Here is a 144,179-nt window from a genome sequence, read left to right as displayed (position 1 = left end):
CATTGGCTAGTCCAGGGGTCAATACTGAAGATTGAAGACAGAAGGTGAATTTGAAGTCCAGAAGTCAAGGCCCAATGGCTGAAGCCTGGAGCCCTGCCCTGCAGCTGGAGGACGGTCCATGGGTCTGGGTGGGTGGGAGGAAGTAAAGAGGTTTGTTTTGCCTAGCATCGTGGGCAGGTTACGTTACTGCTGGAATATGTAGCAACACTTGTGGGTTGCCACTAGCACATCCTTGGGTGTGTTGGTTATTAACATAAATGACACGTTTCACTACTGTATATGTTTTCCATCTACAAGTAATAAATGACTTTGAACCCCCACTCAGCTCCTTTTCCTTCATTCACTCCTCTCCTTCTTTCCCTGTTAATCTATCATCCATCTCATCCTTCCTGAACTCTCCAGTCAAATGCCCTCGTCCAAAGGATCCCAAACACCATTGTGCCCAAGTATTTGTGCCTCACCTTCAGGGCTGTTGCTCAATTGTTGAACATCCTAACACAGTGCAATAAAACCATGCACATACCGGAACTAACTGACAGACTGTGACAAAAGATAAAGATATTGAAAGGCACATTGGAAGCAACTGATGCACAAATTTTGCGACTTATCTCAGTAAGGTAACCTGATTCTGATTCTAATGTATCCACTGAAAAACAATAAGTGTTATTGGGCCCACCAGCTAGCTGCTAGATATAATAACCACTGGAAGACATAAGTATTCCAAACCTCAGAAGTAAATGTCTAAATTGGCCTTAGTGGATGATTAATTGGGATGCTGGGTTAAGCAGTGGAACAAGATAGACATTGCAGCAAGAATTACAGAAATTTGAACGTGTTATTCAGCTTTCTATAAAAAGTGGCAAAACGCTCATCAAATAGACTAACGGCATTCTGGCCATCATGCACATTATCAGTATCAGTACACCACACATTCACGAATCATACAGTAGTACAAATACAAACACGAACATGAGCGAATGGTATCGCTTTCCATCCCGCATACAACAAGAATCATGATAACCTGTAAGTGTTTATTGAATAAATGGGTGGAATATTTATAACATGAAACATTAATAAAATTGTGAGAAATTAAAGATACTTAAAAAGTTAAAAGATCTAGAGATCACTTGCTCTACCAATGTACCAAAGGAATTAGTCTGGTCTAAAATAAATACAGGAAATTCTTTCAGAGGAACCTGAGAAAAACCAGAAGCAGGTCAACAACTAAGGTGCAAATTGCTGTTTGGAAGGAAGGTTCTTCTTGTACTCTTGCTGACAGTCTCTGGGATTTGGTGAATTATTTCACAGCTGACTCTGCTGCAGAGTTTGCCAGTTATGGCCTATCTGGGAAAGAAAATGAGGAATTACAAAGAAAGTGAGGAGGTTGTATAGCCAGCAGTCTGAAGTTAAAATTAACACCTATGAATTGACGGCTTCTCTTAGGTTAAGGGAAAAAGATGTGAGATGTGAAAGCAAAATGAAACAGAAGAGAATGCCAAAAAATGCTAAAAATAGCCAAGATACAAAACAAGTTCAAAATAATAAAATTAGAGAGGTTATTTTGCAGTTTTTATTCCCTTACAGTGAGATGCACTTGCTGAGAATCAAGTTGGGAAATTACCATAAACAAGAAAGGCTGTTCAGTGAATCACACTTACTAGCAATCCTCAGAATGGAAAATAAAATTAGCTCTGTTTTCTCCAAATCAACACAACTGGAAATAAAGCACCCCCTTATACTGTCAATGGTCAGGCTGCATGATGGTGTCCAACTGTTGAAAAAATACACAAGGTGAAGCTGGATCATGTGACCAACTTTACAGGATTTGTGTAGTGCAGTTAATTTTCATTGGTTTATTTCAGTGCAGTACACATGAAATATTTGTCCTCTCTACATCCATATTTTCATGCTTTCAGTGTCCAACTGATATTTATTGAGAGTACTTGTGTTGATTGAAGCCTTTCCAGCACTTCTTGTCTTCTTGTCCAATCTCAGTAGCTTTCCTCCAAGCCCTGCTCTGACTCACTGAGACTTGTCTTGAAGGCATTAGGACAATCTTCAGCCAGCTCTCCCAGTACTACCCTATTCACAAATCCTCATCTTCTGGTGTTCATTTCATTGCCATCATGAGTCTGCATATAAAGTTATCCTAACTGACCTGATCAAGTTATCCTCTGAATGCAGTGCCCCAGATCTTTCATCACTATTTTCAGCCATTCTGACCTATACCAGGAGATCCAATGAGTTTAAAGGCGACATGGAAACCAGGGAGCTTTATGAAGCAATGAGTGGTTCCCAAAACGTGTTGGAGGAACTCAACAGGTCAGGCAGCATCTGTGGAAGGAAAGGAATGGTTGACATTTTATGCCGAGAAGTTTTAGCTGGAGTATCTTTTGTGTTGTTCGTCTCCAGCACCTGCAGTCTCTTTTGTCTCCAGATTATATCCAATGTGTGTGTGTGAGATGCACCCTAGAGAGCAATGGCCTTTTCCTTCAGGGACGGGTTCACCTCACAGGCTGCATCAGCCTCAGCTCACCTGCATAAGATGTCTTCCAGGCCTGGGGCAGCTGTTACACAAGAGATTCTGCAGTTGTTGGAAATCCAGAGCAACACATGCAAAATGCTGGAGCAACTCAGCAGGTTAGGCAGCATCTATGGCAATGAATAAACAGTCGGCACTTTGGGCCATGGCCCTTCATCAGGACTGGAAAGGAAGGGGAAAAATGCCAGAATAAAAAGGTGAGGTGAGGATAGCTAGAAGATGATAGGTGAAACAAGGTGGATGCAAAAGGTAAAGGCCTAGAGAAGAAAGAATCTGATAAGAGAGGAGAGTAGACCAGGGGGCAAAGGGAAGAAGGAGGGGCACAATGTAGAGGTGATAGGCAGGTGAGGAGAAGAGGTAAGAGACCAGGGTGGGGAATGGAAGAAGAGAGAAGGGTGAACTGAAAAGAAAAACAGAAAAAAAGAGGAAAAAAAATTACAGGAAGGAGAAATTGATGTTCATGCCATCAGGGGTTGGGGGCTACCACTTCCTACCTCACCTCCATTCAGGGGCCCAAACAGTCCTTCCAGGTGAGACAACACTTCACCTGTGAACCTGTTGGGGCTGTCTATTGTATCTGGTGCTCTCATTGCAGTTTTCTCTACATTGGTGAGACCCGACATGAATTGGAGCTCCACTTTGTGGTGCACCTCTGCTCCATCTACCAAGAGCGGAACCTCCTGGTGGCCAAGCATTTTAATTTCTATCCCCATTCCCGTTCTGACATGTTTAAAAATTAAAATAAAGAAGCACAGTGAGATAGTATTTGTGCATTCATGAGCCGAAGAAGCTGTTCCAATAATGTTACACCAAGTTATGACAGCAGACTGGAGGAACCTTCGAGGAATTCAAATCTCCGACAATGGCAGCTTTCTTTTCCGTTCTTTGGATGTAGTGTGCACCAAAATCCTTAGACATCTTACTATTTATTGTGGACTCATAGAACATAGAATAGTACAGCACATTACAGGCCCTTCGGCCCACAATGTTGTGCCGACCCTCAAACCCTGCCTCCCATATAACCCCCCACGTTAAATTCCTCCATTTACTTGTCTAGTAGTCTCTTAAACTTCACGAGTGTATCTGCCTCCACCACTGACTCAGGCAGTGCAGTCCACACACCAACCACTCCCTGAGTAAAAAACCTTCCTCTAATATCCCCCCTTGAACTTCCCATCCCTTACCTTAAAGCCATGTCCTCTTGTATTGAACAGTGGTGTCCTGGGGAAGAGGCACTGGCTATCCACTCTATCTATTCCTCTTATTATCTTGTACACCTCTATCATGTCTCCTCTCACCCTCCTTCTCTCCAAAGAGTAAAGCCCAAGCTCCCTTAATCTCTGATCATAATGCATACTCTCTAAACCAGGTAGCATCCTGGTAGATCTCCTCTGTACCCTTTCCAATGCTTCCACATCCTTCCTATAGTGAGGCGACCAGAACTGGACACAGTACTCTAAGTATGGCCTAACCAGAGTTTTATAGAGCTGCATCATTACATCGCGACTCTTAAACTCTATCCCTCGACTTATGAAAGCTAACACCCCATAAGCTTTCTTAACTACCCTATCCACCTGTGAGGCAACTTTCAGGGATCTGTGGACATGTACCCCCAGATCTCTCTGCTCCTCCACACTACCAAGTATCCTGCCATTTACTTTGTACTCCCTGAATGTTCAAGGGAAGCAGGCTAGTGCCATTAACTTGTTTAAAAAACACACAGTTGCAGAATTTGGGGGCCATCAAACTCTGACCAGGAATGTTGATTCCACTCTCAACGCCTGATAGACATGAGATGGTCTTTGGAGGCTCAGGCTGCCTTTAAGAACCAATTCATCATAAGCAAAGCTGCTATAAAGTAACATAAACAGAACACTGGAAGAACCCAACAGGTCAAAAACAGAGTAAACAGTCGATGTTTTGGGCCAAGACCCTTCTCGAGGACCACAAATACTCAACAGATTAGACATCAGCTTCTAGTTGATGCAGGACACATAATTTTCATACAAATCAGTCTACAAACAGGACAACAAATTTTGGGTGGTATGTCATTTTAACTCTACATTGAATGCGTACTTCTCTGTCATTGATTTCCTGCATTGTTTCGACAAATGTCATCTTTCATAGAGGCATAGAGAGGTACAGTGTTGAAATAGGCCCTTTGGCCCATCAAGTCCATGCCAACCTTCAAGCACCTATTAACACTAGCCCTGGCCTAACACCTGTTTCCCTTTAGTTTTCTCACATTCACGTTGCCTACCACTCACCTACACCTTGGGGGGGGGGGGGGTGTAATTTACAGTTACCACTTGATCCATCATCACACGAATCTTTGGGATGTCGGAGTAAAGCAGAGCACCTGGTGGAAGCTCACGTGGTCAGAAAGAGAATATGCAAACTCCTCACAGGCAGTGCTGGAGGTCAGGGCTGATACGGGTCACTGGAGCTGTGATGTAGTACCTCCACCAGTTGCACCATTGTGCCATCACTCAGGCATTATAATCCGTCCCAAGTGCATCCAATGCCCTCAACTTTTCAGCTAGCAGTAATGAGGTTTAGTTCCATCATTCCCACTTAGGAATAGGCCTTCTGCCTTGTCACAAACTTTCCTTTTGTTCTTTCCTTCAAAACCCGTCTTCTTCTGTTTGATAACTGAAAATTTGCCATTGGTCTCTTAAGCAAAATGCAGAGTGTTGTAATTGTGGCTGCATGCTGGACTTGGTGGATGGGATTGAGGTAATTGGAACTGAGTTCTGGAAATAAAATGGAAAGCCCAGCTGTTCCTATGTTGATTTTAGGGCATACAGCCAATGACAGAATTTCACTCTCCATTTTCTTACAGTTCCGACAATAGACTTTTGACCTGAAGTTTTAAGTTTCTTTGCCCCCTCCCCAAACACCACATGACATTGCCTGACCTGCTGAACATTTCAAATAAATCAGCACCTCACAGCACTTTCTCTGTACCTTTATTCTGAATTCTGATATTGATTTCCCCTCGTGCTACCCTGATGTACTGATGTGGTGAAGTGACTTGTATAGACTGCACACAAAACAAGGTTTCTCTCTGTTCCTTTGGGGCATGTGACAATAATAAGCCAATTTACCAATTTACAGATTGAGGTGTAACAAGAATCAATTTGGCAACCATCCTTGTATACTCTCTGTCGCAGGCATATCATCCTGAGGAAGGAAGACCAGACCTGTACACGTTCTTTCAGGTGTGGTATCACTAGACCCCTCTTTAATTGCACTAACATGCAGAAGAGACTCAATACAATGATGGTTTGCAAAGCGCAGTGGACTTTGATTAAAAGGTGTAACTTTATAGCTTTTATTGGCTAAACCTATAATCTCTACCTGTCATAAAAATGCTTCTCAGTGTTGATTACATATCATAAATATATATAGCTGAGCCAAAGTTCTCACGTACTATTTACAACTATTTCTAAATTGCTCAGTGGTTTTACTCTGCAGATATATAGCACCTGATAATTAGTCATTTAAAGCATTATTGTGTTGCGGTGAGTTGACAGACTTTTAATTCAGTTTACTTTTGGATAACAGACACATGTGATATATAGAATATGCGATTGTTAGAGGGTAAATTATTGTCTTTTGCTAGAATCATCCTGACTACAGTATTTGCTTTATTGGTGGAACAAATTGGTACCATGACCTTTACTGAAAATTTTACTATAATAAACACAAGCTTTCGTTTTGTGTGACTAATTCCGTGACTTGCTATCTAAGAAGGAAAACAATGTTTGAGGCAGCTTTTTAAATAGTGGCGCTTACATAAGCAAAACAAATTGACATGAATGAAAAAGGGAGGAATGCTTAAAAGCAAAACTTGTCACTCGAATTGCTCCTGAAATTACATTGTAGGATAGAACATATAAACATTTCTTGAATTAATTTTACTTTATTATTTCAGTGGAAAAATCCATTTGCAATAAACTAGATCAAGCCATTTAGAATAAACCTGTTGCTTCCAATGGAGCTAATTTTAAGCTTGGACAACCGTGATTTAGGATCAACACTGAACTGATTCCACACACTATAGACTCACTTTAAAGGACTTTACAAAACCTTTTCTCAATATTATTTATTACTTTTTTTTATATTTGCGCAGTTTGTCTTCTTTTGCACTTCCATTGTTTGTTTTTGTGTGTCGATTTTCATTGATTTCATTGTGTTTTTTTTATCTACAAGAAAGAGAATCTCACAGTAAGATATAGGAGCAGAATTAGGCCATTTGGCCCAACGATCTGCTCTGGTTCATCATGGCTAATCCATTTTCCCTCTCAGCCACAATCTTCTGCCTTCCCCCCATATCCCTTCGTGCCCCGACTAATCAAGACTCTATCAACCTCTGCCTTAAATACACCCAATGATTTGGCCTCCGTAGCTGCCTGTGGCAACAAATTCTACAGATTCACCACTCTCTGGCTAAGAAATTCCTCCACATCTCCATTCTAAAATGTCGCCCCTCTAGTCTTAGTCTGTGAGCTCTGATAAAATATATGTACTTTGATAATAAATCTAACTTGAACTTTGAACTGTTGATTTTGTAATGCAATGCACAATGCTGTTAAACATTTATAATAATTAAGTCTTTATGGGAAAATTGCTTATGCAGTGGGTTTATTCATAGTCACAGTGCTGGAAGCCTAGTGTTTCTCAGAGGGATACTGTTGACATTGCCGTTATAACTTGCTGCAGCCAACAAGAACATTAACAAGAATAACAACAGCAAAAAAAAATTTCAGTGCACATATATTTAGCACTTTTAACATCAGGACCTGCCTCACAAGTACAATATTAGACAATACGCGACCAAAGGGGCTGGCCTCGTGGAGTAACTAAAATAGGGAGAATGACAGATAGAGAGGTAGATAGGTTTTTGGAGGGAACAGGAATGCATTGAGCATGTGCACTTGAAAATACCAGCACTGGAACAGGGGACTAAGGCTTCACAGAACCCCAGCAAGACAAGGTACCCATGTTGGGCTCCACAGGGAAGAGTTCAGTGACAGAGTTTGATGGATTTAGACCCTCCAGAACCATCATCTTCAGTTAATAGTATTCTGTCCACTGCACAATGAGGCCCAGTGAAAACAAAGGTGGGGCTACAAAATTTCAGATGAGTTGTAGTGTTGCTCAGTACTTCAGCTTCTATATTTTAACCTGTTACCTGATATTTCTACACTTCCCTAAATAAAATGGCTATGATAGGATGGACTCATTACATAGAGAAGTTACTCTTTATAGATCCTTCTTGCCATAAAAAAAACTCAACAGTCCCTTGGAAATGGCTTGAAGCCAATGCAAAGCCTTGGGAACAAGTTACAAACTGACATCACTGATGGTTTGAAGTTAGTCAACTGACCTCTCCAAGTCAGACCAGAGAACTTCCCACAGACTGGTGTTCTGCACCATTCTAATAAAATACCTTGTTTCTTCAGTCTATGTTAATATGGTGTATGATGTGAATGGTTTCATACTTCTAACCGCTATGTCTTCTGCTGAGTAGAAAAGTTCAAAGTCCAAAGTTCAAAGTAAATTTGTTATCAAAGTACATATATGTTACCATATACTACCTTGAGACTCATTTTCTTGCAGGTATTTACTGAAAAATAAATATAGTAGAATTTTACATGGACCTCTGCCACAAGAAAGCAGCATATATCATCAAAAAATCCCACCATCTAGATCATGCCTCCTTTTCACTACAACCACTAGGTTAAGAGATACAAAAGTCTTAGATTCCACACCACCAGGTTCAGGAACGGTTACTACTCTTCAACCATCGAGTTGCTGATCCAGCATCTATAACTTCATCTACTACTCTGAACTCTGTGTTAATATTTGGGTGGCAGTGTGGAGATACGTCTCTACCGAAGGAGGTGTAAGATGCTCCTTCCCTCCACTAGCCTGCAAGTCACCCCCGATCAGAGTTTCATGAGCAGATGGTGGATGGCCATATGAGCAGCTGGTCTACATCACAAGTTCTGGTTATGCGACCACTGACGCCAGACAGACAGTCTCTGAACAGTATTGATAATGGCTGGGGTCACCTGTCTTGTAAAGACACTGCCCTGAAAAAGGCAATGACAAACCACTTCAGCACAAAAATTTGCTAAGAAAAATAATGGTCATGAAACTATGATTCGCTACGTTATATGACACGGCACGTAATGATGATGATAGAAATATAGAAACATAGAAAATAGGTGCAGGAGTAGGCCATTCGGCCCTTCGAGCCTGCACCACCATTCAGTATGATCATGGCTGATCATCCAACTCAGAACTCTGTACCTGCCTTCTCTCCATACCCCCTGATCCCTTTAGCCACAAGGGCCATATCTAACTCCCTCTTAAATATAGCCAATGAACTGGCCTCAACTGTTTCCGGTGGCAGAGAATTCCACAGATTCACCACTCTCTGTGTGAAGAAGTTTTTCCTCATCTCGGTCCTAAAAGGCTTCCCCTTTATCATTAAACTGTGACCCCTCATCTGGACTTCCCCAACATCGGGAACAATCTTCCTGCATCTAGCCAGTCCAATCCCTTTAGAATTTTATACGTTTCGATCCCCCCTCAATCTTCTAAATTCCAGCGAGTATAAGCCTAGTCGATCCAGTCTTTCTTCATATGAAAGTCCTGCCATCCCAGAAATCAATCTGGTGACCCTTCTTTGTGCTCCCTCTATGGCAAGAATGTCTTTCCTCATATTAGGGGACCAAAACTGCACACAATACTCCAGGTGTGGTCTCACCAAGGCCTTGTACAACTGCAGTAGAACCTCCCTGCTCCTGTACTCGAATCCTCTTGCTATGAATGCCAGCATACCATTCGCCTTTTTCACCGCCTGCTGTACCTGCATGCCCACTTTCAATGACTGATGTATAATGACACCCAGGTCTCGTTGCACCTCCCCTTTTCCTAATTGGCCACCATTCAGATAATAATCTGTCTTAATGTTTTTGTCGCCAAAGTGGATAACCTCATATTTATCCACATTAAATTGCATCTGCCAATGTTAAAAGCTTACTCCCTAAGACCCCCTTTAAACTGCTCTCCTCTCACCTTAAGCCTGTGTCCTCTAGTTTTAGATACCCCACCATGGGAAATAGACACTGGTTATCAATTCTATCAATACTTATCATAATTCTCTGAACCTCCATAAAGCCGCCTCTCAGCCTCCTTCACCCAGCCTACCTAACCTCTCCTTATAACTCATGCAGTGGTGGGTGAGTTCACCACCCATTCCTTGCTTGACGCAGGTGACCCCATGTTATGGCCACCTACGTAATGTAAATTTGTCCTTAGTCACTACCTTAAATATGAGACGTGGAATAAGATTTCCTTCCAGGAAACCTACCTGGAATAAATAAATAAGTAAATACAAAACATGAAAGAAGCAACACATCTTTTCAAATTTTATTTTTAGTCATTCAATACTGTAGGGGATAGAATTTGGATAAATTGTCACAGTGTGGATTGGGTTGGCAGTCACAGCTAAATCTCTTCTTTGCTGCGCCCTCTCCAGTCCGAGGACACATGAATAGATGTCACAGAGTGAAGTGCTGCCAGGCTTTTCGTCTGCAAGTCATTTTCTCTGAAATGCTGCATTGTGGGGAGCCACCAGAGCCATGACAAGCTCCTTAAGTAATCCTTCAGCATTTACTCCATCCCGCTGTCATCCACTAACCCCCTTAGCTAATCCCATACCACCTATCTCCTGTAAACCCCAAATCCTCAGAATTTGTTTTCCTAAACCCTTTCCTAATCCACAAGCCTTGTCCACCTCTGAGTATAAAGTTTGGCTCAACAGAAATAATGGCAGTGGGTCAGTTTGTTAGAGCTGGAATAAAGGCTTAATATGAGAAAACAACATTCCACAGGAACTTATCTCCACTTACATCTTGGGGTTCATTGGAAACTAAGATGTTATGGAAAACTGCCATACATTTGTTTTTCAGGAATAAGGACCCTTTGTAAAGCAAGAGTTGCCTATAGTGACTAAAGATATTTTGCTGTTTACAGAAAATAGTGAGTAGGCCAGGCAGCATTTGTGGAAAGAGAAACAGTCAAACCATTCATCAGATTTTCACCAATGGGCAGAGCACCTATTGTTCATTTCATTCACATGGAAGAATAGGCGCATTCTTCAGTTTTCGCAGAAAATACAACCTCTCTTCACTCAGGCCACAGGCTGCCCTTCTGTAGGTACTGAAGTCTCATTCCATCTAACACAACTTTTACAAAAGACGACTGCTTGACAAAGCTCTGTTTCATTTTTTATGCACTAATTTGTGCCAATAATAAACTAATTCACCAATCCACCATAGCAACCGTTGCACTTTGGCATTAAATTGATCATTAACATGGTAACGTCTCTACTTCCCTAGTCCTCTCATGCAACCACTTCTGCATGTTCACTGACGCTATTTTATCTGGTTTCATGGAATCTCCCTTATGAACTACCTTCAGGATACTTATTTGAAACTTGGCAAGATACGAGCGTCTATCTATCATCCACGCAAATGGACATATCCATCACACTTTTATTATAGCTCAAGAATTTAAGGAGGATGGTTGGTACTCATGTTCTGAGTAATGAAAACCATTGTGGTGGAAATATGATTTGTTTACTTCCTACCATTTACCTACAAGCCATTGAAATTTTCTTATTGTGGCCCAAGTAAATTTTTTTGACCCATTAGTTGTGAAATGTCTTCTGGTGATTGGATCTAGGACACAGCCTGGAGCTTTGTTATCATTTACCAGTTGTGCCATTTCTCTAGTTGTGACAAATTGCTCTTGGAATGTACAGTCATGACTTCAGCTTATTATCTCAGATACTTTAATAGAGCATGTTCAGTTTCTAATATTATTATGGATGATTTTAGAACAAGTTGAGTCAATTTTAACTATAGTTTTATTGTTATAAGCTTAAACAGAATCACAATAACATTAACTTTTGTCAAAATTCAACAGCTTCATTGAAGGCTAAAGTTGTTACTATCTGTGATTTCACAATTTATTGGTTCCTTGAGACATCAACTGTTGGTAATTGGCTACAATTAAACCACTTTGTTCTGCATGTTGTAATAGAACTTAAATGTATTGTTAGACAAGACTTGTTAAGGACAAGGCAGAGTTCTGGGTCTTGCTTCTGTCCTAAATCTGGAAACAAGATTCACAATTGGGCTGGGTTGATGAAATGAAATTCTTCTTGTTCTATAAGTTGAAATAAGAGTTTGTGCAGTCTCAACATGGATCACTTCACAAAAATGACTCAGTCTGGTTTTGATTAATACTAAATTAACAATTTTGGTTGAAATGTTGGGATGAGAAACTTGGAAATCAAGGGATATGTCCCTCAAGTCCCATTCTGCCATGGTTCTGCAGCTCCGTATATAATTGTGATGGGGAGAGGGAGTATTTGTTTTCCCTGCCTTATTTACTTTGTAGGTTCAAAGTATCAATGCCAAATGCTACTCACTATTAAAACTTGGTTTCAATTGAATTACTTCATTCAGTTTCTATTCTGACAAACAAGATCTGAATAAATTAGTTTGGGATTGTCTACTTCTGATCACTAAATGGGGAAATTTCCTCTCTGCAAAGGCAATTTGCAGCTTTTTAAAAAATATAGATGGGTGCACAAGAATGACATGGTCTCTGTACCAGGCAAGTTAGGTGGTAAGGAAAAGGGTAAAGAGGAAAAAATACACAAAGGAAAAGTATGCTCAAATCAGAATGGAAGTTTGAATCTGGAAATTCAATGTTGCTTTTGAAGCCTTGATGACTTGGAATATCTTTGCCTATTGGTTATTTAATTTTGCAACTCTCCTTCTTCTTGGGGTTAAGGATGAATTGTTTCTTCTCCATTTTTCAGAACCAAAATCAGAACCAGGTTTAATATCACCAGCATATGGTGTGAAATTTGTGAACCTTGTAGCAGCAGTACAATGCAATACATGATAATAGAGAGAAAAAAGAAAACCTGTAAATTACAGTAAGCACATATATTTTAAATAGTGAAATTAAATAAGAAGTGCAAAAAAACTATAATAATAGGTATCTGTTAGTCTCATGAGACCCTGGATTTGTGCCTTGGAAGGTTTCCAGGGTGCAGGCCTGGGCAAGGTTGTATGGAGGACCGGCAGTTGCCCATGTTGCAAGTCTCCCCTCTCTACACCACCGATGTTGTCCAAGGGAAAGGTACTAGGGCCGATACAGCTTGGCACCGGTGTCGTCCCAGAGCAATGTCTGGTTAAGTGCCTTGGTCAAGGACACAACACGTTGCCTCAGCTGAGGTTCGAACTAGCGACCTTCAGATCACTAGACCGATGCTTTAACCACTTGGCCAAGTGCCAGCACAGTGCAAAAAATAGGAAATAGGAAAAGTAGTGAGGTAGTGTTCATGGGTTCAATATCCATTCAGAAATTGGGTGTCACAGGGGAAGAAGCTGTTCCTGAATCATTGAGTGTGTGCCTTCAGGCTTCTGTATCTCCTTCCTAGTGACAGCAATGAGAAGGGGGCATGTCCTGGGCAGAGGAGGTCCTTAATGATGGACACTACCCTTCTGAGGCACCGCCCCTTGAAGATGTCCTGGAAACTACGGAGGCTAGTAGCCATGATGGAGCTGATTAATTTTACAACTCTCTGCAGCTTACTTCGATCTGTTCAGCAGCCCCTCCCCATACCAGATGGTGATGCAGCCAGTTAGAATGCTCTCCATGGTACATCTGTAGAAACTTGCATGTGTTTTTGGTGACATGCCAAATTTCCTCAAACTCCGAATGAAATATTGCCACTGTCTTGCCTTCTTTGTAGCTGCATCAATATGTTGGGTCTAGGTTAGGTTCTCAGAGATAGTGACACCTAGAAACTTAAAATTGCTCACTCTCTCCAATGTTCTAAGATGGCTGTTGAGACTAATGTGGAAGAAATTTGGGAAAATGACTTGCACCAGGGTGGTGGGATTGAGCAAACTATGGGAGCTGTGAGTTGACAAGACCGCAGTCCCAATGTACTTTGTCTCAGGTTCTTAAAAGATGTGGCTGGTGAGACAGCTCAACATTTTTTCAACTCATATATAGTTCAAAGGACACTGAAAAAAGCGAGCTGTTTTAGAGGGTGTTAATGACTTAACTTGGACCCAAAATATCGATGCAGCTACAAAGAAGGCAAGACAGGGGCTATATTTAGTAGGAGACTGAGGAAATTTCATATGTCATCATCCTCTGGTATGGGATCAAAATAAGCTGCAGAGAGTTGTAAAAGTAGTCAGCACTACCGTGGCCTTTGTTGTATCCAGGTCATTTTCAAAGAGCGGTAATTAAATAATTGAATAAAAGTACCAAAGGTATTATTGGGTAATTTCTGATGACATAAAGAAAGATAGGAAAGTAAGTTGTGAAGAGGAGCAAATGGGATAAGTAGGTTATGCCAGTGGTTAGAGTTTGTTAAATGTGCCAGAGGTTAATGTTTACGTACAAGTTATTGAGAAAGCTAACATCTGTTTATTGCTAGATTAAATGAATACAAAAGTAGGGAGGTTATATTTTAATTATGTAGGCATTCGTAAACTCATGGCTCATGTATAAACATTTGAAGGAAGGATGTTAATGCAAAGTAATTGGTATACAGTAGCTGAAGTTTACTGGAGTGATAGGCAGGTTGTCTCAGGAAGAGAGGATGGACAGGCTAGGCTTGGACTTGCTGGAGTTTGGAAAAGTGAGAGTTGACACAATTGAAACATAAAATCCTGGTGTAACTAGATACGGTGGAAGTGAAGAGGATATTTCCTCTTGTGGACAAATCTACAATCAAAGGTCACTGTTTAAAAATAAACGTGTTGCATATTTAGGAAAAAAAAACAAAATTCTTTCACTCAGAGGATTGTGAGTCTTTGGAGCTCTTTTCTGCAAAACACCGTGAAGGCAGAGTCTTTCAATTTTTTTTTCAAAAGATAGAAAAATAACTTGATGTGTAACAGGGTAAGAAGTTACTGAGGATAGAAGGGCAATGTGGAAGTGAAGTTATCATTAGACCATGATTTTATTAAATGACAGAGCAGGTTTGAGGGGTTGAGGGGCCTATTCCTGCTTCTATGCTAATATGCTAATATTATATAATATTATATTTCTATGCTAGTATGCTAATATGGCATTGAAGTTGTCTAGGAGGATTAGTTTGTCAGTTTGTCTTCCCTGGGTTTGTGCTAGTGTGTTTTCACTGTCAGAGTAGAAATCCTCTGTGGATAGCCCTATAGTTTACTACATAATGGGCTCTAGGACACCAACAGTCAGCCAGGTTGGACTCATCTGAGAGATTACTGAAGGACAGATTCATAATCAGAAAGAATACAGGGAGAGCAGAGTGAAACAGTTTGAGGGAATGATTTGTGGAGGGAGGGGGATGGGAAGGGGAAGGGAGAAAGAGGGAGACGGACACTAAAAGAAAATTTTATTTTATTTTCTTGGAAGGAAAGAATTCCAATTATTTTTCCCTTTGCTGAAGTATTTTTGCTGTAGTAATGTAGAAATTGCAGCTTTCAATTTGTGATTAGCGAACATTCATTATTGTTATAACACTAACCAAATAAAAGATCTAATTGAGGAATAAATATTGGTTAAATGTCAAGGATGGGTGTTCTTCAAAAAGTCCTCAAGGTTCGAGGCAGATGATGAACTTTGGTTTAACATTTCATACACAGTATGCCATCTCTGATAATACAACATTCCCTCCATTTACTACTGGAGAATCTGCCAAGACTTATATGTTTAAGTTTCTGTAGTATTCAACCACCTTGGGCATCCTGGTCTCTCCTATAGTATATTCCCTTTGTCCTATCCATCTGCATTGTCCTACCCTATATGCCAACAGAAATACTGACGCACACATGCAGACACACACAGAGCCACACGTACATACAGACATAGATACACATACACACAGGTGACACACACAGCTGGCTAACCATCATCTCTGTAACTTAGAGCTTTCTTGCTTTCTCTCTTTTCCAGATCTGATGAAGGATGTCTGACCTGAGTTGTTTCTTTTGCTTCTAATGCTGCCGAGTTTTGTCTTGCATTTTCTGATTTAATTTCAGATTACCAGTGTCTGCAGCCTTTTGATTTTTCAGACACAATTGCTTCCAACAGATAATGTTTTAAACAGTTATTTTCTGTAAAAAATAACAAAGCATTAAATAAAAAGGATTCAACAATTTTATAGTTGGCTGGATTCCACTGAGTGTTGACATATAGATTGTCTAAATGTGGCATTCTTCCAGCTGACCTCATGGAAGTGCGCCGGAAGTGTCTGCACCCAATTAACATTTATCTGGTATGTGATTACAGCAAAATTATCATGCGCCTCACTGACCGTTATCCAGGATTTAGCTCTGGTGCATTCGTTGTGTGACAACTTACATTGCCGGTACTAACTGATAAAGAAAGTAGCTCTTCAGAAGCCAAGGCTCTGCACTGGTTGATAGTCATTCCAATTGTAAACCTCCAGCAGGACATTGAACCGAATCAGTACTCTTTCTTCATGTAGCTTTTGTCATATTCTCTTCTAATATTTGTACATTTGTATATCTGTGCACTTGCAATGCTACTGTGACAACATCATTTCCTTTGGGATCAATGAAGTATCTATCTGTCCATCTATTTCTATTTTCCATTCACCTTTAGTGCTGAAGAAAGCACAGTATAGTATCGTGTAATAGTGTTACAATAGTGTTGTATGTTGTGTATGCATTTGCACATGTCTGTGTGTGTTTGTGTGTACCTGTGTGTGTCTGTATGTGCGTGCATATAAGAAACAGGAACAGAAGGCAGGCATTCAGCCCACCAACCTGCTATGCCATTCAACAAGATAGAAGATAGAGCATGGAAGTTCTAATACAGAACAGGACAGCACAGGACCAGGCCCTTCCGCTGATAAAATTGTGCCAAACTAATGAAATGAGTTATCACAATCCCAACAAAACTAATCGCTTCAGCCTGTACAATGTCCATATCCTTCCATTTCTTGTTCATTCTGTGCCTATCTAAGAGCTTCTTGAATGACTCTGTCGTATTTGCCTTTACCACCACCGCTGGCAGAGCTCTCCAGGCACCCCGCACTCTCGGTGGAAAAGTTTCCTTTTTACATCTCAATATTTGGGGAGATTTTACTTTTAGGAAGGGCAGGGGAGAAAAGGAGATTGTGGTGTAATAGGTGAGATAATAGACAATGTAGAGTCCATTCTGGTGAAGTTAAAAAGTAGCAGTAGAAGGAAGGTAGACGCAACTGAAAACTAGCAAAGGGAAGACGATCGTGGTGCCAGTAACGTATAGTCTCAAACAGTAGCCATGATGTAGGAAAAAGTAAATCAGTAAATCTATGGAGAGGAATAAACAATCAACATCTTCAGGATGAAGTGTCATGGCCTGAAATGTTGACTGTTTATTCACTTCCATAGATGCTGCCTGACGTGCTGAGTTCTTCCAGCATTTTGTTTGTGTTACTGTGGATTTCCAGCATTTTTGTTTAAATTGAGGAGATAATGGGGGAGTGGCAAAAGCATAGTGCATTAATCATGACCAACTTTAGTCTTCCTGCGGACTAGGTTAATCAAACTGAAAATAGCAGCTACTGTATGAGAATGCATTGATAAAGTACACTCGAGGTAATTTCTGAAAGCAAAGATTATGGAGGCAGATAATGGTAATTACCTGTATTATGGTTTAATAAGTGATTTTTGGAGTAAAACATCTTGGAAGTAATAATCGTGGCATGAAAGAATTTAGTGATCAGCTTGAGTATGATAAAACTTGGAATCAGAACAACTGCTAAACTTAAATAAGGGGAAATACATATAAATAAGGATAGCGTTGCTAAAGTGGAATGGGCTAATCAACAGGTAAGGCAACAGACAAGCAGAGGCAGAGAGATAAGATAATGTTGTGCGTGAAAATCCCAGGAGATCAGCTGTTTCTGAGGCACTAAACCACCCTGTCTGGTCGCAACAATCATTCCACAGTTAAAGTCACTTAGATCATATTTCTTCCCCATTTTGATGTTTGGTCAGAACCACAACTGAACCTTTTGAGCATGTCTACATGCATTTATACATTGAGCTGCTGCCACATGATTGGCTAATTAAGTATTTGCATTAACGAGAAGGTGTACACATGTACCTAATAAAGTGGCCACGGAGTGTATTACTGTAAACATCTGTGGTCTCAAATCTGGCCCCAAGTGATACCCCACTGGTTATAGGTTGCCATCCTTAAAGTGTCCCCTTATGACTCACAACAAAAATATATTTTCAAGAGGAAGAAAAATTCCAATGGAAGAAATAGACCAAGGAAACTAAGGGAGCATTAAGTTGAAAGAGAAAATGGGAATTGTCAGAATCCAGAAAAAGGGTATAAAATAAAAACAATGTGGAAATAAACTATGAAGGCAAAGCAATGAGAAATATAAAAACTGACAATAAGAGGTTCTCTGAATGCTTAAAAAAGAGAGGGCAAAGAGACCTGAGGGAGGGAAGAAATGGTAATGGGGAATTAATATCTTTATGATAGAAGATCTTACAAACATCTAATTAAACATAAATGGGAGGAAGGAAAAGTAACCAAAATCACAAGAGAATTGGTATTAGGCAAACTGATAAGGCTAAAGTCTACTAATTCTCCAAGACCAAATAGTTTGATCTCAAAAGAAGTGACTACAATGTTAATTGATGCAGTGATTCTCGTCATTCAAAATTTTCAGATGCTGGAGAGGTGAGAAGTCTGTGGAACAGGGAACGTGATACCCTTTTTCTAAAAGGGTGGGGGGAAAAGTGGGCAACTACAGGTCAGTTAGCCAGATGTTTATTATTGCAAAGAAAAATAGAATCCACTATTAAGAAAATCACACAAAATTTGGAAAGTCATAAGCAGATCAAGGAGTGTCAGCATGGCTTCCTGAAAGGTAATACACATCCAACATATTTGCAGAGAAATTGCAGAGAGACATTGATAGGATGCAGAAGTGGGCTGAGAAGTGGCAGATGGAGTTCAACCCGGAGAAGTGTGAGGTGGTACACTTTGAAAGGACAAACTCCAGGGCAGAGTACAAAGTAAATGGCAGGATACTTGGTAGTGTGGAGGAACCGAGGGATCTCGGGGTACATGTCCACAGATCCCTGAAAGTTGCCTCACAGGTGGATAGGGTAGTTAAGAAAGCCTATGGCGTGTTAGCTTTCATAAGTCGAGGGATAGAGTTTAAGAGTTGCGATGTAATGATGCAGCTCTGTAAAACTCTGGTTAGGCCGCACTTGGAGTACTGTGTCCAGTTCTGGTCGCCTCACTATAGGAAGGATGTGGAAGCATTGGAAAGAGTACAGAGGAGATTTACCAGGATGCTGCCTGGTTTAGAGAGTATGGATTATGATCAGAGATTAAGGGAGCTAGGGCTTTACTCTTTGGAGAGAAGGAGGATGAGAGGAGACATGAGAGAGGTGTACTGTAGCGGTGGGCTACACACAGTGCTAAAGTAACCACACGTAGTCGGTGAGTTGGAGCTGCGATAAAGAGATTTATTCAAACTTCGCGGCCTGCTTTAAAGCCTTCCCGTTCCCACCCTCCCTGGGGCGGGACTGCTGTGGGGAATGCATATTCCCAGACCCTTCCCGCACGCGGGATTTTCCCTCTGCTGGTGAAGATGGCCTGGCGCCCTTTTTGGGGCCGGCCTCTCTGCCTGCGCGCGCTGTTTTGTGAGCCGGTTCGTGTGCGCTAGAAAGTGGGTCGCCACATAAACGCACCGTCCCCCCCCCCCCCCCCGAACCGGCGATACCTCCCCCAATGTCCACAGTCTGGATCGGCCTCTGTTTGGGAGGTCTGCCCCTGCGCTGCGGTGCCTGAGCCTGGACCGGCTGCGCCAAGTCCACATGGGCCGGTTTGAGTCGGTCCACCATGAAAACCTCCTCTCTCCCCCCAATGTCCAGCACGAACGTGGACCCGTTGTTCCTGATCACCTTAAACAGCCCCTCGTAGGGCCGCTGTAGCGGTGCCCGGTGTCCGCCCCGTCATACAAAAAGAAACTTACAGTTCTGCAGGTCTTTGGGTACGCAGGTCGGGCTCTGTCCGTGCTGTGAAGTGGGTATGGGGCCAGGTTACCAAGCCTCTCACGTAGTCTATCCAGGACTGCTGTGGGTTCTTCCTCTTGCCCCCTTGGGGCTGGTATGAACTCTCCTGGGACGACCAGGGGTGCGTCGTACACCAACTCGGCCGACGAGGTGTGCAAATCCTCCTTGGGCGCCGTGCGGATTCCAAGCAGGACCCAGGGGAGTTCGTCCACCCAGTTAAGCCCTTCCAGGCGGGCCATGAGAGCCAACTTCAGGTGACGGTGGAAACGCTTCACTAGTCCATTCGACTGTGGATGGTAGGCAGTTGTGTGGTTAGGCTGCGATCCTAAAAGGCTGGCCATAGCCGACCACAGGCTGGAGGTGAACTGGGCGCCCCTGTCGGAGGTAATGTGGGCCGGTACCCCGAAGCAGGCTACCCAGTTTGTGATCAGTGCTCGGGCACAGGATTCGGAGGTGGTGTCGGTGAGCAGGACTGCCTCTGGCCATCTGGTGAATCGGTCTATCATAGTTAGGAGGTACTGCACTCCTTGCGACACTGACAGGGGCCCCACGATATTCACATGAATATGGTCGAACCTCCGGCGGGTGTGTTGGAAGTGCTGCGGCGGAGCCTTGGTGTGCCGCTGCACCTTGGGTATTTGGCACTGCATGCACGTTTTGGCCCATTCACTGACCTTTTCCGCGCGCGGGATTTTCCCCCTGCTGGTGAAGATGGCCTGGCGCCCTTTTTGGGGCCGGCCTCTCTGCCTGCGCACGCTGTTTCGAGAGCTGGTTCATGTGTGCTAGAAAGTGGGTCGCCACAATACAAGATATTAAGAGGAATAGATAGAGTGGATAGCCAGCGCCTCTTCCCCAGGGCACCACTGCTCAATACAAGAGGACATGGCTTTAAGGCAAGGGGTGGGAAGTTCAAGCGGGATATTAGAGGAAGGTTTTTTACTCAGAGAGTGGTTGGTGCGTGGAATGTACTGCCTGAGTCAGGGTTTGAGGGTCAGCACAACATTGTGGGCCAAAGGGCCTGTACTGTGCTGTACTATGTTCTATATATTTATCAGAGTTCTTTGAGGGAATATCAACCAGAGTGTGGCGAGGGAAAACAACTGAGGGAATATATTTGGATTTTCAGAAGGTGTTTAATGCTGTGCATACAGATAGTTACTTTACAAAATAAGAGTTTACGGTGTTGGAGGACATATAGAGGATTTGGCTAACAAGCAGGAAGCAGAGAGTAGCCACATGCAGTCATTTTAAAGTAGGCAACCTACAGTATAACCATTGGGTCCAGGCTTGAGACCACAGATGTTTACAATAATACACTCACTCTATTAGGTACACCTGTACACCTGTTTGTTAATGCAAGCTCAAGCGAAGCGGCCAGTGAGTGAGTGGGCCAGTGAAGGAGTGGAGCTTTGAGGCTTTGACTCGAGAGACTTCGACGAGAAGAGGCGGAGGACAAGCTAGCTCGCAGTTAGTTTTTACAATGTCTCCTGAGACGGTGATGTGCCTCTCATGTGAGATGTGGCAGTCTTGGGGGAACTCCCCTCTCCTGCAGAGTCACAGTTGCCAGAAGTGCATACGGCTGAGCGATCTGGAAGACCGTGTAAGGGATCTGGAGCAGCAGCTGGATGACCTTCGACTCATAAGGGAGAATGAGGCAGTCATAGATGAGAGCTACAGGGAGGTAGTCACACCTAGGCTGTCGGAAGCAGGTCGTTGGATGACAGTCAGAAGGGTCAAAGCGAAGGTGAGCAGACACGTAGTGCAGAGCACCCCTGTAGCCATTCCCCTGAATAATAAGTTTACTGTCCTGGATACTGTTGGCGGGGACGACCGACCAGGTGTGAGCCATGGTGGCAGGGCCTCTGGCATTGAGTCTGACCCTGTGGTGCAGAAAGGTGGGATGGAGAAGAGCAGAGCTGTCGTCATTGGAAACTCTATAGTCAGGGGAGCAGACAGGAGATTTTGTGGGCATGAGAAGGACACCCGCATGGTTTGTTGCTTCCCAGGTACCAGGGTCCGGGATGTCTCTGACCAGGTACACGACATCCTGGTACGAGAGGGAAAGCAACCAGAAGTCGTGATACATGTTGGGACCAACGACATAGGCAGGAAGAGGGATGAGGTCCTGAAGTGTGAGTTTCGGGAACTAGGCAGAAGGCTGAAGAACAGGACCTCAAGGGTGGCGTTCTCAGGATTGCTGCCAGTGCTACGTGACAGTGATGATAAGAATTGGAGGAGATGGCAGTTAAGTGCGTGGCTGTGAAGTTGGAGCAGGGAGCAGGGTTTTAGATTTTTAGATCATTGGGATCTCTTCTGGGGAAGGTGGGACCTGTACAGATTGGATGGGTTGCACCTGAACTCGAGGGGGAGCAATACCCTTGCAGGTAGGTTTGCTAGCATGGTTCGGGAGAGTTTAAACTAATTTGCGAGGGGGATGGGACCCTGAGCGATAGAGCAGTGAAAGAAGTGCATGGAGTAAAGCCAGACCTAACATATAGAGAGGCTTTGAGGAAAGAGAAGCAGAATAAACGATGTAAAGACAGTAAGGTAGAAGAACTGAAATGTGTGTACCTCAATGCAAGAAGCATCAGGAACAAAGGTGATGAACTGAGAGCTTGGATACCTACATGGAATTATGATGTAGTGGCCATTACAGAGACTTGGCTGGCACCAGGGCAGGAATGGATTCTCAATATTCCTGGATTTCAGTGCTTTAAAAGGGATAGAGAGGGCGGAAAAGGGGGAGGAGGGGTGGCATTACTAGTCAGGGATACTATTACAGGGTGGATAATGTAGCAGGATCCTCTTTTGAGTCAATATGGGTGGAAGTCAGGAACAGGAAGGGAGCAGTTACTCAGTTGGGGGTATTCTATAGGGCCCCCTGGTAGCAGATTGGGAGGCAGATTTTGGAAAGGTGCAAAAATAACAGGGTTGTTATCATGGGTGACTTTAACTTCCCTAATATTGTTTGGCACCTGATTAGTTCCAAGGGTTTAGATGGGGCAGAGTTTGTTAAGTGTGTCCAGGACAGATTCCTGTCACAGTATGTGGACAGGCCGACCAGGGGGAATGCCATACTAGATCTAGTACTAGGTAATGAACCGGGTCAGGTCACAGATCTCTCAGCGGGTGAGCATCTGGGGGACAGTGACCACCGCTCCCTGGCCTTTAGCATTATCATGGAAAAGGATAGAATCAGAGAGGACAGGAAAATGTTTAATTGGGGAAAGGCAAATTATAAGGCTAGAACTTGTGGGTGTGAATTGGGATGATGCTTTTGCAGGGAAATGTACTATGGACATGTGGTCAATGTTTAGAGATCTCTTGCGGGATGTTAGGGATAAATTTGTCTCGGTGAGGAAGATAAAGAATGGTAGGGTGAAGGAACCATGGGTGACAAGTGAGGTGGAAAATCTAGTCAGGTGGAAGAAGCCAGCATGCATGAGGTTTAGGAAGCAAGGATCAGATGGGTCTGTTGAGGAATATAGGGAAGCAAGCAAGGAGCTTAAGAAGGGGCTGAGAAGAGCAAGAAGGGGACATGAGAAGGCCTTGGCAAGAAGGGTAAAGGAAAACCCCAAGGCATTCTTCAGTTATGTGAAGAAAAAAAGGAAGACAGGAGTGAAGGTAGGACCGATTAGAGATAAAGGTGGGAAGATGTGCCTGGAGACTGTGGAAGTGAGCGAGGTCCTCAATGAATACTTCTCTTCGGTATTCACCAATGAGAGGGAACTTGATGATGGTGAGGACAATATGAGTGAGGTTGATGTTCTGGAGCATGTTGATATTTAGGGAGAGGAGGTGTTGGAGTTGTTAAAATACATTAGACAGGTAAGTCCCCGGGGCCTGACGGAATATTCCCCAGGCTGCTCCACGAGTCAAGAGAAGAGATTGCTGAGCCTCTGGCTAGGATCTTTATGTCCTCGTTGTCCACGGGAATGGTACCAGAGGATTGGAAGGAGGTGAATGTTGTCCTCTTGTTCAAAAAAGGTAGTAGGGATAGTCCGGATAATTATAGACCAGTGAGACTTACATCTGTGGTGGGAAAGCTGTTGGAAAAGATTCTTAGAGATAGGATCTCTGGGCATTTAGAGAATCATGGTCTGATCAAGGACAGTCAGCATGGCTTTGTGAAGGGCAGATCGTGTCTAACAAGCCTGATAGATTTCTTTGAGGAGGTGACCAGGCATATAGATGAGGGTAGTGCAGTGGATGTGATCTATATGGAGTTTAGTTTGGCATTTGACAAGGTTCCACATGGTAGGCTTATTCAGAAAGTTAGAAGGCATGGGATCCAGGGAAGTTTGGCCAGGTGGATTCAAAATTGACTTGCCTGCAGAAGGCAGTGGGTGGTGATGGAGAGAATACATTCAGATTGGAGAATTGTGACCAGTCGTGTCCCACAAAGATCTGTTCTGCGACCTCTACTTTTCGTGATTTTTATTAATGACCTGGATGTGGGGGGTAGAAGGGTGGGTTGGCATGTTTGCAGATGACACAAAGGTTGGTGGTGTTGTAGGTATGTAGAGGATTGTCAAAGATGGCAGAGAGACATCGATAGGATGCAGAAGTGGGCTGAGAAGTGGCAGATGGAGTTCAACCCGGAGAAGTGTGAGGTGGTACACTTTGGAAGGACAAACTCCAAGGCAGAGTACAAAGTAAATGGCAGGATACTTGGTAGTGTGGAGAAGCAGAGGGATCTCGGAGTACATGCACACAGATCCCTGAAAGTTGCCTGACAGGTGGATAGAGTAGTTAAGAAAACTTATGGGGTATTAGCTTTCATGAGTCGACTGATAGAGTTTAAGAGTCGCGATGTAATGGTGCAGCTCTATAAAACTCTGGTTAGGCCACACTTGGAGTACTGTGTTCAGTTCTGGTCACCTCACTATAGGAAGAATGTGGAAGCATTGGAAAGAGCACAGAGGAGATTTACCAGGATGCTGCCTGGTTTAGAAAGTATGCATTATGATCAGAGATTAAGGGAGCTAGGGCTTTACTCTTTGGAGAGAAGGTGGATGAGAGGAGACATGATAGAGGTATACAAGATATTAAGATGAACAGATAGAGTGGATAGCCAGCGCCTTTTCCCCAGGGCACCACTGCTCAGTACAAGAGGACATGGCTTTAAGGTAAGGGGTGGGAAGTTCACGGGGGATATTAGAGGAAGGTTTTTTACTCAGAGAGTGGTTGGTGCGTGGAATGCACTGCCTGAGTCAGTGGTGGAGGCAGATACACTCGTGAAGTTTAAGAGACTACTGGACAGGTATATGGAGTAATTTAAGTTGGGGGCTTATATAGGAGGCAGGGTTTGAGGGTCAGCACAACATTATGGGCCCAAGGGCCTGTACTGTGCTGTACTATTCTATGTTCTATCTATGTTCTAAATATCTAATTAGCCAATCATGTGGCTGCAACTCAATGCATAAAAGCATGCAGGCATGGTCATGAGGTTCAGACCAAACATCAGCATAGGGAAAAAATGTGACCTAAGTGACTTTGACCATGGAATGTTTTTTGGTGCCAGATGTGGAGGTTTAGTATATCAGAATCTGCCAATCTCCTGAGATTTTCATGTACAACATTCTCTAGAGTTTACCGGGAAGGGTGTGAAAAACAAACAAAAAGAATCCAGTTCTGCAGGCAAAAATGCATTGCTAATGATGGAGGACCATGTCAGTCTGTTTCAAGCTGACAGGAAGGCAACAGTAATTTAAATAACTGCATGCTACAGCAATAGTGTGCCGACGAGCATCTGCGAATGCACAACACATCGAACCTTGAAGTGGATGTGCCAAAGCAGAAGCAAAACACAAACATACACTCAGTAGCCATTTTATTAGGTACAGGAGGTACCAAAAAACGTGGCAACTGAGTGTATATTAATGATTTTGAGGATGGAAGAAATGAGCAAATTTGCAGGTGAGGCAAAAATAGGGGGAAGGGGAGGTAAGCAAGTTAAGCTGAGAGGAGGACATAGGGGTTTATAGATAAATAAACATCGGCCATACGGATGGCAACAAAATGTTAAGTTGTACAATAATGTGGGGAAAATGTGAAGCTGTTCACTTCAAATAGAGAAAGACTGTGGAAAACTACTGCACCAAATGGATTTGGGAGTCCTCATGTATTAAACACAGGAAGCAAGTATGTAGGACCAACAGGTAATTGGGAAGACTAATTGAATGCTGACTTTTATTTCAAGGAAGCTGGAGTGACAAAATAGACTTATTAAAACTGCTGAATTTATTAGTGAAGATAAGACCCTAAGACATAGGAATAGAATTAGGCCATTCGACCCATCGAGTCTGCTCCACCATTCAAACATGGCTGATTTATTATCTCTTTCAAACCCATTCTCCTGCCCTCCCCATAACCTCTGAAACCCTTACTAATCAATATCCTATCAACCTCCACTTTAAATATACCCAATGACTTGGCCTCCTAAGGTATATGATTTAGGTCCCCTTATACTATCAATGGAAGCACTTGGATGACCCAAGACATGGAGAACTTGTCTTATGAGAAATGGTTTTCTCAGTGCTAATTTGGTTTGCCCCGACTATGGATATATTAAAACTTCTCATGATTACTAAATTTCCCCAGTGACTTTCATCTCTAATTTCTTTATTTGTGATATGCACTAATCACTCTGAATATCTACAGCCCCATAAATTTCCATCAGTATTTATTCCCCTGTAGCTCTTAAGATCCACTCAAAATGATTCCAATCCTATACCAAGATTCTACCCAGCTACCTTGTCGATGCCAATATTATCACCAGTGCTCTGTCACCTCTTTATCTTTCCTTAATGTTGTTTATGCTGGAAAGCATATGTCTGATTTGGTAAAAAGATTTTTTGTTTCAGGACTAGTTCTGAGGTATAAAATCAATGACAGATCATTGAATGTGCAGACCTGAATTTCTAATAATAGTAGTAATCATAATAATAATAATAATAATAATAAGTACTTTATTGATCCCGAGTGGGAACTTATTTTGTTACAGCAGCGCCATTTAAAAAGGCACTTAGGAATAATAATAAATAATGTACAGAATAATAACATACATGATAATAATTTACCAATGTGCAATAATAATGTACAAAATAATAAAACAGACTATTGTACTATGATGTGTGTTCTCCTGTAACACAGAGATGAACTGTTGTATATGCTAATTGCATATAGTAAGTAAAAATTTCTCTAGTGATCCTTGTCATAGTGGAGCTGAATGAATCTGTTCGAAATGGTGTTCCGTTACTTATTCAGCAGGTCATGGAGAGGATGTGCCTGATTGTCCATAATGGATAAGTTTATATAGTGACCTCCTCTCCACCACTAACTCAAAAGAGTCCAGGTTTTATCAATGATGGATCCAGCCTTTTTGATGAGTTTCTTCAGTCTTTTTTGCATCACCAGCTCCAATACTGATCCCACAACATAAAGCCACAAAGAAGACAGCACTTGCTACTACAGACTGGTAAAAGATCTCAAACATCCTGCTGCACACATTGAAGAATCTCAACTTCCTTAGAAAATAGTGTCTGCTTCCCCCCTTGGTGTTGGTTTCCCAGTCAAGTCTGTTGTCGAGGTGAATGCCCAAGTATTTGTACTCCCTCACCACCACAACATCGCTTCTCAGAATGTACAATGTATTATTTTATGGTAATCCACTATCTCCTGGAGTACTGACTACATGACAGATAGACCCTAGTGAGTAGTTCTCTGTCTGAGATGGTGGTGAGTGGCATTGGAGGGCCACAGGGGACCGCCCTGTCTCTGTTTCTGTTCACACTGTACACCTCTGGCTTTCAGTGCAAATCTGAATCTTGTCACTTGCAGAAGTTCGTTGATGACTCTGCGGTGGTTGGGTGTATCAGAGGCGGGCAGGAGTCGGAGTGCAGAGGACTGGTGGACAAGTTTGAGGAGTGGTGCAGGAGGAATCAACTGCCCCTGAATGTGGCCAAAGCCAGGGAGATGGTGATTGATTTTAAGAGGAAGAGGTGTGTGAGGAGTCCTAATAATTAGTTCACAAAATTTTATCTCTTTACTCCATTATTGTTTTTGAATGGATTTTCTCAAGCATTTTATACAATAAGACCATAAGACACAGTAGCAGAATTAGGCCATTTGGCCCACCGATTCTGCTCTGCCATTCCATCATGGCTGATATATTATCCCTATCAACATCATTCTCCTGCCTCCCCCTGTAACCTTTGACACCTTAATTAATCAAGAACTTATTAACCTCCACCTTAAATATACACAATGACTTAGCCTACACAGCTATCCATGGCAATGAATTCCACAGACTCAATACACTCTAGCTCAAGAATTTTTTTCCTTATCTCTGATCCAACAGATGTCCCTCAATTTTGAGGCTATGCCCTCTATGAGAAACCACATCCACCCTATCTAGGCCTTTCAATATTTGATATGCTTCAGTGAGATCCCCCTCATTCTACTGAACTCTAGTGACTACAGGCCCAGACCCATCAAATGCTCCTCATACAGTACCCTTTAGATTCCTGGGGTCATTCTCTTGAACCTCTTCTGGGCCCTTTCCAATGTCAGTACATCTTTTCTTAGATAAAGTCAAGTCCATAAGACCATATAACCATAAGATATAGGAGCAGAATCAGGCCATTCGGCCCATCGAGTCTGCTCCACCATTCAATCATGGGCTGATCCAATTCTTCCAGTCATCCCCACTCCCCTGCTTTCACTCCATACCCTTTGATGCCCTGGCTAATCAAGCCTTAAATGCACCCAATGACTTGGGTCCACGGCCACTCGTGTCAACAAATTCCACGGATTTACCACCCTTTCACGTGGCTAAGTGGTTAAGACGTTTGTCTAGTGATCTCAAGGTCGCTAGTTCGAGCCTCAGCTGTGGCGGCGTGTTTGTGCCCTTGAGCAAGGCACTTAATCACACATTGCTCTAGTCTGTGCGAGGAGTGGCGCCCCACACAGACTTCCAATCTGTGCCTTGTAAGGCATGAAAATGCCCGACGTAGGCCTCTCATGGTCTGAGTCGGCATTTCCTCCCTTGACTAAAGTAATTTCTCTGCATCTCATTTTTAAAAGAGTGTCCTTCAATCCTGAAGTCGTGCCCTAGAGTCAAGATTATTGTCATTTAGCTAAAACATGTATACCGTCAAATCAGACGTTTCTCCAGATCAGGGTGTAAAGCACAGTAGGACACATAACACACAATAACCTAGGAAAGTAAGATTTAAGGTTGTTGCCGGGACTTGAGAAACTCAGTTACAGAGAAAGGTTGAATAGGTTAGGACTTTATTCCCTGGAGCATAGAAGAATGAGGGGAGATTTGATAGAGGTATATAAAATTATGATGGGTATAGATAGAGTGAATGCAAACAGGCTTTTTCCACTGAGGCAAGGGGAGAAAAAAACCAGAGGACATGGGTTAAGGATGAGGGGGGAAAAGTTTAAAGGAAACATTAGCGGGGGCTTCTTCACACAGAGAGTGGTGGGAGTATGGAATGAGCTGCCAGACGAGGTGGTAAATGCGGGTTCTTTTTTAACATTTAAGAATAAATTGGACAGATACATGGATGGGAGGTGTATGGAGGGATATGGTCCGTGTGCAGGTCAGTGGGTCTAGGCAGAAAATGGTTCGGCACAGCCAAGAAGGGCCAAAAGGCCTGTTTCTGTGCTGTAGTTTCTATTAAATCTACAATTAAATTATGCATAGGTAAATGAGTAAAATGCATAAATTAAACATTGTAGGGTACAGTACAAATTATCCAGTGACACTTCGAATGTAATGTGGCAGGGAGTTCAGAAGCCTAATGGCCGGTAAGAAGAAGCTGTTTCCCATCCTGAGCATTCTTCTATTTATGCATCAGAGTCTCCTGCTTGATGGTAAAATGTGAAAGAGGATACTGGATGGATGGGTGGGATCCTTGATAATACTAAAGGCCCTGCATACACAGTGCTCCTGATAACCGTGCCTGATGGATGGTAGGGAGACCCCTATGATCCTCTTGGTTGTAGTCACAGTCCTTTGCAGGGACTTCCGGTCTGATACTCTGCTGCTCCCATACCAGATGGAGAAACAGCTTGTCAACACGCTGTTAATGGTGCTCCTGTAAAACCAAGTCAAGATGTGGAGGTGTGGGAGGAGTCTCACTTGTCTCAATCTCCTCAGGAAGGGGCTGAAAACTGTCACAGTACTTCAAGTGAGTCTGATCAACTCCCTATAAAACCTCAGCATTGCATCATTGCTTTTGTATTCTAATCCTCTCCAAATGAATGCTAACATTGCATTTGCCTTCCTCACTACTCACTCAACCTGCAAGGTAGCCTTTAAGGAATTCTGCACGAGGACTCCCAAGTCCCTTCGCACCTCTGATTTTTGAATTTTCTCCTCATTTAGAAAATAGACCACACCTTTATTCCACCTGCCACTTCTTTGCCCATTCTCCCAGTCTGTCTAAGTCCTTTTGCAGATATCCTGCTTCCTCAATGCCAATCTTTGTATCTTCTGCAAACTTGGCCACAAAGCTATCAATTCGATCATCCAATTAATTGACATAACCTGCAAAGAAGCAGTCCCTACACTGACCCCTGCAACACACTAGTCATTGAGAGACAACCAGAAAAGGCCCGTTATATTCCCACTCTTTGTTTCCGACCAGAGCCAATCTTCTATCCATGCTAGTATTTTTCCTGTAATGCCATGGACTCTTATTTTGTTAAACAGCCCCATGTATGGCACCTTGTCCAAGACCTTCTGAAAATCCAAGCGTACACCAACCACTGAATCTCCTTTGTCTATCCTGCCTGCTATTTCCTCAAAGAATTCCAACAGATTTGTCAGGGAACATGTTAATTCATTGTTTCATACCTTCTCTGATCTACTAATTATGTTTCAGTAAGACTTTCTGGTTGAAACCTCCCACTATGCACTAGCATTCCTGAATGGTGAGCTTCTAATTTCTCATGCATAGTTTTCACATCTGGTTTCAATGCATGTGTTTTGTGAGCTACGGGTTTTGGACTAAAAGATATGAATTGCTTCAAATATGTATATTAACACAGACGTCTGCAATTACTAATTCTAAATACGTTGAGGATCAATTGTTTTTTTTCTGGAAAATCTTTTCAATTAATGCTCACATTGATGCTGGACAGTTACTGCATGCATTTGAAGCTCTTTATATCTCTATTGTTATTTTGTATCCCAATTTTGCTAGCTGACCCTTTTGTTTTGGTTTATATCTTGTCTTGATTCCGATGCTTTGGTCAGGATGCAGTATTGCGCATGACTGAAAGGACTCCAAACTCAGTTGCCATCTGTATGCAGGGTATTGACCCAAAACATCGATTCCTTTCCCTGAAAGATGCTACTCAGCATGCTGAGTTCCTTCAGTGGATTATTTATTGCTTCAGCTTCCAGCATCTGCAGTCTCGTGTGCCTGCCATCTGTATGCTGCCTTATTGGCAAAATCCTCTCAATATCTGTCCGTACAGTCTTAATTCCGGATTGGATGATAGTAAACAGATTCAAATTGACTGAACGTGTAGATAAAAAAGATAGCAGATAGTCTAAATTTATCTAGGCAATAATATGAAACCTTCCTTTGCCTGAGGCATGACTAACAAAGCCTTGTAGAGTGCTTTATAATGAAACCATAAAAGAATGAAAACCAATTATTTTCTTTTCTCCTAACCACTGTCTAAGATGAACACAGGAACATAATCAACATGGCACTGATTGACCTCAGCCACATTCTTTTGCAATAAGTGGAGACATACGGCTGTGTAAGCTGAACCCTCTGTTATGTGTGTAGATACACTCACGGCCACTTTATTAGGTACACCTTTATACCTGCTCATTAATGCAAGTATCTCATCATGAGGCAGCTACTCAATGCATAAAAGCACGCTGACATGGCCACGAGGTTCAGTTGTTGCTCAGACCAAAAATCAGAATGGTGAAGGAATGTGAACTAAGTTACTTTAATCACAGAGTGGTTATTGGTGCCAGACAGGTTGCATTAAGTATCTCAGAAACAGCTGATCTCTTGGGACTAGCATGCACAAGTCTCTAGAGTTTACCAAGAGTGGAGCAAAAAACAAAATAACATCCATTAAGTGGCAGTTCTGTGGGTGAAAATCCTTATTACTGAGAGAGGTCAGAAGAGAATGACCAGACCGGTTCAAGCTGACAGGAAGGTGACAGTAACTCAGATAACATAATAACAATGGTGTGCAGAAGAGCATGTCTGAATGCACAACCAGTTGGATCTTGAATTGGACTGGCTACAGTAGCAGAAGACCACAATTGTACACTCAGTGACCACTTTATTAGGTGGAGGAGATACCTAATGAAGGGGCCACTGAGGGTATTTATAACCCTATTTTATTCTCTGCTGGTGGGACTGGCTGGCCACTTTATACCTTTACAGGTAGTGCATTGATTTTACCACTGATGGGGTGTAAAATGAGTGTCTGTCTTAACCCAACCCGTTCACACCAGATGGGTTGAGTAAAGATTATAGCTCCTGCTATTATTCAATGATGAAATATGTGTAACACATTTCAGTGAAAAATATCCTGGAGCATAATGTGGACTTGACCCCTTCAGACTTAAGAACAAAAACAAATGCTGCAGTTCATGTTACTTTAGGATTTCAATCTGGTCATTGCTTATACCTAAAGGATGTTGAGTGAGTGTTTAGAGATTACTGGAGCCTTTACAAGACAGATGGAGTGTTTTACTTTATAATTATTCCCCAAAGGATGGAAATAGAGAAGGAGAGAAAAGGAACAGGAATAAAGGCAACTTGAAATGTGTTATATCTTGACACAAAACGTAGCTAGTTGAGTTTTGCTTTATGGGCGGATTATTTACTTGTAACAAACTGCTAAATCCATGTGTCTGCAGGTCGTGGAAATCCACAAAAAAGTGCATTTGCCAAAGACCAAGATGACGAAAAAGTTATCCCTCGAAAGCCACATTCCTCAGGAAGGTGTCGACCATCATTAAGGACCCCCGCCACTCAGGACATGCCTTATTAGTGTCAGGTAGGAGGTACAGAAGCCTGAAGGCACACACTCAGTGATTCAGGATCAGCTTCTTCCCCTCTGCCATCCAGTTTCTAAATGGACTTTGAACCCACGAACACGCCTTCACCCCCTTTTTTTTGCACTGCTTATATATATATACACATACACACACATATATATATGTATATATTTACTGTAATTCAGATTTTTTCCCTATATTTCACAACATATGCTGGTGATATTAAACCTGATTCTGGCAGGCTTGGAGGAGAATTGGGTGAAGTGGCGAGGTGAAATGTTTAAGGGGAACATAACAAGGAACTTCTTCACTCAGAGGGTGGCGAGAGGGCAGTGTGAGCTGCCGGTGAAAGTGGTGGATATGGGTTTGATTTCAAAATTTTAGAGAAACTTGGAGAGGTATATGGATAGGAGGAATATGGAGGGCTACGATCCAGTTGCAGGTCGATGATTCTAGGTGGAATAATAGTTTGCCATGGACTAGATGGGCTGAAGGGCCTGTTTCCCTGCTGTAGTGGTCTTTGAACTGTATGACTTCATAACAGGTATCAGCTAAATGCATTCAGTAGTATATATACACTGTGTGTATTATGTACATTCCAACAAAATTAATCATGCCCAAAGTCAGCAGCAGGAAATACTATTCAGATGATTTTTGTTCTCAAATTTAATAGTAGGGCTATCTATTAATAATATATAGAACACCACAATTGATGCCAAAAGATTGTGATATGACCTTAATATTTGCTGGGAAGAAAGTTGAAAATATAAATAAGGAAGTTTTAATGAATATGAATATATTCATTAGTAAAATGTCTTGTTGTTATATATATGTTTCGCAGCTGAGCTGTGGAAAAAAAACATAAGACTAATATCCTAAATTCCTCTCATTTGGAAATCCCTGTACTTCTGAAAAAGAAAATGAAAATAAAAATACAATCAACTGTTCAAGTCTGAGAAAAAAATCAATAGAGCCTTTTCAGAGACTATTCTGTTTTGAAAGGAGCCCATTATATGCATCCACCGGAAAACAGATGTTTGCTGAAAGTGCATTCAAGGGCGAGTTCAAGAACCTGCTCTTTAGAAACTCACATGGGATTTTTTTGGCCCAATCTCACAGCTTGTAACAGAGGGTTTCTACACTATCGAATGTCTGAGGTCAAGCCCTGGTCACTCAAACCGCAAATATTTACAGTCAATCAGTTTCATCAGCAGTTTCAGCTAACACAGAGCACGTCGTATACCAAAGTATAATAGAGGTTACCATATCAGCTTGTTCCACCAGTCAGCCTTTGTTCAATTACTTCCCATGGGTTCGATGAAAACCCCTAGCTAACAAACAAAAAGGGTACTGTAGATAAAGCAGCCTCTGTCTGCATCTTTCTCATGGAGGGATTCGTATTACAGGTGCCTGAAAAATTCTTCTTAATGATTGCTGACATTCAGTAATTCTGGTGCACAGTATAAAAGCGTAATGGTTTAAAAATATAATTCTTTTGTTCTATAAAAGACACTGATAAGTATTTACAATTTTTTGGGTTTCAAAAATGGTTGTAAATTGATAGAAGTGATATCTTTCTGAAGAAGAAAACAGAAGCTTTGTTTCGCGTAAATTCACAAAATACTGATTTGGGGAGAATTGGTATTAACTGTATACCTTCTATAAGAGTGCTTCGTAGGTGTATTTCAGGGAGAGGGAAATCTCATGCCTGTTTTATTACAGTCCCTCTCTTCCTGCAATGTAAGGCTGAATGCCCAGGTTGTGGCAACAAACAGGAAATATAACAGTAGAATACCAGAGCATTGTAGGAAATGGAATGTAATGAGCAGAGATGGGAAAAAAATAACTTGTGCAATTCAGTGGTCCACTGTATTCATCACCCCCAATCTCACCAAATAAAACAAATGTATGGGTCTACTTGGGAACTTCTACATTTAATTACTCTGAAGCCAATGAGGCTGCAGGGTTCAGCTACAACAACAATATTCTCCATTTCTTTCATGGCTGGAGAGTTTCAAGCTCTGCAGGATGTGCACAGGATACTGAGCAAATTTCTCTGAAGATGAATATAGCAGAAAGAAGACTGATACAGCTCATTAGCTTTATGCCATGTGAACTCTTCAACAATTCACCAGTGCAGCCACCTGAGCCCATGGCAAAGAGACCTGTTGTGAGAGCTGCAGGCCAGATCCAAGTTGCACTTGGGAGGTCTCCTCTTGCTTCTCTGTCTGTGTTCGGGACTTTGGTAACCGGCTGTTTAAAAGGCCCCAAAGGAGCCTTTCCAGTTGTAACATGGGTTCCAGAGTTCATTGCGTCAGTGGTAATTTTCACAACTGAAAGTAAATGTTCTGGTGCAAAATTACAAGTCAGGAATTTAAGCTTCCAAAGCTTCATGGTATCACTGAATCCAGAGAGTTAGTGGCAATGTTCCCTCTAATTTGTAATGACTAGTGTGTGCAAAAATCTTGTGCTGTGCAATTATTTGTCCCGTGACAACATGTGCGCACTGAATTTTATATATAGAGCTACTCATTTTAGCAGCTAGTAAAACACTGCCAATAAGAACTTAAGAGCTTTTGCACACCGTCCATATGTGATTTGCTTGCTAAATGACACTTTAAAAACTCAAGTTTCCAAATATCACTCCACTTCTTCCCGGCTGCAAATACTCCATCAACTTTTGCATTGCGACAATACGCGCAGGTAAACCAGTTTCTGTATTATACATAAATATTTCTCATAGCTGTACCTTCCTGACCTCATGAGCTTTCAGCGTAGCAGTTTCTACTGTTTCATTAAGCCATTCCACTTTAAATGAATTAGCAATTCTTTGGTGCTTCACACCCTTTGGTTCTTTGGAATTCAACATTATGAATCAATAATTTCTTCAATAAAAACAGTATAAATAAGCCAGTTCTAAAGTCTGCAGACAAATCATTGCAAAGTCCACATCCGCATCAGAAACTGGAAAAGGAAATGTGATTGTGTATGATCGTGAAATATACTTGACATGCCAAGAGATGAATGGCAACAACCTTTTTTGCACAGTTTAAATTTCTTTGTGTGCTAGTAGCAAAAAAATGCGTGCGTGTACACATGTGCACACCTGAGAGAGAACGACTTAGCGGCTAGATGAGGAGATTTAAATTCCTGAAATGCCATTTGCATTCTGCTTTCATGTGAAAACTTGAACCCAAACTTGTTTCCTTTCCTGGAACTTATAAGTGCAGGGTAATGCAATTGGGAGAAATGTACATAATTCACAACCACCGATATTGAATTGGATTTTCACTTTAAGAGGCTAGTTTGACATGATGATGTTGTTATTTAACAATTTTCAGCGCACTTTTGTGATTAGGTTTTGGAGTTCAATAAAGTGTGTTACAGGTTTGATCTAGTGCTTAAACATGAAACATGAAACATTAAACATAAAAACACCTCACTTCATTTTATATGCGAAAATCTACACTGGTGACTCCGATGCTCTAGGATGATTCCAGAGTTATTGAACATGTCGGCCAATGAATCACTTTGAAACTACCAGAGTTTTGGGAGCAAAATGCCGTCGCTTGGTTTGTACAAGTTGAGGCTCAGTTCGCTGTGCTAGAAATCTCTGCCAATTGCACCAAATTCTACTACGTGGTAGCTTCACTCAGCAATTCCATGGCTGAGAGAGTGGTGAGACTGCTTGAACAGCCACCTGAACACGATAACACAATAATTCCAATGGTGGTTGCTGCCCATGTGGTGATTACCGATGCCTTAACGAGGCCACCACCCCCAATCGTTACCGGCCCCACACATCCAAGACTTTTCAGCATGTTTAGCAGGAAAGTTAGTTTTTTTCTAATGCAGATCTAGTTAGGGGGTACCATCAAGTGCTGTGTGCTCAGAGGACATTCCCAAAACAGCTGTGATAACCCTGTTTGGCCTTTTTGAGTTTTTGTGGATGCTGTTTGGACTGAAAAATGCAGCGCCAGCTTTCCAACGGCTGATGGACTCTGTATTGAAAGACTTAGATTTTCTTTTTGTATTCCTGGATGGCATACTTGCCACCCATGTGTCCAAATCTGAACATGTATCTCATCTCCGCACACTTTTTGAGCATTTAGGCCAACAATGGTCTGCAAAATACCAGTTTAGTTTGTCAACCATTGACTTTCTCAGCTACTGGATCTCCACAGAAGGTTCAAAGCCCCTTCCATCAAAAGTAGCCGCTCTTAAAGATTTCCCACCTCCCGCATTACAGGAAAACTACCGGAGTTTTTAGGTATAGTAGATTTCTATCACCACGTCATTCTGCAAGCTGCTGAACTTATGTTTCCCCTGTATAGTGCACTTAAAGACAATACCCTTAATCACGTGCTTGAGTTGCCAGCAGACATGACCAGGGCATTTGATGATGCCAAACAAGCTCTTTCTAACACAACTCTACTGGTGCACCCATTCCCCAACGCATCTATAGCCATTAAACTGACTTTTCAGACTGTGCTGTGGAGCTGTGCATGAAGAGCTGGTTGTAGGCACGTAGCAGCTGCACACCTTGTTCAGCTGGCAGCTGCATCCCCCAAAAGGAGGTACAGCATGTTTAACCGTGAGCTTCTCAGTCTATATTTGGCTGTCCGCCATTTTTGTTTTCTTCTAAGAGGGTTGCCATTTCACAGCGTTCGTTGGCCACAAACCTCTCATACACGAGATGACCAAAATATCAGACCCTTGGTCTGCACGACAGCAACGCCATCTGGCCTACATATATCCAAGTTCACAACTGATATATTTCAGACAAGGTTGGATAGGTTTTTGCATAATAGGGGAATTAAGGGTTATAGGGAAAAGGCAGCTAGGTGGAGATGAGTCCATGGCCAGATCAGCCATGATTTTACTGAATGGCGGAGCAGGCTTGCTGGGCCAGATGGTTGACTCCTGCTCCTGTTTCTTATGTTCTTATGATATACAACATATCAAGGGGAAATATAATGCCGTGGCCAATTGCCTCTCATGGCCAGCCGCTGAGGCCGTACACATAAGGATTGACTATGCTGGCATGGCATCTGACTAAGTTACTTAACCAGAGGCCTAGGCTTACCAAACAGCACTCACAGGCCTGCGGTTCGCTGACATTAATTCGGGGAAGCTGGGGTTTCTCTCCTGTGCATTGTCGCAACCGGTCGCCCTTGCCCCATCGTGTCCACAAACTAGAGATGGACTATTTTCAACTCCATACATGGCCTCTCACATCCAGGCTGGAAAGCCTCACAGAATCCAGTCGCACTAAAGCTTGTGTGGCATGGTCCAAGAAAGGATGTGCGTGATTGGACTGCAGCCTGCATGGACTGTGAGTGGGCAAAAATTAGCCATGATGTTCAGGAACCATTAGCACCTTTTGAGGTCCCTGAGCAATGGTTTGACTATGTTAATATTGACCTTATTGGTCCTCTTCCCCTCCCGCAGATTCACGCACCTTCTTGTCATGGTGGACCATGCCACCAAGTGGCCAGACATCATCCCCCTAGCATCGACAGTGACCACAGAAGTGGCTCTGGAGTTCATCAGCCCCTGGGTTACTCAGTCTGGCACTCCATCTGATATTTCCTCTGACTGCGGTGCCCAGTTCATTTCAGACCTCTGGACTGTGATGGTCCAGAACCTCGGCATTAGGCTATGTCACACCATGGCGTATCACCCGCAGTCCTATGGCCTATGTGAGCGGGTACATTGCTCCTTAAAGGCTGCTCTGAGGGCTTTCCTGACCGATGAGTGGTGGCATGATCATCTCCCATGGACCCTGCTGGGGCTCAGAACAGCTCCAAAAGAGGACCTGGAGTCATCCGTGGCAGAGTTGGTATATGGGCAGCCATTACGAGTAGCAGGTGATTTCATTCCTGACACCATGGCCACCCGGTTGGTCTCTCAACAGCATTGCATTCTTCTCAGTAAATCCAATTCCTTTTCACCTATCCCTACCTCTCATCATGGTGTGTGGCACTCATGACCTGTTGGCCTACATTCCACCTCATTTGTTTTCGCCTGCCATGATTCACACTAATATCCCCTTAGGTCCCCTTACAATGGTCCGTTCCACGTTTTGGAATGGGGGAGAAAAGACTTTTATCATAGATAAGAGGGGGAAACGTAAATGCATTTTGGTAGATTGCCTTCCACTGCCATGCCCTTGGCGTCACAACGTGACCATGAGCATGTCAATGCACCTCTGTACGAGCCAGGGGCACCTATGGTTCCTCCGCCCATGGGACAGGACCTTAGCTGTGCGGCTGCTCTGAGCTCTAGGCAGGCTACAATGTTGGTTTTACTGAATTCTGAGGGGCCCTGTGTTGGGTAACGTAATTGGGATAAATGAACATTACCCACAACCACCAACATTGAGTTGGGGTTTCGCTTTAAGAGTCTGACGTGATGCCGATGTTATGTAAAGAGCTTTAGCGCGCTGTTGTGTTCAGGTCTTGGAGTTCAATAAAATGTGTTACCAGTTTCATTAAGCGTATACGCCTCGCTTCATTTCATTTGTGATAACCTACATAAATGCAAGTGGCAATTGTAAAACAAATTTTAGGTTTGGAAGTGAGGCAGTTTTAAATGGAGTTGCTGTTTTCGTATAGCTTGTGTCAAAGCCTAGCAGAACTTATCACAATGCTGAGGGTAGCTACAGGAGGACATTTGCTGCACAGTCCAAGTTTTGGGTTCCTCTTATCCCAATAGCACCTAGGCTTTCCAAATCCTTGCATAGGACATGAGTTTACCATACCTGATTTTCCACGTGATTGATCACATTTTATAGTAGGGCAACATGGTAGCATTGCAGATAGCGTATCGGTTTACAGTGCAAGCGATCACCGATCGAGGTTTCAACTCCAGCCGCTGTCTGTCTCTGTGACTGTGTGGTTTTCCTCTGGGTGCTCCCACATTCCAAAGACATACTGATTAGGGTCGGTGAGCTGTGGGCATACTATGTTGGCGCCCGAAGCATGGCAACACTTGCGGGCTACCCAGCATAATCCCCGCTGACTTGAGTTGAAGCAATTCACTGTCTGTTTTAATGTTTTCATGTACTTGTGACAAATAAAGCTAATCTTCAGTGCTGTGTTGCATGAGAACCCATTCATATCTAAAGTGAATCCTTATCTTTTGCAGACCATTGTTACTATGGTGAAAATCATTCAATGAGTCACCTGTTCTCTGATGCTGATCAACACTTTATTTCTTCAGGGGACAGCCCCAAGGATTCAGCGCCTGTATTCAGCTGAGTTGAAGTCAGAAGGGACTGGGTGCGCACATGCATACATTCCACTGTTGTCATCAACACTATAATTTGCTTGGGATTTGTGAGTCATCAGGTGAAAACCCAACCAACTACCTCACTGGGCTCACCAGACTAAGAATATTTCAGCTTGTTCATGGTATGGATGAATCGTATTATGGTGGAGCTCCTTAGTAAAATTTTTCTCTGCAATCTTCCTCAATTCCTGCTGCATGACCTGCTGCATCACCCAAAGGGAAATTAAAGGCATGCAAGAATTTTGGAATTTATTATTTGGAATATGAACATCTGTCATTTACTATTGATAGAACTCTCCCCTAAGTAGCCAGCTCATCTCCCAGATAAGACAAAGGCTAATATTTATCCAGTCCACTTTCAAATCTATTTCCATTATCCTGCACATTACAATTCACACAAATCAGCATCCAACAGGGTTAGACAAAGTCAAAATAAAAGATAAATATTGTTTGACACCCTGTCAAGAAATTTTTGTTGTTATAACTAACATAACAGGTAAGCAGGAATGAATGCTCTTGTGTATTTGTATTTGGTTTCCTTCTCTAAGAAAGATTCCGTTTGCCTCAGTTTCAGTTCTGTGAAAATACATCAGAGTATTCGTGCGGGTGGGAGATTACTTTGCGAGACAGAACTAGCCTATTCTCTCTGGAAACCCAATAGAAGGTTTTCAATGAGATGACATATCAGAGGTTATCAAAGAAATTTAGAGCGCATGATATCAGGACGTGGACTGAGGATTAATTAGTGGACAGGAAACAGAGGTGAGGCATGAACAGGTCACTTCTGAGGAGAGAGGCAGTGATTACTGAGATGCTGTGACTGTATGCATTTCACATTCCGTGTAACATAATCAGGTTTGCCCTTGATGCAATGCTGACAGGTAGTGTTGTTTGAGACTATGACACAGAGAGTCTTTAGATGATGTAGTAGATTAACTGAGTGGGATGGGACATAGCAGATAGACTACAATGTGGCAACGTTTGCCACGATACACTTCGGTAGAATAATAAATAGAAAAGCAGGGTTAATTTTGGTTTCCTTCTCGAAGGAAGATTCCATTTGCCTCAGTTTCAGTGCTGTGCAAGTACATCAGAGTACCTGAGTGGGTGGGGGGTTATGATGTGAGACAGAACTAGCCTATTCTCTCTCGAATTTGAAAAACCCAATTGAACATGTAAGGTTTTAAGGAGACTTGACAAGTTTGGATATTTCCCCCAGTAGGGAGAATGGAACAACAGTTATTTTCTCAGGGCAAGGGACAACAAGGAGCTGGTGAGAAATTCCTTCTCTCCATGCATCATTAATTTTTGGAACTCTCTATGTCAGATTTAAGAAGAACGTTCCCCCCCCCCACTTCAATCAAACATCTATTTCACATCCGCTTCCCAGTGATGCAGCCAAATTCTCAAACCTGTCATTCTACTTTTTAAATTATTGCCAATTATTTGAACTGCAGTCGTAGAGTCATAGAAAAGTACAGCACAGAAACAGGCTACTTGGCCCATCTAGTGCATGCCAAACCATTTAAACTGCCTACTCATTTTGACCTGCATGGAGACCATAGCCCTCCTTACCTCTACTATCCATGTATCTATCCAAACTTCTCCTAAACATCGAAGTCGAGCTCACATGCACCGCTTACGGTGGCAGCTTGTTCCACACTCTCACTTAAGTTTGCACCATTCTGCTGCTTTGCACTTGTTTACACTGCAAGCTTCATGTGAGTAAGGGAACTTGATCGCACCCTGATGTACCTGACAATAAACTCATCTGAGTCTGTATCTGACGGTGAGGAACTGAAGGATGATGGAGAAACAAGAGACTGCAGGTGCTGGAATCTGGAACAGCTAGCAGTCTACTGGAACAAAAACTCAACGGATCAAGCAACATCTGTAGAGTGAAGGAATTGTTGAAGTTCTGCATCATGAAAGATGTTTTTTTTTTATTTTCGAGGACCTAGATATCCTTGTTCTCAAATCAAAAAGTAAACATGTAGATTGAACAAGGAAGGATATATATGGGTACAAGACCTGAGAACTCCTGCTGAAATTAGATATGGTCCTGGTAGACAATATGGTATTTGGAATATTCTGCAGGAGTCTGGTTTCCCTACCTAAGGAAGGATATATTTGTGATAAAGGTGCTGTATAGAAGAATTACCAGATTGACTTGTAGAAAGTAGGGAATATCCTATGTTGAGAGATCAAGCAGACTGGGCCTAGAAGCTCTAGAGTTTAGAAGCATGAGATACAATATTAAAATTTTAAAAATTCTTCTGAAGTTTTCCCTTGGGACGATGCCTGTATCAAGATTCACAGATTCAAAATTCAACTCTAAGGTGGAATAAATGTTTTCCCCGTGAGTGTAGTGGATCTTGCAATTCTCTGCTCCGGGGTTTTTGAATCTTGGTTGCTCAGTATATTCAAACAGAGATTGATAGATGTTTGGATATTAAAGGTTATGTACAGCAATAGGGCAATGAGGTTGACTAAGCAGCAGTGATCTTCCTGAATGACAGGAAAAGTGTCAGGGGACTTACAGCTTATTCCTGCTTCTATTTCTTCATCTGTTTTTTTTGGCTATAAATCTTTCCATTACACAGGAGTACTTTTTTCCTTATTTTTCTTACTAAAACTGCTTTTGATTTTGCATTAATCTATCCAATCCAATCTCCATTTTACTTCTCAGCTCTAAGGAGAACTATCTGAGTTTTCTAAATCTTTCTGCCTAGTCCTGTATCATTGTAGCAAATCTCACTTGTACCATCTTTTAAACCTTAGCAATTTACTTAGCACAGTGGCAAAACTGAGTGCCAGCTGAGGCTTAATCAATAGATTCTGGTGATTTTGCATTACATTCTTGCTTTTGCACTCTGCTTCCAACAAAAGAATTTAGATTCCAAATGGTTTTTTAAAATAACTACTCTCGTCCTGCCAAAAATCTTTCAAATCTGTTGCTGTACACACTGCAAACTGAAGTAACTGTACGCATATACTCCTGAAGGAATGGGTCACAACAGTTGTAATAGTTAATTTGAATGCCAAAGGGTTAACTGGCAACTGTTAATAAATTTTAAAATTGAAGTAGAAAATGCTGGAAGTACTCAGCAGGTCTGTGAGAAGAGAAAAAAAAAGGTTAACTTTTCTGGTTGAAGAGTTTTCTGCTATGAAAACTCAGCAACTTCACATCAGACAATGCAAACAGAGGCTTTTACTTTAATGAAGTTAGTGCCAGACTGCTACAACTTGGACACCTGCCTTTGAATATTGGCATTAAACTCAGCTGAATTCAGTCATTGAATTGTACAGCACAAAATAGGATCCTTCAGTTTACCATATCCATGTTGGTCTTTTTGTCCATCTATGGTAATCTCAATTCCCTTCATTAGGACCATATCCCCTTTGGCCTCACATATTTCAGTGTTTGCACAAGTACCTCTTAAATATGGTAATTATAACTGCTTCTATCACTTCCACAGACTGCAGCCTCAAATTTCACCCACTCTGTGTAAAGTCTTATCTCTCAGAATCTATTTAAAAATTCCCCCAATTGTCATAACCTTATGTCCTCTTGTACCTCCATCAAGGCAAAAAGAGTTTGTCCATCTACCTTGTCTATGTCTCTAATAATCTTATATACTTCTGCTAATTTATTCCTTGGCCTCCTTCACTCCAAGCCACACAATCTCTCTGCGTAACTAAAGTCCTCCATTCTAGGCAAAAATTCTGTGTCAGTTTGTGAAATCAGAATCAGCATTATTATTACAGGGTTATATGGCATGAAATTTGTTGTTTTGTGGCAGTACTACAATGCAAATACTATAAATAATACAAAAATACTATAAATTACAAAAATAATTAACCCAATAAAAAAAGGAATAATGTTCATGGGCTCATGGTAAATTGAGAAATCTGATGGGAAAGGGGAAGAAGCTTAGGAAAGTGACAGTGGATATACCCAGTCTCCAATATTTGAAATAACGATATGCCCCGTAAAAATAAACCTGATTCTCATTCAGATAATATTTTAAAAATGTAAACATTAGATTAATTTTGTCTGCATTTTTTTCTTTTGGTGAAGTTCTGTTCTGATGCGTCCCTCCCTAAAGAGCTCAATGCCTTTTATGCATGCTTTGAAAGGGAGAATAACAGCACAACCTCACACTTAACATCAGCAATATAGAGGAACTGACTGTAGACATTATGAAGGGGAAGTTGGCAGAACACACACCTGTCCTCATCGGGTGGGGGAGGGGGAGGTCAGTCGTGGAAAGTGTAGGCAAATTTGAGCTCCTGGGTGTCAACGTCACGGAGGATCTGCCATGGGGCTGACGCATTGATTCCATCATGAAGAAGCGACAGCAGTGGCTTTACTTTGTAAGGAGTGTGTCGCTGAAAACTCGATCAAATTTGTATTGATGTACAATGGAGTGTGTTCTGACTGGTTACATCACAGCCTGGCAGGAGGCTCCAATGCACAGAATCACAAGGGGATACAGAGGTTTGTAGACTTAGCCAGCTCCACCATGGGAACAACCCTCCATCATTGACCTCAGTACCACATCAAAAGTCAGTGCCTCGAGAAGGTGGCATCCATCACTAAGGATCCTTGACATTTGGGGCATGCCCTCTTCTCACTGCTGCCACTGGGGAGGGGTTATAGTAACCAGAAGATCCACATTCAATGCTTCAGAGGCAGGTTCTACCCCTCCACCATTGGATAATTAACAGTTCATGAACACTACCTCATTATTCCTTTTTTTTTGCACAATTTGTTTATTTTATAATTTATGATCATTTTTATCTTTGCACTGTACCACTGCCACAAAACAACAAATTTCAATTCAGATAAGACAGTAATAATACGCTTGATTTAGAATTCTGAATTTTGATTATTCACTCTCAGAAGTAAACTCTTCTTTTATCCTCTACACTCACTTTATCATCACTTAATTCCAATCCATTCCGTATTGGTTCTTGAATGATTCATCTTCAATATAAGCTGAAACATTTATAATATTATAAAGTGGCACTCATATTAACTAGAGAACTCAACCTCTCCTATCATTACATGACTGAGAAATGCTACTTCATGTGTATTTTGTATTACATCATAACTCATCGCAATTTACAAATGTTTAGAATAGACAGGAGCTCTTAGTTTGGCCCCACTGCATTGATTCATGCAGCTGGAGAAATCTACAGGCTGCATTATGTTCAAGGATGTAGTAGCGTGCTTTTACATGTCTGTGTATTCTTTACACTGGGATACTTGATTCTGTCTAGGACAAAGCAGCCTGCTTAAAATCAGCCCATTGAACAATTTTATCATCCATATATTCTGTTTTAAGTCTACTGTAGCTGCAATGTATATTTTGAATGCATCCGTCAAACCTCTTAAATTGGCAACTGAGATGGACAAGGTCAGCAAGTGACAAATAGCCAAGTTCCTCTCTAAATCTCCTGAGGTGGAAATGTCATTCTGGCACCTCTTATTAAAAAACATTACAGAAGCACATTTACCAGAGATAAGGAGGCCTGTATCCTGTGTATAGTTGAAAAGAAATTGTTTGGCAACAGTGCAATTCATCGGTGAGGCCACGCCTGAAATACTGTGTACCATTTTTGGTTTTGTATTTTAAGAAAGTCAATATTTGCAATGCAGGTCTTTGAAGAAGGTATTGTCTTTTAGGGAAAGCATAAGCAGGTTCGGCTGATGCTTTAAAGGTGTGAGGGATGATATTCAAAGTTCAATGTAAATTTATTATCAAAATACCTATATGTCACCATATACAACCCTGAACTTCGTTTTCTTACGGGCGTGCACAGCAAATCCAAGAAAAAAAATAGAATCAGTGAAAAACCTCTCCAAAATTAATGCGCAAAAGAAAACAAACTGTGCAAATACAAATGAATAAATAAAACAATAAATATGGAGAACATGAGGTGAAAGGTCCTTGAAAGTGAGTCCATAAGGAAGAGTATTGTGATGGGATGAGTCAAGTTGAATGAAGTTGAAGAGCTTAATGGTTGAGGGGTAAGAACTGTTCTTGAACCTGGTGCTGCCAGTGCTGAGGCTTCTGTACCTTCTTCCTGATGGAAGAGTGAGACGAGGGATTGGCCTGTGTGGTGAGGGTCCTTGACGATGGATGCTGCTTTCCCGCGACAGAGCTCCATGTAGATGTGCTCAATGAGGAGAGCTTTACCCCATGATGGACTGGACCATATTCACTACTTTTTGTAGGATTTTCTGTTCATGAGAATTGGTGCTTCCATCCCAAGCTGTGATGGAGCTAGTGAGTGAACACTCAAGGACTGATCATCAGAAACGATAACACAGAAGAATTTAAAGTTGATGACCCTCTCCACCTCTGAGCTTCCGATGAGGACTGGCTCATGGACCTCTGGCTTCGTCCTCCTGAAGTCAATAATCAGCTCCTTGGTGTTGCTGCCATTGAGTGAGAGGTTGTTGCTTTGGCACCACTCAGCCATATTTTCAATCTCCCTCCTATAAGCTGATTCATCACAATCTTTGGTTTGGCCAATGACAGTAGTGTCATCAGCAAACTTAAGTATGGCATTGGAGCCATGCTTAGCCACACGGTCATAAGTGTAAAGCGGGTAGAGCAGGAGGCTAAGCTCACAGCTTTATGGTACACCTGTCTGATGGATAGTGAGAGGAGATATGGTTGGCAATCTGAACTGACTGGTGTCTGCAAGTAAAGAAATCAAGAATTCAATTGCACAAGGAGGTATTGAGGCCAAGGTCTTGAAGGTTATTGATTAGTTTTGAGGGAATAATGGGGTTGAATGCTGAGCTGTATATAAGACAGTAAGGTAGAAGGGCTGAAATGTGTGTGCCTCAATGCAAGAAGCATCAGGAACAAAGGTGATGAACTGAGAGCTTGGATAGACACATGGAATTATGATGTAGTGGCCATTACAGAGACTTGGCTGGCACCAGGGCAGGAATGGATTCTCCATATTCCTGGATTTCAGTGCTTTAAAAGGGATAGAGAGGGCGGAAAAAGGGGAGGAGGGGTGGCATTACTGGTCAGGGATACTATTACTGCTACAGAAAGGGGGGGTAATGTAGCAGGATCCTCTTTTAAGTCAATATGGGTGGAAGTCAGGAACAGGAAGGGAGCAGTTACTCTATTGAGGCTATTCTATAGACCCCTTGGTAGCAGCAGAGATACAGAGGAGCAGATTGGGAGGCAGATTTTGGAAAGGTGCGAAAATAACAGGGCTGTTATCACGGGTGACTTTAACTTCCCTAATATTGATTGACACCTGATTAGTTCCAAGGGTTTCGATGGGGCAGAGTTTGTTAAGTGTGTCCAGGACAGATTCCTGTCACAGTATGTGGACAGGCCGACCAGGAGGAATGCCATACTAGATCTAGTACTAGGTAATGAGCCGGCTCAGGTCACAGATCTCTCAGTGGGTGAGTATCTGGGGGATAGTGACCACCGCTCCCTGGCCTTTAGCATTATCATGGAAAAGGATAGAATCAGAGAGGACAGGAAAATTTTTAATTGGGGAAAGGCAAATCATGAGGCTATAAGGCTAGAACTTGAGGGTGTGAATTGGGATGATATTTTTGTAGGGAAATGTACTATGGACATGTGGTTGATGTTTAGAGATCTCTTGCAGGACGTTAGGGATAAATTTGTCCCGGTGAGGAAGATAAAGAATGGTAGGGTGAAGGAATCATGGGTGACAAGTGAGGTGGAAAATCTAGTCAGGTGGAAGGCGGCAGCATACATGAGGTTTAGGAAGCCAGGATCAGATGGGTCTATTGAGGAATATAGGGAAACTAGAAAGGAGCTTAAGAAGGGGCTGAGAAGAGCAAGAAGGGGACATGAGAAGGCGAGTAGGGTAAAGGAAAACCCCAAGGCATTGTTCAATTATGTGAAGAACAAAAAGATGACAAGAGTGAAGGTAGGACCGATTAGAGATAAAGGTGGGAAGATGTGCCTGGAGGCTGTGGAAGTGAGCGAGGTCCTCAATGAATACTTCTCTTCGGTATTCACCAATGAGATGGAACTTGATGATGGTGAGGACAATATGAGTGAGGTTGATGTTCTGGAGCATGTTGATATTAAGGGAGAGGAGGTGTTGGAGTTGTTAAAATACATTAGAACGGATAAGTCCCCGGAGCCTGACGGAATATTCCCCAGGCTGCTCCACGAGGCAAGGGAAGAGATTGCTGAGCCTCTGGCTAGGATCTTTATGTCCTTGTTGTCCACGGGAATGGTACCGGAGGACTGGAGGGAGGTGAATGTTGTCCCCTTGTTCAAAAAAGGTAGTAGGGATAGTCCGGGTAATTATAGACCAGTGAGCCTTACATCTGTGGTGGGAAAACTGTTGGAAAAGATTCTTAGAGATAGGATCTCTGGGCATTTAGAGAATCATGGTCTGATCAGGGACAGTCAGCATGGCTTTGAGAAGGGCAGATCTTGTCTAACAAGCCTGATAGATTTCTTTGAGGAGGTGACCAGGCATATAGATGAGGGTAGTGCAGTGGATGTGATCTATATGGATTTTAGTAAGGCATTTGACAAGGTTCCACACAGTAGGCTTATTCAGAAAGTCAGAAGGCATGGGATCCAGGGAAGTTTGGCCAGGTGGATTCAAAATTGGTTTGCCTGCAGAAGGCAGAGGGTTGTGGTGGAGGGAGTACATTTAGATTTGAGGATTGTGACTAGTAGTGTCCCACAAGGATCTGTTCTGGGACTTCTACTTTTCATGATTTTTATTAATGACCTGGATATGGGGGTAGAAGAGTGAGTTGGCAAGTTTGCAGACGACACAAAGGTTGGTGGTGTTGTAGATAGTGTAGAGGATTGTCAAAGATTGCAGAGAGACATTGATAGGGTGCAGAAGTGGGCTGAGAAGTGGCAGATGGAGTTCAACCTGGAGAAGTGTGAGGTGGTACACTTTGGAAGGACAAACTCCAAGGCAGAGTACAAAGTAAATGGCAGGATACTTGGTAGCGTGGAGGAGCAGAGGGATCTCAGGGTACATGTCCACAGATCCCTGAAAGTTGCCTCACAGGTGGATAGGGTAGTTAAGAAAGCTTATGGGGTGTTAGCTTTCATAAGTTGAGGGATAGAGTTTAAGAGTCGCGATGTAATGATGCAGCTCTATAGAACTCTGGTTAGGCCACACTTGGAGTATTGTGTCCAGTTCTGGTCACCTCACAATAGGAAGGATGTGGAAGCATTGGAAAGGGTACAGAAGAGATCTACCAGGATGCTGCCTGGTTTGGAGGGTATGGATTATGATCAGAGATTAAGGGAACTAGGGCTTTACTCTTTGGAGAGAAGGAGGATGAGAGGAGGCATGATAGAGGTGTACAAGATAATAAGAGGAATAGATAGAGTGGATAGCCAGTGCCTCTTCCTCAGGGCACCACTGCTCAATACAAGAGGACATGGCTTTAAATAAGGGGTGGGAAGTTCAAGGGGGATGTTAGAGGAAGGTTTTTTACTCAGAGAGTGGTTGGTATGTGGAATGCACTGCCTGAGTCAGTGGTGGAGGCAGATACACTAGTGAAGTTTAAGAGACTACTAGACAGGTATATGGAGGAATTTAAAGTGGGGGCTTATACGGGAGGGAGGGTTTGAGGGTCGGCACAACATTTTGGGCTGAAGGGCCTGTACTGTGCTGTACTATTCTATGTTCTATGTTCTATGATAAATACCATCCTTATATATCATCTTCGCTATCCAGGAGTTCCAGAGTTGAGTGAAGACGCAATGAAATCGCATTGACCTGTTGTGACGGTAGATAAATCGGAGTAGATCCAAGTCACTTCTCAGTCTGAAGTTGATATGTTTCATCACCAACTTCTCAAAGCACTTTATCACAGTGGGTGTCAGTGCTACTGAGTGATAGTCACTAAGGCAGGTTACCACGTTCTTATTAGGCACTGGTATAATTGAAGCCTGCTTCATACAGGTGGGTACCTCAGATGGCCTAAGCAAGGGGTTAAAGTTATTGGAGAACACTCCAACCAGTTGATCAACACAGGTCTTTAGTATTGAGCCAGATACCCCATCTGAGCTGGTGCTTTCCATGGATTCTTCCTCTTGAAGGATGCTTTCACATCATCTACAGAGACTGAAATCACGGGGTCATCGGATGCTGTTGGAGTTAATCAAGTTTCCTCCATGTTTTGTCAGTCAATGCAACATAAAAGGCATTGAGCTCATCTGGGAGTGAAGCCTTGTCATTTAGTGTCACTTTGTAAGTGGTAATAACATTCAAGCCCTGCCACAGTTGTTGAGCATCCCCAAGTGACTTGATTGTTCCGGAATTGCCATTTGGCATGTCAGATAACTTTCTGGAAATTATACCCAGACTTCTTGTGTACTACTTGGTCACCAGGCCTGAATGCCACTGATCCGGCCCTCAGCAGATTGTGGATCTCATGGTTTATTCAAGGCTTCTGGTTGGAGAAGATTATAAATTATTTTGTGGGGGGCATAATTGTTTTAATACAGTCCATAACAATAGTAGTGTATTCATTCAGATCCTCTGATGACTCCTTGAACATGGCCCAGTCCATTGACTCGAAGCAATCTTTAGCTGCTGCTCTGCCTCACAATGCTACCTCTTTGTTGTCCTTGTCTCTGGAGCCTTGCCCTTTAAACTCTACCTATATGCATGCAGAAAGACAGCCAAGTGGTCAGATTTCCTGAAATACAGTCTAGGCATGGAATGGTAGGCATTCCTAATCGTAATACAGCAGTGGTCGAGCATGTTGTGACCCTTGGTACTGCAGGTTATATGCTGACGAGAATTGGGCAGAGATTTCTTTAAACAAGCCTGACTGAAGCCCCCATATATGATTTGAAATGTGTCAATATAAACAGTTCAATATCTCGAGTGCCTGATTAATGTTGGCTTTTTACGGCATGTAAGCTGCAGTGACGATCATGGGGGAGAACTCTCTTGGTAAGTAGAATGGTTGGCACGTAATGATTATATGTTCCATGTTGTGGGAACAAGACCAAGCTGCTGCGTCTGAGCACCACAAAGAATTTATGATGAAACACACCTCCGATCAGCAGTTCAATCCGAACTGCGTATCGAGAAGCCCTCGGATACTACCAACATGCCCAGCATGTCCAGAGTGAACCATGTCTCTGTGAAACACCAAACACAGCAATTCCTCATTTCTTTCTAATATAGTAATCTTGCCTTAGGTCCTCAGTCTTGTTCTCCAATGACTGTAAGCTTGTTGACAAGATGCTGGGTGGAGGAAATTTCATTCGTTCCTTTGTGGTTTAGCCTGGTTTGGAATCCTACCCTCCATCCTCTCTTCTGACTCTGAAGATGTATCTTTGTCTGCTTAAAGGTGTGCAGCTGCATGCTTGAGAGCTAAATCTGCGAATCCTTCAGAAGACGTGAAAGAATAGGACCAATCAAGTGTGACAGTGGAAAAGTGTGTATGGGACCGAAGGAGATAGCAGAGGTACTTAATGAATATTTTGCTTCAGTATTCACTACAGAAAAGGATCTTGTTGACTGTAGGGATGGCTTGCAGCAGACTGAAAAGCTTGAGCATATAGATATTAAGAAAGAGGATGTGCTGGAGCTTTTGGAAAGCATCAAGTTGGATAAGTCACCGGGACCAGATGAGATGTACCTCAGGCTTCAGTGAGAGATGAGGGAGAAAATTGCTGAGCCTCTGGTGATGATCTTTGCATCATCAACGGGGTACAGGAGAGATTCTGGAGAATTGGAAGGTTGCGGATGTTGTTCCCTTATTCAAGAAAGAGAGTAGAGATAGCCCAGGATATTATAGACCAGTAAACAACAGGAATTCTGCAGATGCTGGAAATTCAAGCAACACACATCAAAGTTGCTGGTGAATGCAGCAGGCCAGGCAGCATCTCTAGGAAGAGGTGCAGTCGACGTTTCAGGCCGAGACCCTTCGTCAGGACTAACTGAAGGAAGAGTGAATAAGGGATTTGAAAGTTGGAGGGGGAGGGGGAGATCCAAAATGATAGGAGAAGACAGGAGGGGGAGGGATGGAGCCAAGAGCTGGACAGGTGATAGGCAAAAGGGGATACAAGAGGATCATGGGACAGGAGGTCCGGGAAGAAAGACAAGGGCGGGGGGGGGGGGGACCCAGAGGATGGGCAAGAGGTATATTCAGAGGCACAGAGGGAGAAAAAGCAGAGTGAGAGAAAGAATGTGTGCATAAAAATAAGTAACAGATGGGGTACGAGGGGGAGGTGGGGCCTAGCAGAAATTAGAGAAGTCGATGTACATGCCATCAGGTTGGAGACTACCCAGACGGAATATAAGGTGTTGTTCCTCCAACCTGAGTGTGGCTTCATCTTTACAGTAGAGGAGGCCATGGATAGACATGTCAGAATGGGAATGGGATGTGGAATTAAAATGTGTGGCCACTGGGAGATCCTGCTTTCTCTGGCGGACAAAGCGTAGATGTTCAGCAAAGCGGTCTCCCAGTCTGCGTCAGGTCTCGCGAATATATAAAAGGCCACATTGGGAGCACCGGACGCAGTATATCACCCCAGTCGACTCACAGGTGAAGTGTTGCCTCACCTGGAAGGACTGTTTGGGGCCCTGAATGGTGGTAAGGGAGGAAGTGTAAGGGCATGTGTAGCACTTGTTCCGCTTACACGGTTAAGTGCCAGGAGGGAGATCAGTGGGGAGGGATGGGGGGGACGAATGGACAAGGGAGTTGTGTAGGGAGCGATCCCTGCGGAATGCAGAGAGAGGGGGGGAGGGAAAGATGTGCTTAGTGGTGGGATCCCGTTGGAGGTGGCGGAAGTTACGGAGAATAATATGTTGGACCCGGAGGCTGGTGGGGTGGTAGGTGAGGACCAGGGGAACCCTATTCCTAGTGGGGTGGCGGGAGGATGGAGTGAGAGCAGATGTACGTGAAATGGGGGAGATGCGTTTAAGAGCAGAGTTGATAGTGGAGGAAGGGAAGCCCCTTTCTTTAAAAAATGAAGACATCTCCCTCGTCCTAGAATGAAAAGCCTCATCCTGAGAGTAGATGCGGCGGAGAAGGAGGAATTGCGAGAAGGGGATGGCGTTTATGCAAGAGACAGGGTGAGAAGAGGAATAGTCCAGATAGCTGTGAGAGTCAGTAGGCTTATAGTAGACATCAGTGGATAAGCTGTCTCCAGAGACAGAGACAGAAAGATCTAGAAAGGGGAGGGAGGTGTCGGAAATGGACCAGGTAAACTTGAGGGCAGGGTGAAAGTTGGAGGCAAAGTTAATAAAGTCAACGAGTTCTGCATGCGTGCAGGAAGCAGCGCCAATGCAGTCGTCGATGTAGCGAAGGAAAAGTGGGGGACAGATACCAGAATAGACACGGAACATAGTTTGTTCCACAAAGCCAACAAAAAGGCAGGCATAGCTAGGACCCATACGGGTGCCCATAGCTACACCTTTAGTTTGGAGGAAGTGGGAGGAGCCAAAGGAGAAATTATTAAGAATAAGGACTAATTCCGCTAGATGGAGCAGAGTGGTGGTAGAGGGGAACTGATTAGGGATGGAAGTATATAAGGACTGGACATCCATGGTGAAAATAAAGTGGTGAGGGCCAGGGAACTTAAAATCATCGAAAAGTTTAAGAGCGTGAGAAGTGTCACGAACATAGGTCGGAAGGGATTGAACAAGGGGGGATAAAACCGTGTCGAGGTATGCAGAAACGAGTTCGGTGGGGCAGGAGCAAGCTGAGACAATAGGTCGGCCAGGACAGGCAGGTTTGTGGATCTTGGGTAGGAGGTAGAAACGGGAAGTGCGGGGTGTGGGAACTATAAGGTTGGTAGCAGTGGATGGGAGATCCCCTGAGCGGATAAAGTCGGTGATGGTGTGGGAGACAATGGCCTGGTGCTCCTTAGTGGGGTCACGATCGAGGGGTAAATAAGAGGAGGTATCCACGAGTTGTCACTGTGCCTCGGCAAGGTAGAGGTCAGTACGCTAGGCTACAACAGCACCCCCCTTATCGGCGGGTTTAATAATAAGGTTAGGATTAGTGCGGAGGGAGTGGAGAGCAGAGTGTTCCGAAGGAATGAGGTTGGAATGGGGACAAGGTGCGGTGAAATCGAGACGGTTGATGTCCCGTCGGCAACTAGCGATAAGGAGATCCAGAGCAGGCAGAAGACCAGAGCGGGGTGTCCATGAAGAAGAGGAGGGTTGAAGACGGGAGAAGGGGTCATCGGTGGGGGTGGAAGAGTCCTTGCCAAAGAAGTAGGTTCAGAGACGGAGACGGCGGAAGAAAAGTTCCGCATCATGGCGAACACGGAACTCGCTGAGATGTGGGCGAAGGGGGACAAACGTGAGACCCTTACTGAGAACAGAGCGTTCTGCCTCCGACAGTTGAAGGTCGGAGGGGATGGTAAAGACCCAGCATGGTTGAGAGCTGGGATCAGAGGGGGGAGGGGGGAGACTAGGGGTGTCAATGGAGAGGGGAGGGTTGGGGTGAGAGGAGAGAGAGGAGATGGAGCCTCTGAGGACCCAGGAGTTGACGGTGGGATCTGAGGAAGACAGGGCTGCGGAGTGGTGGTGGAGGAAAGGGAGACGGGAGTCACAACAGCAGCACATAAAGACCCGGCCTGGAGTTCAAGGCTGGAATCTTGAGAGCTGGGATCAGAGGGGGGAGGGGGGAGGCTGGGGGTGTCAATGGAGAGGGGAGGGTTGGGGTCAGAGGAAGATGGAGCCTCTGAAGACCCAGGAGCTGACGATGGGATCTGAAGGAGACGGGATTGCAGAGTATTGGTGGGGGAAGGGGAGACGGGAGTCACAATAGCAGCACATAAGGACCCGGCCTGGAGTTCAAGGCTGGAGTCGCAGTTGGTGGTTGCGCAATCGCTGTGAAGGTGTCCATGGTCGTTGCTGGAGTCCGGGTTTTGAATATGCCCTGAGGTGTTGGAGCCGCCAAGATCAGTGGCAGAGGCCGCAACCTGAAGTTCATGCCTGCTAGTTTCATGGCCAGCAGGCTCTGGAGTCCGTAGATGTAGGATCTTGCGATCTTTGCCTAACATGACAAAGTCAAAAAAACGGCGATTGCAGGCGTGAATCCGACGGAGGATGAAATAACGGGTAGGACCATTACAGATGGCGAAGAAAGTGTCCCGAAGGTGTGGAAGGGTCTGGGATAGGGACACCAAGTACCTCCTTATGGCGGAGAGAGTCGCCTTCAGAGGTTGACGGGAGAAACTGACTTTTCCTTCAGTTAGTCCTGACGAAGGGTCTTGGCCTGAAACGTCGACTGCACCTCTTCCTAGAGATGCTGCCTGGCCTGCTGCGTTCACCAGCAACTTTGATGCGTGTTATTATAGACCGGTGAGTCTTACTTCAGTGGTTGGTAAGTTGATGGAAAAGATCCTGAGAGGCAGGATTTATGAACATTTGGAGAGGCATAATATGATTATGAATAGTCACCGTGGCTTTGTCAAAGGCAGGTGGTGCCTTATGAGCCTGATAGAATTTTTTGAGGACGTGACTAAACACATTGATGAAGGTAGAGCAATAGGTATAGTGTATATGGATTTCAACAAGGCATTTGATAAGTTGCCCCATGCAAGGCTTATTGAGAAAGTAAGGAGGCACGGGATACAAGGGGACCTTGCTTTGTGGAGCGATGGAGGATGAGAGGTGACCTGATAGAGGTGTACAGTACCAGACGATGAGAGGCATTGATTGTGTGGATGGTCAGAGGCCTTTTCCCAAGGCTGAGATGGTTAGCACAAGAGGGCACAGTTTTAAGGTGCTTGGAAGTAGGTACAGAAGAGACGTCAGGGGTAAGTTTTTTACACAGTGAGTAGTGAGTGTGTGGAATGGTCTGCCGGTGACAGTGGTGGAGGCGGATACGATAGGGTCTTTTAAGGGACTCCTGGATAGGTACGTGGAGCTTAGAAAAATAGAGGGCTATTGGTAACCCTGGGTAATGTCTAAGGTGAGGACATGTTTGGCACAGCATTGTGGGTCAAAGGGCCTGTATTGTGCTTTAGGTTTTCTATGTTTCTAAGAGAGTGAATTTGCTAGTTTATTGATGGTTCAAAAGTACATAACTTACAAGCTACAGATTGCAGTGAGTGTAGTTCAGATGAGGTATATTTAGAAGTTTTGTAAGCAGCACTCAACATATTGCCATGGTTCACCAGCACCATCTTGGCAAGGTACTTTCTGAAATGAATAAAATTCTTGGGGCCACAAAAGAGTGCAGATATTGGAGTCAAGACAAGAAACTGAGCTGGTGGAGGAACACAGTGTCTTAGGCAGCACATCTGGAAGGAAATAGACAGTCGACATTTCAGGTTGAGATCCTCAGATGTTACAAGGATGTTTTCCTTCCTGGGGAACTCTCGAGCTAGGCTACATATTTTCAGTAATATTGTCCACTCCATAAGAAGGAAATGAAGAGGAAAGCCATAAATCATTGGAATGAAAAGAAATATAATGGGTCTATATGGCCAGCCAGATAGCATTCCAGTTTTGAATCCGAATCAAAATCAGAATGATTATCCCTGCTTTAAATGGGATGCAGGGAGGATGTTGTTTTGCTGGGAGGATGCTTTGTTCAGCTTGGAACAGTAGGGCTGAAGGGTTTGTTTCCTGCTATGATACTCCATAACTGAGAGGAATCTGCTCTAATTGCACGGAGATTCAATACTTTCATTACTTCAGTCATTACATTCAATTACACCATCTGAAGACTGACATAACTGCATTTATATTCATGGAGAAATTGTGTCTAATAAACTGTGCTGACAATCTATTACAGTATTGAAGCAATGACAGCAAGAAATGTTTTTCTTAGAATTTGGATTTCATCTTTTTTCAGTGTGTTAAACTGATATCAAGTTTCAAATCATGTCTGCCAGAAAAAAATAGCTAATAGTACCCCTAGAACTGCTCAATTAAACAGGAAATGCAAGATTCCTGTTGGGACCAATTTCAATCAAATGCAATTTCTGATAGAACTTAGAAGAGTACAGCACTGAGCAGGCTATTTTTGCCCACAACGTTGTGCTGATTTTGATGCTAATTTATAATAAACGTCCTCCTTCCTTTCCCTTAACATCAATGTGTATATCTAAAAGCCTCTTGAATTCCACCAAACTGCCTGCTTCCATTACCATCCATGGTACCATCTTCCTAGTACTATCACTCACTGTGATACTTAAAATATCTTGATCCTCATGTCACTTTTAAACACCATCCGTCCCCCACAATCTTATTTTAAATGCACCTCCTCTGATGTTTGACATTTCTAACCTGCCGAAGAAATTCTGACTGTCTACTCTATTTAGATTATGAGGACACTCAGTCCTCTTTTATTGTCATTTAGTAATGTATGCATTAAGAAATGATATAATGTTTCTCCAGAATGATATCACAGAAACACAAGACAAACTGACTGAAAAACTGACAAAAACCACAAAATTATAACATATAGTTACAACAGTGCAAAGCAATACTGTAATTTGATGAAGAACAGACCATGGGCACAGTAAAAAAAAGTCTCAAAGTCTCTTGAAAGTCCCATCATCTCGCAGATGGTAGAAGGAAGAAAAAAAAACTCTTCCTGCCATGAGCTTCCAGCGCCGCAAACTTGCCGATGCAGCATCCTGGAAGCACCCAACCACAGCCGACTCTTGAGTCCGTCCGAAAACTTCGAGCCTCCGAGCACCGAGCACCATCTCTGCCAAGCGCTTCAACCCCAGCCCTGGCAACAGGCAACAGGCAAAGTTGAGGATTTGGGGCCTTCCCCTCCGGAGATTCTTGATCGCACAGTAGCAGCGGCATCGAAGCGGGCATTTCAGAAGTTTCTCCAGGTGTTCCTCTGTGCTTCTCACGGCTGTCCCCATCAAATCAGGATTGTGCATGGCCCCTAGTTAACAGATATGATATCAATTCGGAGTGGCCGCACATGTTGTGTTATGCCGCCATCTTCTCCTCCCCCTCATGCCACTCATAATTTTAAAAAACTTTACCCGATCTTCCCTCAGCCTGTGAACAACTCAAGTTTGTCTGACCTTTCCCTTGTAGTCCATGCTTTCTAATCCAGGCAGCATCCCGGTAATCCTCTTCTGCACTCTCTCTGTGATCGCCACATCCTTCCTATAATGGGGTGCCCAGAACTGCGTGGAGTACTTCAAGTGTGGGCTGACTAAATAATTATTTAGTTGCAGCATGACTTCCTTATTTTTATACTCAACATCCATACCAAAGGAGGCATGTAACATGCATTCCTTACACTTTATTCACTTGTGTTGCATATGTACTTTTACAATAAATTTACTTTGAACTTTTGAATTTTGACATCTGACGAGAGTTAGCAAACTGGGTACAAAATTAGCTGGATGGTAGGAAACAGAGGATGGTGGTAGAAGGATGTTTCCCAGACTGGAGATCCGACACGTAGTGTGCCCTGGCGGTTTACTTATTGTTTACACTCAGTGGCCTCTGCTGTACCTAATAAAGTGGCCACTGAGTGTACGTTTGCGGGCTTCTGCGTCTGCAGCCCATCCACTTGAAGGTTCAACATGTTATGCTCTTCTGCACACCACTTGGTAATTTGAATTACTGTCGTCTTCCTGTCAATTTGAACCAGTCTGACCATTCCCCTCTGATCTCTCTCATTAACAAGGCATTTTCATCCACAGAACTGTTGCTTATTGGATGTATTTGTTTTGTTTTCTGCACCATTCTCTGTAAACTCCGAAGACTGTTGTGTGTGAAAATCCCAGGAGATCAGCAGTTTCTGTGGTACTCAAACCACCCCATCTGGCACCAATAATCATTCCATTGTCAAAGTCACTTAGATTACATTTCTTCCCCATTCTACTCTTCGATCTAAACAACAACTGAACCTCTTAACCATTTCTGTATGCTTTTATGCTCAGAAGAGAACAAATTTCAGAGTTGTGTGTGGTGATGTATCGGAATCAGAATCAGGTTTATTATGACCGGCATTTGTCGTGAAATTTGTTAATTTAGCAGCAGCAGTTCAACACAATACATGATATAGTAGAAGAAAAAAATAAGAAAATCAATTACAGTATATGTATATTGAATTGATTAAAACCATGCAAAATCAGAAATAAGATAAATTAAAAAAGTAAGGTAGTGTTCATGGGTTCAAAGTCCATTCAGGAATTGAATGGCAGAGGAGAAGAAGCTGTTCCTGAATCACTGACTGTGTGCCTTCAGGCTTCTGTATCTCCCGACTGATGGTAACAGTGAGAAAAGAGAATGCCCTGGGTGATGGGGGTCCTTAATAATGGACACTGTCTTTCTGAGACACCACTCCTTGGAGATGTCCTGGGTACCTTGTAGGCTAGTAACCAAGATGGACCCAACTAAGTTTAAGACCCTCTGCAGCTTCTTTCAGTCCTGTGCAGTAGCCCCACCCCCAAATGAGTCAGTGATGCAGCCTGTCAAAATGCTCTCCATGGTACATCTATAGAAGTTTTTAAGTGTTTTTCTTGACATACCAAATCTTTTCAAACTCCTAATGAAGTATAGCCGCTGTCTTGCCTTCTTTATAGCTGTATCGATATGTTGGGACCAGGTTAGGTCCTCAGAGATCTTGACACCCAGGAACTTGAAGCTGCTCACTCTCTCCACTTCTGATCTCCCTTTGAGGATTGGGTATGTGTTCCCTTGTCTTACCCTTCCTGAAGTCCACAGTCAGCTCTTTCATCTTACTGGCATTGAGTGCAAGATTGTTGCCGCGACACCACTCCACTAGTTGGTATATCTCGCTCCTGTACGCCCTCTCGTCTCCATCAGAGATTCTACCAACATTGGTTGTATCATCACAGTTGCCACACTGTTATGGATTTAGAGAGAATAGAGCAGTGGGCTAAGCACGTATCCCTGAGGTGCACCAGTGTTGATCGTCGGCGAGGAGGAGATGTTATCACCAATCCACGCAAATTGTGGTCTTCCGGTTAGGGGATCAAGGATCCAATTGCAGAAGGAGGTACAGAGGCCCAGGTTTTGTAACTTTTCATTTACTTATGTTTATACTTTGACAATAAACTTACTTTGAACTTGAACTTTCAACTTTGATTCAATATTCATGTGTACAGGTCTACCTAATAATGTGGCCGCTATGTGTATATTAATGACTTGGATGAGGAATAGCTATCAAGCTTACAGATGACATTAAAATACAAGGTGTCTTAGACAGTGAAGAGGAGTATCAATAATTGTATTGGGATCCTGATTGGCTGGTTAATTGGGCTATGGAACAGAGGGACCGCTGGGTACAGCTGCATAGTTCCATTACTGTGGAGTCACAGGTAAATAGGTCAGTTGCATGCTGGCCATCATCAGTCAGGACATTGAATAGAGAAGTTGGAAGGTTATATGTGATTGCACAAGACATAGGTGAGGTCGTACTTAGAATATTGTGGTTGGTCATCCATTACAGGAAGGATATGATAAACCTAGAATGAGTGCAATAAATGATTTACAAGGATGCTACCAGGACTTGAGGTTACGGGGAGAGAATAGATAGGCTAGGCCTTTATTCTTGGAGCACAGGAGACTGAAGAGAGATCTTGTAGAGCTATATAGTATCATGAGGGGCATAGATCCTGTGAGCTGTCTTTTTTTTCCATGGTTGGGAAATCAAAAAATAGAAGACATTGTTTTAAATTTAAAGGCTAAAAGGTCTAATAACCCGAGGGGCCGTGGGTAGAGGATATATGGAACCAGCTGCCAGAGGAAGTGGTTGAGACAGGTATGTTATTTAAGAAGTGCGTGGACATGTATATGGATGACACGAGTCTAGAGGAATGTGGGCAATGGAACAGGAAATGGGATTAGCTTCAATATCCATCTTGGTCAGCATGGACACGTATGGGTCAAAGGGCTTTTCTTTGTGTTGTGGACTCCGTGACTCTGCATCTAAGTTGAGAGCGGTAACATGGAAATCTACGGCCAGGGACTTTCCATAGAGTGGTTGGTGTCTGAAACAGGCGGCCAGGGGTATAGTGGATGCACTTAGGTGTCTGTTAGCCACATGGGTATGCAGAGAGTTGAAGGATATGTATCATGTACAGGCAGAAGAGATTTAGTTAAATTCGATGTCATGTTTGGTGCAGACATTGTGGGCTGGCAGGGCTGTTCAAATTTTGTACTGTTCTAACATTTAAGTAAAACATGGGTATTGATTGATTAAATTTCTAGGCTTTTAGATGAAGGCCAGCGTGCTAAAAGCCTTCTTTACTGCTTTGTCTATCTGCGACTCCACTCTAAGGGAACTATGCACCTGTAGTACAAGATCATAGAATCATAGAGTCCTCGACGTAAATGGGCCCTTCAGCCCATCTAGTCTGTGCCAAGTTATTACTCTGCCTAGTCTTATCAACATTCACCTGGACCATAGCCCTCCGTACCCCTCCCAACCATAGACTTATCCAAACTTCCCTGAAATGTCGACATCGAATCTGCATCCACAGCTGCCAGTGGCAGCTTATTCCACGATCTCAACACCCTCTGAGAGAAGGAGGATCCCCCTCATGTTCCTCTTAAACATTTCACCTTTCATGACCTCTTGTTCTAGTCTCAATCAACCTCCGTGGAAAAACATCTGCTTTGCCTTTACCCTGTCTGTGCTCCTTATAATTTTATCGACTGTATCAGGTCTCTGCTCAACCCCCAACACTCCAGTGGTTAAAATTCTAACCTATTCAACCTTTCCCTATAACTCAGGTCCTCAAGGCCCAGCAACATCCTTGTAAATTTTCTCTGCACTTTTTCAACCTTATTGATATATTTCATATAGATAGGTTACCAGAACTGCACACAATATTCCAAATTAGGCCTCACCAATGTCTTAAATAAGTTAAACATAACATCCCAACTCCTGTACTCAGTACTTTGACTTATAAAGGACAATGTGCCAAAAACTCTGTTTATGACCCTATCTACCATGGATCTATATTCCCTGATGCCTTGGTTCTACTGAACTCCTCAGTGTACTACAGCCTATGCTGCTTTATCCTCCCAAAATGAAAGACCTCACACTTATTTACATTAGATTCCATCTGTCATTTTTCAGCCCATTTTCCAATTGGTCCATATCCTACTGCATGTTTTGATAGCCTTCCTTGCGGTCCATTACACTCCCAACCTTGGTGTCATCCACAAATTTGCTGATCCGGTTTACCGCATTATCATCCAGACCATTGATATAGACGACAAACACCAACGGACCCAGCACTGATTCCTGTGGCACACCACCAGTCACAGGCCTCTAGTCAAGGAGGCAACACCTTCTGTCTTGACTCTCTGGATTCTTCCACAAAGCAAATGTTGAATCCAATTTACTACCTCATCCTGAATGCCCAGTGACCAAACCCTCTTGACCAAACTTCCATTCAGGACCTTGTCAAAGGCCTTGCTAATGTTCATGTAGATGTCATCCATTGACTTTCTTATATCAACTTTTCTTGTAATCTCTTTGGAAAACTTTATAAGTTTGGTTAGATATGTCCTACCACACACAAAGCCACGTTGACTAACCCTAATCAGTCTCTGTCTATCCAAATACTTACATAACTAGTCTTTTAGAATACCTTGCAATAAATTATCCATTTCTGTAGACGGGCTCACTGGTCTATAATTTCTTGCTATCTTCTTAAAACCTTTCTTAAATAACAGAGCGACATTAGCTCTACTCCAATCATCCAGCAAGTTTCCTGCGGCTAAGGAAGTTTTAACACCTCTACTAGGGCCCCTTCAGTTTCTGCACTAGCCACAAGTTCCGAGGCAACATCTTGTCAGGCCTTGAGAATTTATCCACACTAGTTTGCCCAAAGACAGCAAGCACCTCCTTCACTGTAATTGGTATATGGTCCCCCTGTCCATAAAGTGCCCATGGGCCTTCTGTTCTCTGTGTAAATCCTACCTTGATTTGCCCATCCAAGATATAACACTCCTCACTTATCTGAATTATATTCCATGTACCACTGCTTCAACCTGAGACTGTGGTCAGGAGAAGGCTCGGAATCAGTGGCAGGGGTAAAAAATTTGTGGCAAGCTGTAAAAACAATTGTCTTGCTCTTTTCAGCATAGAAGGAAATTGTGGCTTGTCTACAATAGGATGTCAGATAAAAATTATGACTGTAGACTAGTGAGGACAGATTCAAGAAAGATGGGGGAGGGTTAGTGGTTAGTGTCATCTGTGTACATGTTCAAAATGACACCGCTGAGTGTGAACAATGCTCTGTAGATGGAGAAAAGGCAGACGTGCATACAGATCACAGAAGCATTGAAAGAACTGTTTACAACTTTAAGCCATTAGGAAATGATATTGTTTTGCTTTAATTTGTGTAGATGGAAATATCATCATGGGTAACCTCACACACTTCGTCTGCACCTCTTTTGGCTGTTGGTGAATGTTGATAATAAGGTAATAAGTGGAAACGACCTGAGATCTTTGGTCTGATGAAGAGTCTCGTCCTAAAACCTCGACTGTTTATTCATTTCCATGGATGCTGCCTGGTCTGCTGAGCCCCTCTAGCATTTTGTGTGTGTTGCTCCAAATCTTTGGTATTACGTTCAGTTCTGGTCTCCTCTTTGTATAAAGGTTTTGGAAGCTTTAGAGAGGATGCCAAAGAGATGCCTGGCTTAGAAGTTGAGTGAGCTAGGGCTTTTTACTTTGGAGTAAGGGAGGATGAGGGTGACTTGATTGTGGTGTATTAGGTGATAAGAGGCACAGATAGAATGGGCAGGCAGCACCCTTTTTCGAGGGCAGAAGTGGCTAATATGAGGGGGCATAATTTTAAGGTGATTAGAGCAAACTATAGGGGAGATGTCAGAGGTAGGATTTTTACAGAGAGTGATAAATGTTCTTTACGCATTGCTAAAGGTGCTGGTAGAGGCAGATTCATTAAGGGCATTTAAGAGACTCTTAGATAGGCACATAGGTAAAAGGGAAATGGAAGGCTATGTGGGAGGGAAGGGTTAGATTGATCTTGGAGGAGGTTAAAAGGTCAACACACCATCTTAGGCCAAAGGGCCCGCATTGTACTGTGATGTTCTATGCACCATGTTCTGCCTGTCCCAGATGAAGGACAACATTGCACCCGCTTCATGGTGCCACCTATCTCAATTCATCTGTGAAAAGCAAAACATGAAGACAACACAGCAGGTCCAGCCGTACATGTGAAGAGAGAAAGAGAGTAACCATTTCAGGCCAGTGAACTTTTACCAGAACGATCCTGAGCAGGTCAGTTATTTCCGCAATTCCAGTTTAATAGTGGGTAACGCATGCTCAGGATGTGCTGGAGTCTTCCTATTGACAATGATGCTTCCCCAGATATTGCCCAAAGGGCAAAAAGGCAAAGAAAAGGAAAAGCTCCCCATGGATATTTCTAGGCCTAATGAATGCTTCCAGGAATTTTTGTTTTGGTTTCAGATTTCCAGTGTCCGTAGTTTTTTGTTCTGAGGTCAGAGAACTGATTTTGGTAATCAAGAAAATGAAAGTCGTGGCCCATTCAAGAAATTCATTGGTGATACCTAAGGCATTGATTGCCTGTGCAGCTATCAATTAAAAGGAGGTGAAATGAAACAAAACTATCCTCCCACAGAGCCGTGGATGCTGCAGTCAGCCGTAGCTAATTATTAAGTCACTGCCGCTCTGTGACTAAACTGGGGGCCACTATATGTGAGACAGTGGCCCAATCATAATGCCCCATATCGCAAACTATCATCGGGGCAAAGAGCAACACATCAGCAGATGCTTTTTAATCTTATTCACGTTTTTGTTGTGAAGCCCTCGCCCAACAATATTGACAGATCACCACCTATCCTGAGTTTATTTTATACCAAGCATGTCTGTGTTGTGGTACTGTACCTAGTGCTAACAGCTGCTTTTTATAAAGACTGCAGTTTTAGACATGTAACTCCACAGTTTACAGCTCGTTGAGTCCCTGACAGCATAGCTGCCACAGGTACATTTAAATGAACACATTGACAAGACAGACAAGCAGGAAATCCCCTCCATGACATCTAACAGCTGCTAGCTGTGAAAGAAAGCAACACACTGACACTTTGCTACAAGCCCGCACATGGGAATATTTGAAACATGTCAGTGGCTGGCTGCACGTAGGATGTACTGATACCCTGCTGATAATTTGGTGACACATGATTTAACCACACAGTATTGAGAGGGCTCAGTGGATTTTCCCTCTGCGTTGTTTACCAGAAATCATGATTTCCTGTTTTAGTATGAAGGGCGTATAGCTTACGGTGATGTTTAATGTTCTTCATTTGTGTTAATAATAGACTTATAACTCAGTTCTTCACCATTTTAGAAGTGAAGATAAAGCTCCCCCAATGGGCAAATGGGTATAACTGATGGGAAGTAATTTTACACTAAGGGTAAAGCAGATTGCTTTTCCCACAATCGCCCAAGATCAGTTTCCATCAAGATTGTGACACTGAGTTTTAAAGGGCACATGTTTTTAAAGGGCACCGAATCCTTGCAGAGTTCTACAGTTGGGCTCAGTGGACTTAGACTGAAGCAAAAAAACATCAGCCGAGAAATTTGATATGCAGGATAGATCAAACTGGATATCATTGCTGGCTAAAACAGAACCAGATGCAAAACTGGACTGTGCGCTTTCTTGTGTCACTTATGTAAGCAGACTTGATGTTTTCCTCATGCCCAGCTCCTGAATGACAGCGTTAGTAATACAATGCAGGTATATGCCCATAGTGGCACATACTGGGAGACAAACTCCGCAAAATGTTGCTTAATTTATAGTGTATTTAATATTTCAGTAATATTAGAGTAATATTGTAAATGTATTATTTGATTAAGCATCCCTTGCTTGTTTACATTATTCATTATGGGCTATTTGTAAGGAGTGCGTGAATGGCATAAGTCATTACACCACCACATCATATGTGAGCGCCTCATTAACGAAAAGCTAAGTAGACAAGTTATCCTGGGCTCCTGTGTTGTATTGATTAGTTTCTGGGATTGCAAAGCATAATATAACCGTGTCAGTTCAACGAGGAGCACATTTTTTTTCCATTCTTTAAAGGGATGTGCTACTTTTATTGGGACACCTGATTGTTAAGCATTTGAGCTCAGTGCAAGCACCTTCCAAAGTCTCCAGTGTGTACTACAGTTAACAGTAAGTTCCTTTTAACAGCATCTGGTTGCTGAGATCTTCATGCAAAATCTGGCTCAGTACTGCCATTGCTGGCAGACGTCTATTTTTGGAGACATTAATCATGCCTGGCCACCAAATACCTCTGGAAGAGAGGTGCATGCTTATTGAATAGGTTACTTCCAGGGAGACTGCATCCCACCTGGACCATACTGCAGGCATCAGTCTCAGACCGTTGTGACTGTAGTACCGGGCATTCTGTTGGGCATCTACTGCCTTGTTCCTGTGCTTGGATGCCTCTCTCCCTATTAGAAATCAGTACTATCCAATTTCCATCGTGTCCTTCACTGCGCAGTAAGAAGTATTTTCAGGTGAAGTTCAAGCTCCTGCAAATGGCAAACGCTTAGCTCAAAATGACCAGTTGTGGAAATACTGAGCCACAAGTTCAGCTGCAGCACAATTTTTAAGCCCCTAGTGTGGCTGGCAGGAAGTATGCCAGATTACAAGGCAAAAATGCATCAGTTGCTTAATGTTTAGCCATCCTGATTAAATTAAATCGCATGTACATTGAAATATAGTGAAATGTGTCACTTGCAAAAAAAAAAAATAGGCATCCATTAGTCTCATGAGACCATGGATTTGTGCCTTGGAAGGTTTCCAGGGTACAGGCCTGGGCAAGGTTGTATGGAAGACCAGCAGTTGCCCATGCTGCAAGTCTCCCCTCTCCACACCACCGATGTTGTCCAAGGGAAGGGCATTAGGACCCATACAGCTTGGAACCGGTGTCATCGCAGAGCAATGTGTGGTTAAGTGCCTTGCTCAAGGACACACACACACTGCCTCAGCCAAGGCTCGAACTAGCGACCTTCAAATCACTGGACAAACGCCTTAACCACTTGGTCACGCGTCAACAATTTTCATTAACAACCAGCATAATTTGAGGATGTCCTGGGACAGCCTGCAAGTGCTAACATAGCATTCTCATAATGCTCATGCTCTTTCACATCCTACCCATCCACCCACCCTGTGTGGTACAGGTCTACAACCCCAGGACAGTCCACCTCCGGGTCTTTGACATGAAGATTGTAGCCCCGGATTCGCAGACATTGGGCTTCTGATCTCTGGACTCACCAGCCTTGGGCTTTGACCTTTGGACTTCCTGAGCTCTGGACTACAACCCCAGGCGTTGCCAAAAATGGGCCTCCAAATTCAGGTTCTGATGATTGACCTAGGGCCTTCGACCCCAGGTTTCGCTGACCTTAGTGATCACCAGCCCTCGTTCTTGGAGCCCACACATCTCGGAACTTGGTCCTCCATTCTCATGGATCTCAGAGTGCTGCAATCTGAACTTCAACATCCAGCTCCTTCCCCTAACAACAGGAATTCTGCAGATGCTGGAAATTCAAGCAACACATATCAAAGTTGCTGGTGAACGCAGCAGGCCAAGCAGCATCTGTAGGAAGAGGTGCAGTCGACGTTTCAGGCCGAGACCCTTCGTCAGGACTAACTGAAGGAAGAGTGAGTAAGGGATTTGAAAGTTGGAGGGGGAGGGGGAGATCCAAAATGATAGGAGAAGACAGGAGGGCCAAGAGCTGGACAGGTGATAGGCAAAAGGGGACACGAGAGGATCATGGGACAGGAGGCCCGGGAAGAAAGACAAGGAGAGGGGGGGGACCCAGAGGATGGGCAAGAGGTATATTCAGAGGGACAGAGGGAGAAAAAGGAGAGTGAGAGAAAGAATATGTGCATAAAAATGAGTAACAGATGGGGTACAAGGGGGAGGTGGGGCCTTAGCGGAAGTTAGAGAAGTCGATGTTCATGCCATCAGGCTGGAGGCTACCCAGACGGAATATTAGGTGTTGTTCCTCCAACCCGAGTGTGGCTTCATCTTTACAGTAGATAACTTTCAAATCCCTTACTCACTCTTCCTTCAGTTAGTCCTGACGAAGGGTCTCGGCCTGAAACGTTGACTGCACCTCTTCCTACAGATGCTGCTTGGCTTGCTGCGTTCACCAGCAACTTTGATGTGTGTTCCTTCCCCTAACTCTTCTTTTACTGCCCCTGACCTCTCCCCTCCCTCATCCCTGGCCCTACTCCTAAATGGACTCCTAACTTCCTCTGCTTCTTCAGAGTCTGCAAGTAAGAGGCTTGAGGCTTGGTTGAGAGTTCTGCTACTTTGTCCTTCTGAGTAACTATTGCTTTACTTCAAAGGTAGAGTTAGTGATTGGAACAACCCAACTCTAGAATAACTCAAATCATGCGACTGTAAATGATACCCCTCCTCTACCTCCTTCCCCATTGACTATCCCTGGATACAGACCTCACCCCTTATTGGAGCTACAGACGTGCCAGAGGCTCAGCGATTGGCTCCAAAGCCACTTCGCTGAGAGGGAGAAGCCAGGGGAGTGTAGTAGATGGTTGTATCTCTAATTGGAGGTCTGAGACTAGTGGTGTGCTGCAGGGTTAAATTTTGGATCCGTTGTTGTTTATCACCTACATTAATGACTTAGATGATCACGTGGTAAACTGGATCAGCAAATTTGAGGATGACTCCACAATTTGATTTGTAGTGGACAGCCAGGGAAGCTGTCAAGGCTTGCAAAGCATGATCTGCATCTGCTGGGAAAATGAGCTGAAAAACGTCAGACGGAATTTAACGCAGACAATTGCGTGTATTGCGGTTTGGGAGGACAAACCAGGTTAAGACTTACGCAGTGAATGAATGGTAGAGCTCTAAGGGGTTCGTTTGAGCAAAGGGAACTAGGAATACAGATCCAAAATTCCTTGAAAGTGGCATCACAGGTGGATAATAATAAATAAAGGCATCTGTTAGTCTTGCGAGACCATGAATCTGTGCCTGGAAAGTCTTCACCCTCCAGGGTGCAGGCCTGGGCAAGGTTGTATGGAAGACCAGCAGTTGCTCATGCTGCAAGTCTCCCCTCTCCACGCCACCGATGTTGTCCAAGGGAAGGGCACTAGGGCCAATACAGCTTGGCATCAGTGTTGTCGCAGAGCACTGTGTGGTTAAGTGCCTTGCTCAAGGACACAACACATTGCCTTGGCTGGGGCTTGAACTCACGACCTTCAGGTCACTAGTCTAATGCCTTAACCACTTGGCCTCATGCCCACCACAGGTAGATAGGGCTATTATAAAAAGGATTTTGTTATATTAGCCTTCATAAATTGGGAAACCGTGTACAAAAGCTGTGATGATATGTTTAGGTTGTATAAAACATTGGTGAGTTTAAATTTGGAGTCTTGCGTGCAGATCTAGTCATCTACATACAGGAAAGTTATCAATAAGCATGAAAGATTGCAGAGAAAATTTACAAGGATATTGCTGGGACTTGAGGACTTAATTTCTTTTAGTGCAGGAGAATGAGGGGAGATCTTAAAGAGGTGTATATCATTATAATTAAAGGTTATAAGGGTGAATGCATGCAGGCTTTTTCTCCTCAGTTTGAGTGAGACAAGTACTAGGGATCATAGGCTCAGGGTGAAAGGTATAATACTTGAGGGAATTCTGAGAGAAAATTTGTTCACTGGTAGGGCAGTGCAGGCATGTAGTGAGATGCCAGCGGAAGTGGTAAATACAGGCTCAGTTGTAGGTGCATGGATTGGAGGGGTTTGGAGAGTTATGGTCCAGGTGCAGGCAGATGGGACTAGGCTGAAAACTAGTTTGGCAAGATTAGATGGGCCAAAGGGCCTGTTTCTGTGTTCTAGTACCCTATGACACCTCAGACATCATCCTCTTCCCAAAATGGGAATCCACTCTTTGCCTACAATTGCTGATAAACATTTTGAAATCTCAAGGATGGTCATATCAGACACTTTGATATGAGAGAAGTCAGAAATCCATGTATCAAAATTGTATCCATTTTCAAGCAACAAAGCAGCTCAGTTTCCAAGCTCAAACATTATGGTTGCTTCGTGAAGGGCACGTGGGGATATTTGTCCTGTTTGGCAAATGTATAAGGACGTAAGATGGCGGTGCACTCAGGCGCAGTGGCTTTGACGGGGCCAAACAGAGGTGATACTGTCTTTTTAAAATCCATTTTTTATGATTGTGAAACCCTGTTGGACATTAGGAACTTAAAGTACTAAAGGTCTACCCCATCAGTTAGTTGCTCGTTGGTAGAGAAACTGAAGGAATTGGACTTGGTGCGGACCGTGCTGCTGCCTCCGACTGAGACTCGTTGCACGAAGGCAATGTGCACTCTAACAGCAAGTGATCATCTTAGCTGCTTTTTTTGTGATCGCAAGACCCTGTTGAGCATTACTAATGCGGAATGCTGCAAGTCAGTGGTTTATTGGCAGGACAGATGACAGGAGAGCTGCGTGGCTTCGGCTGTAGCGAGGTCTAGACCTCAAACCACAGTGTTGCCTGTTTGTAGCCATCCAGGAGAGTTGGTGCTAGAGGCAGTACGGTGTGGCATCCATGCTGCCCTCCAGTGTTTGCTTGGCAGAGGACAAGCTGCACTGTGTTCAACTGCAGACTGCTGCAACATTCATGGTCTCAGGAACTTGGACTATATTTTTTGGTGTCACTGTATTTTACTATATCTTATATCTTCTAGCAATCTTATACAGTAGCACACAAAAGTTTGGGCACCCCGGTCAAAATTTCTGTTACTGTGAATAGCTAAGCAAGTAAAAGATGAACTGATTTCCAAAGGGCATAAAGTTAAAGATAACACATTTCTTTAATATTTTAAGCAAGAAAACTTTTTTATTTCCATCTTTCACAGTTTCAAAATAACAAAAAAGAAAAAGGGCCTGAAGCAAAAGTTTGGGCACCCTGCATGTCAGTACTTAGTAACACCCCCTTTGGCAAGTATCACAGCTTGTAAATGCTTTCTGTAGTCAGCTAAGAGTCTTTCAATTCTTGTATGGGAGATTTTCACCCATTCTTCCTTGCAAAAGTCTTCTAGTTCTGTGAGATTCTTGGGCCGTCTTGCATGCACTGCTCTTTTGAGGTCTATCCACAGATTCTCGATGATGTTTAGGTCAGGGGACTGTGAAGGCCATGGTAAAACCTTCAGCTTGCACCTCTTGAGGTAATCCATTGTGGATTTTGAGGTGTGTTTAGGATCATTATCCTGTTGTAGAAGCCATCCTCTTTTCATCTTCGGCTTTTTTTACAGACAGTGTGATGTTTGTTTCCAGAACTTGCTGGTATTTAATCGAATTCATTCTTCCCTCTACCAGTGAAATGTTCCCCGTGCCACTGACTGCAACACAAGCCCAAAGCATGATCGATCCACCCCCGTGCTTAACAGTTGCAGAGGTGTTCTTCTCATGAAATTCTGCACCTTTTTTTCTCCAAATGTACCTTTGCTCATTGCAGCCAAAAAGTTCTATTCAAGATGTTCAAAGGAACATCTAAACAAGCCTGATGCACTTTGGAAACAAGTCCTGTGGACTGATGAAGTTTAAATGGAACTTTTTGGTCATGCTTTGGGCTTGTGTTGCAGCCAGTGGCACGGGGAACATTTACTGGTAGAGGGAAGAATGAATTTGATTAAATACCAGCAAATTCTGGAAGCAAACATCACACCGTCTGTAAAAAAGCCAAAGCTGAAAAGAGGATGGCTTCTACAGCAGGATAATGATCTTAAACACACATCAAAATCCACAATGGGCTACCTCAAGAGGTGCAGGCTGAAGGTTTTGCCATGGACCTCACAGTCCCCTGTCCTAAACATCATTGAGAATCTGTGGACAGACCTCAAAAGAGCAGTGCATGCAAGACGGCCCAAGAATCTCACAGAACTAGAAGACTTTTGCAAGGAAGAATGGGTGAAAATCCCCCAAACTAAAATTGAAAGACTCTTAGCTGGCCACAGAAAGCGTTCACAAGCTGTGATACTTGCCAAAGGGGGTGTTACTAAGTACTGCCATGCAGGGTGCCCAAACTTTTGCTTTGGGCCCTTTTCCTTTTTTGTTATTTTGGAACTGTAAAAGATGGAAATAAAAAAGTTTTCTTGCTTAAAATATTAAAGAAATGTGTCATCTTTAATTTTATGCCTTTTTGAAATCAGTTAATCTTTTACTCACTTAGCTATTCAGAGTAACAGAAATTTTGACCGGGGTGCCCAAACTTTTGCACACCACTGTATGTGCTATATGTGCCTTGTGCTATGTATGACTGTTGGTACTATGCTTTGCACCTTTGCCCTGGAGTAATGGTGTTTCGTTTGGCAGTATTCATAGATATTCATGGCTCAGTGACAACTAAACCTCAACTTGATGTTTTCTAGGAGGTGGAAACTAGAGAAAGCTTGTGACACCTGAGAGTAAAGGATGCAGCTTAATGGAGACTGGAAAACCTAATGCTACTTTCAATTGGGTACAAAGTATACGTGCCATGCAGTGTTGCTTGGAAGCCTGTTGCACGGATCGTGTTGTCCCATGCCAAGCTTTCATACACATTTACAGTTCTTTCATGGCTGATCTTGTGTGCCCACATTCTGGTGAAACATGTAACCTTAACATGCAAGTCAAACAGAAAATCCTTTCTCCCTGACTTCATTTGCAAAGGATTTTATAGCCAGTGTTGCAATTCAGTCCAGTTACATGGTGTACAGGGCAGATTTGTCTCTCCTTTACTGTTGCTTCTGTTGCCTTCTGGGGTGCAAGCCTGTGCCAGATTCCAGTGGCAAACAAGAGACAAGCTGCGGATGCTGGAAATCCGAGCAACACATACAAAATGCTGGAGGAACTCAGCAGGTCAGACAGCATCTACGCAAAAAGTAAAGTTGACATTTCGGGCCGAAATCCCTCGGCAGGACCAAAGGGTCCCGCTGAAAGGTCTCAGCCTGAAACGTTGACTGTACTTTTTTCATAGATGTTGCCTGACCTGCCAGATTCCAATGGAATCTTTGTGCTCTCATTGATATCCTTTGCCTGATACTAGAAGTAGTCACACAACCTACTTCTTGACACCCCTCACCTCCAACACTCAAGGCCCATCCCTGATTCCACCCAAGTATCCTGGAAATATGATATGTCATGTTTAAATTAGACAATAATAAAAGCAGTTACCATGAAAAAAGGTCTTGTTCTGCTGTTGCTCCTTGTTTTGATGTTGTGTTGTGTTGTTGTTGCTTGTCTGGTTACTAGTCTGTTGAACATTGTAGGCGTGCTATGTTAGTGCTGGAATGTGTAGCGAAGGTTGTGGGCTGCCCCCAGCACATCCTTAGGTTGGCTTGGTTGTTAACGTAAATGAAGTATTTCAATGTAACTGTGATAAATTAGTGAACCTGAACCTGTTTCTGTGGTGTGAATGCTGCTATGGCAGAGGTCCATCTCTGCCAGATGATGCAGTGTATGTAAAAGAAGAATTTATGGCAACATATTTATCTCAGGAGCCTTCAGCAGGTATTGGATAATCAAAGATCACAAAGAAAATAAATGCTTACAGTTTTCATCGCAGTCAATCAGGGTCAATATTATATCCACTCAATGTAGAACTTAGGAATAGAAGAGCAAAAATGACCCTTAAGGAAGGATTAGGGTGTTGTTAGAACCCAACAGTATCATTCAGATAGTTGAGATGCTCTTTCATCTTCTGCCTCTTTTTGCTCTCTAATCACAGTGCTAAGTTACCATTGAGCCTTTGATTTCTTGATACAGATAAAATCTTCATCAAAACTTTTATTGGTGTAGATCATGATGACAATCACTGCATCTCATCAGGGAGGAGGTACAGGGGTAAAAAACCACACTCAACACTTTAGGAACAATTTCTTTCCCTCTGCTTTCAGATTTCTGAATGGTCCATGAACCCAGAACACCGCTTCAGTATTGATCTTTCAAATTATATATTTATTTCTTATTGCAATTTATAGTAAATCTTTTATTTTGTCTTCTACTGTATTGCTTCCACAAAACATGGACTTCGTAACGTATGTCAGTCATAATAAAGCTGATTCTAATCTGATCCCTGCATATTTACCTGGGTAACCTTCAGAAGTGGTTCCCTTGTTATCCTGGGCAAGCTCTTAAGAATGAAATAAGAGGAAAGTGAGGTGAAAATTAACCGTATTCACATCCTATCCATGGCCTGAGCTGTGTCCAAATTTAGTTCCTATGACATGGGATCAAGGAAACTCATGGAACAGCCACAGCCATGTCACATAGAGGTTGGATTTCCCAGTCTGAAGCAATTGTCTGCAGGGAGCATTCCAACATTTGATTCTGTCAGTGGAGGGCAGCCTGCTGTGTCACTTCACACATCTCTCACAAATATTTGCAAACACCAATATAACTGTGCAATCCCTAGAGACGCAGTTAGTGCAATTGAGATGATAACACTGGGTCAGCGGGAATCCATGGACCAGGTAAGGTGAACCTGCAAGTGTTCAGCTTCTCCCTTTAAAGGCCATAAGTCTAATTTTTGTGACTGGCAGTTTTTAATATTATCTCTCTCCAGTGCTCATTTTTGGGCAATTATTTCCTCTGTATCACACAAATATACTGCAGGAACTCAGCAGGCCAGGCAACATCTATGCAGAGGAATAAACAGTCCACACTTCGGCTGAGACCCTTCATGAATCCTGATGGAGGGTCTTGGCCTGAAATGTCAACTGTTTATTCCTCTGCATAGATGCTGCTTGCTCTACTGGGTTCCTGTGTTACTCTGGATTTCTAGCATCTGAAGAATCTCTTGTGTTTACTTTCACTCTAATTGTTTTTATCCAACAAAAGTAATAATTGAATTTGAATTTTTGACTGTATTGGGAGAATTGAACCACGTGTCACTGGACCAACGTTCAAAGTAAATTTATTATCAAAGTACATACATGTCACCATATGCAAGTCTGAGATTCATTTTCTTGTGGGCATACTCAATAAATCTATGGAATAATAACCATAGCAGAACCAATGAAAGACCGCCCAACTTTGGTGTTCAACCAGAGTGAAACATCTCTGATACAGTAATTCAGTAATTTAACCTTCATGTTGCTGTAATGTGGAAAAACAAAAGGAAATAAGGGACAGAAACCGGGGAAACACCATTTCCCAACCCATGACTACCCCATGAATTCAATAAGATCTCATTGCCACTTTCTTGGATCAATCCCATATTCCCTTCATATCCAAAACTCGTTCAATTTCTCCTCTAAGATATTCAGTGACTGAAGCTCCACAACTTTCTTGCACAGAAAATGCCAAAAATTCACTGCCCTCTGTGTGAAGAAATTTCTCCTAATCTTTGAAATGAATGGTTGACCTGTATTCTGAACCCTAGATATCCTTACCAGTGAAAACATCATCCTTGCATCTATTCTGTAAAGCTTTGTATAGATTTTATATCCTTCAATGAGAACCTTTCATTCCTCTAAACCCAAGTGACCACAGGTCCAGACTGATTTCTTCACAGAAGACAAAACACCCTGATCAGAATGTGCTCCTTCAATCACAAATATATACTTCATTAGGTAGAGTGACCTGTACACAAGATTCTAAGTGCTGCTAATTATGCAAAAAAAACCACAGTGTTTTTAATGCTATTGAGACTATTCCTTGTATTTATTTGGAGCCTCCATTCCAATCAGTTGTATATTGATATCTTTGGACATGTGGGGACGTGTTTGTCCTTTGGCCGTGACGTGTCAGGGATGCTAATGTGAACCATGTACAGAAGAGTCCATTTCCATTTTGTGACTAGTATTATTTCACCAAGGAACGATTTCCAGTGTTATCCATATGCTAAAATAGAAACTGGAACATAAGGTACCCATAGTTCATTCTAGTTAAGTAGTTCCCATATTATACTTAAAAAAAATGAAGTACGATGATTGGTGTATTTCCCCCGGGATCAATAAAGTATGACTATGACTATGACTATGTATAGCTAATTATATTTATTAGGCCAGCAGAGTTGACTATTGCCGAATGGCTCTGACTTTCACCATCATCAAATGCTTTAAGAGGCTGGCCATGGCATGACCTACCTCAACCCACTGCAACTTGCCAACTGGAAAAACAGGTCCATGGCAGGCACCATCTTCCTGGCCCTATCCTCATCTCTGAAGCTTCTGGACAGAAAAGACACCTACTTTAGACACTTCAGACTATACTTTTTATTGACTGCAGCTCTACCTTCAATACTAAAATTCAAAACAAACTCATCTCCAAAATCATACACATAGGACTCAATCCTTCCTTTGCAACTGGGTCCTGGGCTTCCTGATTAATAACACACAGTTAGTAAGGATGAGCAGCAGCAAAGGTGATGCCTCAAAAAGGTGGCATCGATCATTAACGACCCCCACCCCTCCATCCAGGACATGTTCTCTTCTCTTTGCTACATTCATAGAGGAGGTAAAAGAACTTGAAGACACTCCTACTCAACATTTTAGGAACAGCTTCTTCTTCTCCACCATCAAATTTCTGATTTCTGAACAGACAATGTGCTCATGCACATTACCTCACCATTTTTGCTTTTTTTCTGCACGACATACTTAATTTTTAATTTTAATGGAATACACTGCCAGCAATGGTGGTGGAGGTGGATACAATAGGGTCTTTTAAGAGACTCTTAGATAGGTACATGGAGCTTAGAACAATAGAGGGCTGTGTGGTACTGAAATTCTAGGCAGTTTCCAGAGTAGGTTGCATGGTTCGCATAATATTGTGGGCCAAAGAGCCTGTAATGTGCTGTGGATTTCTATGTTCTGTGTCCTATTATAATTTTTTTTAGATTAGATTATGAGGACACACAGTCCTCTTTTATTGTCATTTAGTAATGCATGCATTAAGAAATGATACAATATTCCTCTGGTGTGATATCACAGAAACACAGGACAGACCAAGACTGAAAAACTAACAAAACCACATAATTATAACATATAGTTACAACAGTGCAACAATACCATAATTTGATGAAGAACAGTCCATGGCACAGTAAAAAAGTTCAAAGTTTCCCGAAAGTCCCACATCTCACACAGACGGGAGAAGGAAGAAAACTCTCCCTGCCATGTCCGACCAGAGTCCGACTCTGAGTCGTCCAAAAACTTCGAGCTCTGATCAGCCCTCCGACACTGAGTACCGAGTACCACCCGAATGTTTCGACCTCAGCCTCGGTCGCCAGAAGCAGGCAAAGCCGGGGATTTTGGGGCCTACCCACTGGAGATTCTCAATTTATAATATATTTTATGTATTGTTTTGTAAATCTGCCACAAAACAACAAATTCCATGACAATGATGATAAACCTGATTCTGATTCTCAGCCCTCTGTTTTACTCTCAATTCACTCATGATTCTGTGGCCAAATCCTGCTCTAACTCCATCCATAAATTTGCACATGACACCGCTGCAGTGGGCTGCATCTCAAATGACGATGAGACAGAAGTACAGGAAGGAGAGCCTAGTGATGTAATGTCAAGACAGCAATCTCTTCCTCAATGTCAGCAAAGCAAAGGAATGGTCAATGACTTTAGCAATGGGGCAGTGCACATGCTCTTGTTCATATCAATGGTGCTGAGGTTGAAAGGGTTCGGAGCTTCAAATTCCTAGGAGTGAAAAATAGCCCGTCATCATTCAACTGCATAGATGCCATAGCCAAGAAAGTACCTCTACTTCCTCAGAAATTTGGCATGTTCCCATTAACGCTTATCATCTTTTATCAATGCATCATGGAATAAGTCCTACCTAGATGCATCATGGTTTTGTATTGCAACTGATCTGCCTGTGACTGCAAGAAACATAGAAACATAGAAAATAGGTACAGGAGTAGGCCATTCGGCCCTTCGAGCCCGCACCGCCATTCAGTATGATCATGGCTGATCATCCAACTCAGAACCCTGTACCAGCCTTCCCTCCATATCCCTGATCCCTTTAGCCACAAGGGCCATATCTAACTCCCTCTTAAATATAGCCAATGAACTGGCCTCAACTGTTTCCTGTGGCAGAGAATTCCACAGATTCACCACTCTCTGTGTGAAGAAGTTTTTCCTCATCTCGGTCCTAAAAGGCTTCCCCTTTATCCTCAAACTGTGACCGCTCGTTCTGGACTTCCCCAACATCGGGAACAATCTTCCTGCATCTAGCCTGTCCAATCCCTTAAGGATTTTATACGTTTCAGTAAGATCCCCCCTCAATCTTTCAAAATCCAACAAGTATAAGCCTAGTTCATCCAGTCTTTCATCATATGAAAAAACTTCAGAGTTGTGGACACAATTGTGGACATCACAGAAACAAGTCCCCCGATCAATGGATTTTGTCTACACTTTTCACTGCCTCCTTAAAGCAAACAATATAATCAGAGACCCACTCACCTCAGACATTTTCCCTTCTCCCCTCCCTGCAGGCAGAAGTTACAAATGTCTGAAAGCACATACCAGCAGGCTCAAGAATAGCTTCTATCCTGCTGTTCTGAAACTACTCAATGGTCCTCCCATGAGATGGACCCTTGACCTCACAATCTAGCTGGTTATGGCTTTGCACCGTATTGTTTGCCTGCATTGCGTTTTCTTGGTAACTGCAACACTATACTACATTCTGTCACTTTATACTACATTCTCTTATTGTTTTCCCTTGTACTACCTTAATTTGATGATGTGATAAAAGTATTTGTATGAATGTCATATTAAACAATGATTTTCATTGCATCTTGGTTCATGCAGCAATAGAAAACCAATCTATTAGTTTACAGTTGAAAGTGATTCCAATCCACCACCTCCTTCCTAATACCCATTGACTTCCTTGTTGTCATTGTCACTGCACTGCAAATCTCTCTAAAACCTCCATCTGAGGTTAAGCATCTCCTGGGATTTATTTGTTTCTTCCTTTAACCCTTGAAACCTCCTCTCTCTCCAAGCAGGAACCCTGAACTCCCCGTCACAAAGAGGAACTTGGGTCAAATTATATCGATCAGCAAAACAGCAGGTTCTTCCTGTGAAAGTGAATTAAGATCAACAGTCCAAGTGTGCCAATGTATTTATGACCTTTAATACAGTTTCTGCTGTTTCTGTGTCAGGTCATAGATTGAGAATTTCTATTTGTATTGCCTATAACTTGTAAAATGACCTTTCAAATCCCGATTGGAACTCTATTATCTTGGTGATGGAATGATAAAGAAAAGGCCAGTGAACTGAACACATTTAATTGATCATACAGCTTAATTTGGAGCACATAGTTGTCACCAGGTTTCTTGACCTGCAGGTATGGAAATTCAGTTTCTGAGACCTCAACATGTTGTGACATAGGCCCCACTTAAGAAGAATTGCTCTATTTGTTTGGAATGAATTACCTGAAAATTGTATTAACGTTTTGGTTTGATATTGGGAAATCAGGATGAAGCTTCAGTTTTAACCTTTTCACATGAGACACTAGGCTCAGTCCTGAAGAAGGGTCTTGGCCTGAAATATTGACTATCTATTCATTTTCATAGATGCTGCCTGACCTGCTGATTTCTTCCAGCATTTTGTGTGTGTAGCTCATTATATAGTTTCTATTACTTGCATTGATGAAAAATTGCCTCAAGATAACACTTCATTTTGACTTTATAAGTTCTACCCAAAATGAACCATTCTATGTATTTGGCTAACAATTTATCTCTGTCCCATCTCCTTATTCCTGTTTCTCACCTCTTTGTTTCCAATCCCAATGTTGGGTCTTGGTCCGAAACGTTGACTGTACTTATTTCCATAGATGTTGCCTGGCCTGTTGAGTTCCTCCAGCATTTTCACAAGACAAGATCACAAGACAAAGGAGCAGAAATAGGCCATTCAGCCTATCGAGTCCTCTCCGCCACTTCAGCATGAGCTAAACTATTCTCCCATCTAGTTCCAATTTCCGGCTTTTTCTCCATATCCCTTGATACCCTGACTAATTAGATACCTATCAATCTCCTCCTTATACACCCTCAATGATTGGGCCTCCACAGCTGTATGTGGCAATGAATTCCATAAATCCATGACCCTCTGGCTAAAAAAAATTTCTCTTTATCTCTGTTTTAAATGGGTACCCTCTATTTCTAAGACTGTGGCCTCTTGTCCTGGACTCACCCACCAAGGGAAACAGTCTTTCCACACTTACTCTGTCCAACCCTTTCAACATTCGAAATGTTTCTGTGAGATCCCCTCTCATTCTTCTATACTCTAATGATTACAGTCCAAGAGCCATCAAACCACGCTCCTCATATGTTAGCCCCTGCATTCCAGGAATCATCCTCGTAAATCTTCTCTGAACTCCCTCCAACATCAGTACATCCCTTTTAAGATAGGGGGCCCAAAACTGCACGCAGTATTCCAAATGAGGTCTCACCAGTGCCCCATGGAGCATCATCAACACCTCCTTACTCTTATACACTATTCCTCTTGAAATGAATGCCAACATAGCATTCATTCGCTTTTCTTACTGCCAATCCAACCTGGTGGTTAACCTTTAGGGTATCCTGCACAAGGACCCCCAAGTCCCTTTGCACTTCGATTTTTGAATTTTCTCCCCATCTAAATAATAATTTGCCCAATTATTTCTTCTTCCAAAATGTACAGCTGTACATTTCTCAACATTGTATCTCATCTGCCATTTCTTTGCCCACTCTCCTAAACTGACCAAGTGTCTCTGCAACCTTTCCGTTTCTTCAACACTTCCTTCTCCTCCACCTATCTTGGTGTCAGCCCCAAACTTAGCTACAAAACCATTTAATCCATAATCTAAATCATCGATATGCATTGTAAAAAGAAGCGGCCCCAATACCGACCCCTGTGGAACACCACTAGTAACCAGCAACCAATCAGAATAGGATTCCTTTATTTTCACCCTTTGTTTTCTGCCTATCAGCCAATGCTCCATCCATTCCAATATCTTTCCTGTAATTTCATGGGTTCTCACCTTATTAAGCAGCCTCTTATGCGGCACCTTATCGAAGGCCTTTTGAAAATCCAAATACACAACATCCACAGCCTCTCCCTTGTCAATCTTATTTGAGATTACCTCAAAAAATTCCAATAGGTTGGTGAGGCAGGATCTTCCCTTCATGAAACCATGCTGGCTTGGGCCTATCTTGTCATGCCCCTCGAGGTACTTCATAACCTTGTCCTTGAGGATCGACTCCAATAACTTTCCAACTACCGATGTCAGACTAATAGGTCTGTAATTTTCTTTTTGTTTCCTCCCTCCTTTCTTAAACAATGGAACTACATTTGCGACCTTCCAGTCCTCCGGAACCATGCTAGGGTCTATTGATTCCTGGAAGATCATTTCCAATGCCTCCACAATCTCCAAAGCCACCTCCTTCAGAACCCATGGTTGCACCTCATCCAGTCTGGGAGACTTATCTATTCTTAGTCCATGTAAACACGAGGAATTCTGCAGATGCTGGAAATTCAAGCAACACACATCAAAGTTGCTGGTGAACGCAGCAGGCCAGACAGCACCTCTAGGAAGAGGTACAGTCGACATTTCGGGCCGAGACCCTTCGTCAGGACTAACTGAAGGAAGAGCTAGTAAGAGATTTGAAAGTGGGAGGGGGAGGGGGAGATCCAGAAAGATAGGAGAAGACAGGAGAGGGAGGGATGGAGCCAAGAGCTGGACAGGTGATTGGCAAAAGGGATATGAGAGGATTCATACCCATGATGTTCTCATATCCCTTTTGCCGATCAACTGTCCAGCTCTTGGCTCCATCCCTCCCCCTCCTGCCTTCTCCTATCATTTTGGATCTCCCCCTCCTCCTCCGACTTTCAAATCTCTTACTATCTCTTCTTTCAGTTAGTCCTGACGAAGGGTCTTGGCCCGAAACATCGACTGAACTTCTTCCTAGAGATGCTGCCTGGCCTGCTGCATTCACCAGCAACTTTGATGTCTGTTGCTATTCTTAGTCCATTTAGCTTCCCAAGCACTTTCTCTCTAGTAACCTTGACTGTACCTACTTCTATTCCCTGAGACCTCTGGCTATCAAGTATGTTGCTAATGTCTTCCACTGTGAACACTGATGCAAAATACTCATTTAGTTCCTCCGCCATCTCTTTGTTACCCACTGTAATTTCCCCAGCATCATTTTCAATCGGTCCTATATCTACCTATGTCACTTTTTTACTCTTCATATATTTAAAAAAAACTCTTAGTATCCTTTTTTATGTTAATTGTCAACCTCCTTTCATAATTCATCTTTTCTTTCCTAATGACTTACTTAGATTCCTTCTGTAAGTTTTTAAAAGTCGTTCAGTCCTCAGTTTTCCCACTAATTTTTGCTTCCTTGTACGCTGTTTCTTTTGCTTTTATTTTAGCCTTAACCTCTCCCGTTAGCCACATTTGTGCCATTTTTCCATTCATGATTTTCTTTTTTCTTAGAATATATTTTTCCTGCACCTTCCTTATTTCTTGTAGGAATTTCATCCAATTCTGCTCTCCTCCATCTAGCTTACTTTTCCAATTGACTTGGGCCAGTTCCTCTCTTCATACCACTCTAATCTCCTTTGTTCCACTGAAATATCAATACACCTGATTTCAGTTTCTCCTTTTCTAATTTGAAACTGAACTCAATCATATTATGATCACTACTTCCAAGGGGTTCCATTACCTCCAGCTCCCTAAACGCCTCAGGTTCATTATACAGCACCCAGTCCAAAACAACCGATCCCTTGGTGGGCTTCTGGATAAGCTGCTCCTAAAAGCCATCCCATAGGCATTCTGCAAACCTCCTCTCCTGAGATCCAGTACCTTCCTGACTTTTGTGTGTGTTGCCTGGTTTTCACTCTCAATAATTTCTCCTTTGCCTCCTCCCACTTCCTTCAAATAAACGATGTAGCCATGGGCACTCACATGGGTCCAGCTTTGCCTGTCTTTTTGTTGGCTATGTGAAACAGTCTATGTTCCAAGCCTACAATGGCATCACTCCCCGAATTTTCCTATGCAACAGTTGGTGATAGCATTGGTGCTGCTTCCTGCACTCATGTGGAGCTTGTTGACTTCATCAACCTTGCCTCTCACTTCCACCCTGACCTCAAATTTACCTGGTCAATTTCTGACAGCTCCCTCCTCTTTCTCAGTCTCTCTGTCTCGATCTCTGGAGACAGCTTATCTACTGATGTCTACTATTAATCCACTGACTCTCACAGCTACCCCGTTACTTGTTAAAACGCCATCCCCTTTTCTCAATTCCTCCATCTCTGCCGCATCTACTCTCAGGATGAGGCTTTTCATTCCCGAACTAAGGAGCTGTTCCACTTTTTCAAAGAAAGGAGCTTCTTATCCTCCACCATCAATACTGTCCTCAACTACATCTCTTCCATTTAACATATATCTGCCTTCAGCCCATCCTCCCGCCACTCCACCAGGGATAGGGTACCTCTTGTTCTCACCTACCACCCCACCAGCCTCCTCATCCACCACATCATTCTCCATAACTTCCGCCATCTCTAACAGGATACCACCAGCAACAACAGCTTTCCCTCCCTCCCCCACAACTTTTGCTCCCTATGCAACTCGCATGTCCACTCATCCCTCCCCACTGATCTCCCTCCTGGCACTTATCCTTGCAAGCGGAACAAGTGCCACACATGCCCCTACACCTTCTCCCTCACTACCATTCAGGGCTCCAAACAGTCCTTCCAGGTGAGGCAACGTCTCACTGTCCTCTGTGTCTGGTGCTCCCGGTGTGGCCTCCCTTTTATTGGTGAGTCCCAATGTAGATTGGGAAGCTGTTTCGCTGAGCACCACGCTCTGTCCGCCAGAGAAAACAGGATCTCCCAGTGGCCACACATTTTAGTTCCACTTCCTATTCCCATTCTGGTATGCCAATCCATAGCCTCCTCTACTGTCGTGATGAGGCTACACTCAGGTTGGAGGAACAACATCTTACATTCCGTCAGGGTAGCCTCCAACATGATACCATGATTATTGATTTATTAAACTTCCAGTAGTTCCCCCCGCACCATTCCCCATCCCCTTTTCCCTCTCTCACCTTATCTCCTTGCAAGCTCATCACCTCCCTCTGGTGCTCCTCCCCCCTTTTCTTTCTTCCATGGCCTTCTGTCCTGTCCTATCAGCCCTTTATTTCTTTCATCAATTGACTTCTCAGCTCCTTACTTCACCCCTTTTCTCCTCCTGGTTTCACCTATCACCCTGTGTCCCTCGTCCTACCTTCTTACTCTGACTCCTCATCTTTCTTTTCTCCAGTCCTGACGAAGGGTCTCAGCCCAAAACGTCGACTGTACTCTTTTCTGTAGATGCTGCCTGGCCTGCTGAGTTTCTCCAGCATTTTGTGTGTGTGTTGCATCTCTCTAAGCACCTCATTTGGCAGGCTATCTGCCCTCTTTGAAGAAAAGTCTGCAGTTTGTGCATTAGCCTCCTTGGCCACCTCAGAGCACACAAAACCTGATTGGAAAGGTGTCATCCGTGATCTTGAGGTACTGTCTAAGAAGAAGAAGAAGAAGAAACTAATTTTCAGATATTTGAAATGTCTCACATGAGTAGACTGGCAAGAACATAAGTTCAGTTCACTTTGAATAAATCCACATTTCCTGCTATAATTGCATTTGTTGATTGCCATTACTTGAACAGATGTTGGTCTTTCTGCAGTAAGAGATCTCACTGTGGAAGAAATAAGATCATGTATAGTACAATAAATAAAACAAGCTCTCAAAAATTGCATGTATGAACTCAATAGAGCAAGCCATTTAACACAGTTACAGTCATCCTTTCTGCCAGTAGGGAATGAGTGATAGGAAACAGGGAAGTGAGAGTGTCATTGCATGGGTTGGGATGGGGGAGGTTCACAGAATCAGGAGGAAGCATCAGGATTGAAGAGTCAGCTTGGGGGATTGTGAGAAAAGTGTGTTAATTGTTCATAGTGAGTTGGGGTTACGGTTAGGTTTGAAGAGGTGGTCAGCATCACACTCAAATTGGTGGTTAGAGGGTTTGAGAGCATGTCACCCTGAGAACTAAGTGTTCGATCAGGTAGACCATTGTAGGACCAGTTTCCAGCAGCAGACTTCAAAGGCAGACTTCACCTTGACTTATAATGAGGGAGGCCACCCAAGTCTTGTGAAGGTCAGCTTCTGCACAAGGGGCCCCATTGTTGACTGGTAATGCAACCCTAATAAAGGTCTCCAGATGTGCATTTGTGGACAGCTCTGCCTATCTTTGTAAAAGAATCATGGAGGACTAGAAACAAAAATCATGGCATGTGTTTATTCATAGAAGATTAATTGTAAAATGCACATCTATATGGCAAAATGAGGTACATTGTTATGGTCCAATTCACAATGTGTTTTTTTCAGCTAATAAAAGCTTAATATGGTGACATAGTGTTACTCTGCCTTTATTATAGAGGAGGCGGTAATGCAGAAGAATGACATGTAAAAGCATTGAGTGAGGTCTTACTGAAGTGACAAACATCAGTTGCTTTTGGTCAATTGCTTATTAAATGCCATAGAGCTAAAACAATAGGAGCTGGGGGTGAAGTAAAGAAGGAGACATACAGAATAATGCTGAAAACATTAGAAAGCTTGGAAATTGTGTTGTTGAGGGGCAAAGGAATGCTAACAGGAATTAATTATCAAACCAACGAGGAGCACATCAGAAACACTGGAAATTCTGTAGATGCTGTAAATCCAAAACAACACAAACAAAATGCTAGCAACACACATAAAAAATGCTGGTGAACACTGCAGGCCAGGCAGCACCTCTAGGAAGAGGTACAGTCGACGTTTCGGGCTGAGACCCTTTGTCAGGACTAACTGAAAGAAGAGATAGTAAGAGATTTGAAAGTCGGAGGAGGAGGGGGAGATCCAAAATGATAGGAGAAGACAGGAGGGGGAGGGATGGAGCCAAGAGCTGGACAGTTGATCGGCAAAAGGGGTATGAGAGGATCATGGGACAGGAGGCCTGGGGAAAAAGAGGGGGGGAGTGGGGAAGCCCAGAGGATGGGCAAGGAGTATAGTGAGAAGGACAGAGGGAGAAAAAGGAGAGAGAGAAAAAGAACACATATAAATAAATAAACAAATAAATAAATAACGGATGGGGTATGAGGGGGAGGTGGGGCATTAATGGAAGTTAGGGAAGTCAATGTTCGTGCCATTAGATTGGAGGCTACCCAGACAGAATATAAGGTGTTGTTCCTCCAACCTGAGTGTGACTTCATCTTTACAGTAGAGGAGGCCGTGGATAGACATATCAGAATGGAAATGGGACGTGGAATTAAAATGTGTGGCCACTGGGAGATCCTGCCTTCTCTGGCGGACAGAGTGTAGGTGTTCAGCAAAACGGTCTCCCAGTCTGCGTCGGGTCTCACCAATATATAGAAGGCCGCATCGGGAGCACCGGACGCAGTATATCACCCTAGCCGACTCACAGGTGAAGTGTCGCCTCACCTGGAAGGATTGTCTGGAGCCCTGAATGGTAGTGAGGGAGAAAGTGTAAGGGCATGTGTAGCACTTGTTCCGCTTACAAGGATAAGTGTCGGGAAGGAGATCAGTTTGGAGGGATGGGGGGGGGGGAAACGAATGGACAAGAGTTGCTGCCTGGCCTGCTGTGTTCACCAGCAATTATTATGTGTGTTGTTTGAAATTCCAGCATCTGCAGGTTTCCTTTGTGTTTGCGTTTTTAAACACACAAAATGCTGGTGGAACTCAGCAGGTCAGGCAACATCTATGGAAATGAATCTATGAAAGTCAACGTTTTGGGCTGAGACCTTTCTTCAGGATTCCCGAGGAAGGGTCTCGGTTCGCAATGTCGTCAGTTTATTCATTTCCATAGATGCTGCCTGACCTGTTGAGTTCCTCCAGCATTTTGTGTGTGTAGCTTAGGAGTATATCAGGCCACTCTTCCCACACATAAGAATACTATGCACTCTTTGTGTCTCTAAAGGTTCAAGGTTCAAGGTTCAAAGTACATTCATTATTGAAGTATGAATGCAGTACACAACTCTGAGATTCATCTTCTCCAGACAGCCACAAAACAATGAAAACCAAGGAAGCCATTCAAAGAAAAAGATCTACTCCCCCACATGTAAAAAAAAACAAATCGCTCAAACGCCAACAAGAACATCAAATACCCCACATGCAAAAAAAAAGCAAATCCTGCAAACTGCAAAAGGACATCAACCTCCCCACGGGGAAAAAAAGAATCATACAAACAGCAAAGAACATCAAACCTCAAACCACCACCCCTTGTGCTAAAAAAGTTGGGTCATGGCTGATCTGAATGTAATTTCAACTCTACATTCCTGTCTTTATTCCTTGGAACATATGAGAATGAAGGGCAACCTTAAAGGAATGTTTAAAATTATGAGAGACGTTATAAGGAACCCAAAGGGCAACTTTTTCACATAGAGCGTGGTTAGTATATGGAATGTGCTGCTAGAGGACGTGGTTGAGACAGGTACAGTAGTATCATTTAACAAGCACTTGAATAGGTAAATGGAGGAGTGGGGCTTAGAGGGATACGTGTGGAATGTCGGAAATTGAGACTAGCTCGGTGGACAACATGGTTGGATTAGACTTGTTGGGCCAAAGGGCTTATATCCATGTTGTATTGCTCTATGACTCTATCTACCCATATCAGCATCAAGAACTTAATTATGGTAAACAAAAAAAACTGCGGAGGCTAGAAATCTGAAGTATAAACAGAAAAAACAAACCCTAAAACATTCATCAGATCAGGCAGTGTCTGTGGAAAGAGAGTCAGAGTTAATATTTATGGTAGAATATCTGGATCTCTTGTTCAATAGATAACCCTGTTTCTCTTTCCACTTACAGAAGAACCAAGCTATCTCTGCCTTAACAATATTCAAAGTCTCTGGTTTCTTTACCCTTTGAGGAAGAGTTTTCAAAGGCACCCGACCTTCTAAAGGAGGAAAAAATAACCTCATTTTCCTTTTAAGTAGCCAACATCTTATTTTTAAACCATTTCCTCTGGTCTTTGAATTTCCCACAAGAAGAAACAACTTCTTCACATCCCCCCGCTGTCAAGACCCCTCACGATTTTACATGTTTCAAATTTAATTCTGCTGTAATTAGCTTTATTACTTCCTGAACAGCTAAATCACTTGCCCTATTCATCATCACACTAAGAACTTTACTGGACTAATTTGCTAAAATACATGCTTCTTTTAAGATTAACTGCAGATTACAAATTTCACCCCTCGATCCTCAGTGAACAAAATTAATTTAAAGAATCTATACTTTTCTAAAGTGGTTTACAGCAATAATATTCAGGCTGTTGAATTTAAATATGAACATTTGAAGACATCTAACTGATTATGAAAATTGCATCTATTTAGTTTGATGGAGCTATTGCTAGGGTAAATAAGAAATTGGGAAACCCAGTTAAATGATTGGATCAGAGCCGTTAGAACATAACTGTGATGTGCATATTTATAGTCGTCAATTTCCAATTTTTCTATTTGCCTCATCTATTTATATGTATGTTTTTAAAATTTAGAGAAATTGCTTTATATCCTGCTGTGAATCTTAATATGTTCTTCATCATTCTTAAAAGTACTGCTTTCCTTTCCTGACATCTTCCCTTTTCAAAGACATTTACTCATCCTTAGATATAGTTCACTTAGTCAAGTAGCCAAAGTATCAGATGGTCAAAGCTGTGTGATAGTTGAAGGAAGGAGGAGACAAATTTGAAGCAGGCCATATTTGCCATCAACATGGTTAATACACTTTCTGGCAACACTCATGGTTATCAGTTAGGAAAATCAGCTCCTGCTGATTTTCTGTTGAGTTTTAAAACATTACAGTTATTTCATTTATAGATTTTGGGTTGCCTTAGTAGTTGGACTGAGAAAATATAGCTCGGCACATTCAACAATAGGAATTCTTCCAAACTCTGAAGTCACACAGGCAAAACTGATATAAAGAAATAGTTTTTAGGAGTGTGTGATTTTACAGCTGACATCATCATTCTATGCAAGAGCCGGTCACATGACCTCCAGTGCCTCCAGTGAGACCAGAACATCGCAGGATTTGTATGTGGAATGGATTACTGATGCCTATTGGGAAGATGAAAGGGTCAATAAGGGTTTGTGGAATATCTGATATAGTACAGTGAGCAGTGTGTGTCTTGAACATCTTAGTGGGACATTAGACTTCTATTTCACACTTGATAAACAGGCACAGTACAATCAGTTTCCTGGACTGGAATCTAAATACAACTGCAATAGATTCAGTGTGTTAATGCTACAAAAATGATTCACAATTAACTGATAAAGTATCATTCCAATTACATTTGTAGTCACACCATAAGGTGTAGGAGAAATAGGTTAGCAGTATACAACTTTATTGCTTCTGAGTTCATGTTAAAATTGTACAGAAGATAGAAATTCTCCTGTTGACAAAAACATATATTATAGGGCATGCCAGCTTATCAGAGTTGTAAAACACAAATAGTCTTGTACTGAAATATCTCTTCTCCCACTAAAGGAATATCAAGGTATGTTATAGTTATATGTAAGATGTATTCTCTTCAAGAAAACTGTCCAGATTTTATTATTATGAAACCATATATTTTCTAATTACATGTTAATTGTTATGATTGACATACAGTTCTGAATATACTTTTGGATATTCCTGATAATAAATGACATTTACTTAAGGGGTTGTAGGTATTGAAATTAAAATCAATCTAAAGCACACCAAAAGTGTTTTTGTATTTTTTCAAACTGCAGCATGGAAAAAGCATTAATATTCAAAGGTACAGATGCTCTCTCCAGTGTGAGACTTCAACAAACTTCATCAGAAATGCTGTTAAAACTCAGCTTGCTGAGTCGATCCACAGCTGCTCTTAATAAAGAAACAGGATGCGTGTGTGTGCTCACAGTGGGGAAAGAGAACAACCTATTATGTATTAGACTGGCCACTTCCTGTTTAAATGAGAAATGTTGACAACACCAAACACTGTACAGTAAACATTATAGAATGAAAAAAGACACAGCAACTCGGAGAAGGAAGTGTGGTTAAACTTGCAGCATTCGATGCAATAGTTGATGAAAATATTCTAATGCCAGATTTTAAAACATTTATAGCTTTTTGTACGCAATTGTGATTATTTATTCCCATTTTCAATAATAATACTCAATTTAAAAACAATTAATAATTAATCTTTAGAAAGCAGTAGCACATTTAGCAAAATACGTAATTATTTTGAGAATAAAATACTGTGAAAATATTTAAAGAAAACAACCATGATTCAGTGAATTACATAGGATCTGTATTGAATCTACACATAAGTTAGAAAATCATATTTCCTGCTTTGTCCCTCGAGAATGAATATTGGGAAATCACAAGCTAGTCTGCCAGGATTTTCTGTTGACTGAAATTCTTCCCTTGGCTCTGGTCAACAGACGCTGTTTCTGGCCACATTCCATCTCGCACAACAATAGCTCTTGGTGCATGTGATCTACTGGATTGGTTTTGATCACCTGAGGCTGTTGGAAAGGAATTTTTAAGAGTTTGTTTTTCTTTCTTTTGGCCCCAGATTACATTTTTCACCTGTTTTTTTCTCCCCCGTCTACTGCCACTTCCATTAATTACTTTTCAACATTCATGTATTGGTTGACCCTTTGGCTCTGCATGACCTTGCTAAACAGGTGAACTAAAGAAGCATCTACAGGGCAATCTGATGTGAGGGGTGTCCTTTAAATATGCTGGATTTCTGTCAGTGAGGAGAATGCTGCACTTAGCTCACCACATCGACTGTAGATAAAAATTATTTTTCCCTTATTCCTTTTCAGAAAGAAGGCCAAGAAAATCAAATATCATTTTTGGTTAACTTGAGTTTCAGGCATTAAGGCTGCTGTATAACAAGTTGGCATACTTGCATTCACTTGCCATTGCAGCCCACTCCTCATTGAAGAGAAGATGCTTTTAGCCTGCTGTGACAGCATTGCTCTTTATATTGATTGTCCTGCTTCCCAGAGTGGCTGGGCATTCTGCCCAACCACAGAGCAAGCTCAGACTATCTTATTCCTACTTTCCTTCTTTGCCCTGCAAAATGATAATGGGGCTGCATCTTTCCAGCCACATGCTTATTAAGAATCTTATTCCATTTTACTGTCGTTCAATTATTAAATGAAGCTATAGTTTACAAACTGACTATTTTTCATCCTTTGTTTATAGAAGCCTTAATCCATGAAGAGTTTGGCACACTGCTTGGTACTTGCCAGTGTTCAATTTCAGAACTTTAATACTTTGAAGTACAGCAATAATTTTAGGTGGAAGGCGGTGTGAAAATACATCCCTACCAAAGGAGGTGTAAGATGCTCCTTCCCTCCACTTGCCTGCAGGTTGCCCTTGGGCAAAGTGTAATATCTGCTTAGCCACCTGATCAAGGTCACATGAAGCCATGGGAGCAGGTGGTGGATGGTCATATCAGCAGCTGGCTCATATTACAAGTTCTGGTTATGCGACCACTGATGCCTGGCAGACAGTCTCTGAAGCTTATTCATAATGGCTGGGGTCACCTGTCTTGTAAAGACACTTCTCAGAAGAAGGCAATGGCAAAGAACTTCAATGGAAAAATTTGCCGAGAGCTATCATGGTCGTGGATTGCCCACACCATATGACATGGCACACAACGAACGAATGAATAGTTTTAGACCATTAGACAGAGGAGCAGAATTAGGCCATTTGGCCCATTGAGTCTGCTCTGCATTTCTATCATGGCTGATTTATTGTCCCTCTCAACCCCAATCTTCCCACTGCTCCTCCTTAATCTTTGATGCCCTTACTAATTAAGTACCTATCGAACTCTGCTTTAAAATATACCAAATACCTTGGCTTCCACAGCCATATGATTGGTTTCATATGAAATCCCACCCATTCTTCACAACTCCAGGCCCGAAGCATCAAATACTCCTCAAATGTTAACTCTTTAATTCCCAGGATTATTCTCGTGAACCTCCTCAGGATCCTCAATATTCTAACCTTTTGAATATTGAAAGGCCTATATAGAGTCGACATAGGGAGGATGCTTCCTATCATGGGGGAGTCTAGGGGCAGAGGGCACAGCCTCAGAAAAAAGGACATACCATTAGGACAGAGATGAGAAGGAATTTCTTTAGTCAGAGGGTGGTGAAACTGGAATTTTTGCCTTGGATGGCCTTGAAGGCCAAGCCATTGGATATGTTGAAAGCAGAGGTTGTTAAGTTCTAGATTAGTATGCAGCCTAAGGTTACGGGAAGAAAGCAGGAGAATGGGCAACAGTGTCAATTAAATATCATGAAGATCTGTTTCTCAGGCTATGTCATGTATTACTTATGGTATGGCAGTGGGGCCTGCCCAGCAGACTAGACAAATAAAAAAGAATGTCTAATTAAAAATAGCCAGAAGCGGCCAGTTTAGATAGAGACAGAAAGAAAGAATGGGTTACCTACAGTTGTAGAATATGACATGGCATAATGATGGCTGCAATGCATGCAAATGGAAAATGTTGTTCTTCAAGCTTGCTTTGAGGTTTGTAGTAACCGTGCATGAGCTATGAATAGAAAGCAAAGTGAGAGTTGAATTGGAAATGATAGTGGCGGGCACCTGGGAGATTTTGCCTCAGTTTTTCTTTTATTTGTGTGACCTGGTTTACCACATTGTCACCCTGTTCTGCTCAAACCTAAGAATCTATTCAGACCAGGTCCTGAACTCTTTCCATTGCCCCTGGTCCTGATCTCAGTCCATTCCACCACAGACCCTGGCCTCATGTCTCATTTCCAATCTTGTATTTCCTTATGGGAAGCTATTTGATCTTGAGAGTGATCAGATATTGGCTATGACCTAGTCTCTCATACATACCCTTCAACCTTATCTTTATCCTTCCCTGGCCCACACACACACACCAGGCGTATTTTGCATTTATGAACTGTTAACAAATTTCATGACACATGCCGGTGATAATAAACCTGGGCCTCTTATCAACCAGCACTTAGTTGACCTCTGTCCTCTCTCTCTCCCACTGGCAGGCTCTCCCTCTGGTTGGAGCTGTGTAAATTAATGACCCACTCTTCCCACAAACTCCACCCATGAATTAGCACTGGGTCTGGATTCACTGCCTTCTCCTTCAAACACAAGGAAGTCAGCAAAAGATGCTCAGTAGCCTCCGAGATATTATCGAGCAACACCTGGTTCATAGCTGAAACTGAAGTTAGCCTGCTAGGCTATGATCCTTTAGCTAGATATTAGAGGACATATTCAAAGCAGAAGTTGATAGATTCCTGATTGGTTGGGGCATCAAGGGATATGGTAAGAGGGCAGGCGTGCAGAGTCGAATGGGATCTGTGATCAGCCATGACGAAATGGTGGAGTGAACTCGATGGGCTGAATGGCCTAATTCTGCTTCTGTATCTTATGGTCTTATGCCTAATAATTTCTATGCCAAAATTATGTTAATAACTTGCATATCATTGGGTAGGGAAATGAGAAACTACATTTGTTTAACTGTCTTTACACATCACAATAAGAGGTTGATAATCTTGAATTTGTATATAACTGACCATCATTAAGATACTTAGGTAATCACAGATCTTAAATCCTTTCCCTTCATTATATTGACTGAGGCAGTGAACAGCTCTTATGTCAAGCATCCGGTTACAATAAGCTGTCTGATATCATAATGGAGAGTGTAGTTAATTGCAAAATGCTGGCCCTATTTAAAATAGTAATTTTGCAACCAAATATCTGGAATATTTGGGACACATGTTACAGTTTGCAAGTAGTTAAATCAGCAGTACGCAGGAGAAAGAAGAATTGTCAAAATCCATGGGAAAAGAATGCAACATGTAGTTTGTGAATAGATTGTTGAAGTCAAACTTCTTGCTTTACCAACTGCAGAGTCTCCTTTTTACGATTTGGAGCATGTAAGTTGGAGCTGTTTATTACAATCCCAAGACTGGAAAAAATTGATTTTCCATCTCCAACAGATGTCAAATGTTCAAGTATTTTGTTCCAAGTGTCGGATGTAGGTGGTTAATGGAAAGAAAATATTGTTATAATTATGGCCAAGAACGTTAATGCACCAGTTAAATTTGTCAGAGCCTGATCAATTCTCCAAAAAATGAAAAATTCTTGAGGCATTTCTCAGTTAAGTATTTGCATTCTGGACCCCAGACCTTATTGTTGGCTGCTACCAATGTTAACCTGTTTCTCACACACACACACACAGAGTTGTAGTGTGAGGAGGAGAGTTTGTCATATTGCACAAGCTTTAGTGAGTCTGTTAATAACGCCCACTGGAAGCATGCTCAGTAGATAGATCACAATGTTAATCTACACGCAATGTTAATTTTTATATATATTTTTTGATTAGTTTTATTTGTCATATGTTAATAGGAACATACAGTGAAATGCACCATTTGCATCAAATCAAATCAGCAAGGATTGTGCTGGAAACAAGTGCTGCACGCCTCTGGCGCCACCATATCATGCCCAAACGTGCAATGTACTGACCCCAACCATATGTCTTTGGGTGGAAACTAGAGCACCTGGAGGAAACTCATGCATTCGGGGAGAGACCATAGAAACTTATTACAGACAGCGACAGGAAGTAGAACCCGATCTCTGATCACTGGCATAGTAAAGCGATTGTGAAAACGCCTATGCTACTGTGTCGAAATTTGATAGCAGCTTTGCCAAAATGAAGCTCAGCAATGTGGTTAAGGTCAAGTGCTAGCTCTCTGAAGCTTGGACACACTTTCAGCATTATCAAGAGCCTACTCCTCCCCTGTCAGCTTCGTTGAAGTGAGTCATCGACTACTTGGTCAGGTTGATTGTCACTGAGATTTGGAGGTCTAATCTCCGGCCACATCCGTTTAGACCACGACCCAGCACTAATGTAGCTTTGATTCACATGGTGTCTGACCCTGTGATATGAAAGTCCACAGGAAGTACTATGAAGCATGTGTCACTTGTGTCTCATTGCCTGGACCACCCTGCACTGATTGTAGGCCACTTGTGCCTCGTTTCTCACCACGTGATAGGAGGCATTTTGTCTTTCCGGTGGAGGAAGGGAATTCAGCCGTATGTGTCCCCTGCCAGTTTGCTGCTGCTGCTCGCAGCTTGCAGTGTGTTGTCATGCGAAGGAGAAGTGTGATTGTGCGCATCGCTGCATAATTCTGGTTGCTTCATCTCTCATAGTTCAATAGCTGACAGTGTGTTCAAGGTCAGAGTTGTGGCTTGGAGTGAGGTAGAACATACGGACATCATTTCATTTTATTTCATTTAACAATTTAGCGTGGAACACGACCTTCCACCTTAAAGAGCCACATCGCCCAGCAACCTACTCATTTAACCCTAGTTTAATCACAGGATTACAGGACTTTTTAACAATGACCAATTCGCCTGCTAACCAATACGTCTTTGGAACATGGGAGCAAATCGGAACACCTGGGAGAAGCCCGTGGGTTCATGGGGAGGACATACAAACTACATAAAGATGGTGTCAGAATTGAAACCCGTGGCTGTTAATAGCATTGCACTAACTGTTATGCTACTGTGACACCCCAGGAGCCATCGTGAGCAAGCTCTTCTTCAAAGAGATCATTGATAGTTGAGTGATGAGTGTGCTGTGTATCGTAGAGTAACAACATTTAAAAGACATGTCAACAAGTATATGGATAAGAAAGGCTTAGAAGTATATGGGTCAAATGTTGGCAAATGGGACTAGCTTAGATGGGCATTTGTTTGGCATGGATTAGTTGGGTTGAAGGTCAGATTCTGTGTTGTATGACTCTATGGTGATGATGTGGCAGTCAGTGGGATATAATATTTTTAGAATCAGAATCAAAATCAGGTTTAATATCATTGGCATATGTTGTGAAATCTATTGTCTTTGCAGTAGAAATACAATGCAATGCATAATAATAGAAAAAAGAGAATTACAATAAAGAATTACAGTGGGTTCAATGTCTATTAAGAAATCAGGTGGCACAGGGGAAGAAGCTGTTCCTGAATCGTCAAGTGTATTTGAGGATATAATCTTTGATTCCAGCCATACATTATTTGCTTCTGGGTCCACAGGATTTGATTCCTTTATTGAGCACACCAATGAGCTCTTCTCACTTCAATATATACAGTATCTGAGGTTCCTCTTCTGATTACAGGACAATGCCCCTCCTCTGCATTTCCTCCATAAAGCCTCTAGTGTGGTATCCACACATTATGGAACTTGCTTGTCCCAGTGACATCTGCCACTTGCTATAGCCTTAGTTTAAGAGCTACTGGCTATCTTACGTGATCTCAGAAGGTGTTGTTTTCCTTCTTGAGATTGGGCTACTAGATGAAGAAGTGAAGTTCGACATTGATTAAAGGTCAGTTGTTCAAGGGTTAATCATGCGTCACTGTCCCTGTACTTATTTTCAAGCAATGCCTGGTTTAAGTCCTATGTAATTTTAAGCGAAGCTCTGGTAGCTTTAACGCAGAATCACTAAGCAATCCTTCATAGTACTAAATACTTTTTCACAAAATGGAATGATTTTTGAACGAGTTTAATTTAGATTTTCTATTATGTATTGAATGCTTATATTCAACAGCTGACTGCTGCTCATGTGACATGCACAAGTCTGAATGTAACCAATAAGTTAATGACAAGCATATAGTGATCCAATTTCTCTAACAGCATTTTCATTTTCTGCAGTATTACGTTTTTAATGTAGATGAATTCTAATGACTTCTATAAGATTGTCAAAGGTATGCTATTTGACTGTATAATAACTTCCATTGATTTAGTTCCTTAAACACAGCACAAACTTCAAGAGACAAGACACACAAGGATAGATCAGAGCAGATAACAAAAAGCTTGAGAAAAGGAATAGTTTTGATGGGGTTCTTTAAGCAAGGACAGGCAGATAGAGAGAGAGGAAAGCATGGGGAGAGAATAACGGAGTGTTGGACATTCATACGTGAAAGTTTGGCCATGGATGTAAGATGAATTAAATATGGGGAAGTTGAAGAAATCAGAATTGGAAGAAGGTGCATCTCAGAGATTATAATTAGAGAAGATTGCCACAATAGAGAGGTTGATCTAAGAAATGACTTGTCCAGGCATGGACAAACCTATGACATGCCTGCCCAAGATGGCATGGGTACAAAACATTTTGTTGGCATTCAGAATGCAATTGAGTCTTTAAACCCCACCCATAATTAAAAGATATATAATGATTATCTTTACTGCCTGCCAAATGAATCAGTGAATGATTTTTTACAACCCATGAGGCATAAGATATTTTCACAGGAAACACCTCATGACGGCTTGGTGCCAGCTAGATGATTGCAAGAGCACGAGACGTTGAATGATATGTTTAGAAATCCTCACAGACCTGGTGTACACATCAGTGTTTGAACAGTAAATGGTTATAATAGCAACACTGTTTAGAAATGATATTATTTTTGAAATGTCTTTGTAAAAGATTAGTATTAATAATTTTGAATAGGTTTTCTAAAATGCTTCTTTTCAGTCTGTAACTGTTATAATTTTATTAATATTAAAATAATGAATACATGTAAATAAGCAACAGGATTCATCCATATTCATTGAAATGTCCATAATTATTGATACTAATTTATTAGCAATAATAATCTCTGCTCAAAAATTACCATGGCATGTGAAAGAATATTTTCGAAGATTATTACCAGTTTGGGGACGTGCTCTGAAAAAAGGTTCAACACTCCTGGACTGGAGCCATATCAAAACAGTTCCTCTGCTTGTGAAGACATTGTTGCAGTCCACCCACCTCCTGAAGGTTGGATTATGTTGACGGTACTAATGTCAGATCCAATGGAAAGGAGTAAATGGACTCTGAGAATACAGTCCTGTGTATATCTGCCCAATGAGTGGATTAGGCTTCTACTCCTGCTATAAAGCCTCATCACAATAAAAGCTTGACGGTAAGATTGATGAGTATCAAAGTCACTTATTGATGGTATTAAAGCTCCTCTGGTTCTGTAAAATCCCTCTGGTCTGGCAAGGATACAGCAATGCCTGCCTGGAAAAAGCATATATTGTATGTCACAACAAGAGTTCTAAAGTAAGTTTGACAGGCCTACCAAGTAAATGAATTCATTGCTGCCAATGATTTATGGGAAAAAAAGGCAGGTCCTCAAAATCAAATTTTGTAGGCTCCTTCATTACTATCTAAGTATTTAACCCAGCTATAGAGTTGATAAGATTTAAGGGAAATTTGGATAAGTACATGGATGGGAAGGACACGGAGGCCTTTGGTTTCATAATTCACGGATTGTTATAGAAGAAGCCGCTGAAGACAGTTGAACCGAGGACACTGCACTGCAAAAGCACTTTAAGTGTTACCCCGTGGTTGAGATGATTGGCCTCTAACAAGCATCTTTCTTTACACCAGCATAAGCGTTGGCAATAAACAGTCTGGTCCCTTATTGCCTACAATTTCAGAGGAACTACTTGATGATTCCTTGTACATTATCCCCACAATTCTATATATACTTACAGTACTGTGTAAAAGTCTGAGGCATATATATATAGCTAGGGTCCCTAAGATTTTTGCACAGTGCTGTAGTCATTTTATGTATTTCACTCTCTTGCTGCAGCAAAAAAAAATTTATGACATTAGTGAGTGATGATAAACCTGATTCTGATATGAGTCTCTTTTGCGGTCTGAGAGTGGGAAGAGGGCAGGAAGAGGTGAATCATGGTTGGGAAACAGGACAGAGAGCGGGAAGCATATTCTGTGAAGATCAATAAATCAATTGTTTGGAATCAAATAATCTTGTCTGGGGTCTCAGGCCTGGGTGTGTCTGCATCTGCCCCATCCCCTGTCCCTGGCCCATCTTCTCTGTCACCTGTTCCACACCCCTCCCACAACACTCCACTGTTGCCATTTCCAACATCCTTTAGTTCCATCAGATTTACCAACTCCATGTTGACAAATACAGTACCCTGCAAAAGTCTTAGGCACCTTAACCCTTTTTCACAATACTGTATGATCATTATCAATCAAACACCAACTTGCTTTAGTGATATCATATCATATCTGATATTTGTCAAGAATTTGATAGGTCGATACTCTTTGTATCTCCTTTTATTGACTACATTAAACTGAATTGAGCGATCTCGTCTCACGTGCTTGCTTCAACACAAACATTTCATAAATGTTCAAAAGCCAAAATACTATTAGAATTTAAACAGATATATAACGTTTCATTCTTCATATTAGGTTTGTATTAACTTAAAATGGGAGAAATTTAGAAAAGTTAGGAAAGGAACATAGAGCCTCTATAGACTGTTGTATGTGAAAATTCCAGGCAATCATCAGTTTCTGAGATACTCAAGCAATCCTGTCTGACATCAACAATCATTCCAAGATCAAAGTGACTTAGATCACATTTCTTCCTCCACTCTGATGTTTGATCTAAATAACAGAAAACCTCTTGACTTTTATGCACCGTATGCTTTGCTGCCACATGATTGGTTGATTAGATATTTGCATTAACAAGTGGGTATACACATGTAAGTGATAAAGAGGCCACTGAGTGTATTTCCATTATAGTTTTCTTGGACATAAAACTACCTTAAGAAGGTCAATAAATTATTAAAGATATGTGTTTCCAGCAATCATTTTCCATTTAAAAAATTTTAGATTTCTTGTATCTGCGTTTTTAATTTTATTAATATTGATACCCAAAGAAGGCATACTCTAGTTTTCTGCAAGATAAAACATCAATACCAGGAACATCAAACTCTACCTGTATCAGTTCTATAAATCTATTGATTCCTATCTTATTGTGAAATGAAAGGAAGTAAGTAGTTTCTAGCATCAGTGTTCAGATAGTTTTCACAATCAATTGCCTTTATGACATTGTCTGATTTATATACAACATAATATCCACACTTTGCCTTCTGATTCATTGCCAATATACCTTGGTCCTTATCGTTTAACTACGATGTTAAACTATCAGTCTGTATGCCAATAGAATTTTCTGCCAAGGTGCTTCCACGAATTGGCCAACAAAAACAGATCAATCATAAATTCCAACTATGCCAAAGCTATTCACTAGGAGTGGGTTCATGAAGTGATAAGACCATTCATTTATTTTACTACTTAATTTAACTTTTCCTTCAGTCTTCGTCAAGGCTCTGTACACTGCTTCTGTCTGAGCAAACCACTGGTCAGATAGACTTGAGTGGTGTTCAGAAGTGCACAGCTTCTTATAGAGATGCAGACAAGACCTACAGGTCAAGGCACGAACATATCAGCTTTTGGAAACAGTTGTTGCAACCTCCTTGGTCTATCATCCTTTAGTTCCACCAGATTTACAAACATGCTCTCCGCTCCATGTTGACAAATACAGTACTGTGCAGAACTCTTAGGCACCTTAACCCTTTTTCACAATACTGCATACTGTAATCATTATCAATCAACCACAATCCTGTTTTAACGACATCTTATCATATTTGGTATTTGTCTAGAATTTGATTGGTTGATACTCTGCAATACTACAATAAATTGGATTGATTTATCACGTACCTTCTTCAATACAAGCACCCCATGAGTGTTCAATAACCAAAATACTATTAAGAATTAATCAGATATATAACATTTATTTCTTCGTATTAGATTTGTATTAATTTAAAATGGGAGAAAGCTTACAGAGAATGGTATGAAAAACAAAAAAAAAATTCAATGAGCAGTATTTCTGTGGGCAAAATGCTTTGTTAATGAGAGAGGTCAAAGGAGAGCGGCCACACTGGCTCAAACTGACAGGAGGGTGACAGTAACTCAAATAATCATGCTTAACAACAGTGGTGAACAGAAGAGCATCTCTGAATGAATAACACATTGACCTTGTAGTGGATTGTCTACAGCAGCAGAAGACCATGAACATACACTCATTGAATATGCAGTATAGTTTTCTTTTTATACAACAAACTCCAAAGTGAATACCAGCCAACCTATTCTTTCCTGCTGCCGTTCATTCCCTGGGTAGAGCTGTGATCCTTTGTGCGGCCACTATAGCAGTGCTTCTCTCAAGTACAACCTGATGAACAGTATCCTGAAAGATGCTTACTTTTACTTGCACTTCAAAGGGTCTTGAAGTCTCTCTACAACCCCTGTTCCTTGAGGGCTTTCTTAGCGTTGCTTGCCGGCCTTTTGGCTCTGCATTTGAGGCGAGATTATATGAAGGAATGGAATGCATTTGATGCCATGCAGCTCATAATATTTGTGAACAGTGCAGCCGAGTTCAGAGAGTCCTTGCAGGAAATGAGCAAATACAAAGGACATGCATATATAGGTATAATTTCATCCGCTATTTCTTCAGTAGTGGTACACACAACTATTTGCATCCCTTCCCTCCATGCTGAGTGACCGTCGGCATTCCTTATCTTGTCAATGATTAGCGATGGCTGCCAGGCAGAGGTGTGTACATAGACAAAATGCAGGAGGAACACAGCAGGTCAGGCAGTGTCTATAGAAATGAATAAACAGTTGATATTTTGGGCTGAGACCCCTCACCTGAACTTTTGATCTGGATTTCCAGCATCTGCAGATTCTCTTGTGTTTAAGAGGTGTGTACAGCTGCATTCATCTTAGCTATTCCTGTACGGGATGTCTGAATCCAAGATTAATTTGACTTATGCGGTCCAGGAAAAGAAGATGCAAGTAATTCAGCCAATTTCTTTTTAAAGCAGTAAGTGCAACCACCTTTTTATTTATTTTATAGATACAGCGCAGTAACAGGCTCTTGTGGCCTAATGAGTCCACACCACCCAATTACACCTATGTGACCAATTAATCTACTAACCTGCATGCCTTTGGATTGTGAGAGGAAACCAGAGCATCTGAAAGAATCCACACAGTCGCAGTTAGAACATATATACTCCTGATAGACCACAGTGGAAATGAACCCAGGTTAAAGGTACCTGGTACGGTTACACTAACTACCATGCAATGATGATGCGACATTGCTCACATGACAGCTCATTGAAGTGACTGTCATATAGTTATAGAGTAACATGGAACCAGGCCCTTTGTTGTTGTTCAGTCATGAAGTCGAGTTCAACTCTTCGTGACCTCACCGACCTGTGGACATGACCCATGGGGTCCATAGGGTTCAGAACATAGAGAACATAGAATAGTACAGTACAGTACAGTACAGGCCGTTCGGCCCACAATGTTGTGCCGACCCTCAAACCCTGCTTCCCATATAAGCCCCCACCTTAAATTCCTCCATATACCTGTCTAGTAGTCTCTTAAACTTCACTAGTGTATCTGCCTTCACCATTGACTCAGGCAGTGCATTCCACACACCAACCACTCTCTGAGTAAAAAACCTTCCTCTAATATCCCCCTTGAACTTCCCACCCCTTACCTTAAAGCCATGTCCTCTTGTATTGAGTGGCGGTGCCCTAGGGAAGAGGCACTGGCTATCCACTCTATCTATTCCTCTTATTATCTTGTACACCTCTATCATGTCTCCTCTCATCCTCCTTCTCTCCAAAGAGTAAAGCCCTAGTTCCCTTAATCTCTGATCATAATCCATACCCTCCAAACCAGGCAGCATCCTGGTAGATCTCTTCTGTACCCTTTCCAATGCTTCCACATCCTTCCTATAGTGAGGTGACCAGAACTGGACACCGTACTCCAAGTGTGGCCTAACCAGAGTTTTATAGATCTGTATCATTACATCGCGACTCTTAAAATCTATCCCTCGGCTTATGAAAGCTAACACCCCATAAGCTTTCTTAATTACCCTATCCACCTGTGAGGCAACTTTCAGGGATCTGTGGACATGTATCCCCAGATCCCTCTGCTCCTCCACGCTACCAAGTATCCTGCCATTTACTTTGTACTCTGCCTTGGAGTTTGTCCTTTCAAAGTGTACCACCTCACACTTCTCCGGGTTGAACTCCATTTGCCACTTCTCAGCCCACTTCTGCATCCTATCAATGTCTCTCTGCAATCTTTGACAATCTTCTACACTATCTACAACACCACCAACCTTTGTGTCATCTGCAAGCTTGCCAACCCACCCTTCAACCCCAACATCCAGGTCGTTAATAAAAATCAGGAAAAGTAGAGGTCCCAGAACAGACCCTTGTGGGACACCACTAGTCACAATCCTCCAATCTGAATGTACTCCCTCCACCACCACTCTGCCTTCTGCAGGCAAGCCAATTCTAAATCCACCTGGCCAAACTTCCCTGGATCCCATGCCCTCTAACTTTCTGAATAAGCCAACCGTGTGGAACCTTGTCGAGTGCCTTACTAAAATCCATATAGATCACATCCACTGCACTACCCTCATCTATATGCCTGGTCACCTCCTCAAAGAACTCTATCAGGCTTGACACGATCTGCCCTTCACAAAGCCATACTGACTGTCCCTGATCAGACCATGATTCTCTAAATGCCTATAGATCCTATCTCTAAAAAACTTTTCCAACAGCTTTCCCACCACAGACGTAAGGCTCACTGGTCTATAATTTCCCGGACTATCCCTACTATCTTTTTTGAACAAGGGGACAACATTCGCCTCCCTCCAATCGTCTGGTACCATTCCCGTGGACAACGAGGACATAAAGATCCTAGCCAGAGGCTTAGCAATCTCTTCCCTCACTTCGTGGAGCAGCCTGGGGAATATTCCGTCAGGCCCTGGGGACTTATCTGCCCTAATGTATTTTAACAACTCCAACACCTCCTCTCCCTTAATATCAACATGCTCCAGAACATCAACCTCACTCATATTGTCCTCACCATCATCATGCCCTCTCATTGGTGAATACCGAAGAGAAGCATTCATTGAGGACCTTGCTCACTTCCACAGCCTCCAGGCACGCCTTCCCACCTTTATCTCTAATCGGTCCTACCTTCACCTCTGTCATCCTTTTTTTCTTCACATAATTGAAGAATGCCTTGGGGTTTTCCTTTACCCTACTCGCCAAGGCCTTCTCATGCCCCCTTGTTGCTCTTCTCAGACCCTTCTTAAGCTCCTTTCTTGCTTCCCTATATTCCTCAATAGACCCACCTGATCCTTGCTTCCTAAACCTCATGTATGCTGCCGCCTTCCACCTGACTAGATTTTCCACCTCACTTGTCACCCATGATTCCTTCACCCTACCATTCTTTATCTTCCTCACCGGGACAAATTTATCCCTAACATCCCGCAAGAGATCTCTAAACATCGACCACATGTCTGTAGTACATTTCCCTGCAAAAACATCATCCCAATTCACACCCACAAGTTCTAGCCTTATAATTTGCCTTTCCCCAATTAAAAATTTTCCTGTCCTCTATGATTCTATCCTTTTCCATGATAACGCTGAAGGCCAGAGAGCGGTGGTCACTGTCCCCCAGATGCTCACCCACTGAGAGATCTGTGACATGACCCGGTTCATTACCTAGTACTAGATCTAGTATGGCATTCTCCCTGGTCGGCCTGTCCACATACTGTGACAGGAATCCGTCCTGGACACACTTAACAAACTCTGCCCCATCTAAACCCTTGGAACTAATTGGGTGCCAATCAATATTAGGGAAGTTAAAGTCACCCATGATAACAACCCTGTTATTTTTGCACCTTTCCAAAATCTGCCGCCCAATCAGCTCCTCTGTATCTCTGCTGCTACCAGGGGCCCTATAGAATACCCTCAATAGAGTAACTGCTCCCTTCCTGTTCCTGACTTTCACCCATATTGACTCAAAAGAGGATCCTGCTACATCACCCACCCTTTCTGTAGCTGTAATAGTATCCCTGACCAGTAATGCTACCACTCTTCCTCTTTTTCCGCCCTCTCTATCCCTTTTAAAGCACTGAAATTCAGGAATATTGAAAATCCATTCCTGCCCTGGTGCCAGCCAAGTCTCTGTAATGGCCACTACATCATAATTCCATGTATGTATCCAAGCTCTCAGTTCATCACCTTTGTTCCTGATGCTTCTTGCATTGAGGTACACACATTTCAGCCCTTCTACCTTACTGTCTTTACACCATTTATTCTGCTTCTCTTTCCTCAAAGCCTCTCTGTATGTTAGATCTGGCTTTACTCCATGCACTTCTTTCACTGTTCTATCGCTCTGGGTCCCATCCTCCTCGCAAATTAGTTTAAACCCTCCAGAACCATGCTAGCAAACCTACCTGCAAGGATATTGCTGCCCCTCAAGTTCAGGTGCAACCCATCCAATCTGTACAGGTCCCACCTTCCCCAGAAGAGATCCCAATGATCTAAAAATCTAAAACCCTGCTCCCTGCACCAACTCCTCAGCCACGCATTCAACTGCCATCTCCTCCAATTCTTACCATCACTGTCACGTAGCACTGGCAGCAATCCTGAGAACGCCACCCTTGAGGTCCTGTTCTTCAGTCTTCTGCCTAGTTCTCGAAACTCACACTTCAGGACCTCATCCCTCTTCCTGCCTATGTCGTTGGTCCCAACATGTATCACGACTTCTGGTTGCTTTCCCTCTCGTACCAGGATGTCGTGCACCTGGTCAGAGACATCCCAGACCCTGGCACCTGGGAGGCAACAAACCATGCGGGTGTCCTTCTCACATCCACAAAATCTCCTGTCTGCTCCCCTGACTATAGAGTCTCCAATGACGACAGCTCTCCTCTTCTCCGTCCCACCCTTCTGCACCACCAGGTCAGACTCAGTGCCGGAGGCCCTGCCACCATGGCTCACACCTGGTCGGTCATCCCCACCAACAGTATCCAGGACGGTAAACTTATTATTCAGGGGAATGGCTACAGGGGTGCTCTGCAATACCTGTCTGCTCACCTTCGCTTTCCCCCCTCTGACTGTCACCCAACGACCTGCTTCTGACAGCCTAGGTGTGAACTACCTCCCTGTAGCTCTCATCCATGACTGCCTCATTCTCCCTTATGAGTCGAAGGTCATCCAGGTGCTGCTCCAGATTCCTTACACGGTCTTCCAGATCGCCCAGCCGTATGCACTTCTGTCAGATGTGACTGTGCGGGAGAGGGGAGTTCCCCCAAGACTGCCACATCTCACATGAGAGGCACATCACCGTCTCAGGAGACATTGTAAAAACTAACTGCGAGCTAGCTTGTCCTCCGCCTCTTCTCGTTGAAGCCTCTCGAGTCAAAGCCTCAAAGCTCCACTCCTTCACTGGCCCACTCACGCACTGGCCGCTTTTCATGGCAAGATACGGAAGTAGATTTTCAGGTCTTTCTTCCGCACAAATACTGCTGCTGCCCAGCTTGGGACCTGGCTAGGTTTGAACTCGGGACCATCTGCCTTGAAGTCCAGTGCTGATGCCACTGCGCCACCAGCCGGCCCAACCAAACCATACAGCCTAAATTATTCATTTTAAACTAGTGCTATTTGCTTGTGTTAGACCCATATCTCTAACCACGTAACTGTCCTAAAATCTTCTAAATATTGTAATTATTCCTGCCTGTATACTTTCTCTGGAAGCTCATCTGGTGTACTGAGTACTCTCTGAATGAAAATGTTGCCCCTTTTGCTTGATTCTATTTTTTTCCTCATCACTTTCAACCTGTGCTCTTTAGTTCTGGAGCCCCTTCGTTGGGTAAAGATTGTGATTATTCACCTTATCAATGCCTGTTATAAGCCTCTGTAAAGTGTCCTTTCCTCTCAGCCTCCTATGCTCCAGGAAATCCCCAAGATCCACACTGCCAAGAATCTTACCATTAATACTGTATTCTATCTTCAAATTTGGCCTACCAAGATGAACTACTTCACACTTTTCTGGTTTGAAATCCATCTGCCACTTCTCAGCTCAGTTCTGCAACGTATCGATGTCCCGCTGTATCCTGTGACTACTCTCCAGACTAACTACAACACCCCCAACCTTTGTGTCATCAGCAAACTTACTAATCCACCCTTCTACTTCTTCAAGTAAAGTCTCATGTAGCAGTATTTCAGTGTAAAGGAAATTACAGCGGTATGAGAGGAGATGGTCAAAGTAAATTGGAAGGAGATGCTGGTAGGGATGACAGCTGAGCAGCAATGGGGTCAGTTTTTGGGAAAACTGAGGAAAATGCAAGATAGATGTACATTGATACAGATAGATAGTGCAGGATAGCTTGGAGTAAATGAGGTGCTCGAGGAATATAAAGAATGTAAAAAGAATCTTAAGAAATAAATTAGAAAAGCTAAAAGAAGATATGAGGCTGCTTTGGCAAGTAAGGTGAAAATAAATACAAAGGGTTTCTACAGTTACATTAATAGCAAAAGGATAGTGAGGGATAAAATTGGTCCCTTTGAGAATCGGAGTGGACGGCTATGTGCAGAGCCAAAAGAGATGGGGGAGATTTTGAACAATTGCTTTTCTTCAGTATTCACTAAGGAGAAGGATATTGAATTGTGTAAAGGAAACAGGAAGGGTAGTTATGGAAAGTATGATGATTAAAGAAGAGGAAGTACTGGCACTTTTAAGGAATATAAAAGTGGATAAGTCTCCGGGTCCGGACAGGATATTCCCTAGGACCTTGAGGGAAATTAGTTTGGCAATAGCAGGGGCTCTGACAGAAATATTTCAAATGTCATTAGAAACGGGGATGGTGCCGGAGGATTGGAGTATTGCTCATGTGATTCCATTGTTTAAAAAGGGTTCTAAGAGCAAACCTAGCAATTATCGGCCTGTGAGTTTGACGTCAGTGGTGGGTAAATTGATGGAAAGTATTCTTAGAGGTGGTATATATAATTATCTGGATAGACAGGGTGTGATTAGGAGCAGTCAACATGGATTTGTGCATGTTTGACAAATCTTATTGAATTTTTTGATGAGGTTACTAGGAAAATTGAGGAGGGTAAGGCAGTGGATGTTGTCTATATGGACTTCAGTAAGGCCTTTGACAAGGTTCCACATGGAAGGTTAGTTAGGAAGGTTCAATCGTTAGGCATTAATATCGAAGTAGTAAAATGGATTCAGCAGTGGCTGGATGGGAGACGCCAGAGAGTAGTGGTGGATAACAGTGTGTGAGATTGGAGGCCGGTGCCTAGTGGTGTGCCTCAGGGATCTGTACTGGGTACAATGTTGTTTGTCATATATATTAATGATCTGGATGATGTGGTAAATTGGATTAGTAAGTATGCAGGTGAGACTAAGATAAGTGGAGTTGTGTATAATGAAGTAGGTTTTCAAAGCATGCAGAGGTATTTAGGCCAGTTAGAAGAGTGGGCTGAAAGATGGCAGATGGAGTTTAATGCTGATAAATGTGAGGTGCTACATTTTGGTAGGACTAATCAAAATAGGACATACATGGTAAATGGTAGGGCATTGAAGAATGCAGTAGAACAGAGGGATCTAGGAATAACGGTGCATAGTTCCCTGAAGATGGAATCTCATGTGGATAAGGTGGTGAAGAAAGCTTTTGGTATGCTGGCCTTTATAAATCAGAGCATTGAGTATAGGAGCTGGGATGTAATGTTAAAGTTGTACAAGGCATTGGTGAGGCCAAATTTGGAGTATTGTGTACAGTTCTGGTCACTGAATTATAGGAAGGATGTCAACAAAATTGAGAGAGTACAGAGGAGATTTACTAAAATGTTGGCAACACACATCAAAGTTGCTGGTGAATGCAACAGGCCAGGCAGCATCTATAGGAAGACTGTACCTCTTCCTATAAAGGGTCTCGGCCCGATACGTCGACTGTATCTCTTCCTATAGATGTTGCCTGTCCTGCTGCGTTCACCAGCAACTTTGATGTGTGTTGCTTGCATTTCCAGCATCCGCAGAATTCCTCGCATTTGCATTACTAAAATATTGCCTGGGTTTCATCTCCTAGGTTACAGAGAAAGGTTGAACAAGTTAGGTCTTTATTCTTTGGAGCGTAGAAGGTTGAGGGGGGGACTTGATAGAGGTATTTAAAATTGTGAGGGGGATAGATAGAGTTGACGTGGATAGGCTTTTTCCATTGAGAGTGGGGGAGATTCAAACAAGTGGGCATGAGTTGAGAGTTAAAGGGCAAAAGCTTAGGGGTAACATGAGGGGGAACTTCTTTATTCAGAGAGTGGTAGCTGTGTGGAACGAGCTTCCAGCAGAAGTGGTTGAGGCAGGTTTGATGTTGTCATTTAAAGTTAAGTTGGATAGATATATGGACAGGAAAGGAATGGAGGGTTATGGGCTGAGTTCAGGTCAGTGGGACAAGGTAAGAGTTCGGCATGGACTAGAAGGGTCAAGATGGCCTGTTTCTGTGTTGTAATTGTTATATAGTTATATGGTTATATGTATTCCAAAAACAAAGAAATCCTCAAACGTCAAAATATTACTTACCATGGCTGACAAGGGAAATCAAAGCAAAAGTAAAAGAGAGGGCTTACAACAAAGCAAAAATTAGTAGGAAGATAGAGGATTTGGAAGCATTTTAAAACCAACAGAGAGCAACTAAAAGAATCATTGGGAGGGAAAAGATGAAATATGGAAGCAAGCTAACAAACAAAGTCAAAGTGGATAGTAAAAGCTTTTTCAAGTATGTAAAAAATAAAAGAAATATGACAGTGGACTGCTAGAAAATGAGGCTGGAGAAATAATAACGGAGATTTCAGATAAACTGAATGAGTATTTTGTATCAGTCTTCACTGTGGAAGACACTAGCAGTGTGCCAGATCTTGAAGGGTGTGAGGGAAGGGAAGTGACAGAAGTTACTATTACAAGGGAGAAGGTACTCAAAAGCTGAAAGACCTAAGGGTACATAAGTCACCTGGACCAGATGAACTGCACCCTAGGGTTCTGAAATAAGTCACGGTAGAAATTGCAGAGGCATGAGTAACGATCTTTGAAAAACCATTGGACTCTGGCATGGTGCCAGAGGACTAGAAAACTGCGAATGTCACTCCACTCTAAGGAAGAAAGAAGGCAGCAGAAAGGAAATTATAGACAAGCTAGTCTGACCTCAGTGGTTAGGAAGATGTTGGAGTCAATTGTTCAGGATGAGGTATGAGGTTATGGAGTACTTGGTAACACTGGAAAAAATAAGACAAAGTCAGCATGTTTCCTTAAGGGAAAATCTTTCCTGATGAACTTGTTGGAATTCTTTGAGGCGATTACAAGTAGAATAGATAAAGGGGATGTAGTGATGTTGTAATTTTGGACTTTCAGAAGGCCTTTCACAAGGTGCCACACATGAGGCTGCTTACGAAGTTAAGAGCCCATGGTATTACAAGTAAGTTACTGGCATGGTTAGAGTATTGGCTGATTGGTAGCAGGCAGCGAGTGGGAATAAAAGGATCCTTTTCTGGTTGGCTGCCAATGACTAGTGGCATTCTGCAGGGGTGGGTGTTGGGACTGCTTCTTTTTAAGCTGTATATCAATGATTTAAATGAAGGAATAGATGACTTTGTTGCCAAGTTTGCAGATGACATGAAGATAGATTGGACACAGCATCAAAGGTTAGGGAAAGAAGGCTGGGGAGTGGTGCTGAGGGGGAAAAAGAATTCGTGATGATTGAATGGTGGAGCAGACTCAGTGACCAAATGAACTAATTCTGCTCCTATGTCTTATGATCTTATGGTCTAACACACACAAAATGTTGGAGGAACTCAGCAGGCTAGGCAGCATCTATGGAAAAGAGTAAATCCAGCCTCTTATTATAACACACAGCAGCAACATCTTTGTTTAGTTATTTTGCATCCTTTCCAGTTTAATGGAAGCGATAGTCGTGCAATTTCATTTGAGGTCCTGTACAAATTCTGCCTTTCCTTTCATTGCCTGTTTTCAGACCTGTATTACAGTTCCTCTCCAGGTTAAGATAGGGCTTCATTCCCTACCAGCTATCTATACCTAAACAGTTTGCCATTCTGAAATGTGGCCACAAACTGAGTTCCCACAGGGCAAGAGATGCCTGCTGCACACTGCAGCCGGCAAATTCATTCTGCTGGTTTCCCAAGCATCCCTTTGTAAGTACAGGCTCAACCTAAGTCGGGTGTTCGCAAGCTAAGAGTACCTGTATATACCAGTTCCAGTGTGCCTTTAGCAAATGAGTGTATCATATGGTATGTACTGCTGATTAGTTCACCAGGAATGCTCTAAGATGCACTGCTCCTGTCTGAGCAAACCACTGATCAGATAGATTTGGGCGGTGTTGAGAAGTGTACAGCTTCTATGGTTGTACCGTGAAGAGCATTCTGACAGGCTGCATCACCGTCTGGTATGGAAGGGTTACTGCACAGGACTGAACAAAGCTGCAGAAGATTGTGGATCTAGTCAGCTCCATCTTGGGTACTAGCCTAGAAAGTACCCAGGACATCTTCAGGGAGCGGTGTCTGAAAAAGGCAGCTTCCATTGTTAAGGACCTCCAGCACCCAGGGCATGCCCTTTTCTCACTGTTACCATCAGGTAGGAGGTACAGAAGCCTGGGGGACACACATTCAGTGATTCAGAAACAGCTTCTTCCCCTCTGCCATCCAATTCCTAAATGGACATTGAATCTTTGGACACTACCTCACCTTTTTAAAATATACAGTGGTTCTGTTTTTGCACGTTTTTTTCATCTATTCAATATATGTATACTATACCATAATTGATTTATTGATTTATTATTATATTTATTTATTTGTTTGTTTGTTTGTTCTCTGCTAGATTATGTATCGCATTGAACTGCTGCCGCTAAGTTAACAAATTTCACATCACATGCCGAAGGTAATAAACCTGGTTCTGATTCTGATTCCTACAGAGATGCAGATAAGACATACAGGTCAAAGCATAAATGTGTCAGCTTTTTGAAACAGTTGTCAGCTACAATGAAATTGAGAATGAAAGAAAAGTTGAGAGGCTACAAAGCATCATTTTAATGAATGTGAAGTGATTTCATTTACAAACGTATTACAGAGACCATAAGACATAGGAGCAGAATTAGGCCAATGGGCCCATCAAGTCTGCCCCACTATTTGATCATGGCTGATTTATTTTCCCTTTCAACCCCATTTTCTTGCCTCCTCCCTGTAACATTTGCTGCCCTTACTAATTAATAACCTCTGCTCTAAATATACCCTGTGAATTGGCCTCCACAGCCATATACTGTATAGCATATACTATATACTGTATGGCTAATGAAATTCCTCCTCATCTCTTTTCAAAAGGGATGCCTTTTTATGGTGACACCTTGCATTCTGATCCTAGATTCTTCCACTATTGAAAACATCTTCTCCATGTCCATTCAATTTAAACCATTCAATATTCAGTAGGTTTCAGTGATATCCCTTCCTCTAATCTTCTAATTCCAGTCTGTGGAGGAGTATAAGAAAGTACCCTTTCATGTCTGAGATCATTCTTGTGAACCTCCTCTGGACCCATTACATCCTTTGTTAGATATGGGGCCCAAAACTGAAGGAAAAAGTATTGCTTGAGAAGTTTCAAGTTGCACCTCAAACCAATACTTGTGTAACAGAAAAGGTATCCCAAGAAGAGTTGCACAATTGTGGTTATCTTCCCTTGAAGGATATTAGCTGCCACTAAGGAAATCTGTAAGGATGGTATGGATATCAGTGATCCTAACTTAGCACTTGAATTCTATTCTGTGTATTCACCATCCTCTGGCTAAAGAAAGTTCTCCTGAACTCTGTTCTTAAGGGATGTCCTTTTGGTCCTAGACTCTCCCACTAATGAAAACATCATGAGATAATTGGAAGTCAATGCTAATAATAGTTTGTTTACACATTTTGAGACTTATAGATTCCCTTCTGAGTACACACAACTTTTGTCTTTTCTGTTCTACATCCTACAGAAGAGTTTGTAGATTGCTCTTTGGAATGTTGTGAGTTCCAAGGTAAATATTCCTGGTGTTTCCTTCACTCATTTTTCAGCTGTTCCCAATTATTCAGTGATTGACATTCTTGAATAAGTCGCATGTAATAAAAAATCTTTTGTTGTTGGACTTCAGTTGTGTTAAGCTATTACCCAGAAACATAGCAATAGCTGCAGCCACATTAACAAACTTTTTTGACATATATATTGGTTAACTGCATCATTAGCGACTTTAGAAGCATCATTACTGCAGGCAAATCATGATTAGCTGCTGGTTTTTCATTACCACTAATGAAATTCCATGCCTGGCAAGTTCCCAGACCATGATTCAAAATCTCACAAACTTGCATCTTGTTCTTTGTTTGTAAGGTAAAAGACCGTATTAAGTAAAAAAAAATGTTTATTGAAATAAATTTATTGTCATGTTCCATACAAGGGCTATTTTTCCTAAACGTGCCAAAAGCCAAGATATTTCAATATCTTACTAAATAGATCTCTGTAGAAACAGAAAATAAAAATGTTTGTGACCTTCTGAGTTCTCATATGGTCTAGTGCAGGGTTTCCCAACCTGGGGTCCGTGTACTCCTTGGTTAATGGTAGGGGTCCATAGCATAAAAAAAGATAAGGAACCCCTGGTCTTGAGGATGAAGGCATCTACTTGCTAATCAGTCAGTATCAGTAAGTCACTTGTATTTCGAGCCTCTAAAATAGACTGAATTTTTATTTGGACCATTAATAGACTTTTCTAAAAATGAATGAATCAATTTGATTTTATTAACTTTGGTCCAGGTAAAATGTTAACTTTTGAGCAGGATTTAAAGGAGGTCACAAAGGCATGTATTTTACAATCAATGCCGCAGCTTCAGGTTTATAAGGAAGATATGAGTCATTAAAAATTCGGATACTGACAAAGAAATGGTCCAACGAGGGCAATCAGACTAGATCTATCAGAATCAGAGTCAGGGTTATTATCACAGAAGTGATTCACGAAATTTGTTGTTTTGTGACAGCAGTACAGTGCAAAACATAAAAAATGACTATAAGTTACAAAAATAAATAAATATTGCAAACAAGTAATAGGGTAGTGTTCATGGGTTTATGAACCATTCAGAAATCTGATGGTAGGAGGAAGGGAAGAAGCTATTCTTAAAACGTTGAGAAGTGTAATAGCAAATATATACAGATTCGTTAATAACAAGGGCAGGAATAATGCCCATGGATAACATCACCTGCCTCATTTCCCTCAAATGCTGCATTTAAATTTAATCTCACATACACCATTATGGAATATTACAGTCATTTAGCCAGATGGCACCAATTCTTTGAAATTCACTCTCTTCTCATTGTACGATGCTGTACTGCTGCATACAACTCATTTGCTCATTCCTTCATTATTAGTCTCTCTGACCTTCTTCCTGGTATCCAATATTTTCACTGTGCAGTACACTTCACAAATCTATGATTTATTTCAGAATCAGAACCGGGCTTAATATCACTGGCATATGTCTTGAAATGTGTTTTTTTTGTGGCACCAGTAGATTACAATACATAACAATAAAAACTAGAAATTACAATAAGAAGTATTTATTAAATTAAATTAATTAAGTAGTGCAGAAAGAGAGGAAAAACTACTGAGGTAGTGTTCATGGGTTCATTGTCCATTCAGAAATCTGATGACTGAGGGGAAGAAGCTGTTCCTGAAACTATCAGTGTGTTTTTCAGGCTCCGGTACCTCCTCCCTGATGGTAGAAGTGAGAAGAGAGCATGTGCTGGGTGATGGGGGTCCTTAGTGATGGATGCTGCCTTTATGAGGCATTGTCTTTTGAAGGTATTCTGGATGCCCATGATAGAGGTGGCTGAGTTTACAAATTTCTGCAGCGTTTTCTGATCCTGTGCAGTTGCCCGTTTTCCTGGTCGGGGAAAAACAACAGTAAAAGTAATACATTATAAATACAAAAGATTCTGCAGATGCTGGATCTCCTTAGTAACACACACAAAATGCTGAAGGAACTCAGCAGGTCAGGCAGCACCAATAAATAGGAATAAGGAGTTGACATTTTGGGCCGAGGCCCTCATGAGGACTGGGAATGAAGGGGGATGAAGCCAGATTAAGAAGGTGGGGGTGGGGATCAAAAGGAGTACAAGCTGGAAGATGATAGGTGAAGCAAATTGAGAGGGAAAATAGGTAGGTTGGGGAGGGGAATGAAGCTAGAAGCTGGGAGGTGATAGGTGGAAAAGGTAAAGAGCTGAAGAAGAAGGAATTTGATAGGAAAGAAGATTGAACCATGGAGCAAAGGACTCGCCTCTTATTCCTTCTCTTCTCCTCATGTGCCTACCACCTCCCTCAGGTGTCCAACCTCCCTCCATTTTTCCTGGGATCTTTCCCCTCCTTTTTTGCACTATCACACACATACATACATGCATACATATTCTTATTCTGATTCTATTCTGTTTCTAACTGTTGAACCTATGATATCGGGATTACACACACTCTGGAAGATCCAGATGAAAATTAAAACAGGTAGGAAGTGTAGATCTGGTAAAACAGAAACTATGATGGAATGATCTTGCACTACATACTGTACTTCCAGCTCATCTGTTGCAATGGACTGACTAATTGTTATAATATGTCACTCATGGCATGTGCATTGTCTAAATACATAATGATACACTTACCAGTTTTGGGGTGGTTTGGTTTGTAATTATCGCTAGGATACATAGAAAGCTGCTTGAGTAAGAACTAACTGGAAAGCATTGGATGATTTTGTCTTATAAGGTTACAGCAAAGCTGAAGATCCATGGCCCTGTTTCATCAATATCTAATCAAGCAGCAAAATTACTACAGCATCAAAATATTTGAAAAGAATCTGCATTTAACATGATTTGAAATTAATTAAATTTGCTGTTACCTATCCAGTTAGTTGCATTTCACTTGATTTAAAACTTCTTGAGAAATGAATAATACAGATGTATTCACCAAAACTCCACTTATGCAGCTATTCGTGCTGCTACTAGACTTATTAAAAAAAGTGAAGGGCACAGATTTTCCGTCACTCTGTGATCATAGGTCATTTGTGTATTGTTTCAGCTTCATTCCCTCTCTTCTTGGAAACAGAAAGTTATTTTCATCAATTTATTGGATTGTTTTGAAGAAGCACTGTATGTTATGGATGAAAGGGAATGTGGATAGCAATGTTCACTTTTGCAGAAGGGATTTGATGAGGTGCCATGTGAAACATTACTATGGAAGATAAAAGTTCATTGTTTAGGAGGAAACATATTGGATTACTGATTTCTAACAGAAAACAGAGTTAAGGCATAAAAGGATCCTTTTTCGGGTTGACAAGAGGTAACGAGTGGTCTGCCTCAGTAGTCAGAGCTGTGGCCTGCCTCATGTTTCAATAATTTATATGAACAATTTCGACGAAGGCACTAAAGAGATATGCTAAATTATAGCCAGGAATATAGACTGGGAAGAGGACAAGGGGAGGCTACAAAGGCAAAGAGAGTGATTAAAGAAGTGGGCAAAAATTCTGGCAAATGGGATATGAGGTAGGAAAATAGAACAAATCCATTCTGGTGGAATAATGAGAAAAAAGCATATTATCTTCTTGGGGAGAGACGTCAAGAACTAAGATGCAGTGTATCTGAGTGTCTTGTTCACAATGTGTGAAAAGCTAATCTGCAAGTCCAACAAGTAATGAGTTGAAGCTCACAGAATGTTACCATGCATTGCGAGGAACTGGATACTGAGGAATGGAGGTTATGATTCAATTATATGGAACACTGGTATGAATACATCTGGAGTTCTATTACAGCATTTTCCTCCTTACTTCAGAAAAGTATTGAATATTGAAAGCAGTTCCAAGGTTTACTAGACTAATAAGTCAACAGGGCACCTTATCTTATTGAAAAGGTTGGACAGGCTAGGTTTGTATTCACTGCAGTTTACAAGAGTGAGATAGGTCCTTGATAAGCAAAAAGGCAAAAGATTATTGCGGGCAGATAGAAATACAGAATTTATGTCACAATAGGCCAGCCAAGGTCCATTTAAATGATGGAATATGCTAAAGGGGCTGAGTGGCTTCATTCTGCTCCTTTTTCATATATTTGTTAGATGCATAGATTATTTTCAATCCAAATATTTCAGTCCATTATTGCTTTATCCTCACCTCTCTTTCTCTCCAATACTGAAAACCAAGAAATTAGTAAGTCTTTCTATTTCCCAGGTTCAAGCAGAAATAATGTGTTATTAGTTCAGATTTTTCTCTTCAGAGACATTTTCTGACTTACTGAGCATTTCCAACATTTTCTGTATTATATTTTAAAATGACCCTGTTTTGTTTTCTAACGCCTGGACCAATATCCTGGCGGGAAGGTTTGCAAAGACTATTGGGGAGAGTTTGAACTATAATTGCTGGGGGAGTGGGAACCAAACTGAAGTGATAGAGGAAAGGGAGGTTAGCTCACAAATAGAGAAAGCTTGGAGACAGTGAGAAAGGGAGGATAGGCAGGTGATCGAGAAGGGATGCATTAAGACCAATGGTTTGAGATGTATCTACTTTAATGCGAGGAGTATTACAAATAAAGCGGATGAGCTTAGAATGTTGATCAACTTGCAGCTATGATGCTGTGGCCATTATAGAGACTTGGAAGGCGCAGGGGCAGGAATGGCTACTTCAAGTGCCAGGCTTTAGGTGTTTCAGAAAGGACAGGGAGGGAGGCAAAGGAGGTGGGGGTGCGGCACTGTTGATCACAGATAGTGTCACATATAACATATAACCATATAACAATTACAGCACGGAAAAAGGCCATCTCGGCCCTTCTAGTCCATGTTGAACTCTTACTCTCACCTAGTCCCACTGACCTTCACTCAGTCCATAACCCTTCATTCCCTTCCTGTCCATACATCTAACCAATTTAACTTTAAACGACAACATCGAACCTGCCTCAACCACTTCATCTGAAGCTCGTTCCACACAGCTACCACTCTCTCAGTAAAGAAGTTCCCCCTCATGTTACGCCTAAACTTTTGCCCTTTAATTCTCAACTCATGTCCTCTTGTTTGAATCTCCCCCACTCTCAATGGAAAAAGCCTATCTATGTCAACTCTATCAATCCACCTCATAATTTTAAACACCTCTATCAAGTCCACTCTCAGTCTTCTACGCTCCAAAGAATAAAGACCTAACTTGTTCAACCTTTCTCTCTAACTTAGGAGATGAAACCCAGCCAACATTTTAGTAAACCTCCTCTGTACTCTCTCAATTTTATTGACATCTTTCCTATAATTCAGTGACCAGAACTGTACACAATACTCCAAATTTGGCCTTACCAATGCTTTATACAATTTCAACATTACATCCCAACTCCTATACTCAATGCTCTGATTTATAAAGGTCAGGATACCAAAAGCTTTCTTTACCACCCTATCCACATGAGATTCCACCTTCAGGGAACTATGCACCATTATGCATCAAGAATGCGATGAGGTGGAGGATAAATGCGTGGCTGAGGGATTGGAGCAGGGGGCAGGGATTCAAGTTTTTGGATCATTGGGACCTCTTTTGGCGCAGGCGTGACCTGTACAAAAGGGATGGGTTACACTTGAATCTTAGGGGGACCAATATCCTGGCAGGGAGATTAGCGAGGGCTACTGAGGTGACTTTAAACTAGAATGGTTGGGGGGTGGGAATCAAATTAAAGAGGCTAGGCGTGAGGAGGTTAGTTCACAACAGGGGGATGGGAACCAGTGCAGAGAGACAGAGGGGTGTAAAGTGAGGGTAGAAGCAAAAAGTACTAAGGAGAAAAGTAAAAGTGGCAGGCCGACAAATCCAGGGCAAGCATTAAAAAGGGCCACTTTCCAACATAATTGTATAAGGGCTAAGAGAGTTGTAAAAGAGCACCTGAAGGCTTTGTGTGTCAATGCAAGGAGCATTCGTAATAAGGTGGATGAATTGAAAGTGCAGATTGTTATTAATGATTATGATATAGTTGGGATCACAGAGACATGGCTCCAGGGTGACCAAGGATGGGAGCTCAACGTTCAGGGATATTCAATATTCAGGAGGGATAGACATGAAGGAAGGGGAGGTGGGGTGGCGTTGCTGGTTAAAGAAGAGATTAACACAATAGAAAGGAAGGACATAAGCCGGGAAGATGTGGAATCGATATGGGTAGAGCTGCGTAACACTAAGGGGCAGAAGGCGCTGGTGGGAGTTGTGTACAGGCCACCTAACAGTAGTAGTGAAGTCGGAGATGGTATTAAACAGGAAATTAGAAATGTGTGCAATAAAGGAACAGCAGTTATAATGGGTGACTTCAATCTACATGTAGATTGGGTGAACCAAATTGGTAAAGGTGCTGAGGAAGAGGATTTCTTGGAATGTATGCGGGATGGTTTTTTGAACCAACATGTCGAGGAACCAACTAGAGAGCAGGCTATTCTGGACTGGGTTTTGAGCAATGAGGAAGGGTTAATTAGCAATCTTTTCGTGAGAGGCCCCTTGGGTAAGAGTGACCATAATATGGTGGAATTCTTCATTAAGATGGAGAGTGACATAGTTAATTCAGAAACAAAGGTTCTGAACTTAAAGAGGGGTAACTTTGAAGGTATGAGGCGTGAATTAGCTAAGATAGACTGGCAAATGACACTTAAAGGATTGACGGTGGATATGCAATGGCAAGCATTTAAAGGTTGCATGGATGAACTACAACAATTGTTCATCCCAGTTTGGCAAAAGAATAAATCAAGGAAGGTAGTGCACCCGTGGCTGACAAGAGAAATTAGGGATAGTATCAATTCCAAAGAATAAGCATACAAATTAGCCAGAGAAAGTGGCTCACCTGAGGACTGGGAGAAATTCAGAGTTCAGCAGAGGAGGACAAAGGGCTTAATTAGGAAGGGGAAAAAAGATTATGAGAGAAAACTGGCAGGGAACATAGAAACTGACTGTAAAAGCTTTTATAGATATGTAAAAAGGAAAAGACTGGTAAAGACAAATGTAGGTCCCCTACAGACAGAAACAGGTGAATTGATTATGGGGAGCAAGGACATGGCAGACCAATTGAATAATTACTTTGGTTCTGTCTTCACTAAGGAGGACATAAATAATCTTCCAGAAATAGTAGGGGACAGAGGGTCCAGTGAGATGGAGGAACTGAGTGAAATACATGTTAGTAGGGAAGTGGTGTTAGGTAAATTGAAGGGATTGAAGGCAGATAAATCCCCAGGGCCAGATGGTCTGCATCCTAGAATGCTTAAGGAAGTAGCCCAAAAAATAATGGATGCATTAGTGATAATTTTTCAAAACTCGTTAGATTCTGGACTAGTTCCTGAGGATTGGAGGGTGGCTAATGTAACCCCACTTTTTAAAAAAGGAGGGAGAGAGAAACCGGGGAATTATAGACCGGTTAGCCTAACGTCGGTGGTGGGGAAACTGCTGGAGTCAGTTATCAAAGATGTGATAACAGCACATTTGGAAAGCGGTGAAATCATCGGACAAAGTCAGCATGGATTTGTGAAAGGAAAATCATGTCTGACGAATCTCACAGAATTTTTTGAGGATGTAACTAGTAGAGTGGATAGGGGAGAACCAGTGGATGTGGTATATTTGGATTTTCAAAAGGCTTTTGACAAGGTCCCACACAGGAGATTAGTGTGCAAACTTAAAGCACACGGTATTGGGGGTAAGGTATTGATGTGGATGGAGAATTGGTTAGCAGACAGGAAGCAAACAGTGGGAATAAACGGGACCTTTTCAGAATGGCAGGCGGTGACTAGTGGGGTACCGCAAGGCTCAGTGCTGGGACCCCAGTTGTTTACAATATATATTAATGACTTGGATGAGGGAGTTAAATGCAGCATCTCCAAGTTTGCGGATGACACGAAGCTGGGTGGCAGTGTTAACTGTGAGGAGGATGCTAAGAGGATGCAGAGTGACTTGGATAGGTTGGGTGAGTGGGCAAATTCATGGCAGATGCAATTTAATGTGGATAAATGTGAAGTTATCCACTTTGGTGGCATAAATAGGAAAACAGATTATTATCTGAATGGTGGCTGATTAGGAAAAGGGGAGGTGCAATGAGACCTGGGTGTCATTATACAGCAGTCATTGAAAGTGGGCATGCAGGTACAGCAGGCGGTGAAAAAGGCGAATGGTATGCTGGCATTTATAGCGAGAGGATTCGAGTACAGGAGCAGGGAGGTACTACTGCAGTTGTACAAGGCCTTGGTGAGACCACACCTGGAGTATTGTGTGCAGTTTTGGTCCCCTAATCTGAGGAAAGACATCCTTGCCATAGAGGGAGTACAAAGAAGGTTCACCAGATTGATTCCTGGGATGGCAAGACTTTCATATGAAGAAAGACTGGATGAACTGGGCTTGTACTCGTTGGAATTTAGAAGATTGAGGGGGGATCTGATTGAAATTTATAAAATCCTAAAGGGATTGGACAGGCTAGATGCAGGAAGATTGTTCCCGATGTTGGGGAAGTCCAGAACGAGGGGCCACAGTTTGAGGATAAAGGGGAAGCCTTTTAGGACCGAGATTAGGAAAAACTTCTTCACACAGAGAGTGGTGAATCTGTGGAATTCTCTGCCACAGGAAGCAGTTGAGGCCAGTTCATTGGCTATATTTAAGAGGGAGTTAGATATGGCCCTTGTGGCTATGGGGATCAGGGGGTATGGAGGGAAGGCTGGGGCAGGGTTCTGAGTTGGATGATCAGCCATGATCATAATAAATGGCGGTGCAGGCTCAAAGGGCCGAATGGCCTACTCCTGCACCTATTTTCTATGTTTCTATGTTTCTATTATTCCTAGATCCCTCTGTTCTACAGCATTTTTCAATGCCCTACCACTTACCACGTATGTCCTATTTTGATTAGTCCTACCAAAATGTAGCACCTCACATTTTTCAGCATTAAACTCCATCTGCCATCTTTCAGCCTACTCTTCTAACTGACCTAAATCTCTCTGCAAGCTTTGAAAACCTACTTCATTATTCACGACTGCAGAAAAGGAGGAAGTCATGGAGGGGTTTTCCATAGAGTCTCTGTGGGTGCAAGTTAGGAATAGGAAGGGGTCAATAACTGTACTGGGTGTTTATTATAGACCACCCAATAGTAACTGGGACATTGAGGAGCAGATAGGGAGACAGATTCAGAAAAGGACTAATAATAACAGGGTTGTTGTGGTGGGAGATTTTAATTTCCCAAATATTGATTGGCATCTCCCTAGAGTGAGGGGTTTAGATGGGGTGGAGTTCAGAGCCCTGTGGAGTTCAGAGCCCTGTTGACAGCTGATGGAGTAACATCGTTTTTAGATTGCTCCTACCAGTCTTTTTTTGAAACCTTATTATAATACTTTAATACTTCTTTACTATGGCTGGGAAAAGAACAAAAGAGTCTGCAAAAGAAACAGAAACAGAAGATGAATCCCCAGTCACTTTGGATTCAATCAGTAACTTCCTTAAACGGCAAAAATCAGAATTTTCTGAGGAGTTTCAACGACAAATTGGATACAATTCAACAAGCTTTATCTGAGCACGAGAACCAAATTCAGGAAAATACTGTGAAACTGATGACACTTGAAGAGGACATTGATGATGCAATTAAACTCTGCAAAGAGTTATCTTTATCCAATGATAAAATGCTGAAAAGGATCTCCAGTCTCGAAAATAAAAACAGGAGAAATAACTTGCGAATTCTGGGTCTTGAAGAATCAATTGAAGACGCTGACCCTACGAAGTTTTTCACAAACTTTCTGAAACAGCTTTTCCCTGCTTGATTCACTTTCGAGACGAAACTTGATCGAGCATATCGCTCTCCGACTTCGAAGCCATTGTCGGCGGCAGTGAAACCCAAAGGTTAGATTTGTGGGAGTCTATTCGCCTGAAGTTATGGCTGATTGCATGAAGTATAAAGAAGTTATGTCGGAATTTTACAATGAAGGATATAAACCATCCCTTCGGTTTCCCGCCCGTCTGAGTATTGTTTTGAACAATGGATTGCGAAAAAGAATAAAGTCGGTTGAAGAAGCAAAAGAATTTCTGAAGGATGAAGTCTAAAACTGTTATATTTCTTATTTGATAAATTCTTTTCTTCTGTTAATATGAATTTGAAATAAGGTTTCATTATGCTTATGTTTTGGCTGTTCATATATTGTCTTTTGTTATTTTATTTGATACTTCTTTATTTTATCCCTTTTTGAGGCTTTATTTTATTACAGCTTTCTTTGAATTTGTTTAAACCCATTCTTTCATATTTTCGAATACTGAGTTATTTTCTTTTTATGTTGTGTCTTGTTAGGGACATAATGACCTTGCAGGACTGGAGTTTTTGTCAACAGGATTTTTTGGGGAGGGAACTTAGTTCTTAGCTCGCTGACTGTCTACTGGTCAACTTTCTGGCTTTGGCTGGGGGAGGGGGCAGGGCCTATTTTTCTCTGGGAGCTGTGTTGGGTTGAATATATGATTGCTTGTTTGAATACCTTACCTTACGGTTTGCTTTCTAGTTTTAATAACTTATGGCCACATCTTTTATTGGTATTTAAAATGGTTCAAAATATTAACTTATTTAGTTTGAATGTGAAAGAGCTGAATCACCCCATTAAAAGGAACAAAGTGTTAGCTTATATTAAAAAATTAAAAGCACTCATTATTTTCTTACAAGAACTGCATATATGCAGCTGTGATAGTTAACATTTTTTTACTCAGTGGAAGGATATGCAATTCCATTCTTCATTTAATGCAAAATCACGTCGAGTTTTGATTTTTTTAGATAATACAGTTTCCTTTGTTCAGCATAAAGTTGTTTCGGACCCTAATGGTTGATTTGTTATTGTATCAGGGAGTTTAGAGAGTAAATTGATTGTTTTTTCTAATGTATATGCCCCCAACGTAGACGAGCCAGGATTTTTTGAACGTCTATTTTCATTTTTACCAGATTTGTGTACTTACTCCCTTGTGATGGGAGGAGATTTTAATTGTTTGTTAGATCCAGTATTAGATCGCTCATCTATTAAACCAGCCACACTTAATAAATCAGCTTTGTTTATCCAATCCTTTCTAACTAAATGTGGTATAGTTGATACTTGGCATTTTATCCATCCAACGGGCAGAGAGTATTCTTTTTTTTCTCTCATGTTCATCAGTCTTATACCAGGATTGACTATTTTTTATTGATAGTTAACTGATTCCATTAATTTGATCGATCGAATATGAAGAGATTGCTATTTCTGACCACTCTCCTGTACTTCTATCTTTAAATCTTCCTGGTCCTATCCCTGTGAGTAGATTTTGGCCATTTAATTTAACTCTTATCCAGTGAGGATTTTAAAAAATTTATGGAGAATCAAATTACTCTTTTTTTTGAAGAAAATACGATGGAAGAGACGTCTAGTCTTATTATATGAGATACCTTTAAAGCACACATCCGGGATCAAATTATTTCTTATACTGCAAACATCATTAAAAAAGCTAACAAAGAGACAAATGAACTAGCCAATCAATTAAAACAACTAGACCATGAATATGTTTCGGTACCTGATCCTGAAACATGTAAGAGACTTGTTGAATCTAAAACTAAATATGATCTTCTTTTAACGTATCCAATTGAAAGCCAACTTTTAAAAGATAGAAGTCAATTTTACACTCACGGAGATAAAACTGATAAGCTACTGGCTAATCAATTGAAACCATTTACAGCCAAGTGGCAAATTGAAGAAATACATAAAATTAATCGGGACATGACAACTGACCACCTTGAAATTAATGACACTTTTAGGGAATTTTATTCTAAATTGTATAGCTCTGACTCTGTTAATGACAATATTGCAATGAATAATTTTTTAGATCAATTAAATATTCCTAATCTTTCGTTAGATGATCGTAGGCAATTGGATCAACCTATTTCCCAGGAGGAAATTGCTCAGGCTATCCAGGAATTGCATTCTGGGAAATCCCCAGGACCTGATGGATTCTCTGGAGCATTTTAGAAGGCTTTTTCCTCCTTGCTTATACCACACTTATGTTCTACCCTTACTGATTCCTTTAAGGTAAGAAGATTACCGCAGTCTTTTTATGAAGCTTCCATTTTGCTCATTCGCAAAAAGAATAAGAATCCTACTGAATGTTCTTCATATAGACCCATCTTCTTACTCAATTTTGATACTAAAATTTTATCTAAAGTGTTGGCTCGCAGTCTTGAAAATATTATGTCTTCTATAGTTTCGGATGGTCAGACAGGATTTATTAAAAATCGATATTCCCATTTTAATATACGGTGTTTGTTAAATGTTATGTAATCTCCATCTAAGGAAGTAACGGAATGTGTGATATCTTTGGATGTGAAGAAGGCTTTTGACAGAGTTGAATGGAACTTTCTATTTACATCCTTACAAAAATTTAATTTTGGACCTAATTTTATTCATTGGATTAAATTACTTTCTTTATCTCCCTCCGCTCGGGTTCTTACTAATTTTCAGAATTCTAAACCCTTTAAACTCCAACGTGGAACTAGACAAGGTTGCCCTTTGAGCCCTCTGCTTTTTCATTTGGTATTAGAACCCTTAACAATTGCTTTTCGAGAGTCTAAAGAGATTACTGGTATTTTAAGGAGAGGTACTATTCATAAACTGTCGCTCTATGCTGATGACTTATTGCTTTTCATATCTAATGTTACAACCTCCTTACAATTTGTGTTCCATTTACTGACTAATTTTAGTCAGTTCTTAGGATATAAATTAAATTTAGGAAGAGTGAACTGTTTCCTTTAAACAATTTAATACCAACTGATATTACCCTTCCTTTTAAAATTTTAAGAAAACACTTTACGTATTTAGGGGTAACAATTACTAAGAATTATAAAGATTTATTTAAGGAAAATTTTTTAAGTTTACTGAATTATGCTAAAAAAAGACCTTCTATTTGTCACCTCTCTCTTTATCACTGATTGGCCGAATCATAGAACATAGAATAGTACAGCACAGTACAGGCCCTTCCGCCCACAATGTTGTGCCGACCCTCAAACCATGTAAGCCCCCACCTTAGATTCCTTCATATACCTGTCTAGTAGTCTCTTAAACTTCACTAGTGTATCTGCCTCCACCACTGACTCAAGCAGTGCATTCAACGCACCAACCACTCTCTGAGTAAAAAACCTTCCTCTAATATCCCCCGTGAACTTCCCACCCCTTACCTTAAAGCCATGTTGTTTTGTATTGAGCAGTGGTGCCCTGGGGAAGAGGCGCTGGCTATCCACTCTATCTATTCCTCTTATTATCTTGTACACCTCTATCATGTCTCCTCTCGTCCTCCTTCTCTCCAAAGAGTAAAGCCCTAGCTCCGTTAATCTCTGATCATAATGCATACTTTCTAAACCAGGCAGCATCCTGGTAAATCTCATCTGTACCTTTTCCAATGCTACCACATCCTTCCTATAGTGAGGTGACCAGAACTGGACACAATACTCCAAGTGTGGCCTAACCAGAGTTTTATAGAGCTGCATCATTACATCGCGACTCTTAAACACTATCCCTCGACTTATGAAAGCTAACACCCCATAAGCTTTCTTAACTACCCTATCCACCTGTGAGGCAACTTTCAGGGATCTGTGGACACGTACCCCGAGATCCCTCTGCTCCTCCACACTACCAAGTATCCTGCCATTTACTTTGTACTCTGCCTTGGAGTTTGTCCTTCCAAAGTGTACCACCTCACACTTCTCCGAGTTGAATTCCATCTGCCACTTCTCAGCCCACTTCTGCATCCTATCAATGTCTCTCTGCAATCTTTGACAATCCTCTACACTATCTACAACACCACCAACCTTTGTGTTGTCTGCAAACTTGCCAACCCACCCTTCTACCCCCACATCCAGGTCGTTAATAAAAATCACGAAAAGTAGAGGTCCCAGAACAGATCCTTATGGGACACCACTAGTCACAATTCTCCAATCTGAATGTACTCCCTCCACCTCCACCCTCTGCCTTCTACAGGCAAGCCAATTCTGAATCCACCTGGCCAAACTTCCCTGGATCCTATGCCTTCTAACTTTCTGAATAAGCCTACCATGTGGAACCTTGTCAAATGCCTTACTAAAATCCATATAGATCACATCCACTGCACTACCCTCATCTATATGCCTGGTCACCTCCTCAAAGAACTCTATCAGGCTTGTCAGACACGATCTGCGCTTCACAAAGCCATGCTGACTGTCCCTGATCAGACCATGATTCTCTAAGTGCCTATAGATCCTATCTCTAAGAATCTTTTCCAACAGCTTTCTCACCACAGACGTAAGGCTCACTGGTCTATAATTACCTGGACTATCCCTACTACCCTTTTTGAACAAGGGAACAACATTCGCCTCCCTCCAATCCTCCTGTACCATTCCCGTGGACAACGAGGACATAAAGATCCTAGCCAGCGGCTCAGCAATCTCTTCTCTCGCCTCATGGAGCAGCCTGGGGAATATTCCGTCAGGCCCCGGGGACTTATCTGTCCTAATGTATTTTAACAACTCCAACACCTCCTCTCCCTTAATATCAGCATGCTTCAGAACATCAACCTCACTCATACTGTCCTCACCACCATCAAGTTCCCTCTCATTGGTGAATACCGAAGAGACGTATTCATTGAGGACCTCGCTCACTTCCACAGCCTCCAGGCACATCTTCCCACCTTTATTTCTAATCGATCCTACCTTCACTCCTGTCATCCTTTTTTTCTTCACATAATTGAAGAATGCCTTGGGGTTTTCCTTTACCCTACTCGCCAAGGCCTTCTCATGCCCCCTTGTTGCTCTTCTCAGCCCCTTCTTAAGCTCCTTTCTTGCTTCCCTATATTCCTCAATAGACCCAGCTGATCCTTGCTTCCTAAACCTCATGTATGCTGCCTTCTTCCTCCTGACTAGATTTTCCACCTCACTTGTCACCCATGGTTCCTTCACCCTACCATTCTTTATCTTCCTCACCGAGACAAATTTAACCCTTACATCCCGCAAGAGATCTCGAAACATCGACCACATGTCCATAGTACATTTCCCTGCAAAAACATCATCCCAATTCACACCCGCAAGTTCTAGCCTTATAGCCTCATAATTTGCCTTTCCCCAATTAAAAATTTTGCTGTCCTCTTTGATTCTACCCTTTTCCATGATAGTTATAAAGGCCAGGGAGCGGTGGTCTCTGTCCCCCAGATGCTCACCCACTGCGAGATCTGTGACCTGACCCGGTTCATTATCTAGTACTAATCAATTCTATTAAAATGAATAACTTACCTAAATTTACATGCCTTTTTCAAGCTGTGCCTGTTTTTATTCCTAAATCTTTCTTTGACTCTTTGGATTCAATTCTTTCTTCCTATATATGGAAGAATAAAAAACCTCATATAAATAAAGCTCACCTTCAAAAAACCAAACAGAATGGAGGATTTGCCTTACCCAATTTTAGGTGATATTTTTGGGTAGTTAATATATGTAATATTACATTCTAGATATAATACATTAACCATGAGAATTGCCCTACATGGGGTTCTTTGGAAGTCAACTCTGTTATAAAATTTTCAATTATTTCTTTACTTGGATCCTTGCTTCTTTATCTTTAAATAAACTAATTGAAAATGTGGTGGTTAAACATACATTGAGGATTTGGTTACAGTTTAGAAAACATTTTGGTTTATTGAGATTCTCCCTCTCACATCCCATATTTTCTAATTTTTTTTTAAACCATCTTTAATTGACTGATCTTTTAAAGAATGGGATCGATTGGGTATTAAAAAATTTCAGGATTTGTTTGATGGGGGGAATCTCTCTTCATTTGTACAACTTTCAACGAAATTTAACCTTTCCAACACTCACTTTTTTCGAGTCTTACACATTACTTTTTAAGATCTCAATTACTTACATTTCCTACAAGTCCAGAGAAGAATATAATAGATACAATTTTTAATCTGAAACCCTTTGATAACAGTTCAATATCTCACATTTATGGTCTACTGTTGGGACAGAAAGAGGCCTCTTTAGATAAAATTAAAGGAGTTTGGGAAAAAAGGATTTAGTTTTTCATATCTGATGAGAGCTGGAAGATAATTTTAAAATTGATTAATTCTTCATCATTATGTGCTCATCATTCTTTATTACAATTCAAAGTGGTACATAGAGTTCATCTGTCTAAAGACAAGCTCTCTCGTTTCTACCCAGATATTTCCCCTTACTGTGATAGACGTGCTATTGGAGTGGCCACACTAATTCATATGTTTTGAACATGTCCAAGCCTTGAAAAATTCTGGAAAGATGTATTTCAAAATTTTTCTGCACTTTTCAATATCAGCTTTAAGCCCAATCCTTTGACTGCCTTGTTTAGTGCTGTTGAGGATAGTGCTACAAAATTGAAGCCATCTAACTTGTGGGTATTGGCCTTTATGTCTCTTATGGCCAGGAGGGTGATCTTGCTCAAGTGGAAGGAGGCCGCCCCGCCCACTCATGTTCAATAGCTATCTGACGTTATGTTGTGCCTTGATCTAGAGAAGATTCATTGTTCAATTTCTGATTCTAAACATGATTTTCTAATGTTATGGGGACCCTTTCTGAATTGTTTTCACAATCTTTGAACTGTTATTAAAGTATGGATCTGAGTCATTATTATTATAATGTCATATGGTAAGGTATTTTTCTTTTATCTTTTTTTTACCAACCAGCTCATTTTGGTAATGGGGGTAGATTTTTAAAAATAAAATACAATTATTTTATGCTACTTCATTTCATAATTCAATCTTTTTTTATACATGATTGATTTGGAATTTGGGATACCGCATCATCACAGAGGAACATCTGGAGAAATTTCTGAAAAGCCCGGTTTGCTGTTGCTGCTACTGTACGATCGAGAATCTCCAGAGGGAAGGCCCCAAAATCCCCGTTTTGCCTGCTGCTGGCAACCGAGGCTGGAGTCGAAGCGTTTGGCAGAGATGGTGCTCGGTACTCGGTGTCGGAGGGCTGATCGGAGGCTCGAAGTTTTGGGACGGCTCAGAGTCGGACTGTGATCGGGCATGGCAGGGAGAGTTTTCTTCCTTCTCCCGTCTGCGTGAGATGTGGGACTTTCGAGTCACTTTGAACTTTTTTACCGTGCCCATGGCCTGTTCTTCATCAAATTATGGTATTGTTGCACTGTTGTAACTATATGTTATAATTATGTGGTTTTTGTTAGTTTTTCAGTCTTGGTCTGTCCTGTGTTTCTGTGATATCACACTGGAGGAATATTGTATCATTTCTTAATGCATGCATTACTAAATGACAATAAAAGAGGACTGTGTGTCCTCGTAATCTAATCTAATATTGCTGTGATTTTAATGTAATGTAATTCATATTATTTACTTGTATCCTTATGAATTGTGTATTTGTATTCATGTAATTTATATAATATCAATAAAAATATTGAAAAAGAGAGGTGGGGTGGAGTTTGTTAGGTGTGTTCAGGAAGGTTTCTTGACACAATATGTAGATAAACCGACAAGAGGAGAGGCTGTACTTGATCTGGTATTGGGAAATGAACCTGGTCAGGTGTCAGGTCTGTCAGTGGGAGAGCATTTTGGAGATAGTGATCACAATTCTATCTCCTTTACCATAGCACTGGAGAGGAGTAGGAACAGACAATTTAGGGAAATATTTCATTGGAGTAAGTGGAAGTATGAGGCTATCAGGCAGGAACTTGGAAGCACAAATTGGAAACAGATGTTCTCAGGAAACGTATGGAAGAAATGTGGCAAATGTTCAGGGGATATTTGCGTGGGGTTCTGTGTGTATACGTTCCAATGAGACAGGGAAAGGATGGTAGGGTACAGGAATGGTGGTGTACAAAGGCTGTTGTAATCTAGTCAAGAAGAAAAGAAGCGCTTACGAAAGGTTCAAAAAACTAGGTAATGATAGAGATCTAGAAGATTATAAGGCTAGCAGGAAGGAGTTTAAGAATGAAATTAGGAGAGCCAGAAGGGGCCATGAGAAGACCTTGGAGGACAGGATTAAGGAAAACCCCAAGGCATTCTACAAGTATGTGAAGAGCAAGAGGATAAGACATGAGAGAATAGGGCCAATCAAGTGAGACAGTGGAAAAGTGTGTAAGGAACTGGAGGAGATGGTAGAGGTACTTAATGAATACTTTGCTTCAGTATTCACTATGGAAAAGGATCTTGGTGGTTGTAGGGATGGCTTGCAGGGACTGAGAAGCTTGAGCATGTGGATATTAAGGAAGAGGACGTGCTGGAGCTTATGGAAATCATCAAGTTGGATAAGTCACCGGGACTGAATGGAATGTACCTCAGGCTCCTGCGGGAAGTGAGGGAGGAGATTGCTGAGCCTCTGGCGATGATCCTTGCATCATCACTGAGGACGGGAGAGGTTCTGGAGGATTGGAGGGTTGTGGATGTTGTTCCCTTATTCAAGAAAGGGAGTAGGGATAGAGCAGGAAATTATAGACCAATGAGTCTTACTTCAGTGGGGTAAGTTGCTGGAGAAGATCCTGAGAGGCAGGATTTATGAACATTTGGAGAGGCATAATATGATTAGAAATAGTCAGCATGGCTTTGTCAAAGGCAGGTGGTGCCTTACGAGCCTGATTGAATTTTTTGTGGATGTGACTAAACACATTTGATGGAGGTAGTGCCATAGATGTAGTGTATATGGATTTCAGCAAGGCAATCGAGAAGGTACCCCATGCAAGGCTTATTGAGAAAGTAAGGAGGCATGGGATCCAAGGGGACATTGCTTTGTGGATCCAGAACTGGCTTGCCCGTAGAAGGCAAAGAGTGGTTGTAGATGGGTCATATTCTGCTTGGAGGTCTGTCACCAGTGGTATGCCTCAGGGATCTGTTCTGGGACCCCTACTCTTTGTGATTTTTATGAATGAACTGGATGAGGAAGTGGAGGGATGGGTTAGTAAATTTGCTGATGACACAAAGGTTGGGGGTGTTGTGGGTAGTGTGGAGGGCTGTCAGAGGTTACAGAGGGACATTGAGAGGTTGTTCTATTTGGTAAATCAAATATGATGACAGAATATAGCATTAATGAATGGCATGAGTCTTGGCAGTGTGGAGGATCAGAGGAATCTTGGGGTCCAAGTCCATAGGACACTCAAAGCTGCTACGTAGGTTGACTCTGTGGTTAAGAAGGCATACAGTGCATTGGCCTTCGTCAATCATGGGATTGAGTTTAAGAGCCGAGAGGTAATGTTGCAGCTAAATAGGACCCTGGTCAGACCCCACTTGGAGTACTGTGCTCAGTTCTGGTCGCCTCAGTACAGGAAGGACATGGAAATCATAGAAAGGGTGCAGAGGAGATTTACAAGGATGTTGCCTGGATTGGGGAGCATGCCTTATGAGAACAGGTTGAGTGAACTCAGTCTTTTCTCCTTGGAGTGACGGAGGATGAGAGGTGACCTGATTGAGGTGTACAAGATGATGAGAGGCATTGATTGTGTGGATAGCCAGAGGCTTTTTCCCAATGCTGAAATGGCTAGCATGAGAGGGCATAGTTTTAAGGTGCTTGGAAGTAAGTACAGAGGAGATGTCAGGGGTAAGTATTTTATGCAGAGAGTGATGAGTGTGTGGAATGGGCTGCCAGTGGTGGTGGTGGAGGCGGAAACGATAGGGTCTTTTAAGAGACTCCTGGATGGATACATGGAGCTTAGAAAAGTAGAGGGCTATGGGTAAAGCCTAGGTAAGTTCTAAGGTAAGGACATGTTTGGCACAGCTTTGTGGGCTGAAGGGCCTGTATTTTGCTGTAGGTTTTCTATGTTTCTATGTCTCTGTGATATGAGATTACTCATAAGTAGAAGGCTACTTATCATCAGCTGTGATTGGCAGCTTATGTGGGAGAAGGAAAACTGATCTCTAACCTCTGCTGCCTTGTGGCTATACGCTCTCTTGGGGTAGGATCTGGGAGTAAGCCTTGAGATACAAATCCGGAGCTGGAGTCCCTCAGGCAGTCCTACGTCGAGTTCCGCCTTTACTGGCAACTCCTGCAATGGCGCAGGTTCCAAACTGTATCCGCCTCAGGTGTTCCTTTGGATTCATCAGCCGCACGAAGAAGGGGAGCCGGCTACATGGGCAGCGACTTGCTCTTCATGTCATCTGCCCTGCCTTGTGTATCTCATAGACAGCTGAGATGTGATATCCATGGTTGACCCTGACTAGCCTAGGTCCTCCCACAAAGCTATGAGGACTGTTCTCAGGTACTTTAAATTCCAACCACTTATGAAAAAGGTACTATTTCTGGTAGTTCAAATTCTGGTTCTTACTTAGATTGAGACCTTCGTCTTTGTAAAAATTCTTTTTCTCTAGTTTTACTTCAATGGCTTCCATTACCAGACGGTCATAAAAGCCATCCAAGTGAGAACTGGAATCTGATTGTAAACAATATGGGACAGCAGAAACCTGATCGGATGATGGCTAACCAATCAGGAGGGATGGATGATGGGGGATGATACCACTGGACTAGACATACCTAGGCATCATCCCTGATGAAAATGGTTAAGTTTGTCATCGAAACATTGTTTAAAACCAATACCTCTACCTGGCTGGAAGCCCGAGAACTGTTTATTTGCTATATATGCTGGAAAAGCACTAGGTCCTTTTTGGACAATTATGTTTGGGTTAAATATGTTAATGCTTCTATTTTAAACTTTGTTGGAGCTTGGTAGCATACTAGCCAATTGATTGGGTAGTTAAAAGTCAACAACAATGCCTTGTGAGGAATGGAGCAAATTTATGATGATGCTAAACGACGACTCCTTCGCTTGCATCTTTTTGAAACAGCTCTATTTCTATCTTTGATATGTCCTGTTTTTCCTTTTCAAGATTCTTTTGAAGACCCTGACCTGAAGTTACACTCTGACTTCAGTTCTTTGCAGGGATGGGACCCGCTCTCAGGGCCTCATGGCTGGCCACTTTTTGATGTGCCAGGGATGTGGCCTGGAAGACTAGCACGCCTTCAGGGTGCCGGATTTTCATGACTCTGGAGACGGGCTGATTCTAGGCCGGTACCCCAGACTGAAGCATTGCGGGAGACCATGGAACATCGGGAGCAGCAGGTTAGCTGCCGTGGGCTGTGTCTCCAGAGACCTGAACCTTTTTGGGGCTGACTCTCTGGGTGCAGAGCTCGGAAAGAGCAATGCAACAGACTTTTAACAAACTACTCGCTGATTTAACATGTTATGTCTCCCTTCAAGCTGTGAAATGGAAGCACCTCTTTTTCCCTTATTAGGAAGCAAGAGAGAGCCTGTGGTATGTCGAATTACTGGGTGAACGAGTAGTCTTTGGGGTACTGCAAGTCTGTGTTTGCATTGATGCTTTGCTGCACGCTTGAGTGCTCAGAAGAGGACGCTGATGCTTTTTTGCTGGTGGGGGTGGGGCGCGGGTCATTGCCTTGCGTGGGAGGGGGGAGCTGGGGGTGGGACTTTGTGGTTTTAACGTTTAACTGTCATTCATTCTCTGGGGCAGTCCTCTGTTTTTGTGGATGTTTGTGAAGAAAAAGAATTTCAGGATGTAGATTGTATACATTTCTCTGACATTAAATGTACCTGTTGAAACCTATTGAAATCTATTGTGACTGGAGTTACCAGGATAGGTGATAGATTTCTTTTTCAGCAGAATACAAAGAACCTGATGATTTTTTTTAAGAGAACTGTGTTTTTAATGATTTGAGGTTTGAGCGTGCTTTTGACCACCCTCTGCAGTGTAAGTGCAAAAAACTGAGTTTATAAGCAGCATGTTGGTGACACATTTACCATTATACTTGGCTGCAAGGATTCAACTATGTATCAGGAATCTTGAAATTTATTGTCTCATGTCTCAGCCAGCCACAACTCATTCACATTGGCTGATTTTTTACCCTCTGCTACCGAAACATGCCAGGGTAATTGAGCTGTGACTTGACATCTGCTCAGTTGGACCAAACTTCCTTTGATTAATTGAGCCAGCATTCTACAAAGTAAGACAAATTTATGACTTTGGGGGATATTAGTTCTCCAGTTTGCTTTCTGTGCAGCTCATTTTAACTCTGCGTTTTGAACTAGTAGTCAAATTATAAATAATGCATTGGTATGAATCACTTTCTGGGGTAAAACACCACAGAGTCCAAATGTGGCCTGATCAGTGGCCTGAAATTCATCACTAACACATTCATGCTCCATTTAGCTTTCTGCAATTTGCACCTGAAAAACCTGGAGCATGATTTTCTTCCCACAGACTTTCTGATCTTCAAGATTTAAAAGATAGTAATAAGCAATGATACTAGAAACCTAAGGGGGAAAATACGTGACTCTTATCAATAGTTTGGAACATGGAGCAAATCCTGGGAATTTTAGTTACTGTCATCAACAGTGAGCTAATAATGGTTAAAGCAGAATTATTGGATGTGCAAATGCATTTTCAAGTTGGGTTGAGTTTTGCTGGATTTTATCACAGCTAACACCAAATGATTTTTTTTAGAAATCAGAGAAGTATGAAGGCAGAAAAGTAGTGTTAAGGGTCTTAGCATGATTAATTCTACACTGGTGAGAAATTTTTGGTCTCTATTACGCTGCAAACTGCACAATAAATGCTGTCACCACTGGAATGTCTGCTGCAGCACACATCTAAATAATTTCGTGTGAACTTCAATGTCATCTTGCCCTTGCACAAGGAGAAAAGACATTAGGGCTGCTGGAATTTCTGACTTTCACCCTTAAATTATGTGGTCTTATGGTATATATAGAAAAGCAAGGATTTACTTAGTAAGAACCATTTTTCATGCATCTATTGCTGTGTCACAATGCAGATGATCTCAGCATTACAGACATTGAAATAATTGAAATTTGTCTTCATGGAATTCACATATCACTATCCAAAAATCTGAGATACAGAATAAAATTTCATCATATGGAATTTACATGGGGAAAAGTAATTAAATGAACACTTACTGTGAGAGGAATAACAACTTTTGTTAGTTTCTTTTTAATTCACTCAGTACAACGGGCAATGAGATTGGATATGATGACACTCTGTTGATTGGGTCAGCAGTTACATCTGAGTCCCTCCTTTGCCATACCTTCTCTTGTCTTAGAATATGTGAACAGACATTTCAGGGCACAGCACTGCTGTATTCTCCATCAGAGAGGCATTTTTCTGATGTGCTGCATTGTGGGGAGCCACAGTTGACATGCTCAGCCCCTCAAAGAAATCCCTCAGCACTTACTCCAATTACACTAAGTCACCGTGCTTTAATGACCACCCGAGTTCCTACACTACCTTTTTCCCATGAACCACAATCCTTGAAACCTATCCCTTTCTGTGATGTTCTCCATTCGCTTTTTCTTTATAAGCCTTTCCAAGGTATGGAACTTCACACTTATCATAATTAAATTCCATCTGCTGATGTCTTGTCTATTTTATTAACCGCACAATATTGTCCTTTATCTTATGACTGTCCTTCTCACATCAGCATCAAACTGAAAGAGCAGTTGTGGAGGAACCAGCTTTATTCAGCAGTTGAGTAAAAGGGGAATAGCTCCAAATCTACCCCCCTCCTCCCACCACCCCCGAGGCATAGTTATGTGACCTTGTAGATCTGGGTACAAAGAGACACTACAAAACTTGGAGCATTGTATGCAATTCTGGTTGCTCCATTACAGGAAAGATATGGAGGCTTTGGAAAGTGTGCAGAATGCTGCCTGTATTAGAGAGTGTGAGCTATAAGGATGGACAAATTTAGATTGTTTCTGCTGGAGTGTTGGAGGCTGGGGGAAGCTTATAAAATTATGATTTTGTAGATAGGGTGGACAGTCAGAATCCTTTTCCCAGGGTAGAAATGTCTAGTATTAAAGGACATGCATACAAGGTGAATGGGAGAGTGTTTTTTTTACACACAAAAAATGGTAGGTGTTTGAATAAGGCTGCCAGGTGTAATGTTGGAACAGATATGAAAGTGGTGTTTAAGAAGCTGTTAGATAAACACATGAATATTCAAGAAATGGAGGGATATGGCTCAGCGGCAGGCAGAAGAGATTTAGATTAATCTGGCATTGTGTTTGGCAGGGACATTGCAGACCGAAGGGCCTGATCCTGCATTGTACCGATCTATGTTCCATGTTCTGTAGTGGAGTTATGACAAGGGAATATAGTTTGACACTTCAGAAATTAGCCTGAAACTGTTCAAAATACCATGGTCACGAGCTGCAGAGTGGCCAGAAGGCAAATGACACATTGGGGTAAATCTCAAAGTCTGACGCTGCCATTGGAAAGGCAATGCTCACAGAAATCCAGCAATAGTGCTTTCACAGATATTGCCCGAATGCTTTGGAAATATGTGTAGGTAATGCCAATTTTAATATTATTAAAGTGGTTCAAATACATTAATACATTTTATATGTCACATGCAACCTAATTTTCTCCCTTCCCTTTAGAGGGTTGTTTACAAAATGATGTGTTTCTTTCTCTTTTCTTTAGTTTTTACAGAAACTGTAATTGTGCATCAATAGTCTATGCAATATCTATGACCTGACTTATTCAGACACACACAGTCACAGAGCACATCAGGTTGGGAAGGAAATATATTGTCAGCCATGAACTGATGTGGGACTGGGCTTTGGAATTCCAATTGAATAAAAGACAATGATTTTCCACAAAATTGCTTACTTATTGTTCAAGTCATATAATTAAAGCTAGAATCATTATAAAACAGGAGTTGAAGCTGTTTGGAGTTTCGGCATGGTGCTTTCAATAAAATTGCAATTTTTCAGCGTCACTTTTTTTGCCTCTGTTCAATGTGATGAACTGCAGCTAAAGCAAATGCACATATTGAACAATTTGTTCAGTGTTTCATTCCTATATATTAAAAAATTATGCAGAGCTTTGACATTTCACAATGAATTGCTGTACGAGTTAAACAGACTTTGAAATACAGCCACATAAGTCTTGTAATAAAATTGCTGGTTGAATACAAGTAAAAATAAAGAATGTGCAAGAAATTATGATTTAGATAAACTGGTTAAAAGCTTTTTGACATTATTAACGGGGTTGATTTCCCATCAAATACTACTGCCAAGCCATGATATCTCTAAGAATTGCTGCTCAGGAATTTGAAAGCTGGAGCTGCCCATTTTCCATCTATTGAAGTGAATCAATGTGAATATCTGGGTACAAAAACAAAATACTAAGGACGTTGAATGGGTGTCTGAAGTAAAAATGGAAATTGCAGGGATTACGTAATGGCCAGGCAGCATCTGTGGAAGAGAGTTAACACATCAGGCCTTTATGATGGGCAATGGAGGAGAAAAGACAAAAAAAAATGATAAAAGGTGTGATGGTGTAAAGTGAGAGAAGATACTCAGTGGATAAATAGGGAAGAAAATGCCATTCTGGAGCAGGAGCAGAATAATTGTCTGCATTTCCCAAAGGATCATGGAGTTAAAACTGGAAATCTGAAGTAAAAATGCTGGAAATGGTGATTATCTGGAAATATTGAACAATGTGTTGAATCCAGAAGGACGCAATTTGTGAAGTCAGAAAATGAGGTGTTGTTACTTATCCTTACTTTGAGTGCTGTTTGGAGCTGTGTAACAGACAAAGAAAAGAAGGGAATTGAAGTCACAGGCCACTGGAGGTTCAGGCTTACACATCCAGATGGAACAGAGCTGTTCAATAAATTAGTCACCCAAGATACACTGGGTATTGTCAGAAAAGAGCACATCACAGTCTGTGAAAATGTTGTTATACATTGTTGAAGTATAAATTACTGTTTCTTGCAAAAATAATGTTTTGAGGCCAAGAGGGCAGGGAGGAAGAAATACATGTGTTGTTTCTCCTGCAATTGCCTAGCAAGTGGATTAGAGTGTAGAATTGTCATTTTTCTTTTATTTTCTTTGTATTGCATTTGTATTGCTTGTTTGCATTTTTATATAATCACCCATATACACGTTCAGTGAATTTCCAGCAATTATTGTACAGTTGCTTCTGTATTTTTCTAGAAGCTTCTTAATTTTCTCCAGCAGGTGTGTCACTCCACTTCAATCTGGCTATTTTATAGGTTAATTGTTATAACTCATATAAGTCAACCACACCTGGCAGCTCCTTTATCTTTTTGTTATCTCAGCTGCTCTTTCTTTGTTCTTTGTTCTTGTAATACTTAATAAAATGGTCATAAGCAACAATTTAGGTCAATTGTTATAACTGTTTGTTATAACAATTATAACTAATTGTTTAGCAATTTAGGTTAATTGCTAAAAAGACAGAGTACATGGTGTTTAACTATGACGAAGGTACTCTCAAGACCGTAAAGAATGATACCATTAAGAAAGTCTTTGACTACAAGTACCTCTGGTCAAGAATGATGAGTTTGGAGAAGGACATAAAGATACGGAAGGCGCTGGCATGGAGGGCTATGAACGACATGAAGGAAATCTGGAAGTCGAACCCGACCAGAGGGCTTAAAGAGAGGATCTTCACAGCAGTCATAGAGTCCATTCTCACATATGGATGCGAGATGTGGACACTCACCAAGACTATGTGAAAATCTCTAGATGGTTGCTATACATGAATGCTCCGGATGGCTCTTGACGTGAGTTGGCAACAGCACATGACGAACGTCGAGCTCTATGATGACCTACTGATGCTCACCACTAAAATCGAGGCTAGAAGACTGCAACTCAGGGCACTGTATACGCCACCCGGAGCTACCTGCCAGCCTAGTCCTCATATGGGAGCCCAAGCACGGGAGGATGAACCCTGGGCGCCCTCCCCAGACTATGGTCAACCTGCTCCTAGAAGACAGCTAATGTAGATGAACTGAACACAGTGATGAAGGAGAGAGAGAAGTGGAGAGTCTGTCATCGTACCCGACACCGGCCTCCTAGACCTGAGTCGACATAGTAGTAATAGTAGTAGTTATAACTCAAACTTTGCTATATCTAGTCTGAATATAAGACAACCACATCTGGCATCTCCTTTATCTTTTCTTTGTTATCTCAGCTCCTCTTTCTTTGTTCTTTGTTCTTGTAACACTTAATAAAATGGTCATAAGCAACAATTTTATGCCTTATTCTTGACTTCCAAAGAACTTTGGATTGCAAAAGCATCAGGATCCCATATGGGGATTGATGAAGAAGGAGGAGTGAATCTGACTCCCCCAAAGTAAATGCCCTCTTCCCAAATGCAGAAAAGGGAGGAGGGGAAGGCGCTCCTGATGGTGACATCATGTTAGAGATGTAGGGAATTCTGGTGTGCACTATATAAAATGAGAAGTTTGATAGAGCAGAAGGTGATGATAAGGGGTATCTTATCCCTAGTTCTAAGAATAGGGGGAAAAGGTGAATGTAGTACAGGAATTTTTGAATTTTTTTACTCCATGTGTCTTCACATTCGTTGACTCATACTCCCCAATTTCTGACATTTCCAAAGCACAACTTCCCTTTCTCTCCAGTTCCATTATTCCCAAGGTACTATTCTCTCCCAGGAATTCTGATAATAAAGGATCTCAAAAGATACAGCAGGATATGGATTAGTTGGAAAGTTGGACAGAGAAATGGCAGATAAAGTTTATTCCAGGAGAGTATGAGCTACTGTAATTTGGGTGGTCAAATGTAAGAGTACACAATACGTGGCAGGGCTCTTGGAGCAATAATTTTATTTTTTTTTTTATTTACTGAACTACAGCGCGGAATAGGCCCTTCTGTTCCTTCGAACCACGCCGCCCAGCAATCCCTGCATTTAATCCTATCCTAGTCACAGGACAATTCACAATGACTCATTAACCTACCAACCAATGGGAGGAAACTAGAACCCTAGAGGAAATTCACACGGTCACAGGGAGAAAGTACAAACTCCTTACTGGGAGTGGTGGGAATTGAACCTGGGTCGCCTATTCTGTTGAGAGTTGGGAAGTCATGTTGCAGCTGTGCGAACCCTTTAAAGCCACATTTGGAATATTGTGTGCAGTTCTGATTTCCACTACATAGGAACAATGTAGAAACTTGGAGGAGGTATAAAAGTGATTTACCAGGTGCAGCCTGGAATAAAGTCTGTTACCCATAAGGAGAAGTTAGACAAACCCGAATTATTTTCTTTGGAGCATTATAAACTGAAGGGTGACTTGATAGAAGAATATAAACTTATGGGAGGCACTAATAGGGTAGATAGTCAGAGTCTTTTACCCGAAATGGTAAAGTCAAATACTAGAGGTCAAAACTGAGAGCAAGAAAAAATTAAAAGAGGTTTACAAGGAAATTATGCTGAAATTATTCAGAGAGAACATGCTGCTGGGAAACAGATTGCAATGTTAATATGGGAATATGGACCATGCACTGGCAGATGGGATTCGTTTAGACTGGCATCATAGTGCATGCAGTTATGGTTGGCTGAAGTGTCTGTTCCTGATTTGTACTGTTTTATGTTCTATATTTCCATCTCCTGCAACACACATTTCTCTTCCTGCAACACTTTCCCATGCCATCTAAGGAGATGGCTTACCTGTTCTTTTATCTCCTGTCATTTCATCAATCATGACCTTCCCTAAGAAAACAACACTGCTCTAAATTCTCACTAGGCCAGAGGAGCACTCTTGGCATATGTTGGCTGGAGATACGGTGGAATTGGTGTTGTACTTTGGGAGGATAAATCAGGATTGGACTCACACAGTAAATGGTAGGGCACTGAGGAGTGTGGTAGGACAGAGGGATATAGGAGTACAGATTCAAAATTCCTTGAAAGTGGCATCACAGGTAGACAGGATCATTAAAAGAACTTTTGGTGCTTTGGCCTTCATAAATTAGAGTACTGAAGACAGGAGTTGGGATGTTATGTCAAAATTGTACAGCACATTAGTAAGGCCAAACTTGGAGTATTGTGGGCAGCTCTGGTCACCTAACTACACGAAAGATGTAAATAATATTGAAAGAGTGAAAGAAAATACACGAGGATGTTGCTGGGATTTGAGGACCTGAGTTATAGGGAAAGGGTGAACAGGTTACAACTTTAATCCATGGCGCATAGGAGAATCTGGGGAGTTTTAATAGAGGAATATAAAACTATAAGGGGTATAGATAGGGTAAATGTACACAGGCTGTTTCCATTGAGGATGCTCGAGAATAGGATCAGAGGACATAGGTTAAGGGTGAAAGGTGAAATATTTAAGGGGACCCTAAGAGGAACTCCCTTACTCAGAGGGTGGTGTCAGCATGGGATAAGATTCCCGCAGAAGTAGTGTATGATTAAGTAGATGGATGGAGGGCTACATTCCAGGTGCGGGATGATGGGGTTATACAGATTGACAGTCTGGCACAGAGCAGATGGGCTGAAGGGTCTGTTTCTGTGGTCATGCTCTGTGACTTGATGACTAATTGGCCAAGATTCCGTCTACCCAAACACACCAAGGACCATGGGGCTGCCGGGGCTTCCCACATCAGCAATTTCCTCAGGTTTCCTTTCACCTTAAACTAGGATAGAAGGATTAGACAGAAAATGAGGAAAATGGGATTACAAGGCTGCAGCTTGGCCTGGAAAACTTTGAATGTTGAAACTCTTTTATAAGTAAGTATTCCATTTAAACAGGAGGCTATCATTGTTTGCTGATCTTCCTTCGCGTGTGGCATAGTGGTGTGCAGGAGAAAGTGCTCCTGCCTCGTGGTTGCAGTAACTCAGGCTCAGCCCTGACCCTGATCCTGTCTTCTTGTGACAGTGTGTTCTCCTTGTGTTCTAGATTCCTTACACATCCCAATAACATGCTGATCGATTATTTAGACACTGTACACTCCCCAATTATGGCAGTGAATGAGGAAGTGTTGATGGGGCACGTGTGAGGAAACAGGTTAAAAGGCCATAAGGGGAGGAAAGTGATTGAGGAGTGTGCTCCATGAACTGGCATAGACCCAATGGGCTGACAGGCCCTTCTCTTTGAGGAAATATGAGAAATGAAGCTGGAAATGGCAGGATGCTGATCAATTCTTACAGCAACTTTTCATCACTGCTTTTCCCACCACTTGCTGGTGGACATTAAACAACGCCATACACAAAATTTTCCGATGACTTTCTCCACTCTCATATTCTTTGGCAGTCAGGGGTGAAATCCACGTTCTTGCATACCACACATTATCCATTGTGCAGACAGCTTAAAAACCTCCCCCCTCTGACTACCTAGATACAGTGAGTGTCCCACTGAGGTAGTGGTACCGATAAGGCCGTATGCCAAAATGCGACAGAAGAAAGTGAAGAAAAATATTGCCAATAAAGATGATCATAGAAATTATGCATTTATGTATTACTAGAGAAATAAATGTTAAGAAATTATATGAAAACAGAATAGATCAACTCAAAGGAAATCAGAAAATGCTGAAAATACTCATGAGGAGAGGTCGCATCTGCGTAAAGGTAAACAGTTATTGTTTCAGGTCTGAGACTGGTGAAGGGTTCTAGATTTGAAATGTCAACCGCCTCTCTCTCTGCAAATGCTGCAGGTTCTGCTGAGATTTTCCAATATTTTCTGTTTTTGTTTCAGATTTCCAGTATTTGTAGATTTTCAATTATCATTGGAAATGACCTGTTGTATAATGAATGTGTTGCCTTCAAACAGCAGGATATTCCCTCCGGTCATGTGGAAGTGATCTGTACAATATGTGTTACTTAGGAAATAATGGCTTCACATCCATTTGGGCATCATGGTCTATGATATTATCAGCACTTCAATTTTGTTACAGCACTTTATCTTCAAATATTCACTTGTACCACGTTGCTTGGTCTTTTGTGAATGAACTTGAATCAATATTCCTACATTTAATCGAATCTATATCATCTGATCAAGACAAATGAACTAATTAAAAAGTTATGTGCATGATATTGAATTGAGTTGCAACCCAAAAATGGTTGCTGAATTGAATCTCCTGATTTGCTGATAGCTCTACTATTGACCATCTTTATTGTTTTCAAGCTATTCATTAGAAAGGACCTAGGGGCATAAATTTTGTATGGGAGACTCAGCTAAGATCATAATGTTCTGTTCCTTTGGCATCATAGTTTAGGGTGACTCCCTCCAATATTGTTTCCTCAAGATGAAAGCTTCAAAATGTTCTCCTCCAGACTTACTAATTATCATAAAGCATGAAACACAATGGAACGGGAAACTGCGCAAACCAGTAAGCGTTACTCATGGTATTTCTGATACAGGAATTATTTCCGTAAAATGTATCCCTTTTTAAAATGTATCTATAATTTAAAAACAGGTATTTAAAACCTTCATGATTTTAACTTGTATCAGGATAATTAAGATTGCTATTTTCCCTCAGTGAATAATGATGAAATTATAGTAATTATGGAGAGTTTATTTCATATATTGGTGCCTTCTCCAC

Source organism: Mobula birostris, chromosome 3 (assembly GCF_030028105.1).
Source record: "Mobula birostris isolate sMobBir1 chromosome 3, sMobBir1.hap1, whole genome shotgun sequence".
NCBI lineage: Eukaryota > Metazoa > Chordata > Chondrichthyes > Myliobatiformes > Myliobatidae > Mobula > Mobula birostris.
The sequence above is the reverse complement of the archived record's forward strand: the minus strand, read 5'-3'. Positions refer to the sequence as shown.